The sequence below is a fragment of the Panthera tigris genome, chromosome B1 (genome assembly GCF_018350195.1).
Source record: "Panthera tigris isolate Pti1 chromosome B1, P.tigris_Pti1_mat1.1, whole genome shotgun sequence".
In the NCBI taxonomy this organism is placed as follows: Eukaryota; Metazoa; Chordata; class Mammalia; order Carnivora; family Felidae; genus Panthera; species Panthera tigris.
In genome coordinates this window covers 67,201,192-67,345,370 of record NC_056663.1, presented here as the reverse complement: position 1 = coordinate 67,345,370, position 144,179 = coordinate 67,201,192, and the positions used below count along the sequence as shown (strand labels likewise).

The 144,179-nt window shown below is 34.5% G+C and overlaps 2 pseudogenes; one reads left to right on the top strand and one right to left on the bottom strand.

The window, feature by feature from the left end:
- Nucleotides 1–47,585: 47,585 nt before the first annotated feature.
- LOC102967129 lies at nt 47,586–125,321 on the top strand (annotated as a pseudogene).
- Nucleotides 125,322–127,466: 2,145 nt separating this feature from the next.
- LOC122237644 lies at nt 127,467–127,834 on the bottom strand (annotated as a pseudogene).
- Nucleotides 127,835–144,179: the final 16,345 nt, after the last annotated feature.

Below are 144,179 nucleotides of genomic sequence, written 5' to 3'. Positions count from 1 at the left end.
GCCAATGTTTCTCAAACTGTAATATTTATATGAATTATCTGGCTATCCTGTTAAAGTCCAAATTATGAATCTAAACAGTTTGATTTGGGGCACAGGGTATTGAGTCAAACAAGTTCCCAGGTGATGGTGGTTCAGTATCACACTTTAAGTAGCAAGTGCTTAAAGATTGAAAATGAAAACAATTCTGAAGATTTTGAGCTGAGAAGCTAGTCAGATGATGGAATAATGCTGATAAAAAATCATTGCAGTGCTGCTGCTGATAGGATAGTGGGTTGAGCAATTTTTTTGGCCAAAATAAGTGTAAGATTGTCATTAAATATCCATGCTGAGATGACAAACAAGCAATTGAATGTCTAATTCTGGAATACAGAAGAGAGAATAGGGCCAGATTTGGTATTTCAGGATCATCAATTTACAAATCGCATTCCAAGGAATGTAATTGAATGAAATAATTTACAGATAATGGGTAGATGTAAACTCAAATCAGTTCAAGTCCTGGGCTCTGAGTCATACTTACAATGTATATTATAAACCAAACTCACATATTTTTAGGTTCAGAAACTATCAGCTTGTTTATTGCTCTGGTTTTAAGCTTTTTGACAAAGGAAAAAAGCAGAGTATTGCAACCACCTTAAAAAACAAAGATATGTTACAGAGTTATTTTATCTTCTTTTAGAACAAAGATGGGAAAGGAAATGAACCCAACAAAAGAACAACTGGTTTCATTTATAATTTAAGTGAACAATAGCAGGTACCATATTTTATATGATAACATCATTCCCAGACTCCCATCCCCCAAAACATGACTCTTAAAAACTTGCAAAAAAACAAAAAACAAAAAACCCCTTTCAAACAAAACAATAGAAGTCTTTGGAGTTAATATAAACCTCAATGTCAAAGTTTTTTATCTCAAGACTAAAGACAGCCTCAGTAATAAAATAATTTTGAAGAAACATTATTCTTATCTTTTACACTGAATGAGAGAAAAATACAGTACAGGTACTCTGCCACTTATAGTTGGCCACAGTCAATTTTAGAGTTAATTGTTTGTCTCAACCTTTAGACAGTAGGCAGACTCTATTTTTTTTTTTCCTCCATGGTGTGTAAGTACTCTGATCCTTAGGTATTCTGAATAGCTAAAGGAAATGATTTCTAAAACAGAGTATGAGCAATACATTTTTATACCTACATGAAATATATCACCATTTTTGTTAATGGTGGTTTTGTCCAATTAGATGGATACTTATATTTCTGATTTCATATTTTTATTGCTTAAATAAGGGGATAATATTGTTTTGTTTTTATAAAATCTGAAAGCATTTAGCAAACTTTTAAATTCCATTCTGATTACAAATGGATAGAAGCCTTCTTAACATGAAAGCTAGCTACTTAAATATAGATAGATAGTGGGAGAGAAAGAGAGTGAGAAAGAGATGTATGGAAGAGGAAGGTGTCAAGAGTAAACAATCTTTAGCAGTAAAACACTGCTAGAAGGACTCTTATTAAAAGTCAAACAAAGCAAGGATAGCCACTATCATCACATTCATGTAATATTATCCTGGACATACTAGCAAATACAGTTAGTTAAAATTAATGCACATTTGTGTGTGCATTGGATAAATATGTAGTTAAATTTATATAATATTTTATATTATTAAATGAAGCAACACATGTCATTTTTAGATAAGATGATCAGATCACATAATGTATAGCCGAAAAGCCCAAGAAAAATAACTGAAAAGTCTGTAGGAGCAATGAGATAATACAGAGTCATGAGGACTCTCCTATATATATGAAGTAATACCCATTAAAATTACTGGAAAAATGTCAAATACAAAATACAAAATCAAACTCAAAAAAAACTGAAAGTTGAACTCCATAAATGTTTAAGATATGTAAAAATGTTTTAAAACTCTGAGTGACATAAAAATTACCAATGTTCATGGAAAAACATCAGTCTTTTTGGAAACTCATTCGTCTATACTACTTATCTTGTCTTATGATCTCCATACTTTGGAACATATTCTATGATCCATTTAATTATTTAATTTTTTTTTTTTAACGTTTATTTTTGAGACAGAGAGAGACAGAGCATGAACGGGGGAGGGTCAGAGAGAGGGAGACACAGAATCTGAAACAGGCTCCAGGCTCTGAGCTGTCAGCACAGAGCCCGAGGCGGGGCTTGAACTCAGGACCGCGAGATCATGACCTGAGCCGAAGTCAGCCGCTTAACCGACTGAGCCACCCAGGCGCCCCTGATCCATTTAATTATAAATAATAAAACTGTACTCTGCAACTTTGTTGATTGTCCTTCATGGGATAAAGAAAAGTTTTAAATCGAAATCGTAATGCTTTCTTAAATTATGCCTAGAGCAAATAAGTAATATATCAGAATACTGTAAATAAAGATGAAACATTATATAGTTTATTTTCAGCAAAAAGCATGAAGTGTCTTCTAGTTCCCTTCCTGACCTGTAAAGAGTGTGGAAATGAAAAGTCAACTTTTCTTAGACACACCAGAGAACTGAGATTACAAGGCAAACGGCTGCCACTAAAACTAGAGATACAGGTAAATACAGAGAATAGTAGCTTGCCAGGAAAAGATTTCTCTGGAGCCAGGAACTGTAGGAACATTTAAACTTCGGTTGATGAGTTGCTGGAGGCTCAGTGTGAACTCGCTTGAGAGTTAAAATGCAGAGCCCAGTTTCATTGGAGCCCCATGCTTTCTTGAGTTTTACTTTCAGGAGTCCTACCAAGTTTACACTGTGTGGCTTCAATAAAATCCCATCAGTTTACCACTCAAAGGAAACTACTTTACCAGTCTTATTTGACCTGGGAGAAGGGAAATTAGGCAAATGTAACTCACTGTAGCCTTGCTGCCTCATGTTAAGTGGAAAAAACAAAAGGCTAAGAAATTATTTTGAAAGTCACAGCCCAGAGATTCTAGTTAGGAAAATAGCCACAAAAACAACAAAGAGATTTTATCAAAATATTATAGAATGCTTCCCTACCCCAATATTATACTATCCACCACCCCCTCCCCCCGCCCACCGATTTAGGGCTTCAGAATTACGGTGGATTGTAGCCAAGAGAATGGAGAGACACAGACTCTAATTTAGAGGAGTTTATAGAAAAATCTAGTAACAACAGCAGAGAGAGAGAGAAAAAAAAGAATACTGAAGGAAATTGAAGTTTCTGACAGTTTCAACTATAGCAAACGTTAAACACAGCCTAGCTCCTCACCAGACGAACACAAAACCTAATAGTAAAAGACTCGGTACTTCAATTTCTTTTATCCTATACATTGTGCTTGGCTGTCAACAAAAATTACACAACATGATAAAAAAACAACGAAAAAAGCCAGAAGACACAAAACAAGCTCTGGAACACATTCTGACATGGAGAAATTTTGGAATAGTCATACCAGGAATTTAAAATATGATATAATTAATATGCTAAGGTCTCCAATGGTAAAAGTGGACAGCGAAAGAACAAATTGTTAATTTAAGGAGAGGGGTGACAAATGTATGAAAGAATCAAAAGAAAAAGCTAGAAACAAAAACTTTGAAGAATGACTTTGATGGGCTGATCAGTAGACTAGAAAACAGAGGAAAGATTCAGAAATCTTGATGATATGTCAGCAGACATTTTCAAAACTGAAATTAAGAAAATGAAAATAAATGTAACAGTGTATCCAGGACTTTTATGAGACAATTATAAAAGGTGCAAAGTAAAAGGAGTAGCAGAAAAATAAAGAAAGGTAGAAAGAAAGGTAGATAGGTAGGAAATAAGTAGTAGAAAGAATAATTGAAGCAATAATGATAATGCCTGAAGAATTTCCCCAAATTAATGGCAGACACGAAACTAAAGATCCAGGAAGTTCCAGAAAACACCAAATGGATAAATATGAAGAAAAAAAAAACACCTAACACACACAAAGAACAAACCAAACCAAAACACCTCACCTGGTGATGTCATATTTAAATGGCAGATGAACAGAAACAAAGAAAAATTTTGAAAAAAGTTAGGGGTGGGTGGGTGACAGTTTGTATTATTACCTATAGAGGAACAAAAATAAGAAACAACAGAACTTCTCTTCACAGACTGCAAGCAAGAGAGAGTTGAATAAAATATTTAAAATAGTGAAAGAAAAAAACACCAACCTAAAATTCTGATGCAAACAAAATTATCCTTCAAATGTGAAGGAGAAATACTTTCTCAAACAAACACTGAGGGAATTCATCACCAGCAGAATGGCCTTGCAAAATGTTAAAGAGGTTTTCCAGAGGCAAAATAATAATAATAATAATAATAATAATAATGGTGAGAAATTCAGTTCTATAAAAGAAAAGAAATGCATCGGAAAAGGAATAAATAAAGTTAAATAAAATATTTTATTTGTCTTAATTGTAAATTATCTAGCAGATAAATGTTCAAAGTAATAATAACAACAATGCATTGGTTATTGTAGCAAATAGATAAGTAAAATGGCAGCACTGGGTGGAATACTCAGTTATAAGATACCTACTTATGAAACATTATATTGCAATGTAAAAGAGGACTTGAATTGGTTTAAATGTACATTTCAAACACCAAGACAACCAGTAAAAAAAAAAAGTGAAAAAGGAAGTATAATTGATGTAGTAAGAGATGAGAGAAAACTGAATTAAAAAGATATGTTGATTAAAACAGAAAAGGCAGAGAAAGAATGAGACAAAAAAAATAGTGTATAAAAAATAACACACTACTACATGTCATCCATAAGAAACCAAATTTAAATATAAAGACACAGATTAAAAGTATAGGGTTGGACAAAGAAATTCCATGTCAATAATAATCAAAAGAATACTGGCGTAGTTATGGATTTCAGATAAAGCAGACTTCCGAAAGAGAAAAATTATCAAATATAAAGAGGAGAATACATTATGATAAAGAAATCAGTTCTGTAAGAAAACTTAACAGTCCTTAAAGCCTATGCATCTAACAACAGAGCATGAAAATACACAAGGCAAAAACTATAGAGTATCAAGGAGAACTAGATCACCAGTTATAGTTGGTTAACATGCATAAGTCAATTGATTTCCACTATAGCAACAGTAAACAAGTTAAACACCTCTCTTAGAGTAATTGACGGATCCAGCAGGCAGAAAATTGGAAAGGATATAGCTGAACTGAACAACACCATCAGTCAATTGGATCTAACTAACAGTCATTAAATATCCAATCACAGGAGAATTGAATTTTCTTCAAAATAATATGGAGCATTCACTATGATTGACCCCATTCTAAGTCATAAAAAACACCTTAGCAAATGTAATAGAATAGAAATCATACAGCATATACTCTCAAACTATAGTGGAATCAAGCTAGAAATCAAAAACAGAAAGATGACTGGAAAACTGCCAAATATTTGGACATTAAACAACATACTTTTAAATAATATTTGAATCACAGAAGTCTCAAAATAAGTTAAAAATATATTTTTTGCACTCTATGAAAATTAGAATGCAATAGCCAAAATGTGTGGAATACAGTGACAAAATGCTTACAGGGAAATTTATAGCATTGAATGCATAGAAGAGAAGAGAAGACAGATCTAAAATCAAAAGTTTAAGTGTCTACCTTAGGAGACTAGAGAAAGAAGAGCAATTAAATTCAAAGGAAGCAGAAAAAAATAAATATTAAAAACTACAATAGAAACTAATAAAATTGAAACCAGTAAATAGAGGATATCAATGAAACAAAGAGCTGCTTTTTGAAAAATATATATTGGGGGAGCCTGGGTGACTCAGTCAGTTAAGCTTAGGTCACGATATCATGGCTTGTGTGTTCTGGCTGGCCCCATGAATGGTTCTGTGCTGACAGCTCAGAGCCTGAAGCCTGATTAGGATTCTGTGTCACTCTCTTACTCTCTGCTCCTCCCCTGTTCACATTGTCTCTCTCTCAAAAATAAATAAACATTAAATATTTTTTAATAAAAATTAATTGAATAAACTTCTAATCAAGCTAAGAAAATAAAGAATGAAATTACTAATATCAGAAATGAAAAAAAAAGGACATCTGCACTTTTCCTATGGACATTAAAAAACTAATAAAGGAAGGGGCACCTGGGTGGCTCAGTCCGTTATGCATCAGACTCTTGATTTTGGCTCAAGTCATGATCTCATGGTTCATGAGTTCAAGTCCCATGATAGGCTCTGTGCTTACAGGGCAGAGCTTGCTTTGGATTCTTTCTCTCTCCCTCTCTTTTACCCTGACCTACTGGCTCTCTGTCTCTCAAAATAAATAAATAAATAAACATTATAAAAAATAAATAAAGGAATACGAACAAATCCATGAATTTGATAACTTAAGTGAAAAGAATCAGTTCCTTGAGAGATCCATCTTACAAACTCACACGAAGATGAATAAATAATCTGATTAAGCTTATATCTGTTAAAGAAATTGAATCAGTGGGGCACCTGGGTGGCTCAGTCGGTTGAGTGCCCCACTTCGGCTCAGGTCACAATCTCTCAGTCTGTGAGTTTGAGCCCCACGTCGGGCTCTGTGCTGACAGCTCTAGAGCCTGGAGCCTGCTTCAGAGTCTGTGTCTCCCTCTCTCTCTGCCCCTCCCCAGCTCATGCTCTGTCTCTCTCTGTCTCTATCAAAAATAAATAAACCTTAAAAAAAAAAAAGAAATTGAATCAGTAATTAATAACCTTCCTAAGTGAAGTCACCAGACCCAGATAGATTCGCTGTGATTTCTACCAAAAATTTTTAAAAATAATTTGGATGAATTCTTTACAATCTCACGGAAAAATAGAAACAGATGTAACACTTTCTAACTCATCTATGAAACCAGAATTATCCTAATATCAAGAGTAGAAAAAGCCATGACAAGAATATAAAACTACTGATCAATATTTCTCATGAATATAGATGCAAATATTGTCAGCAAAATACCAGCAAATAGAATCTAATTATGTATAAAAATATACATCATAATAAAGCAGAATATATTCCAGGTGTACAAGACTGATTCATCATTTGCAATCAATTAATACAATCCATTACATCAAAAGTATAAAATAGAAAAACCGTATGATTTTATCAAAAACGCTTAGTAAACTAGGAATTCAGAGAACTTCATCTTGATAAAGAACATCTACAAGGGCCCCTGGGTGACTCAGTTGCTTAACTGTCCAACTTCGGCTCAGGTCATGATATCTTGGTTAATGAGTTCGAGCCCTGTGTTGGGCTCTGTGCTGACAGCTCAGAGCCTAGAGCCTGCTTCGGATTTTGTGTCTCTCTTTCTCTGCTCCTCCCCACTCATGCTTTCTTTCTCTCTCTCTCTCTTTCTCTCTCTCTCAAATATAAATAAACATTAGGAAAAATTTTTTAAAAAGAACTTCTACAAAAACTTGCAGCTTGTATCATGCTTGATAAAAACTAGACACTTTTACCCTAAAATTGAGAGGAAGGCAGCTTCATACTAAAATTCCTAGCTAGTGAAATATGACAAGAAGAGGAAATTAAATGTATATTGATTGGGAGAAAATAACTAAAACTGTCTTTTTTGGCAGATGACACAATTCTGAAGAAAATCCAAAGAATTGATGAGAGTGTACACACACACACACACACACACACACACACACACAACTCCTGGAACTGTTAAACAAGGATTTTAAAACATAAGTTAACATACAAAAGTGCATTCATTTCCATTATAGCATCAATGAATAATTTGGATTTGAAATTTAAAACATAATACCACTTTCGTTATCACCAAAAAATAAGAAAAACTTAGGTATATATCTAACAAATATATACAAGATATATATGAGGAAAATTATCAAGCTCTGATAAAAATTAAAGAGATTATAAATAGATATTCCATGTTAATGAATAAAACAACTTACTGTTATTTTTTCCCAAGTTTATGTCTAAATTCAATACAATCCCAATCAAAATCCCAGCAAATTATTTTGTGGGTATTCAAAAAATGTATCTAAAATTTACATGGAAAGGCCCAGAACAGCCAACACAAGACTGAACTGACACTTCACGTTTTACTCTAAAGTTACAATAATCGAGGCAACTTGGTAATGATGAAATAATTGATGACTGCAACACAATAGAGAGCCAAGAAATGGACTCACACAAATATAGTCAACTGGTCTTTGATAAAAAAAAAAACACAGAGAATTCAGTAGGGAAATGATAGTCTGTCTATTCAACAATGATGCTGGAAAAATTTGACATTGACATGAAAAAACAACAAATATAGACACTTTTCACAACAATTACCTCAAAGTGAATTGTAGACCAGAAGTAAAATGCCAATCTATAAACAGTTTTTTTTTAACGTTTATTTATTTTTGAGACAGACAGAGACAGAGCATGAATGGGGGAGGGGCAGAGAGAGAGGGAGACACAGAATCGGAAGCAGGCTCCAGGCTCTGAGCCATCAGCCCAGAGCCGGACGCAGGGCTCGAACTCACGGACCATGAGATCGTGACCTGAGCCGAAGTCGGCTGCTTAACCGACTGAGCCACCCAGGCGCTCCTAAAATGCCAATCTATAAAAACATTCTAGAAGATATCATGGGAGGAAACCTAGGCGAGCCAAAGTTTGGCAATAAATTTTTATTTTATTTTTATTTTTTAAAGTTTATTTATTTATTTTGAGAGAGAGCAAGCAAGTGGGGGAAAGGAAGGGAGAGAAGGAGAAAGAGAATCCCAAGCAGTCTTCACGTGATCAGCACAGAGCCTGAGCCAAAATCAAGGGTCAGCGCTTAACTGACTGAGCCAACCAGGTGCCCCTTGGTAATGAAGTTTTAGATACAGCACCAAAAGCATCATCTATGAAAGAATAAAATGAGTTGGAATTCTGAGCAAGATACTTTTAAGATAATAAAAAGACATGCTATTACCTGGGAGAAAATACTTATAAAACACATATCTGATAAAGGATTTGTATTCTAAATACACAAAGAACTCTTTAAACTCAATAATGAAAAACAAAAAAAAACATTAAAAAATAGAAAATACATCTGAATATACAACCCACTAAAAAGAAATACAGATGGCTAATAAGCACAGGAAAAAGTGCTCTACATCATATACTATTAAAGAATTACAGATTAAAACAACATTGAAAGACTACTACAGATTCATTAGAATGGCCTTAATCCAAATTACTGACAATTATCAAATATAGAAAGGGTGTGGAGCAGTAAGAACTCTCATTAATTCTTGGTGTGAATGTAAAATGATGTAGCAACTTTGGAAGACAGGTTGGCAATTTTGACAAAGCTGAACTCTTAGCATGTAATCCAGCAATATATAAATGAGTTCAAGAATTGAATACAAACAGAATTCTGCACGTGAATGTTTATAGCAGCTTTATCCATAATTGCCAAACACTGGAAGCAATTAAGATACCCCTCAATAGGTGAATGCATAAACAAATTTTGGTACATCTATATAGTGGAGTGTTATTCAGCAGTAAAAAGAAATGAGTTTCCAAGCCTCCAAATGATATTGCTTAACTGCATGCACATGGCTAAGTAAAGGAAACCACTGTGAAAAGGCTACACTACACACTGTATATTTTCAGTTATAGGGCACTCTAGAAAAGGCTTGCAATGCTTTTCTTTACTTTAATTTGGTGCTTGTATTCAAGGCCAGTGTTAATTTTCTCTGCCCCGGTATCCTACTACTTTGAATGTGTTTCTTTTAATCATGATTATCCAGGCTCTCAATGTGTCATAGTTTTAGATGTCTAGACTGCCCCTTCCTTAGAGATGCCCTGAGGAATCCCAATTTCAAAAAAAGCCCTTCAAATATGTTAAAAACTCTTTGGCATTTCACATTAAATATGCAACAGGAAAAAAAAAATGGAGCACCAGAAAGAAACCTGATCTGTTTAAATAGATAACGGGCTTTGAATTTACCCACTAGACTCAAAATCATTACAATTACGTTTGTTTAAAAATTCACATACTTTAACAGAGGTACTACATCCTCCAAGAAAAAGAAAGAGGGGATGTTTCTAACAACACCTATAAGAGGTCTTTTTGCTGGTTCTTTTTACTCCTTATTATTCATAGATGTCACGTGTACATGATTTCTGGTGAGTTGGGGAGCAGCACAGCTGGTAGCTACCATCACAACTCAAATTCACATCTGTTGTATATTGCCAAAAAGACTCTTCACTAATTTATATGATGAAACATCTTTTACCCACCACTCCTTCTCACAGAAGTACAAGATATTTCCAAAAAAAAAAAAAAAGAAAAAAAAAGAAAAAAATCTGGACTATGCTAAAAGGAGATATTTCTTATCTTATAAAAACATAGTTTTCATTGGATTCATTAGATTATCTCATTAGATTTTATTTTTTCAACGATTTGGTATCATCATGTATTGAATCACTGACAATAATATATTAGCGACAGATACATGTTAATTCAAAAATACCTTTTTGAAAATTTTTTGAGAATCCTTCTTAATTATTCCAAATGGCTAACACTTTTCAAGGTACCAGGAAAGAACAAATTACTTCTTTTCTGAGTTTAGCAAATTCATTTTTTTGTCTTTTATTTTTTTCTCAAAGACTTAGCATCCCATAAATCTTCAAGTCTCCAAAAGTTGCTTTAAAATAATTTCTAAATAATTATTGCTCTAAAATAATTTAAAATATAAAAGAGTATAAAATCAACTCTTTATAAGCATATACTATAAAAATTAAGGTTTCACAAATTCATTTTTATTTGCTATATTGCACAGTAATTGTAATGTTTATTTGTTCTTAAATATATCGGATTATTACATGATAAATGATTGAGTTAGCATTGCTCTAAGAGCTCTAACTTAGGCATTTTCTAAATTCTTAGACATTATTATTCAAAATTTTCTGGTCACATGGCACAGTATATATTTTAATTAGGAGCAACAACATTAAGTGACATTAAATCATGGGCACTAAACTGAGTTATAAAAAGTATTTCAGAAATCAAAATAATTCCCTAGATATGTGTGTTAAAACTCTGAGGTTTCAAGTATGAAACACAGTTATGCTCAGAAATGTCCAAAATGAGCACATGAGTAAATTTATATAGCAGTTTACTTGTGTGCAAACTATAAATTCTTTACATTTCCAGACGTATTATTTTGATTATCATACTATATTTTCAAAACTGGTATAGTGCAATTAGTCATAATAAAATAGCTAATAAAATTTATAGGAATAGTCTAGTCAAGTCAACTTTAATGCAAAGTTTTAATCCAATGAGGAAATAAACACACATCCACCCCACCAAATATTACAAGCAAATAAACTTATAGGTTTTTACAGTAGTTATTGAGAGGAAGGGAGGTAAAAAATGTAGCAGAGTCAGGAGCCAGATGAGGGAGCATACTGTAGCCCTCTTACAGAGATTGGATTTAGTTTCCATGTTATGGAAATAATTTGGAGAGATTTAGGCAGCTAGTGACTTGCTATATTTTATCTTTGTTTTCTCTTAAGTTACTCTTTCTATTGTCTTGAAAAAAAGTTATACGGAGAAAGGGAAGAAATTGGAGGCTAGAAACAAGACTATAATAATGTCCTTGACATGTTAAGTCAATACACACACACACACACACACACACACACACACACACACACACACTTATTTATTTATTTATTTTATTTATTTAAGTTTACTTTTATTTGAAAGAGAGAGATAGAGAGCAACCAGGGGAGGGGCAGAGAGAGAGGAAGACAGAATCCCAAGCAGCCTCCGTGCTGTCAGCATAGAGCCTGACACAGGGCTCCATCTCCTAAACCATGAGATCATGGCCTGAGCTGAAATCAAGAGTCAGACGCTTAACCAACTGAGCCACACAGGTGCCTCGAAATGTATATTTTTGAAAGCTGGATTATTAGTATGTTCATATAGTGTAAGTAAAGTATATGATCAAATATCCCAGATTTCATGTCAATAGCTCCAATTACATCAATACCTCTCATTCAGCTCACACCTATGGCATCATTGGTTTTTCTTTAGGACCAGGACAAAAGATCAGGCCAGGCTCAAGACTGGGTTATTTCTATATATTATAAAGGGATTAAAATTGGGTGCTATCAATGACAATCCTACACTGAAAGATAGAGACTAAGAAAAATAATACACATTAATTTCAAGTAGTACACCTAGTCATCATCTTTGTGTGGAGGAAGAAGTGGTTGAAAGTAAGCTCATACAACAGAATCAGGGGCAGATATGAATCCTTTGACTTATTTTGTCAGTTCCTTGATGAAGCAAAGTTGTAATAAATGACAAGAGTATCTTGGAAAAAGGCTTGTGAATGAGTCTATGGGAATCAGCATCAGTGTGTGAATTTTTGTGTCCCATGTCCTGAAAGCAGCATCTTTTGCAGAAGAGATACTGAACCACAATATTTATAATATATGGATATTAACCACTGTCTATTCTTGGTCAGTACTGTGCTTGCCTAATAGACCTGTGAACAGAGTTCTCTCGGTATCTGGTATGAAGGTTATGCATGGGCCCAACAGTGTGAACTCCCTCTCACCAAAATGATTCCAGCTACCACCAGAGCTAAAGTCACCAGCAGAGATAATACCTAAGTCCCCAGCTTGTTACTATCTTTCTAGGAGACTAATGATCCCCTTGGTGGCAAGTGAACTCAAGAGACTGACCAACCCCTTTCACCATGGAAGGGACAGGAAATTGTCTTACGTGAAATTATATATATTTCCAGCATAAGGAAAAGATAATAAACAGCAATAATGTCACTGTGGCTCTTTACCACTATTGTAATTATTATTCTAGAAGTTGTGATCAGCCATTATGGTGAAGAATTACTAACAGCAAATGAGTGGATCCAACTGTAGAAGGAGTGGAGCAGGGTGCAGAAGAACTTTTTAATGACTCCATCTATATATGCCTTGTCATGTAGTCGCTTGTACTAGCCAACTTGATTGTTTCCTACTGTAAGCACCTACTCATTATTGCTGGAAACATTCTGATGCTCAGCCCATGCATGTGGCAGGCTAGAAATACCAAGGAATCAATGACCCCAGAAGCCCCTCACAACCAATAGGAAATTATGGCTCAATATCCACAGGTAAAAACTACTCATAAAACACACACTTTATTGGCCATCTTTCTTATAAATGTTTCCTTTTATCACCTCCAAAAATGTTTTTGGGACTCAAATCTTGGGTTCTCATCTAACTTTTGGGGAAACTTCTTGAAGACAGTCAAGTAAACATCTCCCACCCTCTGTTTTTTATAAATATGTAGAGCAATACAAGGGAGAGTTCTCTGTTTCCTGTAATCTTGTTTACATGCAGCTTAGCACAACTTTCTGAAGAAAAATGAAAGTTAAGACGATTGTGTATATTTTGATATTTCCTTGCCTATAATCTTTCCCTTAAGCAACTCTCTTTGATATTAGAACTTTAGGGTACTAGCTCTATTTGTGGCCATATTACCTCTTCCACGGTAGTCTTTATATCCAGAAATGTTGATGCTCATTTCTCAAAATTCTTTCCCACACAAATATCCTAAACTAAAAGACTGAACCATAAAGCGTGTGGAAATATACACTTTATTTAAATTAACAGGGAAATAGGAAAGGGGAATCTGATTTGTTGTGTCATTTGGCTCAAGTTGCAGGGCTTGCATAGCATTTTGAATAAAGTGAAATTCCTTCTCTTATCCTAAACTCCCTTATTCAAAATTTGTAGCTTTAAAGGGTTCTTCATTATTTTTTATTTTTTAAAACATTTATTTATTTTTGAGAGACAGAGAGAGACAGAACATGAGCATGGGAGGGGCAGAGACAGGGGGATACATAGAATCCAAAGCAGGCTATTATTATCAGCACAGAGCCTGACACGGGGCTTGAACTCACAAACCGTGAGATCATGACCTGAAGTGGTCAGATCCTTAACTGACTGAGACACCCAGGTGTCCCTTTAAAGATTTCTTTAAAATGTATTGGAGACAGATGCCAACCTGGGATATTCATTTCCTCTGAAATTCAAACAGGTTCACCAAATATTGTACCTCTTTCTTAAGGGTAGATAGTACAAAAATTCAGCAATTGTTATTTGATTTTAGATAGTATTTTGACATACTCCAGAGCACTGCTTTCCATAGGTTTTGTTTTATTTATGTCATCACCTGGTCTATCAATGAATTATCAGGTTGTCTATGATACTTGCTACTTGGGTTTTCCAGGTTGAGTCACGTTGCCGTACAATCAGTATGGTGGTTCTTGATGATAGTCCTTAGATGAGAGGCATACAATGATTCTACAGACTAGATTATGACAGAAAACTGAAGTAAGCCAAAAAGAAATGCTGCTGTTACTGTCAGTTGAAAACAAGTTGTTAATAGTATTTGTGGGTGCTTGGGATATAATATAAATCATTAGCCTGAAAGCTTATAAAAGATGACAGGATCTGTGTCGATTCGTTCAACTGAAGAGATTATATTAGGAAACTATCTGCCATTAGTGTGGATGCCAGTTACACTTATAATTAATTTTCTTATCTTCTTTAAAATTCCTGTTTTCTACATAAGTGAAATAGGATAAAATGAGGGAATGGGTAGGAATCACCAGTCCTCAACATTTTAAGTCCCTCATAGTGGTATTAACTTTTGAAATCCATGATAGATGTGGTATCATATAATTATTTCTGTTTGCTAAGGAGGGAAAGGGGCTTCACCAAAGCTGTCTTGTCACAAGAAGCCAGTGTGGATTGTGCCAAGTTCCAGTGGTACTAATTCACATTTGCATGTAGATAGTGAAAAAAAAAGCACAAGGTAGGCTCACAAATGGACTAGATATTTTGAGATATTACCAAGCCATTCTCTGCCTCCTTCTGTTTTCCAGCTGAGTGATAAATCACAGTGACTTTCTGTGACACCAGAAATTCATATCAGTTTGAAGTCCCTAAGCCAAAATACTCTAAATTGAGTATTCCTTTCTTACAAAACTAGAGGGTTTTATATCTATCATCTATGTATCATCTATCTATCATGTGTCTATCATCTATCTATCTATCTATCTATCTATCTATCTATCTAATCATCTACCTATTATCTATCATCTATATATCTATCATCTAGCATCATCATATATCTATATATTTATGTCTCTATTATTATTTTTTATCACGGGTCCAGTAGGACTTTTTTTAGATTGTTCATCCATTTTGGTTCTAGGGCACCATGATCAATTGACCCCCACCAAAGAAACTATAGTTCAAACCATTTTGATTACAGGGTTCACCCTGCTATTCATTACAGTGTTTATGGTCATCCTGTTTCTGGTGGTTACATACTGCAGTTATTGATGGTCCCAAGCACGGTATCATTCTGATACAAATATCAGAAACTACCCTAGGTATTTCTAGCCAAAAGAGATTTAAGATGAGCAATTAGATATTTGGACAATCTCATGGGACTGTGCCTGGACTGTTGGCCTTAAATTCACACCTGTGATGCCATAATAGAAAGGTCACGTAGTAGTGCAGTCACTGCTGCTGTTCTGCTCTGTCACTGTTACAACAGCCTCTGACATCCCTAAAGCTAGCAATCAGATAATAGTATGTGGGGTCTACCTATTTCACACTCTCACATGCAGTGATCTCTGCCTCCATTCTGTTTTTCAAGTCTTATGCTTTTGGATCCAATTGATGCAATCGACTTCTCTCCTGGAATGTTAGTTGCAAAACATCCTGAAAGTGTAGTTTTTGCTTAGAAAAGTTTCAACATAGGAAGGAAGACTACCTCCTCAATAATTGTTTTGCCTCTAGGTATTATGACTTTACTTGCATGTATTTGTCATTATAATATCATTAGGATAACTTCTTGTCAAGAAAATTGGCAAAAAAATGATGAAAAAATAAAAATAGTTAATTCTTTTGAGGACTTTTCATGTGTTAAGAACAGTTTTTTAAAAACAATTTTTAAGTTTATTTATTTATTTTTGAGAGTAAGAGAGAACACACAAGAGCATGAGTGAGGGAGGGGCAGAGAGAAGGGAAGAGAGAGAATCCCAAGCAGGCTCTGCACTGTCAGCACAGAGCTCAATGCAGGGCTCAAACTCACAAACCATGAGATCTTGACCTGAGCCAAAATCAAAAGTCAACCACTTAACAGACAGAGCCACCCAGGCTTCCTGAGCACAGGTTTGTTGTTGTTGTCGTCATTGTCATTATTGTTGTTGTTGTTTTTACTGTTTTTTTTTTTTTTTTTTTTTTGAGAGAGAGAGAGGGAGAAAGAGAGAACAAGCTGGGAAGGGGCAGAGAGAGAGAGAGGGAGAGAGAGAATCCCAAGTGGATCCAGGCTGTCAGGTGTTAAGGACAATTTTTAGCATATTACATGTATTGGTTATTTATTTTTCACAAGAACCCTAGAAGATACTGTATTTATTTCATTTTATAGGAGAGGAAATTGAGACATGATATGTTAAATAAATAGCACATCAGCAAGCAGCAGAACTGGGTGTCAAACTCAGGTACTTTATGTTCCCAGAGTATGTGCGGTGAACCCTAGAAATGTGATATACCATTTCTAGTTTAATATTTTCTGAACATGAGGTTCTACCTTGCCGGATTCTGATTATTCTCAGGGCTACCTCTCTCCAGCTATAGGAAGAATACAAAAACTTTAAAATATTTAGAGTTTTGGGGTGTCTGGGTGTCTCAATTGGTTAAGCATCTGACTTTGGTTCAGGTCATGATCTCACGGTTCGTGAGTTCGAGCCCCACATCGGGCTCTGTGCTGACAGCTCAGAGCCTGGAACTTGCTTCTGTTCCTGTGTCTCCCTCCCTCTCTCTCTGCCCCTCCCACACTCATACTCTCTGTCTCTCAAAAAATAAATAAATGTTAAAAAATTTTTTTAAGTATTTAGAGTCTCTTCACATTATTTTTCCGTTTCTTCTCAACATTTTTTTTTTTAACTTGGGCATGCTTCCTTGTACTCACTAAATTAATTTATGTTTTCTAAATAAAGTTGATAACTCATTTTCCTTCATATTTTTTTCATCAAAAAATAAAGATGTTTATCATGTATTCAAATACATCAAATATCCATCTATCTGGCTCTCTACTGTGAATTTTGGTGATGGAAAAAAAAAACATGTTACATTTCTACAGGAAGAGAAGGTATAGAACTTATGGATTTGCACTAACTTTAAAGGTATTGCAATTAAATTTGGGTATCAAAATATATTTCCAAATACATTGTTTTCCTTCCCATCTTCAAAATTACTATTCTGCACTATCAGAGTTATTGCGTTATATATAAATGGAATGAAACACGGACTAAAATAATAGAGAAAGAAAAGATGATTAAGAATATTAAAAGAGGGCAGATGTTATGTAACCTAATGTAAAAAAGATACTTCCCAAGCTAGAAATTAATTAGCTTCCCCATGAAAATATATACGAATATCATTATGATCATGCCATATGTGTGATTCTCTCAATAGGGAGGAAATGGTCAATTAGCTGGAACTCCGATGTGGACACTAGCTCATATCCCTTGCTTGGACAGCAAGGCTGCCCAAGTAAGTAACTAGCCGCAAATAGAAAATAGAGAAGCAATATCTATAGCAATTTGTATAAACACAAATTTGCAAGCATTTGTAATCTGCCCTAAAGAGATTACCAGAGGGACACAAGTCTGACTTCTCTAAGCGTCAAATGCTTCATTTGTGAAATTAGATCAGTAGATGATAGGATCCTTTAAGAAACTTTTTTTTTTCTGAAATTCTGCTCGTCTTATGTACTTGAAAGTTTAAATTATTTTCATTCATTTTTTGATGGATGGATATACAATTAATGTATAATAGTATAATAAAAATTATTATTTCTTTAAAAAGAATGATTAAGGAATTCTATTATAATCAGCAATGGCATTCATGACTGGCAATACTGTTATCATAGTCTTCCAATCTGAGTGACCTAGAGATCTTACCATATTTTTGTATAAACGGTGGCATTTAGCAAACTCCCATTTCTAAAACTTACTCTTTTTAATTCCATTAGTAACTTTTTAAATTTTTTAAAAATTTATTTGAGAGAGAGAGAGTCAAAAGGAGAGAGGACCTTAGGTAGGGTCCACCCCACGACCCTGGAATCATGACCTGGGCTGAAATTAAGAGTAGACACTCAACCGACTGAGCTACTCAGGTGCCCCTCTACTGGTTGTAACTTTTAAACTCAACACAGATATTTTCAAATCAGATCAGAACTTTATGATATGTAAAGGTATTTTTATGCTAGGTAAAAATAAATGTATTTTTATAATGAGAATTAGAGTTTTAAAAGTGCCTTCACTATTTTTTCAAACTTCATAGGACATGCAGAAACAGACTGGAAAATTCTTTTCATGTAATTCTGAGTTTCTACAATTCAAAGAAGTTGGTCCATCTCTGGAAATATTACTTCTAAACATTATTTCTGTCTGGAAATTCCTCCAAAGGAAGAAGACATTAGTGTTTGGTACCTTTCTGTTCAGAAGCAACTATGCCACTTGCAATCTTATTTCACTTTAAATGTGGACTCTAGAAAATAAGGGTATCTTATGAGATTATCCTATACTATCCTTCTACCAACCAGATTGTTCTTAATCCCACTGACAGAGAGGAATTAATTTATTGCCAATTATATCTAAAGTAAATATTTAGTAATCATTATAATAAATAATAAAAGTTATGAATAATTCCCAAACTGTCTAGATATGACTGAATACATAAAATAATCAAAATTTTGTTACATGTGCTCTAGAATACATAATATCAAATAAAAATGTTTTAAAACATGAGTCATTGTGTTAATATTCTAATTGGTATATTAGTCTGCAGGAAGAAAAAAGAAAGTTCAGTCATTCTGACTTACTGTAAAATGTACACTAAAAATGTCCTTCCTGAACACTTTTGGCTATTACAGTATAATGATAGTCTTTCTGTGTTACAAATGTACCCTTTTCTCTACTCTGTGACAATTGACTTGAGTCTAAGTTAAACCCAGTTAAGCTGCCATTCTTGTTGAGCTCCATTTACTCTGAACACTGTTAATTCATTTTTTAATATCTTACTTCTTTTTTTAAGTTAAAAAAATATGTTTATTTACTTTTGAGGGACAAGTGAAGGAGGGATAAAGAGAGAGGAGAGAGAGAATCCCAAGCAGGCTCTGCGCTGTCATTGCAAGAGTCCAACACGGGACTCAAACTCACAAACCTTGTGATTATGACCTGTGCCGAAATCGAGATCAGTTAACCAACTGAGCCCCTCAGGCACCCCATTAATAATTCTACTTTTATTGACTGATTGAAGCTTGCAGGTTCTGGAGAAGTATTGATCTGAAATGAATATTCATTTCTCCTCCTTTATAATTTCAAACTGCAATGATTATGATATGGTTATGTCCTGTTTCCTATTTCAGATCATCAGGGAAAACTCATTTAGAAACAGAAATAGTTAGATCCCTTATGAACTATGTCTATCACAATATAAATGACTCCCTTTGGATTTTCAGGTCAAGGATAATTTGTAATTATCAACTCATTAGCTATTACTTGAAAAATTTTCTTGTCTGGGGTGCTTGGGTGGCTGTTAGTTGTGAACCTGACTCTTGATTTCAGCTCAGGTCATGATCCAAGGGGCATGGGATCAAGCCCTGCCTGCTTAAGATTCTCTCTTTCTCTCCCTCTGCCCCTGTCCCCTGCTCATGTACTCTAAAATTTAAAAAACAAATTGTTTTCTCATTTAAATGTCTTGTTTTCTTTTTATAAGTAATTATTAAAAAAATAATAGACATTGACCTATAACTAATATATCTAGTAGTATCTAGTATATATTTTTCATTTATAAATTATTCTGAATTTGTTTTTACTACTGCTACATAAATAGAAACTCTTAACTAAATTTCCTATTTCGGAAAAATTAACTTTGATTTTAACAGTTTCCTTCAGTCTTTGGATTTGCAAAGAATTCAGTTGGCTACCTATCTAGGAAATATAGTAACATATCCACATATATGGGCTAACCTTCCATTTAGTAAAAATCTTACTGTATTCATTTTGTATGACTTATTTTTAGTGTTTTCTTTCTTATTTTATAAATAAGTAGAGAGGTAAGAATCTAGCTTTCAAATCTGATACACATTAATGTACAAAAATTATCATAATACTTGAAAAATATTAGAAAAACTATCTTTTTTAGAAGTCTATTCTCAATTTTTCTTTTCCAGTATGATGAAGAAACTTTAAATACCTGAAACGGTATAGTTGTCATTCTTCACATTTGTTTTCAATGATAGCTTCAACCTCTTGCTGCCATGGACTTTTCCTCAGAACTCTTCTGAACCAATATATGCAATGGATATAGTTTTCATCTTCCCTTTCTTACATATTGGTCTTTAAATTGGTTTATTAATGAGCAACTATCTAGCCAAAATGAATGTATTAAGTGAAGATAAAGCAAGTATTGTTAGATAATACAAAAAATGACTTCAATTACCTTAAAATAAGCAAGTATTGAATATTTAAAGTGGATAAAAAATAAAACATTTCAAATAGTTTATTGTGACTTTCATGCAAAGATTGAAACACTGTGCTATTGATTTTGGTGCTACTGACTTTGTTTCTGTATCTTCAGATGAATAAATACACTACATGCTTCATTTCTTAGTTAGATTTTACAGTTCCTTAACCAAGGTCTTGGAAAACTGTTTGCCATTCTAGCAATGACCCTGTTTTATATAAGCTGCTAACATATGAGCTTGAACTTTTTTCAGTAAAGAATGGGAGAGCCTTATTTAAAGACTTTACAGCTAAAGAGTTTTAATATAATGATAAACAAACTGACTTTTCAAAAATAACCTTTTTATTTTATAATAGTTTAGAATAACTGTTTCTATTATTATCATCATCATCATCATCATCATCATCATCATCATCTTGCATCTGTATAATATGTGTTCCAACTAATGATATGAAACTGATACATTAATATTAACTAAAGTCCACATTTTTGCAGATATCCTTAATTTTTACCTAATGTCCTTTTTCTGTTTCAAAATCTCATCAGGAATACAATTAGTTGTCATGACTCCATTGGCTTTTTGAGGCTGTCACAGTTTCTCAGACTTCCCTTGTTTCTGATGATCTTAACAATTTGAGAAGTATTGGACAGATGTTTTGTAGAATGGCCTTCAATTTCAGTTTGTGTTATGTTCCTCTCACTGTCAGACTGGTGATTTTGCAGGGACAGAATGACCACGGAAGCAAAATGCCATTTCTTCACCTCTTATTGCATATTATACACATTGCTTACTGCTAACAATGCTAACCTTGATGACCTGGAAGAAGTAGTGTTTCTTATTTCTCTTCATTGTCAAGTTACTTTTTCCCTCTTTCCACAATGTATCATTTGAAAGGAAGTCACTATGAGCAGCCCACACTTGAGGAGAACCCCACCTCCTTGAGGGGGGAGTAACTCCATAAATTATTTGGAAATCTTTTGTGTGAAATATTTATCTGTCCTCCCTTATTAAGTATTCAGTCAATTATTTTCATGTGTATGAACTCATGAATATTTGTTTTAAGCTTTTGGTTATAATCCAGTTCTATGTTATTTATTTATTTTTGTTCAAACTGGGCCGGCTTTGGTTCTAGGGAGCCCTTTCAGGTGACTATTGTGTTCCTTTAGTGCACTATCATCCCTTGGTTTCTTCTGCTTTATGGCACTACTACAGGCTCATTTTGTGTATCCCTTGTCTTAGCCCTACAATGAGCTATTTCTGCAAGAATCCTTGGTTCCTTTTACTAGAGAATGGTGTCGGAAACCGACATCGAGATACTGGCTGTGCTCACTGCTACTGGTATGAGCTAATTTCGAGGTGGTGGTGGGAGGTAGTCAATGACTTAGAATCTTATTGATAAGTTAACTCAATTATCCTAGATGAAACAACTGACCCATGTTCACAAAAGGTATTCAGTGGTTAGCTTCCCTGCCTCTACCTATGTAGGTGACCATAAATTTGTCAATGTAACTTCTGGACTTCAATTTATTCACCTGTGAAACTAATGTGAAAATTTGTGGACAGGCACTCTCCAGGAGGGCAAAAACCTGATTTGTAAAGCTTTATGTTCTATAGTCTATATTTTAACATTAGGTAAATACCTCTAAGATGGCTGATTTCAAACTACCAATCAAAAGGTTTGCAAAAATTTCTGAAAATGTAATTACTGGTTGTCCTGAGCTGGTATGAGCTTGCTGCAGCCACATCACAAGGAAGTCATACACATGCAAACACTCACAAACGCATACGCATGTACACAAACCATACACATATACACATATACATGTACACAGCTTTTTTTTTAGCAATTAGAAAGGTAGTTTTAGCCTTTAAAAACAAATTTAAATTAAACATATCAACAAAATCTAAGGGAAGGGGAACCTGACACCCTGCCCTTCAATCCTAAGCCTGAGTCTAATTTAAGGCCAGGGTTTCCTAAAGCAGGTCCCCTCTGAGAGTCACAGCCAAACAGATGCTGGGAGAAGCTAATGGGGTTCCCTGTGGCATGAGGACAGGAAAGTTTTGCTTTCTTAGTACCAGAAATTTCTGCAATCTAGGTTGGAGGGGACAGTGGTGTGGCCCCTGCTCTGTCTCAACCTGAACAGTCTGAGGAGTGGCAGGAAGCAGAAGACTCCCTGAGAAGAATGAGGTGGCACCACAGTCCTGCCCAAGTCTCCTGAAGGTGATTCTCAAGTTCACAAACATTCTCCCAACTCCCTCCATTCCTCCATGTAAACCTGAGAATGGGCATGTGACTATCCATCCCCCTCGGGACAAGATGAGCATCCTTCACATGTGGCCGGGCTTCTAGTGGTCTAGTACCTGCTGGGTTTTCTCTTTGATGAGTATCTGGTCCCTTGTTTTCCTGGAGATCACTATTTTTCAGGTATTGGTCAAGGGGCAGCTGGCGGAAAATGGCTTCAGGCTATGGGTTATCACCTCTGTCTCAAGAATTGCCTGCACAAAATCTTGGTTGAGCCCACTGTTGTCCTCTTTAATACCTGAAAGTTTAGGCTGCTAGAGTTTCATGAGACATTGTGAGCTGATTCCTTTTGAAAAATACAATCACGGGCAATGTGAACATCACCAGCTTCATGTTCTCACCCACCAGGTCAAGGCTTAATGACTTCCAGACTTTCTTAATGAGGCTCCACCACAGCCTTGACTTCCATTATCTGAGTACTGAACCTCTTTCAAGTCTTTCCTCAGGTGCAGTGGATATATAGACGTGTGTGTATAATTTCATATATACGTGCACACATACACACACACACACACCACACTATATATTCAAATCAGTTTAATAATTGGAGAAATAAAAACTTATCCAATAATAAACCATTCTGTAGGTACTCTTTGACAAAATTCTTTTTTTCTCCTTAATTTTAATTTCCCTACTATTAGCAAGGAAACTGAACCCTCGTGCACTGTCATAAACTTAGAGAATAAATTGGCATAACATCTTTGGAGAGATATTTGGCAAAATCAGTCATGAGTCTTACAATTCTTTTTACAATGTTGAGTTAGTAATTCCATTCTTTGGAAGTTATCCTCAATTAACCACCCATAAGTGCAAAAATTACACATTTTAGGTTTACATCTAAATTTTTTTTTAATTTTTTTTAAACATTTATTTATTTTTGAGACAGAGAGAGACAGAGCATGAACAGGGGAGGGGCAGAGAGAGAGGGAGACACAGAATCTGAAACAGGCTCCAGGCTCTGAGCTGTCAGCACAGAGCCCGACGCGAGGCTCGAACTCACGGCATGTGAGATCATGACCTGAGCCGAAGTAGGATGCTTAACCGACCAAGCCACCCAGGCGCCCCAGTTTACATCTAAATTTTTAATCAGTTTCTTTCTTTAAAAAATATATAGATATGTATTTTTTATTTTTAAAATTTAACTATGTATTTAGGTTTAAATCTAAACTTTTAATCTGAGTTTCTTCTTTTATAAAATACATAGGCATATATATGTGTGTGTATATATATATATATATATTATCTATTAAGTACAGATATGCTGATAATAGCACTAATTCACAGAGTTGTTAGTATCACATAGTCAGCACTCAGAAATATTAATGTTTAATTGAAGTACAATGATTATAGTATAATTTATAATAAAGGTTCTAAAAACCAGGGAATTGATTAAATGTGATAAAATTGTGTGCAACCAACAGAAACTGTTTTGAATGTGACTATTCTCTCCTCATACTTCCTTTTATTTTCACATTTTTTTCTACTCTAGTGTTAGAAATATATATTTACAGATAAACTGTGCCATTACTTGTAAATATAATGAAATTATCAAATTAGTCCACATACTATGCCTTCTAGCTCTTGAGTCAATGTTTTAATGGCCCTTATGTAAAGAAAGTGATTCACATGTAAAGCAAGCACACTTTCCAATGTTATTTTGTATAGTATTGATTGGTTATTTTTTCCCTCTTAAATTCCTTTAATTTTGTTCTGTGTGGTATTTTTTGATTCAAAGTTTCATTTTCCCTAATGGGAAACATCCCCCCCCCCCATCCTCCTACCTCCAGTAATGTTGGGTTCTTAACTTTCATTTCCAATATTAGCTTGACCTTTAAGACACCCAGTAATACCCAGATGTGTTGAGTAGTTATCAAAAAGACTTCCTCGCAGGGAAAGCTCTCTTACCATCCCAAGTATAAAAGGCCTGCAGCCTTATTTCCCAAGTGTAGAACAAAGGGTAGATGTCACATCTGCTTTTCACTTATTGTAAATGCTAAAGGCACACTTTATTTTCTTCTGTGGTCCCAAGTCCACTGCAACTTTTGTGCTTTCACCACAGGAATTTTGACATGTAAGATGGCCTGCAAAACAAGTAGTGTCAGATCTATTTGTCATGTCGCCTCCCTTTCTTGCAGCCACAGGTTTAAAATGAAGTAATTGTTGGTTTTATAATTCACATAATCAGAATTGCTTGCACTCTGTCAATTCTCCTTGTCCCTTGTTTGTTCGTTTGTTTTCGTGACTATTTTGGCCATATTCTTTCAATTGATTCTACTCAAAACCTAAAAGACAACAGCAATTCAGAAATATAATTAGGGACAAGAATACTTCATGGCTCTGAATGTCAGCAAGTTTTTCAAGTGCATTATTTCTGTGACTCTAACTTCGCATCGCACAGGTATTGTGTGATCAAAAATGTTTTGAAAGGAAAGATTTTTGCCCAGTGGGAGGATACGGTACCTCTTTTTTTCTACTTATAAAATGAGTGCCAACCATTAACTTTGGGTTTGGAATGTTATAGTGAGCACAATGGAAGTGCGAGACATAGGTAAGTTTACGGGATTTAATGCTTCATCTTATGTCCTATCCTGTGATGAATTCGTCAGGATGTCTTAAATGTGTCACTTGCAAATATTTTTTGTCATTATATTTCAAAAAATTAGCCATTAGAACTATTTTTCAAATGTAACTGGGTGTCTTCTGTTTTATTTTGCCTATCTGTCAATCCTAGACAAAGGCTTTTCTATTATGAAAATGCATTAAAAACATTCTAAATTATCATTTAAATTTATGAAGGATTTAAAAAGGACATGTAATTTATAAAGGATCTCTCTTTTTTAGTGTTTATTTTTTAGAGAGAGAGAGAGAGAGAGAGAGAGTGTGTGTGTGTGTGTGTGTGTGTGCGTGCGCGCGCGCGCATGAGTGGGGGAGGGGCAGAGAGAGAGGGAGACACAGACTCTGAAACAGGCTCCAGGCTCTGAGCTGTCAGCACAGAGCCTGACAGGGGCTCAGACTCACAGACCACAAGATCATGACCTGAGCCAATGTTTAACTGGGATGTTTAACTGACTAAACCACCCAGCAGCCACTCTTTTGTAATTTCCAATTACCTTTAGTGAGCAGTATAGGCAACCATAGGAATACTTTTCTTAGGAAACATAACAGGGAAAAACAGGCAAGGAAAGAGCATTTCTGCTTTTGCATTTATTTGATTGGATGATTAATCTACTAATTAGCCTCCCAACTGACCCTGAAAACTGATATTGAGGCCCCTGATATTGTCAGGTTTTTAAAATGTAAAACGATAGGGGCTCCTGGGTGACTCAGTCAATTAAGCCTCTGACTCTTAGTTTTGGTTCAGGTCATGATCTCAAGGTTCTGTGCATTTGAGCCCCACATTGGGCTTCCAAACTGATGGTGCAGAGCCTGCTTTGATCTCTTTCTCTCTGTCTCTCTGTCTCTCTCTCTCTCTCCCTCTCTCTCTCAATATAAATAAATAAATAAATAAATAAATAAATAAATAAAATGTAAAATGAGAGAAAGAGGAGTGTGCACGAGTAGTTAAAATTGATGAGGATTTAAGTCGTAGACTCTGGTCTACCCCCCTTTATATCTTAGAAAATAATTATCCGCAGTCTTTTCAGTGTCTGTGTTATATATAGCCCTTGCCAATAGTAAACCTACCTGTGTGTCTTTTGTTTGTTTGTTTTTTTTTTTTCAAACTGCTCTCACTTACTTTTTCTTGCTGTAACATTTCAGAAAGTGCTATGGACTGAATTATGTCGCCCCAGAATTTTATGTTGAAGACCTAACCCCTAATGTTTGGAAACATGACCTTTGGGAGGTAATTAGATTTAGATGAGCTCATGGAGATGGGGCTTTCATGATGAGATTAATGCCCTTTTAAGAGCAGACACTAGAGAGATTGCTTCCTTTCTCCACCTGCACACCCCCCAGAAAAGCTGTGTGGCTGCCTGAAACTTTAGGAGAGAGTCCTCAGCAGACACTCAACATACTGGCACCTTGATCTTGGATTTCTAGTCTCCAGAACTGTGAAAAATAAACTCCCGTTGAAGACACCCAGTCTACGGTATTTTATTTTGGCAGCCTGAGCTGACTAATTCAGGGAAGTAGCTTAGTTAAAGTGGCTTCATCTAATTAACTTTGGTACTCCAGTCATGCTTCATACTGCTGACAGGATCCAAACCACTACCACAGAAACACAACATGGCTTTCTCACTGTTTCTAAAATTTGATATCAGAATTCAGACGAAAATGCCAGTTTTCATGAAAAAAATATCAAAACTCTGTGATATATGTTATTACTTAAATCAAATTTGATTAATATTTTTAAAAATTATATTTAATTTAGTGGCCATTCTGTACATCCACTAGTAATTCTGGAATAGGAAGTTTTTCTTTTTCACCCTTTTTTTTTTTTATTCAGAAAATAGAATCACAGCAACATTTCCTTGATTCTTGCAAGGGCTCATCTGTTGTAGAACCAAAATTCACAAATTGAGATGCTGTTAAGTAAATATCGTTCTAAAGCAAACAGTAGACCACTAATACCATTGCAACATATAATTACATTAGTGAAGCTGCAATAATTTTGACATATGAAATTTTTCACATTCAAGCTACATGAGCTCCTGAATTGTGGAAATCCCTAGGATAGAGATCTTGAAATTAATTAGAATCTGGTTTTAAGAAGAGTATCTCTGCTTCAGTCAGAACACATTGTTAAGCTAACCCAATTTTCCATTTATTGCTCATAATTTGTGCATTAGGGAAGCGGCTTAACATTTCTGAGCCTCTGTGTGAAGTACTTTATAATTGCACAAGCACAGTCTGTTGCACAATCATATTAGCACACATTCAGATATATTTTCCACAAATTAATGATCAAGAATTCCAATGACTAATTAGCGAAAGACCAATATGTCCTTTATCAGATTCTTCAACCCTCTACACTTAAATTATCGCAGATGTCCAAGGAATAGATCCAAGATTGTTCAGTTTAACTAATTGTTATTGATTAAGCTTTGGTGGTTTGTGCCTTTCAAGGAATTTGTCCCTTTCATGTACATTGTAAAATGTATGTTTTTAAAATAGTTTGTAACAGTCTCTTATTATTTTTTAATGCCTATAGGATATTGGTATATTTGTCTTCTCTCACATTTTTGGGTACTCTGGCTACAGCTTTATCTATATTGATCTTTTAAGAAATAACTTTTCATTCATAAATTGTCTGTGTGGTTTTATAATTTGTTTTCAATTTCATTGATCTATAGTTTTACATTTACTACTTCCTTCCTTCTGCTTGCTTTAGATTTATTTTACTGTTCTCTCACCCCCAGCACCTTCCTTCCCAGTGTCTTCGGGTATAAGTTTGGATTATTGATTTGAGAATTTATTCTTTTCTAATAAAAATTTAATTTCTAAAATTTTATGATAGTTACTTCCTTAACTGTATTTTACAAATTTTGATATGTTGTATTTTCATTCAGTTAAAATTATTTCTTAACTTTCCTTTTGATTTCTTCTTTAATCTGTGAATATTTAGAAGTATGTTGTTTGCTTTCCAAAACGATTTGTTTTGAGATATAATTTTGTTAATACTTTCAAGTTTAATTTTGTTGTGTCATACTTTATGAGAGTTCAGTCTCTTCAAATTTATTGAGAATTTTTTTATGGTATAGAAGAATATTAACCATCTTGGTGAATATTTAATGTGTTCTTCAAAATGATGTGTATTATGTGGGTGCCTGAGTGGCTCAGTCCATTAGGCATCTGACTTCAGCTCAGGTCATGATCTCACAGTTCATGGGTTCAAGCCCCACATCGGGCTCTGTGCTCACAGGTCAGAGCCTGGAGCCTGCTTCAGATTCTGTGTCTCCCTCTTCTCTCTGCCTTTCCCTGCTCTTGCCCTGTGTATGTCTTTCTTTGAAAAAAAAATTAACATTAAAAACATTTTTTTAAAGAAAATGATGTGTATTATGCTGCGGTGGGTTTTTTTTTTTTTTCTTGTTTTTTGTTTTTTGGCTTTTTTTTTTTTTGGTGTCGTGCTGTCTATATATTAATTGCTTTAAGCTGATCAATAGTGATGTTCAGGTATTTTATATTTAGTGTTCTTGTTTATTTTATACTGGAATAAGAAGGTCAAAATATTCTCATATAATTGATGATTTTTAAAATTCGTCTTTTCAGTTTTATTAGTTTTTCTTCATTATTTTGAAGCTTTGTTATTATTAAGTCCTTTTGATGAATTGGCTCTTGTTTTACTATGGAATGTCTCTTACCTATTTATCCCTGGCTTTATTCCCTATTCTGCAACCCACTTTGTCTAATATTGACATACTCATCTCATCTTTCTTTTGTTTAGTGTTTGTGTGCTATATATTTTTCCATAATTTTTACCTTTATTATATTTTTAACCTTGTTTTGTATTTAAAATAATTTATTTATAGATTTGGGGGAGGTATTCTGTACTTTTTTTTTATTTGTTTTTTGAATCTGAAAGTTTTTCTTTTTTAATGGGACTATTTGTAGCATTTGTATTTAATGTGTTTATCAGTATGATTATATTTAAATCAATCATCTGTGTTTTTCTATTTCTCTTACAAGTCTTATTAGATATATAGAAGTATTTAAATTTATTTCTAAGCACCACCTTCACAGAATCCAACACATGTTGATATGTTCATATGTTACCCTACAATGTCAGTTTCCTGAGGGCTTCAAGGATATTATGGGTCTTTAGTTTACATGGTTTCCTCTCTTTCAAAATTTCTATATTTTAGATGGAAGTGGAACACTTTGTGTTATTTCTATCCTTTTAAATTAATTGAAGCTTGAATAATGATTGGATATATTCTTTTTTTATGGTGAATATCCCATCTAGTCTAGAAAGAATAGGCTTTCTGTAGTTGGTGAATGTAGCAATTCTTAAATATCAGTTTAGTCAATACAGTTGATAGTGTTCTGCATTTTTAAATTTTTTCTAGTTGCATCAGTACCAGGAAAAAGTGCCTATAAAATCTCCAACCCTGTTTTTTTGGAATGTCTCTTTAACTCTTTAACAATGAATTTTTATGGCAAACTTTTTATTTTTCAACTCAGTTTTAAATTTACAATTATAATTTTCCATTTGGTTTCTCTAGGGTTTCTTATCTTTTATTTTCTATGAATATATTTTCCTTGATGTACTTCAGCATAGTTTAATAGCTGACTTAATAGTTATTGTTTATAACTTAATATTTATAAACAATAGTTATTGTTTGTGAATTCCAAAATCTTAGTCATCATGAGGTTACCATTTTTTTTGTTCAAATTTTGACACCCTTATGACTTTCTGTCTTTGTTCAGTACCTAGAACCTTTAGATATAGATAGATAGATAGATAGATAGATAGATATAGATAGATATATTTTATATATTCTTTAAATGTTTTAGCTCATATGTTTAGTCAAGGTCCATTGAGAGAAACAGAATCAGTAGGAGATATTCAGAGATTTAGTACAAAATATTGGTTTATGTGATTGTGGTGCTGACTAAGCAAGTCAAAAATCAATAGGGTAGGCTTTCAGAACGGAAGTTTACGAGCAGAATGGAACTCAGAGGCATTGACCAAAGTTCCAGTTCATAGTTACAATTTCTTTTTTTTTTTGAGAAAATGTCAATTTACTTTTAAATCCTTTTCAACTGATTGAATCAGTTCACCCAGAGTACCAGATTATAATCCCCTTTGTTAAAATTACCTATATAGGGGTTTTAGTTACATCTGCAAAATACATTCAAAGCAACATGTAAATTCAGGGAACATTTAGATTTCTTTTTGAATTTTTATTAAATAACTTAGACTAGCCAAATTGACAATCCAAAAATCCATGACTTTTTTCTTGTTTTCCTCCAGGATTTTGGTTTTTACATTTGGGTCAGGGTTATAATTTTTGGAATAATAATAACAATAATAATAATTCTCAGAATCATAATGCTTTTTTAGTTGCAGTTTTCTGTCTTTGATATTTTAGCTTTTTATTCTTACTTTGTTTTCAGTAGTCTTGCCCTTATTGAGCACTTTCCAATTTCATCTTCATTTTGTGAATATTTTATTTTTTGCTTCCTGTTTGTCCTGAGCTCTGCTAGCTTGTGCTTTATCTACTTTGTTTTAAATCTTTCTTTCTTCTTTTCTCTTTTGTTTTATCTTTCTGAGCTTTTATTTCTGTTTTTAGTTTTTTAATTTTTTACCGTTTATTTATTTTTTGAGAGAGACAGAGAGAGAGAGACAGAGCACGAGTAGGGAGAGAAAGGGAGACACAGAATCTAAAGCAGGATCCAGGCTCTGAGCTCTCAGCGCAGAGCCAGATGTGGGGCTTGAACTCACAATCCGTGAGATCATGACCTGAGCCAGAGTTGGAGGCTTAACAGACTGAGCCACCCAGTAGCTCCCAACAACCTACTCTTTTAATTACTTTTTGCATGGCTCACTTTTGTTTGATTAATTGAATAATTACTTAAGTTTTAATAATGAAATAGGCACTCAAAAACCATATCCAAAATGAGAAGTAGAATATTGATAATGAATATTGCTTATTACCACCAACCCATCCTTTGCTTCCCCTTAGCTTTTAGAGCAGGAGTTGGCATGTTACAGCCTAGAGGCTAGCAATTTACTTTTGTAAATAAAGTTTTATTTCTGTATTGCCTGTGGCTGCATTCAAGTTGAGTAATTGTGATAGAGACTATTTGGCCTACAAGCTAAATTAGTTAAATCTGTTTTTTTTTAGGCAAAGTTTGCTGACTACTGCATGGAATATGTATTTTATATAGTTTTATTGATATTTTTTTGTTTATTCCTAATTACACATATGTATTTTAGTTGTTTTTAACTTCACAAAATGAAGTATATATAATTACTCTGTGTAGTTCTTGTTTTCAACCCACAATTATATTACAAAGATCCATTCATTTTAATGTGAATCATTTCAATTCACTCATCATTACATTTAACTACTCAAATTACTGCATAATATCTTACTGTATGAATAGTATACAGGTCATTCATTCAACTCTCTCTTTAGAAGTAATCAGAGTTATTTCTGGCTTTTGGTGTTATGAAAAGTTCTATACTTTAAGAGCCATGTCCACTGTAACATGACTATTAGCTGACTCAAATGGGACTAGGACTCATATTGAGAGTTTTTCCCTTATCCATTAATAACATACTATATTGTTTTCATTATTATGAAGATCTATAAAATCTTCAAAGAAATCTTTTAACAATATTCAATTCAATTCAATACAGTTTCAATGTTAATGCATAATGATCTGTAAACTCAAAAATATTTAAACAATTGATTTCTATCAATACCTTTATAAATGCATACACTTTCTTGAAGAACTTTATGAAAAATGTTTTTTTTCCTTTTCTAAATCTGATTTTAGTAATTTTAAGTTCATATATTTTCCATACTTTATTTATGAAAAATAAATGAGTTTATCATGAATATAATTCAAATATCCTAAAGTTCTCTAAATTTTTTTTCTAAACACTTATTTATTTTTGAGAGAGAGAGACAGACAGAGCACAAGGGGTAGGGGCTCAGAGAGAGAGGAAGACACAGAATCCAAACCAGGCTCCAGGCTCTGAGCTGTGAGCACAGAGCCCAATGTGGGTCTCAAACTCATGAACCATGAGATCATGACCTGAGCCAAAGTCGGACACCTAATTGACTGAGCCACCCAGGTGGCTCTCAAATATCCTAAAATTCTTAATGAGTTTCTTTATCAATAGTTTACTGTAATCACAATTTATTTACATTTACTTTGTAAAATGTGTACACTTTGATCGAGATTTACATATTTATTGAAGAAATTCATGTTTTATGAATGCTTTGAGGACTGTAGAAATCAAAATATTGGGAAATAAAATATAGCATTTTAGAACTCAAGTGAAGTTGCTATAAGATATAGATGTAGAAGTCTGTTTTGTTCACTAGAAAATACCAATTCTTTGGAATAATAAAACACAATTCAGAAATCTGGTGCTGTAGGCCAACATTTTCTGATGATTAGTAATTTACATAAAGTATTGCAAAACACATAAAAATCATGTTGCCGTACAAACAAGATATGATGTTATAATATATTTAAATAAGTTATAGGTACGTGCAATTTCCATTGTATGTTTTATATTAACATAAAAATTAACTACTCATAAAATATAATAAAATGTGATGTTTGTCTTACTAAGCTTCAGTGATCATAATTTGTATATTAACTTAACAACCAGAAATAATTAAGTAAAGCTAGTCAAGTCCTAAGCATGTTATGGATTGTGTTAATTTGGTTGGATGTTCAAGATAAAAATTCTAAGATCCATGAAAAATATTTTCAGTTTTGTAAAACAACTAATATTTTGAAACAATAGATTTCACTTTTTTTCATATTAAGAAGAAACTTCAAGAAAACTGAACCTCAAATTTTAATAGCTGTCATTATATTTGCATCTGCTTACAATTGGTTATACCAAATTATTTCTATCTATTATGGTTTGAATATGTGCTTGACTTGGCTGAGCTAAACAATTCAGGTCTTAAATTTATCAGTTGCATGGGCATATATATGCTCGGGGAGCACATAAATTATCTACATGATACTTATAGTATAGTACCTTATAATTAAAATGATGCAAGTTTAATAGTTAATCAATAGTTATTAAGTATTTTCTGATGATTATCTGACCTCCTCTTCTCAGGTATATCCATTCCAATTTCTGAAAAATTTAAATGAGGATTTCTATTAGCTTTTGCCATGAATTCTTCATCTATTGCTTTATGAGGTACTTTCAATATATGTGTTTAAATTTATGTTCTTTCTCTGGAAATTCCCGGGCTATTCTCCCTTTCCCTCCCTCTGTTAGATATCTGGGTCCCAGTAAGTCTCTCAGATTTGTTTATGCTAAAATATTTTCTGCATTTATTCCTGCATGCTTCATGTGGTTTCTTAAAATGGCTGTCAAGATTGAGTTTTGTAGAAAACATTATGGATATTTCTTTAAAAATTAAAAATAGAACAACCATATGATCCAGACATCCCACTTCTAGGTATATATCTAAAGGAAATTAAAATAGGATATCAAAGAGAGAAATACACTCTTATGTTCATTTCAGCACTATAGCCAAGATATGGGAACAACCAAAGTGTCCATCACTGATGAATGGATAATGAAATCACGATTTCTTTATATTATACCTACTGTACACACACACACACACGTGTGTATACATGCACATAGCTATGGGAAAGAAGAAAATCCTGCCATTTGTGACACAGTTGAAACTTGAGGACATTATGCCAAATGAAGTAAGTCATTCAGAGAAAGACAAAATAGTGTATCACTTATCTGTCAAATCTAAATAAACAGCTGAACTCATAGAGAGATGAGTTGAATGGTGGTTAACAGGTACTTGGGTTGGGGAGGAGGAATAGAGAGGTGTTGAGCAAAGGATACAAACTTCCAGTTGTAAGATAAATAAGTTATGTGGATCCAATGCACAGCACCATGATTATAGTTAACAATGCTGGGTTACAGGCTTAAAAGTTGATGAAACAGTAATCTTAAATGTTCCCACCTTCAGCACAAAAAACAAAATGGCAATCGTGTGACATGATGGAGGTGTTAGCTAAAAGTATGGTGGTAATCATCTTGCAATATACAACTATATCAAATCAACATATTTTACACTTCAATTTACACAATGTTGTATGTCAATTATAGCTCACTAAAGCTGGAAAAAAGTAAAAGAAAAACCTAATTTTATGTTTCATACTTTTCCAGCATGTCACTAAAGATTTCTGCAGCTAAATCAGCTTAACTACATACCTAATTATACATAATTTTTGTTTTCTTTTAGTTTGTTTTATTTTTGTATTAGCTTAATTTTGAAAATGAATCTAGTTATTTCTTGATTTCCTAAACAAATCCAATTATTAGAGAAAATATTTGGGAATAAGATTTCAAATCTATTTCTTGTATTTTGACCTTGGAATGCTTTACTGAGTTATTTTTCTCCTTCAGCCCCCCCAAATGACATATTGCTTATTTAATAAAAACCATTCATACATGCATTCAATGCTTTAATCATTCTCTAAACACTGATTTCATCGTATCCCACAACATTTGATAAGTTGTATTTTCATTTGTAGCGCAAATATTTTAAAATATCTCCTGAGGCTTCTTCGATTTGTAAGGTTTTTTACATGTTGTTTAATTTCCAAATATTTGGGAATTTTTCAGCTGTTAGTTTATTACTGATTTCTAGTTTAATTCCATTTTTGTCTGATGACACATTTGTACGATTTCTATTCCTTTAACTTTTTTATGGTGTGTTTTCTGGCCCAGAATGTGGTCTTTCTTGGTGAATGTTCCATGTGATCTTGAGAAAAATGTGTACTCTGCTCTTGTTGGATGAAGTATTCTATAAATATCAATTAGACCAAGTAGATTGAAAGGACAATTCAGGTTAACTATATACTTACTGATTTTCTGCCTGCTTCATCTATCAATTACTGAAAATGAATTGCTGAAGACTCAAAGTATAATAATGGATTTGTCTATGTCTATTGTAATTCTATTAGTTTTTGCTCACATATTTAACGCTTTGTTGGTTAATAATTGTCATGTCTTTTGGAGAATTGACCACCTTTTAATTATTGTAGTACTCCTCTTCTTGATAGTTTTCCTGTTCTGAAGTCTGTTTTCTCTGAAATTAATATAGCTACTCCAGTTTCCTTTTAATCAGTGTCAGCATGGCATGTCTTTCGTTATTCCTTTACGCTTGACCAATCTCTGCCTTTATATTTAAAGCCTATTTCTGATAGAAACATGTATTTAGATTTATTTAATCTAGTCTTTCAGGCTCTTTTACATAACTTGACTGTTGCTATAGTTGACCTAATATTTACAGTGTAATTTTTTATTCATTACACTTGTTCTTTTTATTCTTCCTTTTTCTGGCTTTTCTGGTTTAACTGTGCATTTTATATGATTCCATTTTATTTTCTCTTTTTGTATGTAAAAATAATATTTAAAAATTTTAGTACTTGACCTAGAGTTAACAATACACATATATAATTAATCTCATTCTACTATTGTGGGCAGTGGAGGTAACTTCTAAGACACTATTCCCAATTCTTCAGATATATTATGTATCTGGTAATATGAACTGAGTTAAATAGGTCTTCAGTGTGAAATTTTATATTAATCTGGTTAGGAGCTAGGCTGTGTTTAATATTTGCTCTAGCTGTAGGTGTCAGAGGCTTCAACTTTCTCTTTTTTGTCTCCTCTACTATGAGTTTCCTTAGAGACTCCTTTAAAAATAAAGATTGCATTCTGTAGTTCTTCAGCTATATTTCTCTGCTATCATCTTGAAGGTATGTAGTGGCAGTGATAAGGTTTGGGGTTAGCAGATGCATTCTATAATCCTATGATAAATCTTTTTTTTAAAGTTTATTTACTCATTTTTGAGAGAGAGAGTAGGGGAGGGACAGAGAGAGAGGGAAAGAGATAGAATCCCAAGCAGACTCTGCACCATCAATTCAGAGCCTGATGTGGGGCTCGAACTCATGAACTGTGAGATCATGACCTGAGACAAAATCAAGAGTCGAACGCTTAACCAGCTGAGCCACCCAGGTGCCCCAATCCTACGACAAATCAGACTTATGTCAGCCTGTGACTTTAGGCAGTGATCTTCACAACTATTTTTCAGCTTTTTCCTCCCGTATAGCTGAGAAAGAAAGGCTACAGTGGTTGTTATTGGGTAAAGCTCCTATAACATCTTTGTTCTTGTTGAGTAGGCTTTTATTCTGGAGACTCTCTGAGTGTATTTCAAAATAGGTAATTTTCCTGAGGGTTTTCTTGTACCTTGAGGAACTGGTAGGGTTCTGGAGGTAAAAGTCCATAAAGTGTATGCGTTGGGGGGGTCCTAAGACACAGGATCCCAGGAGATTATCATTTTCATGGTAGTCTATATCCTGCCTCCAGCAACTAGTCCCATTTACCCTTTATGTACTTCTTCTGGTTTATGGTTCTACCAGTCTTCTATTCCAGGTAAGCGCATCTCAGATATGACTCTCTATATTCATCTTCCTCTCCAGATTTTGGAGATGCCGGTTTGCCTTATGACTTAAATTCCATGATAATTCAAAGAGACGCAATGGATTTCACTTGGTTCAGATTTTTTTCCTATTGTAAGTACAAAATGACAGTGTTTAAGCTCTTTATATGTCCAAGCTTCAACTGGAAATTATAAAATCCATTTTTTTACTTTTATCAAGTCACGATCTGGCTATGATTGAAACTCTACTCTCAGTCTCCAGCTTTCACAATTATGATCATATATTGTATCACTAACATAGCAGATAGAACTTGAGAGCTTATGTCTACACCTGACAAATGCACATAGGCAGCTATATGAAGGACCACATTTAACTAATATAGAATCTTTCTTTTCTTAAATCAGTAGCTCAAAGCAGGATGAAAAAAGAAGTGAATTTTGTGATTGGTACAGTTTACCTAAAGCCTCTTCTACTTATCAATTTAGAAACTTTCACAATCCATTCAAAGTGTTCATGCTACAAAGAAGGCTTGAGAATTTGTCATATAAATCCCTCTACTTTGACCAAAAAAGTGAGTCTCTATATTTACTGCTTAGATTTGAAGCTTTTTGTTTATTCTTTGATGATTGCATCACCATCTGTTGTAATTATATTTTGTCTTTCATTTATTTGCAATGTCTCCTGTCTATGGACTGTTTATAATTACCAGAAATTGAATAATTTGATCATTGTTCTCATTTCAATGCACCATATATATAAGAAATATAAATATATCAAGTATTCATATCCCTAAAAATAATGCAGTTACATTATGCTTTTCATGGCTTAAAGTTATTTTGATTTAGAGGGTTTTAAGTATATCCTATATGAAGCAACATATTAAGAAGACTCTACATACTGAAAAGCTTCTGAGTTAATTCAGCATTAAATGTTGGTGATAGTCTAAATTTTTTTAAGTTTATTTATTTATTTATTTATTTAGTGAGTGAGTGAGTGGAGGAGGGGCAGAGAAAGAGGGAGAGAGAGAATGCTAAGCAGGCTCCATGCTGTCAGCACAGAGCCCAATTTGGGGCTCAATCCCACCATCCATGAGATTATGACCTGAACCGACATCAAGAGTCGGATGATTGACAGACTGTGCCACCCAGGTACCCAAAATGTTAAGGGTATTTGAGCTAAAGAAAATAATTTTCTCTCCACTAAACATAAATAAATATATATTTTGGTGAGGGTTTGGAAAATTAAAATCACTCAATAAAGTAATATGCATTTATAGTATCTCATATATAATTTTTTAAATACAGATTAATTCCACATATAAACTTCCATTGTCTAAAGAAATAAGTTCCTTTGGTTCCTCAATATTGTATAATACATCTTTGGCATGAGAGGATACTACAGAATATTTTCTGCAAATAAAACCCTATACTTTCAGAAATACAATAAAATATTAATAAAAATAAAAGTCCAAAGAGTTTCTTGAGATAAAATTCCAAATGTTTGGAAAGTTTTTAAGTTAATATATTCTTTTGAACATATATATTTGGGGTTTTTTAATATAGTTTTAAAATTAGTTTTAAATTACTAATACTGAGTAAATTCTAGAGGAAATCTATCAAATTTTAATTATTTATATATTATTTACATTGAAATGGTTACATTTATAATATTAACTGCATGCATTTGTAACTTTAAAGATTTTTTAATTCTTTTTTTTTATTCATCTGCTAATAACAATAGCAATGATAAGGAAAATTGGCATGCTAGGTGCTTTGTATGTATTAAATCATGGACTCTGTAGCTTTGAGAAATTGCTTTTATTAACCCCATTTTATAGATGAGAAAATTATGACTTAGTGGAGTAAACTGACTTGGCCAAAGTCTCACATCCACTAAACGCTAGAATTTTCATCAAGATCTCCATGACTCCAATATACTGGAGGTCAGGCATTGTTACACATTCTCTGTTTCTTAATATAATGAAATTGCCTCATTTTTATCTTTAGTGTCAATACTTTATGTTAAAATACATCATTTAGAGTTTGTCTGCTTTTAAATACAGAATACATTAAATATGGAGCATATTTCCAGCAGTAGAAAATCAAATAATCAGATACTAAATAGCATTTTTTTTCTTAAAATAGATTAAAAGAATTTTTCACACTAGAGATGTTTTTCTTTCTTTCCTTCTTTCTTTTTGTTTTTCTTTCTGTCTCTTTTCATTTTTGTGGTTGTGCTACATTATAATAAAAAACCTGGGACTTTTGAGTCAGATAATATTCTGGTTTTATATCTATGTCTGTTTCTCTACAGCTAAATAATTTGGATATGTTGCTTATTTTTCCAATGGTTTAACCACCACCCCATTCCTAGTACTAAGGCTGCCATTAGTATCACACTATAGTCCTGAGAATTAAATGAGGCAATGAAATTAGGTAGGTACTTAGCAAATGCTTGTTCTCTCTGTTTTATTTTTAATAAAGGAGGACAACACAAAGCACTGAGAGTGTATATTTCTTCTTCTTTTCTTTCTTTTCTTGTCTCTAGTGAAAATAATTTGGTATGGGATACCGAGTACTATGTAGTTGATTTTGCTCTTTTTTCTATTTAAAGAAAAATTGTAGTAAAAATAGATAACGTAGATGAATTTTACTATAACAATTTAATAATTTTATTTTTGTGAAAAAATCATAATGATTAGGTTTAGTATGGGGTATAACACACATACAGTGAAAAAAGGTCATTCTATAGATAATATTATAGATAATATTGCAATTTGCTTCTATTTAAATAATACACACAATTTTGGGATGTGTGTGTATATAATGCGCATGTGTATAAGTGAGCTATCAACATAATGTATCAAATTAAATTTTGAGCTATTTTCTTGTGCCACATGTACAATAATGAGGTATATAAGGGCAACTAGGGTTTATATAATACAGCATAATTGAATACAATAGAGTTCCAAAGACATGACCCAGGGGAATATGTATGCTCTTGCAATCACCATTCAAGCAAGATATAATAAGCTCTATTTCTATAGGCCAAGTGACTTTAAGAATAGAAAAGAAATGAATTGACCATGGGTTATATTGCCAAAGATGTTTCATTATCCTCATATACTGGAATTTATAATGAATGCAAAACCCAGAGCCCTGCATGTTCTTCTCTATCATTAATATGAAAAAGACATGATGAATAGCAAATTTATTGTAGAAATACCAGATCACTAAAATTATGTCCTAAACATGGTGCAGGTAGATGTTTGATAGCTTTGAGTGAACAAGTTGTGAAATTTAGTAGCTATTAACTATGACGATTTATTTTCTACTTATTTTTTTCCATTATTGATTGCTGTATTTACTATATAATATATATAATTTTAGAAACTACTTACCTAATATGATCTTTAAGTATATTTGAGAGACAATTTATTACTTACATTGTATTTCTATTCCTTAGAATAATTACCCTTATCTGATTTTTTACATTACCCTTATTTTAGAGTAAATATTTTTAACTGAGCAAATGTTGACAACTACAGCCCCCTTATAGTTGAATTCCTCTAATTTTTCTTTGTCATTTTTACTTTCTGTCTTTTTGTCTATCTCTCCTAATTTCAATCTCTTTCTTCAAAGTTAGCATCTATTTATAAAATAATATTCTTAAATACTAACAACAACTTTTAAGATTTCCAAATGCTTCTAGTGGAAACTGACTTCAAGACAATAATCAACATGGTTTTACATTTTTATTCAAGACACTTGTGTAAGGTTATGTTAAGTTTTTTGAATTTCAGCCCAAGTAAATCACCAACACTGTGCTTTATTTTCCATATTTTTAGTTTAGTATTTATTGTTTCTCTTAAATCCTAATATTCTGCTACTACGTTCAGATGTAAATTGAGATTTACAATTAAATTCTCTGGTCTACGTAAGATTAATGTAACGTATTACTTTATAAATCATTTCCCTGAGTATGTATATCATCAGCTTTTCAGACATTATCCTTGAGTTTCTTATTTAATGTCTATTTTGATTCCAGTCACCTTTGGATACTAGTACTATGTCTATGAAAAAACACAGTATATGAAAGCAGAGATTTTTATATTACAGAAAGGTACTGTGTTCCAACACAGTATCAGATTATTACCTCTGAAATGGTTTTGTATATCTTGGCCAGTCTTTAAAAAGAATAGAGCAGAGATACTATCAAATATCATGGATACATTCAATAAAGAACCAGACACTTACACCATTTAAGGACCATTGGGTCCTTAAAAACAGCTTCCAAAATGATCATTAACTAGAGCTCTGGCAATGCTAAAGAATGCTTAGATTATGAGTTAGTCTTCACCATGAAAACACAAAGCTTAAATAGTAATATAAACTTAACTTTTTATCAATGAGTCTTTTCTAGTTGTTAAGCACACTAGCTTATGGAACATTGATCACCAAGTTAAAGAGGCAAACAAAATTCCTACATTGTTTCTGGATATTGGAAAACATGAGTATAACCTCATTCAACAAATAAATAGTGAATGATTAGTTAAATCAAGAGTACATGTGTATTTTTTTTATCATGTAACCCAGTTTTGTTAAAGTCTTCTTTTCTCACAGCCTAGGAAAACTAGCTGATGAATGGCTTTTGATAATACCTTGCTAGTGTTCAATTCCTCATTTTATAAACTTAAAGGAAGTAAATTACTTTCGAGCACATAAAGCTAGTTTACAGCCACTAAGGATTTAAAATCCCATTTTAAACTCTTAGGGGAGAGATCTCTTACTATTCCATATTCTGTGGAAGAAATGGTCAACAAGAGGTTCAATATTATTAGAGTAATGATTGTTATAAAGCAACCCTGATGGGCTAGATAATTTACACATGCAGACGACAATAGTATACTCAAAGATATTGTCAGAAGATAGTAATAGCCTTAAAGAGGAGGGCAATGAATACATTGAACTCATCTGCACACAGTGACGATCGCTGATCATATTGTAGCACAGCAATATGAATATTTGCCCTTTGAAATGGGCTGTTTCTCTCCAAAAATAGGCTTTGTCTAAAATTTAGCCTACAGTTCAGAGCCACTAGCAATGCCAGACCTTGAAAACATACTTTAGACAATGAATTATATCCTTCATGCTCATCTGATTGCGTCTTTATGGGTAACTTGAGAAACATTAAACAATGAATGTGATTAGGTGATAAACGAATCTTTGATTAACTTAATTGGAATTTTTTAAAAAACTTTTTTAAATGTTTTTATTTCTTTTTGAGACAGGGAGAGACAGAGCACGAGTAGGTGAGGGGCAGAGAGAGAGGGAAACACAGAATCCAAAGCAGGCTCCAGGCTCTGAGCTGTTAGCACAGAGCCTGAGGCGGGGGTCAAACTCACGGACCACGAGATCATGACCTGAGCTGAGGTCAGACGCTTAACCGACTGAGCCACCCAGGCGCCCCTAACTTAATTGGAAATTTAAAATGTATCTATTTGGACTCATTATAACAAAAGATGCTGATATTTTACTGGAATGCTACTTTTATTATAAGCACATACATATTTATATGGTGGCAATTGTGGAGTAAGGAGATGACAAAAAAATCTAAGTTTAAAGTAACAATATATGGAAAGAGCATTTGGTAAAGTATCAGGAAACTGAATTTTGTCTTTAATTAGTTTCTTATTTGTTTTAGCTTCTTTAACTATGAACGGTGATTTTTGTCATGATCTCTCAGTGCTCTTTCCACGCTAAACTGTATGGTCCCTGAAGTTTTATTATACTAATAAAATAGTCACATCATAAAAAAATCACAAATATAAGATGGCTTGATATGGATAAAAAAATTAGAATATCATTGATAACCTGTATTAATATCCAATAGTTATAATTAACCAGATACTTAGGAATTAATTTGATGACTTTTTCACAAAATAGTTAACCAACAGAATCAAAGTCAACTCAGTAAAACAAATATCTATTGAGTAGATTCAAGATATTTTTAAGATACAGATAGGCTCTATTTTGAACATACTTAAATGGTTAAAACAATATGTCCACCAATTATAAAAACAAAACGTCACATGTTAAAGAAAATGACATGTGTAAATAAGTGTAGTAATTTTAGATCCTGTGCCTTACCACATTCAAGCAATCCCCTCAGAAAACTTTCTCAAAAATAATAGAAGCTAAAGAGCTATAATAGAAATGTATCTAGTTTATAATGTTGAAAGAAGTAGAACTGTAAGATTTTGGGATATGTTTACAAAAGGTGTTGAATTCACCATCAAGAGGGCAATAGACATTTCCTCCTGTCTCTCTCCCATAAGTGCAAAAATATAGAGAGGGAATAAGGAATTGTTTATGGAAGAAAGAAAACAGAAAAATACCCAGGATTTGCATGTGTTTTTGGACAAGAAGGAAATATTGCAAGAGGCGCCTTTTGGTTAAGTTTTAGTTTTTACCTCTATAACTGACATTAGAGATAAAGTCATTCATTCAGATATCCTTCTAGTTGCTTTCTTTTACTATAGAAACATGAGCAATTATAAATAGAATAATATAAGTTACTGGTTTTTCTTTCCTAAGAAGGTTGCTGACCAATTTTATTATCTGGAAGTTGCTGCTCATTCTTTGTAAGCTTGTTTTACAGATGGGTACACTTGGTACCACAGGGATATTATGGATATTGATCCTGGTAGTTTTAAAATCTAGGTTATGACAGAGATTCACAGTATATGAACCAACTGGTAAGATCAGAGAAGACTTTCATGTATTTAGGCCGAATTTCTTATTATTGCCTTGTTCTTCAGTAAATAGACATCATAAAGCAGAAAGTGTGTGTGTGTGTGTGTTCGATGGATCAGTCAGTTAAACATCTGACTTCGGCTCAGGTCCTGATCTCACAGTTCATGAGTTTGAACCCCACGTCAGGCTCTGTGCTGACAGCTCAGATCCTGGAGCCTGCTTTGGATTCTGTGTCTCCCTTTCTCTCTATCCCTCCCTCACTCATGCTCTCTCTATCTCTCAAAAATAAATAAACATGAAAAAAAATTCAAAAAAAGAAAGGAAGAAGAGGAAAATAATACAGAAACAAACTAAAACTATGTAGCCAAAAGAGCAATGTCTGTGTAAGTACCATTTGTAAGATTACAAAATGGGATTAAAGTACAAGATTATGGGGTGCCTGGGTGGCTCAGTATGTTAGGTGTCTGACTCTTGATTTTGGCTCGGGTTATGATCTCACATTTCCTGAAATTGAGCCCCACATGGGGCTCTAGGCTGGTAGCATGGAGCCTGCTTGGGATTCTTTCTTTTCCTTTCTCTCTGCCCCTCCCCTGCTCGCTTGCTCTTTCTATTTCAAAATAAATCAATAAATTAAAAAATAAATAAAGTACAAGATTAGTATAAGTGAACCTCATACCTGTTTAATTCAACTGGTAAGAATGTTTTTGAGTGTTTATAGTTCCAATTTTGATATTGTTTGTGTAATTTGGTATTTATTAATTTATTAATATGCAAGTGATGATATAAACCTACATCAATTACCTTCTCTAATTTCTTAGCAATTTTTATGATATTTAAAGAAATTGGCCCTAAGGGAAAATCCATGCCATTTGAAAACTTTTCACAAAAAATGCAAATATATGAAATTATTCCCAGGTATTTTATTTTCTGCAGTGTTTTATTTGTATAATTTCTTATAAAATCTCCTTCTGCTATGATTTTTGGCAAATCCAAATATGATACCAGGTTTGATGAACAAAAGTTGGCCAGCAATAACTTCTCTAAAACTATGGCTTTGCTCGTGTTTCTAAATTTTGTTAATGTGAGACTAGTTATTTGATACTCTAATGGATTTTGTTTACTTTTTGGATTTCTTTTTCTAAAAAAAAAAAAAAAAAAGACATGACAGACTTACCAATGAACTCCTTCAACTTTCACAGTCTGTTATTGTTATTGTTGTTTTTGTTATGTTTTTTTGTTTTGTTTTGTTTTATCTTTCTAGAGAGAGGGAAAGAAAACATGAGAACATGATATGGAGAGAGGGGCAGAAGGAAAGAGAGAATCTTAAGCAGACTCCACACTTCATGCCGAGTGGCATTCCATGGTGACTCAGGGTTCCATCTCATGGCACTGGGATCATGACCTGAGCTGAAATCAAGAGTCAGTCGCTCAACCAACCGAGTCACCCAGGCTCCCCAACTTTCAGAGTCTTGAAGGCACGATATCCATTCCTGAAAAGGACAACCCAGACTTAAGATGTGGTAACAATTTCATTTCCCTGGGGGATCTGTGTAAGGTGCTTGGGGCAGAGACAAAGCTGAAATAGAACTGCAGTGAATGAGGATTGATGCTGGGCTTTCAGTTTCCTTGGGCTTTAGTTAAAAGGGACACACTTTGATTTTGGCTTTGATTCCTTTGGGATCCAAATGAAACATTAAAAAGTTCTTCATTTTTTAAAAAAATGAATTTTTATTTCATTAAATTCTAACTTCTAAAAAAAATTCTTGGAGTGCCTGGGTGGCTCAGTTGGTTAAGCGTCTGACTGCAGCTCAGGTCATGATCTCACGGTTTGTGAGTTTGAACCCCACGTCGTGCTCTGTGCTGACAGTTCAGCGCCTGGAGCCTGCTTCAGATTCAGTGTCTCCTTCTCTCTCTGCCCCTCCCCAGCTTGTGCTCTGTCTCTCTATGTCTCTCAAAAAATAAATAAATGTAAAAAAAAAAAACATATACAAAAAGTTCTTTACTCTCTGGGAGATTTAGAAAGTTCATTTTCTAATTTAACTATATTACAAAAAAGTAAACATAAAAATACACATGTGGTATATTTTATCCACTGCAAGTTTTTTTTTAAACACTTACGAATCTAAGTTGACCCTGTATTGGATATGGTGATTTTTGCTCATGTGCTTTTTAACATTACAGCACAAGCAATTTTACCTGAGGAGTTTTGTATGGATTATGTTCAACCCTAGTGGAAAACTTGCCTCAGAAGAGTGCTTTGCATTTGCTTTTCTGAGTATAGTGGGAATATCAGTATTCAAGGATTGATTTTTATGATAGTTTCTCAACGTGGGCTTTCTGTACCAGTAAGTAGGGCATAAATTCCAACCTCAAAACTGTGTGTGGTATATAGCTTAGGGGTTACCAATTATCTAGGGAGATTTTTTTCTTCAATGTAAAAACCGGGTGGTGATAGAAAGCCTTTGCCATCTTCCTTTCCTAATAGATAGATTCTTTGTTTTGCCTAGTTCACCCTTTTACTAATTACAGAGCCAGTCGAGGATACCTGCTTTGGACGAGGTCCAAATTCACCTTGGGCTCACATGGGCTTAGGTTTCATATCCTTCCCCTGTGAAGGTGTTATAGCACAGACCTTTGGTTACTAGCACAGCCCTCTGACCCGTGCCAGAGTAGCCAGTACATCCGGTCAACTATGTGCTAACTGAACTGGTTTTTGTTCTTCTGTATTCCTGGCACCAAGGCTTTTAATCTCATTTCACTTACCTGAAGCTATGCTTTTAAAGAAATGTTAAAACTGTATGTGTCATTTCTAGATATTTGCCGAAGGAAGAATTTCCAGCCTATTAATAAGTTGCTAGAACCAGATGTTTGTATTTGGATATTATTAAATATTTAAACTTTTTTTACTGTTTTTTTCTGCATTAATTACAGTTGACCTTTAAACGACATGAGGGATGTTAGGAATGTCGTCCCCTGCAGTGAAAAATCCACATATAACTTAGACTCCCGCAAAACTTAACCACTAATAGCCTATTATTGATGAGAAGCTTTACGGATAACATAGAGTCAGTTAACGCATTTTTTTTACTTGGTATTATATATTCATTATAAATTTATTATATATTTACATTATATGTGTTACATATTCTTATAGTAAAGTAAACTAGAGAAAAGAACATGCTTATTAAGAAAATCACAAGGAAGAGAAGATACTTTTGCAGTACTGTATTATGCAGTATATGGAGCCATGTGTTAAGCAAAGAGCAATGCAGCCCCAAGCCAAGCTGGCAGAAGTGGCCCGGGACCTCCGGGACTGCCACCTTACCCAGCAACAGCCATGCAGGGCCCCACAGGGTCCAGGGCCAGGCCAGGTGGGAGGCCAGGTGGGAGGCCAGGTGGGATCCTGGTGCCCAGCTAAGCGAAGGCTGAGGGAGTCCTCGCTGCCTGGAGCTGGGCCCCAGACAATGGCTGGTGGAGCTGGTGCAGCTTCTGCTGCCACCACTCCTGCTGATTCTGGCCGAGCTGGACCTGGGCGGCCTGCAGGAGCACTGGAGACATTCCAGAAATGGCAGAGGCTCACCTTTGAGAGTACCACCATGCTACCGCTGGACAGCTTGCCAGCTCAAAACCTGAAGACTTCCACTTTGGCCCTTAGCACCCAGATGAAGAGACCCCCTGGAGTGTGGTCATTGCAGAATTCAGTGGCAGAGACTGAGACAAGGCCGTGAAAGAGCACAAAACCATCATGGACATGCCTTAAGGGCGAGCAACTACTTGTGCCTTCCCAAAAAGGAGGAATGATTGAGGCCAGCAACTTTGTGGTCCTTGATGCAGCTCAGTGGTACTCATGAATACAGCTGACCCAAGCTGCTGGTTCCATTGGCCAGTGGCCATTTCAATGTCTGCAGCTTACTCCGGCTACCAGGATTTTTTAGGCAGCTCGTCATCCTTCCTCAGCCCGGATTTGGATGTGGGTCACTTGACATCCTTCTTTCTCCTTCCAACTTTTATGCAGATCTTTTAGAAAAATAAATATTTTTAACATTAAAGCGAAAAAAAAAAAACCCAAAAAACTGTATATACATGGATCCACACAATGAAAAATGTTAAGACTTACTGAGTGCCACGACCTTCTAGGCACTGTTCCATGCAACAAGTATATAACAATATACTAAATAGTCATTTGTCTTCATTCAGTTTAGTTGTGTATCTCACAATTTATTTATTCATTTTTAATTTTTATTTTTATTTTCATTCCATTATAGTTAACATACAGTGTTATATTGGTTTCAAGTGTACAATACAGTGATTGACTAATGTTGTATATTGCTCAGTGCTCATCGGGAGGAGTGCACACTTAATCTCCTTCACTGATTTCACCTATCATCTCCCACCTCCTCTTTGGGAGCCATCTGTTCTCTATACTTAAGAGTCTGTTTTTTGGTTTGTCTCTTTTTTCCCCACTTTTTCTTTTTTTTTTTCTTAAATTCCACACATGAGTGAAATCATAGGTATTTGTCTTTCTCTGGCTGGCTTATTTTGCAACATTATACTCTTTAGTTCCATCCTAGTTCTTGAAAATGGCAATATTTCATTCTTTTTTATGGCTAAATAATATTCTTCTGTGTGTGTGTGTGTGTGTGTGTGTGTGTGTGTGTATACAACATGATCTTTGTCCGTTCATCTATCGGTGGACACTTGGGCTGCTTCCGTAATTTGGCTATTATCAATAATGCTGCAATAAACATGGGGGTGCACATATCCTTTTGAATTAGTGTTGGTATTCTTTAGGTAAATACCCACTAGTGCAACTACTGGATCATAAGGTAGTTCTGTTTTTAATATTTTGAGGAGGAACCTCCATGCTGTTCTTCACAGTGGCTGCACCAGTTTGCATTCCCACCAACAAAACGAGAGGGTTCCTTTTCCTCCACATTGTAGCCAATGCTTCTTGTTTCTTGTGTTTTTAATTTTAGCCATTCGGACAGGTGTGAGGTGATGTCTCATTGTATTTTTGATTTGCATTTCTCTGATGATCAGTGATGTTGAGCATCTTTTCATATGTCTGTTGGCCATTTGTATGTCTTCTTTGGAGAAACGTCTGTTTATGTCTTCGGCTTATTTTTTAATTGGATTATTTGGTGGGTGTGTATTGAGTTGTTTATGTTCTTTATACATTTTGAATGCTAACCCTTTATTGGTTATGTCATTTGCAAATATCTTTTCCCATTCAGTAGATTGTCTTTTAGTTTTGTTGAGTTCTTCCTTTGCTCTGCAGAAACTTTTTATTTTGATGTAGTCCCAACAGTGTTTTGTTTTTGTTTTTGTTTTTGCCTTTGTTTCCCTTGCCTCAGATGACTGAAGTATGTAGAAAAAACGTTATGACCAATGTTAGCGGAATTACTGCTTGTGCTCTCTTCTAGGATTTTTATTGTTACAGGTCTCACATTTAGGTCCTTAATCCATTTTGAGTTTATTTTTGGGTGTGGTGTAAAAAGGTAGTCCAGTTGCATTCTTTTGCATATAGCTATCCAGGTTTTCCAAAACCATTTGTTGAAGAGACTTTTTTCATTGAATATTCTTGCCTTCTTTGTTGGAGGTTAATTGGCTGTAATAATCATGAATTTGTTTCTGGGTTTTCTATCCTGTTCTATTGATCTTCTGTCTATTTTTGTGCCAATACCATACTGTTTTGATTACTACAACTTTGTAGAACTCAAAATCTGGAATTGTGAGATCTCTAGCTTTTTCTTTTTCAAGATTGCTATTTGGGGTCTTTTGTGATTCCACACAAATTTTAGGATTGTTTGTCCTAGTTCTTTAAATTTTGATATTTTTATAGAGAATGCATTAAATCTGTAGATTCTTTTGGGTATGGATATTTTCACAATATTTGTTCTTCCGATCTTCAATTATAGAATTTTTTTTTTCATATCTTTGTGCTGTCTTTAATTTCTTTCATAAATGTTTTATAGCTTTCGGTGTATAGGTCTTTCATCTCTTGGTTAAGTTATTCCTAGGTATTTTATTATTTTGGTGCAATTGTCAATGGGATTGTTTTGATAATTTTTTCTTTCATCTTCTTCATTATTATTGTATAGAAATGTAACAGATTCCTGTTCATTGATTTTGTATTCTGCAACTTACTAAATTCATTTACCAATCTTAGTAGTTTTTGGTGGAGTCTTTATGGTTTTAATTGGAATGTTTTATGAGCAGATAATGTACCTTATAAACATTAGTTTTGGAAATCTTTTAAAGATTTCATTGTAAAAAAGTACATAAAATATTTAAATTATTGTAAATGCTTCACAAACATCATAAAAAATAAAACGTATATATTTTACTTGTGTGTCTATGAGTGTGTAGGTATATACAAAGCTTGTATCTATATGTAAATATATGCTACTAAATTCTAAAATTTTCTAATAAAGTAAAATATGTGCAAAATGAACTTGAGCTATATGATACTGATGAAAAATACCTTAGAATTAAGTGATGAAAAAGGCTTTATATAAGGAGCATAGTGTGTATTAGATACTGTTTGTTTTCTTTGTGCTTAATCCCATTCATTCTGTCCTTCCAAGCTGTGGCAGTGACTGGAAAGGTAAAACCACATTTCTTCATCTCCTTTGTGGCTAGAAACAGCTACTGTAATTTGGGACAAAGGGACAGAATTTGGAAGTGAGGCAGAAATCATGTTCTTGCATTCTTGCATTATATAATTTATATAATGATCTGAAAATTCCATTATATAACATGGCTCTTTATCCTGTTTAGTTCTATATCTATCGTTTTCTTTTCACTTGCATTTTCCTCGTCTCTCTTTTCTCATCAGTATCTATTATGGTTCCAAGAAGAAAATCACCATAGTTATTTCAAGAGATTTTAGTGATTAAGCATGATTGGAAAGGCTAGGTGAGGAGATGTCAAGGAATTGACCACTAGACCGTGGTTTCCAAGGTTACATGACCCTGGTGGCAATCTGCAATCTAGGAAACCGCTGCTTCTTCCATTTCCACCGCTGCTAGTTCGTGCTCATGATCCTGGTGGACAGACCCTGGAATTGGAGCCCAGAACCCACAAATACTCACAGCTATGCAATTGTGTTTGCCAGACTCCACAGCTGCAGGGAGATGGCACCTACCTCACTTCTAATTCTGTGCCATTGCACTTTACTCACAGAAGCTGTTTTCCATCAGAACTCGAAATGCAAGTGAGGATGGGAAGTTTGTTTTTACCCTTCCAGTCCCTGCTATACAAGGAGAGAGAGAACAGATTGACAGGAAGGGGTGAGTGAAACTGGAGATACCTAATGCCCATGTTTTTCACACGCGAACTCTCTTTATTACAGCATTCAAGAGGTTTAGTGCAAATGTCATAGCTGAAGTTATTTTTTAAGCTCATTCGGAAATGTTTTCTCTTTTAGTAGGAAAATTCAGTCTTTTTATTTTGGGAACAGTATGGAAAATTGACATTTTTTTTTCTCTCATCCAGTTATAAACAAAATGGTTTGAGTGAAATCTTTCTTCTGTTTGACTTATTATTGACAATAATTCAAAGTACTATTATTCTTCTCAGTCTGTGATTCCTATTCCTTTAATGTGAAAACAAGATATCAAGTAATTCCTACATTAATAACCTGCCTTACTGCTCTCCCAACAAAAATGTATCCTTGTGAAAATAATTGTTTTCTCTCATTCCTGTGGTCCAGTGAGACCTCTAGACAGTTTGAATTCTTCTCCTTGTTCTTTCATCTTCTCCTTTTTCTTTCTTTTCTTTTCCTCTTACCCTCCCTCTCTCTTTCCCTGTCACCTACTTTCCTCCAACCCTGTGTCTTTTTGAGGTAATGAAGTACTTTTGGCTCCAGGATCAGTATGTAGTACTTATAGTAGGCATTCCTACTGTGTCCATCACTAACCATTTAGAAATAATCCCACTTGACACTTCTGTGGCCCTTTCTTAGGAAGTGTACTGTTACCATTCAGATTTCCTAGCAGTTGGCTGGATTGATACCAACATTCGTTGGTCATCCACGCTTCCAGAGCTGTTCATCCATATAGAGGCAAAGGAAGCAAAAGTTGTTTATTATTCTGATTCCAGATAGGTATCACTAAGTAGATATAAGAATTTTGTAGGAAAACACATGACTTAGAAGAAAAAAAAATGAGAGTTTGCAGGAAAAGAATTGTCAGTCTGACAGGAGGAAGTCAGGTCTTGAGGACTTTTAACAACTGTTACTTCCAGTGAAATGGAGAATAATGCATGACACTGGCAGAGAGTTGTTGAGATGGATTGAATATTGAATAATTTTATTTTGAGGGGATCACCAAGAAAATTTTTAAAGGTTCTATAAATTATAAAATGATATAAAATATAAAATAATATTTAATCTCCTTTCCCTTCTCTCCTGTTTGCTGTTTTTATCTTTTGTTTTCCAATATGATTATCATTATCATTAATTATTGTATTGTCAGAACACAATAGCAATGCCAATATTTGTCAATATTAATATCAGTGTGCTATGTGTTAGTTTAACATTTACTAAATATTAAAGATGTTTTTATTCATTTTTGTAGTGTCTATTTATTTTTGAGAGAGAGAGGGAGAGAGGGAGCAGGGGAGGGGAAGAAAGAAAGGGAGACAGAAAATCTGAAACAGGCTCTGCACTGTCAGCCCAAAGCCTGACATGGAACTTGATCCCACAAACTGTGAGATCATGACCTGAGCCAAAGTCAGACACTCAAGCGACTGAGCCACCCAGGCACTGTTAAATATTAAAGATGTTTTGAAAATAACATGTAAATATATCATAGAACACAAAGTAGAATTGTAACTATGAAATATAAACTTTAAAAATCATTATCATTCTCATATATAAATTATTAACAGCAGCATATACAAAATGTAAATACAATATAAGTGAAGAATAATTAATCATAAAATGTTCAATGAAACAATGTTATATAACTTTATTTTGATCCTTCAATATAAATTTGTCATTTATGTCATAATCAGACCTGGAGCATATTCTGTACTAATTTTCCAGCTACCGAAAGAATTCTTTTTAACTTTATATGAGACTTGATGAAAAATTGTTATAATCCAATTCCAAATACCGTCCCCTTGACTTTTTCATCTTAAAATAATCTCATCTTTTTCTTGGTGCTTTGAGATACCCAGATTCATTGTGTATAGATGGGTATTTCAAGTAGAATTAATTATATCATTTTTAATACCACCACATTAATTTTTAACTTAAGGAAGTCTTTACACTAGAGGAAGAATTCTTGTATTTCACACTTTGTTTATCTCTTATTCTTCCTCTTGAAAATTCTAAAAGTTTAAGACAATGCACAAATACTTGATATACAATTTTAATGTGTATATCTCAATTGGTATATTTTTATGTTTTATGTATTTTGAATATATATAAATGAAATTTTATACTAAAAACTATGGGTACTGTATAAACTGTAGTGCATACTGGAATTTGGAAATTAAAAAATATATTACAATTTTTACCTTCACTATTGTGATCATCATTATTATTTGATATTTTTAAGAAAGTTAATAAAAAACAGTGTAAAGGAGATCATGAGTGAGGTATACAGCCTTTTTGAAACAGAAAAAAAGAATTCAATTAGAGAAAGGATTGTAAAGGTGGACATAATTTATATTTACTAAAATAGACATTGATCATTTCTCTCTCTCTCTGTCTATATCTGTCTCCTCTCTATCACTCCATTGTCTATCTATCATCTATCTATCTATCTATCTATCTATCTAAATCATCTGTCTATATAGCTATCATCTACCATTTTTGCACCCCTTTTTCTCAGTCTTTGAAGATAAAACTTGAGTATACTAAAATTTTCTTTCTAAAATTTGGTACTGTTTCAACATATATAAAACACATTAAAATAATATTACCACTTAACTGTGTGAAGTCATCAACCAGACTTTTCCTCATGTTATAGTACTGTCCCCCTACCCCTTTTGTATAAGCTATACACAAACAAAAATACACACCCCTACACACACATGCAAACTGACAGAAACTTTGCTGACTGATCTACTCACATTAACTGCCCTCTTTTCCTTAATCATCCTTTAGCTAGGGATGGCTGTGCAACATATTTCTGGAAAGTAAAATGTAGGAAGGCACTCATTCTTAATAGAAGCCAAACTTTCCTATAACATAGACTCCTTCCATGTGTTGTCCACGTCCTGAGTATTTTAAAGTAATTAATCTGATTCTATCCACATAAACCAGGAAACTGACATTGCAAATAAAACGAACTAAATAATAATGTTAGATATTTTGGAGGCAGAAAGAAAAGCACACACTTACTTCTTAACTAGGAATGAGGGGTGAGGAGCATGGACTGAAATGGAGAGTGAAAAGTCAAAGGAAAGCAATGTCTTTCTGATTTTGAATAACTGACTAAATTGTGATTCTACAAATCAAGAATCCAGGAGCCCCAGTAATTTGAGGAAAATAAAATTTAGTTGACTACAGGAAATCCAAAGAGAGATCTCCTAGGTCATTTTATATAGAATCTAGATTTTCAGAATTAGAATTACATTAGGAATATCCATTTAGGAATTATGGTAATTGAATACATACAATTGTATATATTCTTGATAAAGACTGAAGTGACATGAAGAGGGAAAATAATCTGAGCAAAAATCTGAACTGTAGGAATGTATTTGGGATGTAAGGAAGAAAGTAAGCCAGCCGAAAAAGCTGAGGCGTAATGGCCAAAATTATAGGTGCAATGGAAAGGCCTCTGTAAAAGTTTCAGGAAAGAAAGAAATGATGAAAATAATGAATGGTCCTCACTGAGTATAGGGAACCAGAAGTAATTCATGACCTCAGCAAGAAGAACATATATGGTGTCGTAGTGTACAAGAGAGTCTGTCAATAAATGAGGGGTAACTGGGGAATGGAAATTGAAGATGATGAAGATACAACTGCTTTGTAAAACATTGAATGTTCAAGAGTGTTGGATGCAAGAAAGGGTATAGGACCAAAGCAAAGATTTTGTATTTATTTGTTTTTAAGATGTGAGAAATGTGAACAAGTTTAAATGTACATGGAGGCAAGAAAGAAAAGGAAAAAAAAGTAACATAAGAGATTTACACAGAAAAACATACAATTGATAGAACAAGATCCTAGAAAAGTGGGAGATTAAACAATCCAGAATAGAAAAATTGGAGTGCTAAGGTTTGTACAAGAAATGGGACATATTTTCAACAGGAGAAGGGGGAGAAACAAAATAGATGTGTGTATGTGTTGCCAGGAATATTTGCAGATTTCTGTGAAATAACCTCCTGTTTTGTGTCTTCTATTTTGTCTCAGAAGGAAGTAGTGTTCTTTGTGAGTTGTGAATGCATGAGTCTGAGGTTTCAGGGACTTGAAAGATTAAGAGAGTGTGGAGAACTGGGAGTTTATTGCAGAAACATAAATGGATTTCTTGATATCGCTGAGAATCTATTTGAAGTTGCAGATTAAATTGGTCCCATATTCAGTGTAACATAACTTTTCCCAGGTATAATCAGTGCAGGGTTCTCAGAGTTCAGTGAGAATGCAGAGTTAGACTAAGGCTACTGAACTTTTTTAACCTTTTGAGGACCATTTCAAATAAGATATTCTGTATAAGAAATGATCTGATCTATGTTTTCACCCCTACTGAAATTGTGTTTCGTCTGCATTTGTGTTTACTTTACATTTTGTATTTAACATCATAGCACTTTTCTTGGTGCATTAGACATCCCCTTATGACTTATCTCAACTGAAAAACAAAAAAAAAAAACCCTTTATTCATACTTGTAGTTCTAGTGTCCAGTGAATTTCCTGGTATTATCTGCTTACTGCTGGCTAAAAGTTGATAACCCGAAAGAAAACATTCCTGAGATTCTATCAAGATAGGCTGTGTAAAGGAATATTTTCCCAGACTTTGTAGGATTACAAAGAGAAAATCTAGAGTAAATTAATATGATAGATCACAATGGGAACATTTATATTGTGAACACTAGATACTTTATTTACTGAGATATCTAAAATTATGGGGCTCCTGGGTGGCTCAGCTGGTTAAGCACCTGACTTCAGCTCGGGTCATGATCTCCCATTTCGTGAGTTTGAGTCTCACACGGGATTCTCTGCTGACAGCTCAGAGCCTTCAGATTCTGTGTCTCCCTCTCTCTCTGCCCCTCCCACACTCACACTCTGTCTCTCTCTCAAAAATAAAAATAAAACATTAAAAAAATATTAAAATAAAATTAAAACTCTGCTGTCCGATGCCTTAATCACATGATGCTATTGAGAACTTGAAATGCATCTAGTTCAAACTGAGATGTATTTTAAAATTAAAATATACCCAGTTTTTAAAGAATTAATATTGAAATAGAATGTCATCTATCTCCTTAATATTTATATGGATTACACACTAAATTTAAAATATTTAGATATATTTAAATAAATAAAATATTGTATTAAAATTAACTTCACTTATTTCTTTTTACTCTTTTTAATGTGGTTACTAGAAAATTTAAAATTAAATATGTGGTTATTATTTAAGGCTTGCATTATATTTCTATTGGATGCTAAGCATCTATTCAGAAAATAATACCAAACTAAAATTTATAGTTGTGTTGTCTTTTATTAATATTTTCATTTTTTCATTATTTTTCAATACTTTTCATTATAATGGTATTAACCATCTAATATCTTTGATAATCCAATTTGCAAGGGTGACTAAAGAGTCTTCATATTCTTCATATGGCATATCACATAATACATTCAATTTTTATATGAAATTAGTTTGAATAATTGCTAGATTTGCAATCATATAACCCAATATCAGCATTTTGTTCTTCTTTCAAGTCATTGAATTTCTAGTTGCAATATAAAGACACATTGAGGTTATTTAGTAATATATTTACTCCCGTAACAAAATACCTTTTGAAATAAGATAATTTTAAAATATTAAAATCCTGCAATGGTCATCAGACTATATAATAAAATATACATTTATAATCTTATAAAATGGTAACAAACATACCATATGAAAAGAAACAAAATTGACATGACTAAACACCGGCATAAATGATAGAAAATGCTGTTTTCAATAGTGTGTAATAACTCTCGCTGACATTTAAATGTAAAAAAATAGCGTTTTATAACTTGATGTTATATAAATGAAAACTTTGTAGCCATTTACAAAAGAACATACCATCTTTGATCCTACTTGTGCTTACAAAATATAAGCCATGTATTTATCATTTAGAATTGTTATGTTATGAAAACTTCATGTATACACTAGACACAATAATCTGAAATTCATTTAGATTTTTATATTTATTAAGCCTGACTTCTATTTTCCTCATAGTTACCATCAGTCCATGATGCTATTAAAGCTGTTCAAAATACCGTGATACCAGAACACACGATAGAAAGAAATTTGTAAAAATGCTTTTAAATGTTTATTTATTTTTGAGAGAGAGAGAGAGAGAGACCACATGCAAGCAGGGAAGGGGCAGAGAGAGAAGGAGGAGACAGACTGCCAGCACAGAGCACCATGCGGGGCTCGAACTCACCAAGCCACCAAGCCTTGAGATCATCACCTGAGCAGAAACCAAGAGTCTGACCCAACCGAGACAACCAGTTCCCTAAAACTGCTTTTAGATAAGTAATTCATATATACTTGCATTCAAAAGACTCCTCATTTTCTTGTATTTTTATAGTTTTCTTATTACCTTTATAAGAAAGTGTGTATACTACTAAATCTATTACTCAGTTTATTTATCCTAAAATATGCTGGGTTAAGCAGATGACATGCAAAGTAAACGTTTATTCTACTGATACTTGTAATATTTTCACCATATGGAGTATAGTTTGTATGGACTTGCCTTCAATTTCAGTTAATAATGAATTATGTAACAGAATCAACACTTTATTAGTATTGGATATTAAGTATCGAACCGGTAAGTTTTCTCTTTGACTTAAGTTTTCTCTTACAAACCAGAATGATAGAACTCTTTGAAGCCCCATTCTGAGGAGGAACAATAGATATAAAAATTATGGAACCATAGGTATTTGCAAATACCTATCATAGTGTTCATTTGCCTTATTTGTGGTCACCCTTGTGCATTGGATTATTAGAAAATCAACACTATCATTGAAAATAAATGTGACTATTAAAGAAAGTGCAAACATAAATCTTAATTCAGTAGTATTCTCTGTATCAAGACACTCGAATGGAAACATGATTTTTAAACTTTCTGGTAGTCACAAAAAGAAGATAAAATAAAATCAGATGTTAGTATTAGTAATTATTAATATAGTTTTAGTAATTAGTAATATAGTTTAATATACCAAAAATGTGTTTTAGAGTGTAATCAATATAAATATTTGAGATTTCTAAGATACCTGGGTTTTTTTACTACTAGGACTTCTAAATATATAGTTTATTTTACACTTACAGCACAACTCAATTAAGACGACATATTTCAATAGCATAACGTGGCTAGTGTCTAGTGTTTTAGTCAGGATAGCTTCTGTTAAGAAAGATACATTTTCACAATTGTACACTCTATACATATGCGTGAATTATTTATTTATCAAATTCCTGGAGCAAGGATAAATGTGAGAAAAAAATGTGGAAGTGTTTGAGGAGGGTAGAAATAAAGAAATGACCTTTGTTCCACATAGAATTACCTGGTTTTGATTTGAGTTCATTCTAATAGAGGTTAGCAACAGCTGCAGATGGAGAATACTGGTGAAAATCAGGGCTCAATAATCAGCCCTATCACAGAATTATGAAGGAATTCTTTCTTTTCAGTTCTGCGTACAACTTATTACTCTCTTGGACTCTGAGGAAATAAAACTATGGGAGTATGAAGGCATTACATCATAACCATAGATGAAGCTTTCTCTTCAAGAGAGCCAGAGAAACTTTGCAAGAGGTTTTACAAACAAAGCAAATAGAAAAAAAAAATGGGAGCTGGAATAGAATAAAAAGAAAAGTCAGACATCTAGTGTAGACTAACTGACACTGAGGAAACATTGAGGAGATTTTGCTAAGGAATACAGGAAGAAAGAGAAAGAAAGAAAGAAAGAAAGAAAGAAAGAAAGAAAGAAAGAAAGAGGAAAAAGGGAAGGAAGAAAAAAAGAAAAGGGAAGGGAAGGGAAAGAAACGAAAAGAGAAAAGAAAAAAAGAAAAAAAGAAAAGAAAAGAAGGAAAGGAAAGAAAAGAAAAAAGAAAAGAAAAGAAAAGACAAGACAAGACATTGTGGCTTAGGAGTGTAGAAGGTAGAAATATTGCTACTAAGACTATGAAGAAAATTACTCACAGGTATTTATGCTACATGTATTTGAAATTGAATAGTAACTTTTTTATCACTTGCTTAGCAACAATAAATGCAGTTGTTGGAGATGGTTCTATTTCAAATACCTAAACTCTTGTACCTACCTTTCTGTCGTTCATGTTATTAAAATATGGTAACTATGGGTCCTAGGACATAGATTGCTGTTTCTGAAGCAGGAATAATTTTTTTAATGTTTTTTAAAATTTTTTTAAATATTTATTTATTTTTGAGATAGAGAGACAGAGACAGAGTTCGAGGAGGGGAAAGGCAGAGAGAGAGGGAGACACAGAATCCGAAGTAGGCTCCAGGCTTTGAGTTGTCAGCAGAGTCTGACGCGGAGCTCAAACTCATGAACCATGAGATCATGACCTAAGCTCAAGTCGGACTCTTAACCTACTGAGCCACCCAGGTGCCCCTAAAACAGTAGTCAGTTTTAAAAGTATATGTAAGTAAATAAATAACTCAAAACTGAAAAGCATATTGCTAGCAAAGGCTTCAGAAGTGTAAACAATATCATATTCAAGAGTCATCTTTTGAGATGATAAAGTAGAGTGACCATAGCTAGAAGTAGAAGAAAGTGAAGCATATGAAATCCTTATGTCAATAAGAAAGTCTTACTAGTATGTTGGCGAAAATAGGTGGTAGAAATCACAACTTTGCAGTGTATTCAATAATGGGAATTTTTATTTTCAATCAAGGCTTTGACAAACCATGAGTATTAGGAAAATATGAGAGACAGCATTAATTAATAAAATATAAGGTCCCAATCATTCTCAAAATTATTGTAAATCAGTGGACAATACTCTATAGACATAGTAGTCAGTACAAAGTGTGTTAGAAGAAGATTGAACATAAATTCTGTCCAGAAATATTCAAAACATGGCTTATAGTAAAATTGTCTCAAAATGCTGAGGAACTGCTTAATAGAAGCAAATATAGGAATTCTTTGAATGTAGTATATTGTGTTCTGAGTAATCAATTGCAAATTAAAACGAGATAGCTTTAATGTTTTTTTCTTATGAAAAAAATATGAGAATATTGTCCCTGTCTTTTTTTTTTTAATGTGAAATTTATGGTCAAATTGGTTTCCATACAACATCCAGTGCTCATCCCAATAGGTGCCTTCTTCAACACCCATCACCCACCCTCCCCTCCCTCCCACCCCCCGTCAACCCTCAGTTTGTTCTCAGTTTTTAAGAGTCTCTTATGGCTTGGCTCCCTCCCTCTCTAACCTTTTTTTTTTTTCCTTCTCCTCCCCCATGGTCTTCTGTTAAGTTTCTCAGGATCCACATAAGAGTGAAAACATATGGTATCTTGTCTTTCTCTGTATGACTTATTTCACTTAGCATAACACTCTCCAGTTCCACCCACGTTGCTACAAAAGGCCATATTTCATTCTTTCTCACTGTCCCTGTCTCGATCTAAAGCTTCAAGAATCTCTAAACACATAATATTTAATAATATAAAAAAGTATGTGAAATGTATGTATACTTATAAGTTAATAAGTAGCAAAGTCAAGTAACTAATTATGTGGTTTTTTTTTATTTTAATGCTTATTTATTTTTGACAGAGAGAGAGAGAGAGAGAGAGAGAGAGAGAAACAGAGCACGAGCAGGGGAGGGGCAGAGAGAGAGGGGGATGCAGAATCTGAAGCAGGCTCCAGATTCTGAGCTATCAGTACAGAGCGCCATGCAGGGCTCAAACTCATGAACTGTGAGATCATAACCTGAGCTGAAGTTAGACACTTAACTGACTGAACTACCCAGGAGTCCCTAATTACATATGTTTTCTTTAAAACAACGATAATTCAATGAGCACTTTTGCCTATATGATGCTGAGCTAAATTTTATAATGTAAAGAAAGATGAGTAAATGCACAATTCTAGTTTCAAGGATCATACGGTATAAAACAAGATATATCTGATCAGTATTTTCATAAAATAAGCTACAAAAAGAAAAAGTAAAGAAAATGAAGTGTTTATAGTAATCATAACAGAACATTCTTAGCCAATGCTCCCTTGTTACCAGTCTGGCTAGGTCCAATAAGGGTAAACAGTGAAAGGGGACGGTCCTACGGATACCGTAGGGTAGCGGTGTCTTCTGTCAGTGGTTTGGATCTGCAAAGCTGGGAAGAAGACAGCCATAGCTGAGATCCAAATACTGGTGTTCTCACACCAATCTATTAACCCTGACTTTCTGCATCACTATTGCAGAGAAAATAATAGGCATAGCCAAGATGAATCATCAGTTGTCTCTGACTCGAGAGCTGGGCTCTCAAATAATGTGTTATTCTGCCTCTGCTGTGCTCAAATGTTACAAACCTGTACATGCTATGAAATGAGAGGAAGACAAGTAGAAAGTAACTGGAGAATTTCAGAAATGTAGTGAAAGAAACAGGACAGGACTCTGATATGAGAGTGAAAGGGACGCTATTTTAGTCGTATAATACAATACTATAATGCAACATAAAGTTTATATTTTGTGCAATTTGTCCTTCTTTTAATCTAAATATCAGAAAGTAAAAGAATAACTTCAACAAATTTATGGAATTTAGAACAGCTTCCTTGGGGACATTTTGCTAAGTATCACTGGCAGTACTCTGGGGAAAACACCTAATTTTTTTTTTTTTGGCTTTCTTTGTTTGCTCGTTTACTTGTTTACTTTGTTTTGTTTTGTTTTTGTTTTTGTTTTTGTTTTTGAGAACGTGAAGGAGAGAACCTATTTTATTCTCCTTTCAATCTCACTTTAAATATTTTTCCAGCATCCCAAAGTATTAGTGATTTAATAGTTAGTATTTTTTTTTCTAAATTCAATGTTGTGGTATCTTTCTGTATATATTTTTGAACTACCCATGTTAATTTATATTCCTGCTTACATAAGTGGTTTTAGCAAGTCCATAGGTATAATTGGATGAGCACTGTGTGGATCCCTCTAATTAGAATTTTCAGCAAGTTGAGCAGGAACAGCTTCTACTCTGTTATGCATGTGTAATTTCCACTAAAGTGAGCAAGCATAACTAAGGACAATGTTTTCCCCTTTGAGCACTTTGAATTCTATGTGCTCCAGATGCTATGGAGACTCCTATGACTATTCCCTTATTCAAACTGTTGATTTGTTATGGCAATATAATTCCTTATGAAATCACTTTTGTTTGTTTAAATGAAGTTTTAGACCCCTCCAAAGTAATATAAGTTCTGGTTATAGAGGCGTTAACTTTTCAGTGATGGAAGAAATATTTGCTAAGTGAAATGGAAATATTTGTCAAGGCCATCATGCTTCTAGTTTGATGATTCTGGACAGGATGCTGATACTAGCTGGCAGAAAGAGATGAACATCCCTGCAGATTAAAATGCAAATTTTATTGCTGAAAACAGCAATACACAGAAAAGCCATAGAGCCTTTCAGCTTTCTGACAGCAGCTTGCAGAATCAGTGCACTGAATCACTCAATATCTTTAAGTGTCTATCCTATTCTGGAATTCTCATAAACATCTGCTCACACTGTACCCATGCCAAGTTCCAGTTTTAAGAATATACAGTCTTCAAGATTAAATAACTGTTGGGCTAAGCACTTTCTCTAGAGTACATTGTGATTGAATATACTCTTAATTAAAAAAAAATAGAGTGTGAAAAAGTACAAGATGATAATGTAACATCATATAGAAATCTAGACCCTAGATATACAATTCCTATTCTTAAAAAAATCACTAACTGAACTTGATTTTTACTGAAGGAGAATATTCTTTTGCATACAAAAAGTAAAATACTTTAATTCTGCAATGGAAAGGAGATGATAAGGGGATTTCAACAAACACTTAGTAAGTGATTTGTAGATACCAGGGCCTTTACCAGGTTGAGTGGATACAGAGAAGATGATGAACTAGGCTGTCCTTCAAACATTTAACCCCGAAAGCAACTAAGTCCAGTAAAATGTGGTAATACTTTGTTCAAATGGCACACTGTAGGCTCAAGATTGGTTTTGCTGTAATCTCTCAGTATAGAGAAGTCACTGTTCCCTAAGTGGAAGAAACTTTTATCTTAAGCTGGTCCCTGGTGGTACATATTCAGAAAAAAAGTTTAGTAGATAATCACAGAATGTAATGCTGTTAACATCTTATAATGACCAGTTGTTCTTTTGAACAGAGCTACTAAGAATACTAAAGTGGACCTTGGCTAATGTTGGAAACATAGTGATAAATCTACAGCTCCTTTTTCTTGGGTCCTTCTTGACTTGATTTATTAAAGTATATGCTATAGTCACTTATTAAGTTTAAGTTTATTAAGGTTTACTCAGATATCCATTGATATATTAGTGTGTGGGGGGGATATCACCTTCCACACCACCCCCACATGGGGGGAATGATCACATTCTTTTCATTTCCCCAAATTAAATTTGTAGAAGAGGACTTTAATTTCAAATATGTAAGCTACCTTATTGTTGCCCCCTGTACTTCAAGTAAAGTCACAGTTTTTGCTTTTGCCTGAATTGTGTGCAGCACAGTCAAGACTGAATCATATATAGACATTTAATATGAAGCATACTTTACATTCAAGTTTCTCCGATCAACCAATATAATTCTAGATTACTATAAACCATCCACATATTAATTTAATATGGCTAGGCAAAGTATCATTATGAATGCATACTTGTAAAAATCTCTATATGTATTTTTAATTCAACTTAAAATATGTTTTTTAATGCAACTTTAATTCAACTTACTTTTTTAATTTATTCATGCCTATGTTTATCTCCATCACTTTGAATAAACTAGAGTTAATTGCATTTGACTTTTCTTTAATTCCATTTATATGTACTTTAATTTTGTTCCTTTCTCTTCTACTATCTCTAACTTCCATTAGGATTTTAAAAGTGTTACCCAGCATAAATGAGTTTGTAAAGTACATTTCTGACATTTTCTTATAGTGTTCTTGTAGCTAATATTGTCCTATTTTATCACTACTGTTCCTAAAAAGTATGAAACATGCATTGTATTTCACAAATCTGTTCCTCGTTTACACACAGCATAAATCATCCCATGTACATGGCAGAAAGCCCAAAGAGAGGCTCGGAAAACAGATACACATTAATGTGGTTATTGTTTAATACCCAGGAATATATATCTTCCCCTTACAGGTGGAAGGAGGTCTTACAAAAGAAAAGAGGGCTTAATATTGACCTGTAATCTGAGGGCAGAAAATAACATGGAAGAGTCATCACAAACTAATGTTGACTTAATTTTTTCACTGTGTGAGGGAGTCCAAGAATTAAAAATTAACGAGTGTCAGCCTTAGGCATTAAAGACAATAGTAAAACAAACTATGCATGGATGTATTAGATGGTTTCAGTATAGTCCTATTCCTTTAATAGTTTTTTTACAATTAACACTGTTGAAAGAAGGGAAGGGCTTTGTCCTCAAGTGTCCATGCGTGTCAATGAGAGCTATCACTGCCATCATCTAGAATTAATGGGAGAGAAAAGGTCTCAGAAATGTCGTCTCTTTCTATAGATCATTCTATGAAGAAAAACTTTCAAATACCAAGGACTAAAATAAATACATTTTTTAACCAATTTTGGGGTTTACATATATTTGATTTAGTGTGGAAGAAGTGCCTTCTCTCAGCAAATGACCCTTCCTTATAAGCTAAACATTTTTATGCCTATAAATCTGTGAGTTAGAGAAGACACACACACACACACACACACACACACACACACACACACACATTCTACAACACACATACTTAGATTCAGGTAGTTATGGCTTCATTTAGTATTTTTCCTCCCCAAAGTTTTATTGATGGTTTTAAATTTAGCTTTAATGTTCTCTTTTATCCAATTGATCTGCTTGAAAAGAGACCAAGGCCAAACATACCATAACTAAAGAATTCATGTTTCCTTGGCCATAGGACTAAGCCTGGTCACATCCCAGCAACTGTAACTCGACCCACACAGTTGTTACAAGTCACTGACAGGTAATAATCAACACATGATTGATATATTTTGAATGATAGCTCGTCCATGTTTGTTTTAAGGATACAAAGGCTTTTCATTTCCTCTGGACAAGTTTATCTCACAAAATTCTATGGTTTTTATATTCTATTTGAAAGTCCATGTTATTATATTTAAGACATTAAGTTTGTTCTGTACTTTAAAGTTAATTTGGTGGGTCCCTTTATGACATTTTGTCATAATTTGTCACATTTTTGATAAATTTTGAAGACAATAATATTTAACTAATTAGAATAACCTGCAGTTGACTTGAGAAAACAAAGTAAACATGGGTATGAAAGATACATATCCCCGTATATTTTTAAAGGGCAACACAGAAAAGCAGACTGCCATAAGACAATGAATGGGAATCAAGTAATAGTGTACGTAATTATAAGAAAAGATACTATATGTCATATTTGTAAACAACATATCTATGTATAGTATTTGAAAGTTATTGAATAATGTTTACCAGATACTGGACTAAGCTCCTCATATCATTCTATCCTCACAAAACTTATAAGTTATGTAGTAAGTTTGTGATTCCAGAAGATACTAACAAGATCAGTTTGGCAGTTGGAAAATAGAGAATGCAACAGCTGGGAATTAGTAGGATTTTGGAATGAGGTCTTCAGAGAATTTTGTGCACTTGGCTAAGATTGCTATTCTTATGTGTTGCTTAATATATGTCAAGCATTGCGTGAAAGGCTGTACACATAAGAAATAATGCCTTTTACACTTATAAGAGTCATATGAGATGGGTACTTCTATAACCTCCATTTTACCATTGACAAAACTGAAGCACAGAGTTTTGACTTGCCCAAGGTCACACAAAAAGTGGCAAAGTCAATTTTCTCAGGTAGGAAATAGGGAGTCGTGGTATCTGATTAAATTGTGCAAGAGCGGGAGGAAATAAAGATTAAAGATGACTGAGTTTTTGAGGCTAGTAAAATGTGAAAATTATTTCACCACTGTCAAAATAAGAAGTCAAAAGGAAATCCAATAGGGAGGACTTAACTGTAATAACATGCTTTCTTCTACATTTTCAAGACATGAAGGAACTAGGTTAAAATTCTCAAGGGCACTATTATGAAAATTGAATCAAGACCTACTCTTTTTTTTTTTTTTTTTAAACTTTACTTGACTCTCTACAAAGATGGAATCACCATAAGAATGTTAAAAATCCTCATAGGGATAGTTCCAGACGATATATTATTAGAAAATAGCCTCTAATTTACATGTAAGTGTCAGAGTTTGGTACACAGACAATTTATTTATATATTTTAGAGTTATAAAGTGAAAGCATAGTCTCAGGAGAGGAAAAAGAGGAAAATCTTGGTAGTATATTACACTAAGAACAATAGCGTCAACCACAGGTCATGTATGTATTATTTTTCAATTGTTGAAGATATTGCATGCTAGGATGTTAGCAATGGATCTGTGTGTCTCCTGGGGAGCAGGGTCAAAGTGATCACCTGTGGAGAGAGAAACTCCAAATCAGGTTGGGTTCTAATACTTACTAATTTGACAATAGGCACATCTGTTTTATAGTCTCAGTGTGCTTGTTTTAAACATGGGAATAATTTTAGAGATTGCCAGATTATTGATTAAATGAGATAGGACATGAAATGTACTTGGTAAGTTACTATATAAATGTGGAAGGTCTGCATAATAAGCCTAACTTCCATTGGTATCCAGTGTAAGTGGCAGACATACACTTTTATCAGCAGAGGGAGAATGTGTAACACTGAAATTCTCTTGATGGTTGAAAGAGACTGGTCTCATTATGAAACAGTTCGATTTCCTGGGTTTTGAGTTATGTGTTATAGAACGTAAGTCAGCATTAGTTAAATCAACAGCAAAATTTAATTTTTGTTTTGAGAAGATTTCCTGGATCATCCCATGACTTATTTTAAATTAAAAATAATTATAAACAATGTATTTCTACATTGCCCTAGCTCTCTGGTGTTGGGGTGGGGAGAATTAAACCAAAACATTTCTGTGTGAGGTTCTGTGTGTGCCTAACCAATTTTCAGGTTAATCAAAATAAATAATAACTTATTTCTGTAATTTCATTCTTTTAATACAGTCACTAATTTACTTAATATATAATTTCCTGCTTTATTTTATTGCAGCACACTTCCACTGAATTAGACTTTGAAGTAGGCATTTGTCTATTTTTGTAATTTTTGTCTGATTTAAAATGTTTCAATATTTATCTAATCTTACGAGCCATTCAGAGCTGTCCAATTTGAAATCTTTACAGGTCAAAATTAATTATAAAAAGTGTAGTATAATTAGAACTTAAGCCTTGAAAACACAATGCCTAACCAGCTTAGAATGCCATTGAAGAAATGTCCTTGACACCTACATTATCAAACAACATCAATTGGGTTGGCAAAGGTTAAGACTGACAATTACCTCTGGTTGCTGCTAAAATGGTCACTGTGCATCCTGGAATTTTGTTCATCTTATTTCTATGGAATGAAAGTTTAAGTATACAAAGTAATTACCTGAAGCCTGAACAGATTGGTTGGACGTTGCTTCCTCATCAGAATTCAGTAGCAGTGTAAAAGAATGATAATGAGCATAAAGTGGAAAGGAAATAAAAGATTGGTATAGAGAAAGAAAAATCTATGTTAGTCCTTAATTGATCTGAGGAAGAAAGGGTGTTTGTATGACTTTAAATTTTGTTTTCCACCACTTCTTAGATTGACATATGACTATAAACTTAATTGCCTTGAAGATTTCTAGTTATCATTCATGCAACCTTAAAGAACCAAGTCTGGTCAGAAAGGAAACAGATGGAGAGGGCACTGCCATATACCCCTCTGTGAGCTTTGTCACTACATTGTCATTCAAAGCATAAGCCCACAGAGTTAAAACAGCATCACACACAAAAAAATGCACCACCCATCATAATTGAGCTATATGCAATTGTTCAGTAAAACATAGCTGTATTTTTAATAAAGATCCTGAACATATCCTGTCAGGTGATTTTCCTTAAATTAAAAGGATCTCTGGAATAAATCCAGCTTATATTAAAAGAAAGCAGATGTTTTATTTTATATTTACTCAGACTTGGATTGACACCTAATTATTTTACATGTGAGTCTGGAAATAAATATGTACTGCAGTTTGTTTCTCAGAATAATAATAATAAAGAAATGTTGACAAGTGAAACAAGTAATAAATACAGCAACTACTTCTCATAGGAAATTCTTTGTAGTTGTCATGAATTTCAGTTATGAGATACTGTCACTAATTTAGAAGCCCAGAAATAGTTTGGATAGATAACATTAAATGTAGCTGACTATTGAGGGAGAACTTCATGATTGAACTATGTTGAATGTATTTTTAGTCTGAAATTGTTCTATGAGCATACACATAGCAGTGGGAAAACAATCGCCTTGAGATGTGGTGAGTGTGCCATAAACACAAGATGAGCAGTGTGAAAGAGAACATGGAAGTTATACCTCCTAAGGGTACATGGTACAGTTGCATAACAAATAGTAGAAACATACACATATACTAATTCTTTGTAGGATCCTTGCTAATAGAATGAAAATAGAGTTGAGAATGAAATAAATATTCATCAATACATGGTAAATTAAGGGACGCCCATAAGATGAAGTAACATACAATCCTAAAAAAAGAATGAAGGCAATTCATATGCAGTTAACATAAAAAGCTTTTTATGATATATGCAAATTTTAGAACAGGGTTTCTAGTAAAATCCTACTTGTATGTAAATAATATAAAAAATAAATTACTAAAGTTAATGATTGAAAATTTAAATAAACATTTTGAAAGAAAAAGCCAGAAACTGCAATTACCTCTAGAAACTACAAATGAAAATAGATATGGGGAGGGACCTTCTAATATTTTCCTTATAAAGTTTAAAATTTTTAGCATGATAAAATATTGGAGGTATTATGATAAAATATTTTTTTCAGAGATGACTGCTTCATTTCACTTCACCTCTAATTGTGTTCATCTTTCATAAACTCTAGCTTCATATATCTTTGGCCTTTCAAAAAACACAAAAATGCTCTTTCAGGATATATTCTGAGGTCTTCTATGTGGTTCATTATATTATTTTGGTAATTAACATTATTTTGTTAGAAAATTTGTATATCTAATTTACCTGATAGAGAAATTGATTGCTGAGGAACATATTTTTTGTTCCTATTTAAAATGAATTAGAACATGGTAGTAATGGGCATTCAATTTAAATACCTCTTAGAAAATATGTATAATGATATTTAATGACTACCTTAAAAGCATTTCAATAAATTATTTACTTTAGTATTGTTTAAAATGTAACAACCATTTTTGTGATCTATATTATAGAATGCTGCATATATAATGGTATAAAGGAAATTATTTACATCTTAAATATTTAACCAAGCAGATATATAATTAAATAACCATTGTGCTACCTGAAGGGATTTCCCCTTGTAGATTGATCTTTAGTTTTATTTGTGCCTGTGGTTCTAAGCTTCACATATTTAATAAAGCAATACTATTTGTTGAATACCTTCTAAATTTAAATTTCTATTACCTAGGTTTCAAAATGTGTAGTTTTCAAACACTAAAAATAGCTTTGAAAAAAACACACCAAGCTAATGTTGCCCAGTAAAGATCGGCAGAACTAAGCAAATAGTCACATAGTATACACTTTGGCAAATTTGAGTCAAAGTTTCAGAGACATTAAAGATGTAAAATCAAAACACCTATGAAGTAATTTGATAGACTCCTACTTGGCTCTTGAAATGAGATTGGTAGTAACACATTCACAAATGGGGAAGTTTGAGCGAGATCAGTTTTGAGGTTAATATTCTTTAGTTTGTAATTTTTAGGTTTTGAGGACTATGGACAAGGGGAGACAAACTAGGTTTGAGATGCATCGGGGCCCTCAGTGTATTGGATCACCGAAGGTCAAGTATGTAAAGGGAAAAGAGTAGAGGAATAAGATACCAGTATTCGAAAGGGAGCCCTAAAGGAGACTAAGAAAGAAGGTGAGGTTGACTAAAAGAAACCCTAGTAGGAGTTTTATCAAGGAAAATAAGAGAATTTTTTCAGAAGGTGGCATGTACAGCAATGCAAAATTCATCAGTACCTTATGGATACAGACTAAAAATGTCTGTTAGTGATATTTTTCTATAAACCTGATTTCCTGTCAACACTGACCTACTAAGCAACATTTGCAAAACTACAAGCACAGTGACTTTGCAGTGACTTGATGTAAACACCATGGAAGTGTTTGATAAAGTTACAGTGGATATAGAATTCAATCACAAATCTCATGATAAGCAGATTCAGTAAGGGTCAGATTTCAGTGGATTGAGAGCCAAAAGCAGAGACAGCAAATGTGCACTCTTCTTTCAAAAAGATTTTATATAAAAGAAAAAGAAGAAGAGGTATATTTAGGGTATAAGACTTGTAGACACAGGAGAGTTAATAGTAAATAAAGGTTGGTGACAGAAGTTTGAGAGTTCATACATGTGATCTTAATTTTACCAGTTAAAGTGGAAAAAAAAAAAGGTTACCTGTAGTGGGGTCATAGGATTTAAACTGAGTGGCAAAGTTACAGAAACATCATTAGGTGGGGATGGATTTTTACAAAAGAAAATTTTAAAAAACAACTGTTTTTGTTTTTGTTTTTGTTTTTCCTGTTGTCAATAGGGGCTTAAGATCACTGCTTCCATCTCCTGATTCTGCCCTGGAATTTCTGCTCCTTCCACATGAGGAGAATGAAGGAGGAAATTGTCCAGTCCCAGCTGTGATCATGCACAGTGATATTAGCCTATTCTCTGTGAAAGTGGTAGCATCTGTGTCCTCGGTTAGCATTAAAATTCAAAGGGGGCCAAAATATTTCACAACTTTTATTCTGCCTCAAATAATCCCAACTTTTAATTTCATGGTAGAAAAATAGGTAAAAGAGATTGAGTGTCTGAGATAAGATAAAAGCAGGTTGAGGGCATAGGCCTCGGAGGTCTCCTAATAGATTATGGTGGCTGCTATTGCTTGTAGGGACAAGTCGGGTGGTCTGAGAACAAGTAACTTATACCTTTGCAGCGGTTTGGTATTCGTAACTTAATTGTTATATTGATAAGGGGATACAAGGTAAGTTTTCTTTTTTTTTTTTTTTAACGTTTATTTATTTTTGAGACAGAGAGAGACAGAGCATGAATGGGGGAGGGTCAGAGAGAGGGAGACACAGAATTGAAACAGGCTCCGGGCTCTGAGCTGTCAGCACAGGGGCCCGATGCAGGGCTCGAACTCACGGACCGCGAGATCGTGACCTGAGCCGATGTCGGCGCTCAACCGACTGAGCCACCCAGGCGCCCCAAGGTAAGTTTTCAAAGCATCTGTAAAGTGATGATTAAAGACATTGGGTTATCTTCCTTCACAAAATCTGTTTGCTTTAATTTTTTGATGACTTCAGAACTCATTATCTGCAATTCTTTATGATGAACATAGAAAATAAGGGGAGAACTCTTCCAAATCATGATTTTATTTATTTATTTATTTATTTATTTATTATATAATTTATTGTCAACTTGGCTAACATACAGTCTATATACTGTGCTCTTGGTTTTGGGGGTAGATTTCTGTGATTCATTGCTTACATATAACACCCAGTGCTCATCCCAGCAAGTGTTCTCCTCAATGCCCATTACCATTTTACCCTCTCCTCCACCCTCCCCATCAACCCTCAGTATCATGGTTTATTTTAAAAAGGACATATAGGGGCACCTGGGCAACTCAGTAGATTAAGTGTCTGGCTTGGTTTCAGCTCAACTCAAGATCTCGCGTTCCACGTGTTCGAAGCCCACATCTGGTTCCATGCTGACACTGCAGAGCCAGCTTAGGATTCTGTCTCTCCCTCTCTCTCTCTGCCCCTTCCACACTCTCTCTCTCCCTCTCTCTCTCTGCCCCTTCCACACTTGCTCCCTCTCTCTCTCTCTCAAAATGAATACATAAGTTAAACAAAATAAAAAATAAATTTAAAAGGACCTATAGTATCACGTATAATTGACAGGAAAGTCCTCTAATAGGAGTGTCTTCTTCGTCTGTGCAGATAGTTTCCATTAGGAATGACACAGCATAACAAAAATAAGTAGGATTAATTCAGAAACAGTCAGTGAAAGTTACATATCACTTCATGAAAGGCTAGAAACAAATCCCCTGAGCGACTCCATGGCGGAAAACATAGTGTGCCTCATTGTCGCATTGAATACTGGGGAAGCTTCTCAGAAATCTGGCTCTCCTTCAGTAGACTATCTCATAGAATAAAAAGGCATCAACTCTCCATATCCCTGCACATGAAACGAGAAATCTTAACGAGAAAAAGCTGCAGCTGCTTTTTCATGAGAAGAGGAGGTGATGATGTGGTAACAGATGTTTAGCTTCTCCCTTAGTGACAGAGCATATTGGTGATTTCAAGTAGGGCTGGCATCTCAAAGAAAGCAATTAGGTTCTTCATGAGTGATGGTGGTAAAGAAACCAAAGTAATTAGGACAGATTAAAGCAAAGAAAGATAAATATCTTGCCCCAACAGAGGTCGAAGCTACATGACCACAATTATTTTGGCAGGAAACAAAGCAGTACATATGGTCATGGGCAGCAGTACCTTAATATCCCAAAAGTATATTTCATAAATAATGGTTATTAAAAGCCTTTAATTTAAGATGTCTTATGTAGTCACATCAGGAAAGCATATTTGCTGAAAATGTTTGTTGATGGCCTTTTAAAAGAAGATATGGGTATGTTTCAACACTACCATTTTTGAGAGGAACTTTTAAATTTTATATCTTAAATACACTTACAGCAGATTCTAGGAAAATAATAATTATGAATTTGAAATCTATCTTATGTAGGTATCATCTGATTGAATTGTAAAAGGCTCTTTTTTTTTTCAGACACACTTGCCTATTTGTACCTTGTTACTAGTCCGCTATCATGATGTAGTGGGCGAGCATCTTGATTACTTGCTGGCGAAACACAGAAGCACAGGCAATGATGCATAAAGTTATTTAGTTTAGGCATTGCAATAAATAAATACACCTGAAAGAGTGGCTTAATTGTAGGCTTTTTTTTAGTTGTTTTAAAAAATAAAATTAAAGGTAAGAGTAATTCTATGGTTCTAAGTTCAGCCAATTGAAGAGTTAAATAACTATATGAACTAGTGTCAAAGGCACAGATTAATAAACCAGCCTCCTTCAACAGGGATTAAATTTTCAGCTATACTGTATCATGGTCAGCTTTAGGATGATATGAATAATTCCTATTTGTCAGACCCTTCTCTGATAGCATGCCCCTCTCTCCACCAGCATTCACATGGCTGACACTTTTTTTTTCCTGGTGACTTTTTCTTTTAAATTTTTATTTTAATTCAAGTTAGTTAAAATACAGTGTTATATTCGTTTCAGGTGTACAATATAGTGATTCAACACTTCCATACAACGAGTGTTTTTTGTTTTTTTTTTATTTGATGGAGCTGAAGATCTTATAAGATACTTAGGTGAACCATGGAATTAAGAGTTAATGCTGAAACTATGCTGGTAAAGTGGACTAACAAAGTGACAATTTTCACTACTATTAACTCTACTTATTTCTCTCTTCTACACACAGTTTAGATGGTTGGGTCCTTTGGGAGACTAAGAAAATATTACAAGATTGAGAGGCACACCTACTTTACTCTGAAATTCAGGGAATGACCATGTCCAAAGTTGATTCTATAAAACTGCACTGAGTTTCTATGAAACTCTATGAAACTGAATGTATATAAATTTTAAAATATCACTAAATCCTCCAATCTCTTCCAAGTTCTTTCTCCCACTAACATCAGGACCACGGCAATCTTCACAATAATAGAGGTGAAAGGCAAGATTTCTGATGCTTCTTCTGGAAAGCCTCCTTAATTTTTCCTTTGATGATTCGCTATTCATAGCACTTAAAAATAATTTAGACATTGTACACTAAGTATTCCAAAACACACCTTCCCTTTTCCTCCTTCAGTGTATTGAATTGAAGCCAAGAAACTGAAATGAGAAACATCAGAAGAGACCAACAGTAATTGACATGGCATGGGCATAAAAGGCATCTTGGGAATGACTGAAACAAAGAATAAAGGTACGTATGAAAGATTTTCTTCCCCTGTTATATGATTTTGTTTGACTTTTAAATATTCCTCAACCAATATAATCACTGACATACTAATTGTCATAGTTTATACCCTCATCATAATGCAGAGATGAAAAAGCTTATGCTTAAAGCTTTTAGTTTGGCAATGATACATTATTCATGACATAAGAAAATTAATATAAAAACACATCTAAAGCATATTTTAAGACCTAATTTTTTAATCTAGAAATCAACTACAGATATAAAATTTAACATGTGACTAAGACAAAAATGTTTTGAGTTTAGAAAAATAAGCCCATTGAGTACAAATATGTCTGAAATTTTAAGAGATATATACATTACTTTATGAGAAAGAGTAAATTGGAGGCTACCAGAAAGGAAAACAATGATAACTGAGATTCAATAAAGAAACTAAAACCGACTGTGATACCTTTAAGGTTTTTAACATCAGCAATTTCACTTATGAATTTTTCTACTATGACTAAAATCCTTCTTTAATCCTCAAATTTGGATTCCAGATGTGATGACATATAAATATGGCTGCAGTTCCATTATGAGACTAATGAAATAATCTACAAATAGATGGCATTATTTTATAACTTAACTGACATCATTTAAAGAACATTATAGTTATTTAAATAAATGATACTACATTTAGATCCTAAGCAAGCAAAGAGCTAGGAATTACTTGATAACGATTAACATCAGCCGTCCTAAGACATTTGAGTCTTCATTAAACTTTAGAAGAGTGAACACTAGGTATTAAATGCAGAAAAGACAATAATCAAATTGACTCATTGTTTCAAACTTTGAAATGAGTGGAAGGCATATATGATGGGGAACACCAGATAATTTGGAAGATATTAAAAAAGGATGAAAGCATTAGTTTTTGATATACATTTTGCTCCATATTTATTGGGAAAGAGAGTTTGAAATTAAGCTAGTGTTCAGAAATATGTGTCCTACTGTGAAATACAGACTGTATAAAACAAAGTGACTGTACCTATAAGCAGTCCTCAGAGGATTAGAGCCAGAGTAGCATGGGTTGGAGTTTAAAAAAAGATGAAGTGACAGAGATGAGAGAATCACTATAAGAAGAGACTATTTATAAAGAAACAAAACACATCCACAACTCTACAGGGTTTTGAAAAGAAACAATAATTTTGTTCCTCTTAATAGCAGAAGTATTTACAAGTCAAACCAAATACTGGCAAGCAATATGTAGCCCTTCGTCAGTCTTCTAATCTTTTTATTTTTTTAACATTTATTCATTTTTAAGAGACAGAGCACCAGTGGGACGGGCAGAGAGAAAGGGAGCCATAGAATCTGAAGCAGGCTCCAGGCTCTGAGCTGTCAGCACAGAGCCTGATGCGGGGTTTGAACCCACAATGACCCCAGCCGAAATTGGACGCTTAACCAACTGAGCCACCCAGGCACCCCAGTCTTCTAATCTTAATTAATAAAAATTCATGACCCATAATCTGTATGGATTCTATATGAATCATGCAACTCACGTAGGTGGGTTACAAAACGTAATTTTGGACTAAAATACCGTTTAGGTTGAAATCTAAGTCGATTGATAACCCCTGAAGAGTAGGAATTTTTTCAAACTAACCCTATTATATACCTTTCATTCAAGGACACAGGTACTGCAATGAACAGAAAATAATCTAAACAAACTGGGGGCCATTTGCTGAATGTACTGACTGAAATTAATAATTTATTCATCATTCCACTGCCATCAGCTTTCTGATTTTTACATCATAGGATGCCGTAACTACAAATGCATAATCCAGGAGAATGTAGGTCAAAGGAAAGTGTGGAAAGCATCCTAAAATCCTTAGACACAGAGGAGAATATATTGACACTCTGAACAGAGTTAGGTATAATGATGATACCGATACATAAGGGATGTAACTTTTCATGCAATACATTCCAAAGTACCCAAGCTACATTTAAAGCGTATCTGATGATCAGAAGAAGAGGAATGCTGGTGTTTCTAAGGTCAGCAGAGAGATTAGTGCATGCTATACATCACCAATTAAGCCAGGTTGCTTTACATCAAATTTTGTGATTTTAAACTCTATCACACAGAAAGCAAATATTTTATGATGTCCTTTTATTAGCTTGAAATGATATCTACAGGGAATATAACTTACCTAGATACATAATTTTTACAGTATAACCTACTATATACAAAATGGGTAAAATAAAAATAATTATGCATAATAAAATATATTTGCTATGCAAGCTTAAGTATTTTCTACCAAAGCAATAATCTGTAAACTAGGGACAATATACCTCTGTAGATACACAGAGACTTATTAAAGATCTTAGTGGGGAGCCTAGTGGCTTTGTTGTTAAGCATTTGACTCTTGATTTCTGCTCAGGTCATCTTACGGTTCCTGGGATCGAGCCCTGAGTCAGGCTCTGCAATGATAGATCCTGCTTGGGATTCTTTCTCCCTCTCTATCTCTGCCCTGCCTGCACTCTCTGTTTCTCTCTCTCAAAATAAGTAGACATTGAAAAAAATGTAGTATTTAGTTTGGGAAGAGTTAGTTATTCACAATTAAATAAATGGAATTATAACTGTTTAATTATGACCTCTAAAAGATGGTTTTAAAATCTAAGCACCTGATCGATATATACAATTACTGAAAAATAATATGCATTTTATCATGATCATTATAATGTTTTAGTTATACTTCATTATTACAAAATAATTCATAAAATATGACATAATTTGGTTATTCTTATATGATAATAAATAACTTATACTAGATCTATGTCATTTTACCTTGAACCTAGATGTCTTTGTTAGTCCATTTTATATAGTGGATTCAACAAAGTTGTTTTTTTCCCCTTTATATAACATAGTGGCTCTTATAATATGCTTGAAAACACATTAATATGTTCATTTCTGCAGAAAACTGTAGTAAGGTTTATATTTCAACAGAAAGTAAGTCTTACTGGTTGAATGAAAATGCAGACTGCTTTTTCTTTTATGTTATGTGATGAATATTTTCTGCATGTCAAATCTGTAGATCTAAGCACAGGTATGGTGAAAGTATTTATATATGGAATCTAAAAAAATTAAGAAGAAAAACAAACTTATAAGAAAAGAGATCAGATCAGATTTGTGATTACCAGAGGCAGAGGGTGAAGGGAGAGGACAATGGAGGAAGATGGTCAAAAGGTAAAAACTTCCATTTATAAATAAGTACTCGGGACGAAACGTACACCATGATGACTGTAGCTAATGCTGCTGTTGCTATAGTTGTTAAAAATAAATCCTATGAGCTCTCTTCAGAAGGAGACTTTTTTCTTTTTCTTTTTTCCTTTCTTTTCTTTTTATTGTATCTATATGAGAAGATGGATAAGCTGAACCTATCACAGTAACCATGTGTGTAAGTCATACCATCAGGCTGTATGTCTTCAACTTACACAGGGATGTATGTCAATTAATTTTCAAATGGGAAAATTGGGAAAAATCTCCTCCAATTTTTTTATTCGCAGAAATATATTAAAATGAAATAATTAATTTCCTAATCTTTTCTGAGTTTCTCTAAGTAAAAGAGTAACAGATAAAATCAACTGTTGTTTTACAAATCTTGATAAAAGCCTTGGTTACATTTCTCAGAAATTACAAAAACAGCTCTAATATTGGATAAGAAAAACTTTAGAATCCCTATGGCTTACAATCTTTGCTTTCAAAAATTAATGGTAAACATATTCAAAATGTCAGCTTAAAGATCACTAAAAATCATCAATGTTGCTAATTCACTTTGCGATTTTTGGTGCATACCAGGGAGTTGAAAAAATTGAGTGATGTTGCTTTAAGAAAGCAAAGTTTCTCAAAATAATCATTTATAAGAATGCAAAGTAGAAAAAAAAATTGATGGTAAATCTTGCTTTTATCAGAACAGTAATAAGCATCCAAGAAAACAGCCAAAATCATCTAATAAAAAAGTATTCATTTAGTTTAATATTTAATTACCAAAATATGCAATATATTTAATTTGTAATGTATTAAATTGTATACCAGTAATACTTGGGATTACAACTCATTCAGAAAAAAATAAGGTCAAAGTGCTGTGGACTAATGGAAAATATTGTTTAAATTTATACACATATTTTTCTTTGGGAGTTGCATGCTTATATATTTGAGATGTCAATTTACTAACAAGGAAATTTAGTTATTTAAAAATAATTTTAGCAGGCACAAAAACAAAAGTGTCCACAGACCATTTTACTGAACAACGTAAAAACTGCTATATTCTCTTTCCTACACATCCCCTTACATACATACGCAGACACACACACACACACACACACACACACACACACACACACTTTTCCATAATATCCCTGGGACAGTGCTATTGCTTGTAGAAATTCACAATTCCAATGGCAAACCTGAGGAACAAGGTACTTGCATTCTAATGCAAAATAGAGATGGAAATACTGAATATACACCTTTATATTCAAAGACAAACTTAAGAAAGAATAAGTAAAAAAGTATACCACAGAACTAATAAAATTATATCATAAAGAAACAGCAACATTGCCTAAAAATCCAGAGTAAGACCATCTATCTAAATTGAGATTTTTTTGAGATAAACAGCAGATATAAAAGCCACATTCTTGCTATATTCAAAGATGCATGAATGAATGTGAATGACTTCAATAAAAAAGAAATAAAATTGCATAATAAGAAAAAAAAAACTTAAGACAGGTACATTTCTACTTTTATGCCAATACAGAACATTAAAACAAACAAAATCTTTGCAGCCAAAAGAGAACAGACTATAAATTACAAATATCAACAAACATAGGAAGGATATAGTAGGAAATAAGAATATTCATACTATTATTTATTTACATTTATGTACTTACTCATACATTTAATAAATATGTGAAAATACATTACTTAAACAATAAAGATATTATAATGATTAAAATAGATAGGATTCCTGATTCTAAAATCTAAAAAAAAAGAAGTATACTATAATCAACTAATGATAAAGTAAGTGTAATATTACAACTGCCCTTAGTTTGGACAAGAGCAGCACATGGTGACTTGATAGAATAAAACATGGGAATTTAGCCTGATTTAGAAAGTTTTTCCAGGACTGATGATAGAGCTGAGAGCTGAAAATTTAGTGAAACAAAAACAAAAAGGGAAGGGGCACAAAGCTGGGAAAAATAAGATTTGCAAAACCCCATCATGTTACCTAGACGGCATGTGTGCAGGGATCAAATAATTCAACATTAAAAGTATTATACAATTACTAAAAATAAACCACAGAAAAACCAGAATTATTACAAAGAAATAGATAAAATACACATATCAATATACATATATTAAATGTATTCAAGTATGTGCATATTATATGTATATATGTATTTATTACATGCATATGCTTTATATATTTTTGTAAATTCGAATCTTTGTGTTTTATAGACACATGTTACATTGTGACTACATGTTTAATCATGAAAGATGTGACTTGTCCCCCTCACACATGCATGTTTTGGTAAGCTGTAGTAACAGTAAACTGTGAAGCACTCACAGTTTATGCCATACAAATAGTCATATGTGCAAAATGGGTAGATCTCCTGGTTCTGAAATTTGTAATTACTTTAACTTCTGTTGAGGATTTTACTTTTCTTATTATATTTATTTGTGTTGGTTTTGATTCATCTTCTTGCCCATTCAAGCTTTTAGTATTTCCATGTCTGTATTATCTACAAATTCAATTAGAGTTTAGTGTGTTAGAAAAACATATTGACCAGCATATTAATGTATGTGGCAACCTTCCACATATATCACTAGAGAGTTACTTCATTATACCCCTAAAGGTCAGTACTATTAAAGCTTATCATATTTTTAAAAAGATAGTACTACATAAAAGCTAGATAATCAAAGTTTTCAGAAGAAAGTAGTTGTGTTTGTATATCTCGCTAAAAAAAAGGGGGAATGTTGTATTTAGTAAATGGTGCTAAAGGTGGCCATCTCTCTCTCTTCCCCTCTTTTTTTTAGCCATGAAAATATCAATTCAAAACAAATAAAACTGAGAATAACTCAGTTGAAAATGGTAAAGACATAGTTTCTGTGTCCATCTGATTTTGGAGATAAAATTTGAGTTTTTCATTAAATAAAGTCTAATATGTAAAGATGAATTTATAGCTTGGTCAACATTACTTTTACTTAAAAAAAAACTTTTACTTTAACAGCAAAGTAATGAAAAATAAACATAGAAGATCAAATATACATGATGGTGGAAGCAAGGCAGCTCCTTAGTACTTCCTTATTTCTTCAGTGGGTGCTTTTGAAATTCAGTGGTCTCAGCAGCTAACATGGAGAGAGATGCCTCCTGGGACAGATGAGCCCAGAAATCCGTGCTACCTGCTGCCTTGTTTCCCATTTATGTCCAGTTTGGGGTAGGATACATGTCAGTCTATCTAACTCAGGATTAACATCTGAGGTTTATAATTTCTTACTCCCCCAGTCTCATAATCCAGTTTGATAATACTTATAAAGTATCATATATTATCCAGCCATTTCTGAGCTATATATTTTATTTCCTGCCGCACCACACACCCATTTTCACACCTATTTTCTGATTCAGTGTAACAGGACTAGCTGCTGCCTATGAAAAACTGGCACTGGGAGATTTCTCCTTTAATTTTTTTTAATGTTTTTATTTATTTTTGAAGGAAAAAGAGAGACAGAGCATGAGCAGGGGAGGGCAGAGAGAGAGGGAGACACAGAATCCGAAGCAGGCTCCAGGCTCTAAGCTGTCAGCACAGAGCCCGATGTGGGGTTCGAACCCACGAATTGTGAGATCATGACCTGATCTGAAGCTGGAAACTCAACCGACTGAGCCACCCAGGTGCCCCAGGAGATTTCTCCTCTAAATGAGAACTTGGATGATGAGAAAGACTACAGAATTGATCTAGGACTGTAACAGCTAGTGAAGTCTATTCTAGACCAAAAATCCAAACCAGTGATCTTTTTATAATTCCTTTTTAGTTCGTGTTATTCTAATACTTTATGTAATGCTAATTATTTCACTAGAAGTAAGTTTTAAAGTTCTTTCAGAAGGCTTTTTTAAAGAGAGGTATTTGTGTTCTAATAGTACTAATGATTACTTCGCTAACTTTTATCTACTTTGAGATCTTTTTAAGCCTGTATCTGATTTAACAAGGGTGAATAACTATAAAATCTCAGAAAATCCTTTTGCATTTAAGACAGCTAGTAGATTTGTATTACTATTATTATTATTTAATTAAAATCAAGTAAAACGGCACGTATTGACACAACTGGAGAAAACGTTAAGCTGAAATAATTTGATATATTTTAATAATCTAGATTTACTCTGCTTAGGTTGGATTTAGTAAACATATCATCTGCTGTAAATTATAGAAAATCATTTGGGAGATAAAATATATATTTGAATACAGCCAGTTTAAGGTATGCCATACAAATAGTCATATGTGCAAAATCAATGTAGGATATGGGATGACAGTGTATATTTTTACCTGCATTCATTTTCTTATATTGTGTCTCTTCAGTGAAAAAGTATCTACTGGGGGCTCTTTTAACTTATAGAATAAAAAAGAGGGGAGAAAAATTGCATTCCAATTAACAATAAATTATTTTCCCTTGCGTCTGATGTAATATTTATTCTATTTTGTAGTATAGCACAAGTTGGGAAAGTAGAAAAATTGCAAATATTACTGTGTTGTTATTAACATTTTTCTATTCTTCTGAACATTGTTGAAGGTAGCCTCATCCACCTCTGTCGAGATGTTAAATAATATCTCGAGTGCCCTGTTCATGATGAGGTGACAAAGTGCTTTTTAGAATTTGCAAGGTGTTAGCTGTGAGTTTCCAAAGCAAGATTTATACTCAAGTTCCTAAGGTGTTGTTTTTTTTTTTTTATCATAGATGGGAACCAAATAGATCTTCATAACTCTGAAGGTTACTGATTCCTTTTTGACAACATTAAAATCAATTAATGTTTTAAAATTTTTTTCAATAAATGTTTCCTAAGACTTTCCCTTCAATGGATCAAGTCCTATTCTAGGAATTAGGAATGCAGCATTAAACTGAGAAGTTACATACCATTGAAGGAGACAACTTATAATTCAATAACTACATAAATACTTACACGAGAAATTGACCAGCTGTTCAAGTGCTATACAAAATGTAAATATGCTATATTTGTGTGTGATATGCTATAATGACAGTGTGGCTCCATTAGGTTGAGTGGTTAAAGAATGCCTGTCTGAGTGGGTAACACACATAGCCAAATTTAGAACTATTCATGGGAGAATCAAGTGGAATGGTATTCCAAACAATTTTTCTAAAATAAGAATGGGCTCCATGCATTCAAAAAAACCACAGGAAGGCAATGTGACTGGACCATAGAAGCAAGAGAAAGAGTATTATAGGGTGAGATCATCTTTCAGGCCTTGCGAAGAAGGCAGATGATGTAAAGCTGTTTTAGCTAGAAACAAGTTTAGAATTTGTCTCAAATGTCAACGTGATTCTTGGAAGAGTTTTATGCAACTGTGTGGAGAATAGTTGGTAAGGGTAAAATGTGAGAACATAGAAGGCCAATTAGTTAATCCAAAAAGAAGTTGTGGTTAATACACTGATAGTAAAGATAGTGCAAAGTGGAGACATTAGACATTAAGATAGATTTTTTTATATAGGGAAGATTATGAGTTACTGATGTACTGGGGTGAGGGAAGGTAGTACTCAAAGACAATTCTTCAACTTTTGACTGAGCAACTGATTGGAACCAATGATCTTTAATGAGTTGGGCAAGACTGAAAGAAACATAGGAGTGTCAAGAACAGGAATCAAGACATTTGACATGTTAAATTTGAGATCACTCTAAGAAGTCTACATAATCCTATTGAGTAAGAAGTCTGAGGGAGGTTCAGAGAATTTAGATATAAAATTAAGAATCACCAACCTATAGTCCCATGTTGAAGTGACAGTTGAAATGGAGAAACTGATAGTGGCGGAGAGAGTAGAAATAACTTCTTCAAATAAAGAGAGGAGAGAGCCCAGGGTATTAGTGAAGAGACTTTACTTGATTGATAACTACAGGGACATTTTATCCATGGTAGCAAGATAGAAGGCAGAGAATGCATGCGCATGTGCATTTGCTCTTGATAAGGTGAAATCAGTCCATTCAGATTGGTTCTGTTTTCCCAGTGAAGCATGGATCAAGGCTATTAGCTGCGAATGAAGAAAGAATAGCAAAAAGAAAATTAAAAGGGATATAGAAAATGGGCAAGAGATTAGGGGTAGTATAATTTTTTAATGTAAAACATAGATTTCTGAGTTAGGTGTAAAGTGATTATTTGAAATTTGTAGTCTTGAATTTAAGGTGAGACAAATCAGTTCTGATGTGTGCAGTCATGGAGAAGGCAGACAATTGAGTTTAATTAGGAATCAGGTAAAACAGATGGAGAAGGGGGAAAGGAGTTAAAAGTGTTTGCTAGGGTGTTGTTATAATTCTGGAGCATTGACTCTAAGTTGAACAGGAAATAAAATGAAGACATAGTTTGGAGAAAGAGTAGTTCATAGAAAAAAATCAATTGGAGTTTTCAATAAGGTGAAAATGTCAATAAAAAAGAAACTGAATTAGAAAGATAGGAAACATGTTCAGAGAGTGCTTTTTGTTTTCTTTCATTTTTTTCACCTATCTTTGATTCCTAATTTTTGTAGTGATTAAAGAAAAACAAAAAAAAACCCCAACACATTCATTTGAGAAGGCTTTACAGGTGGTGTTGTCAGGATATGATTGAGTTTCTGTTAGAAAGAGGTAGATGGACATGCAGAGTAGTTTGAAAATTTGAGGAAATTTGTTGATCATAGATCTTATCAGTCAAAATATATCATAGGATGGTCCTGGAGATGGTTAAACATAAGGATTTATGCCAGATTAATACATATGTATGATTGGACGTGGGCCTGGAGTCATGGGTTTCTAATGGTGTATAAGGTATAGGAGGTGTCTATGGCGTATAGATTTTTAATTGTATACAGGAATGTATGACACTTATAAAGTTCATCATGGTAGTCTGTTGAGGAAAGACAGCAATCATTTTAATATGGATGGTGTGGAGCCTCAAAGCAGCTTTCATTTTAGTCCTGGGGGGTGGGGTGGTATCCATGATGATGAGTGTGACTGAGTGCCTGCTCCAGATATGGCTTCTTTAGGTGACTAGTTCTACTGAGGCCTTTTTATCCAATAACCTTGCTCCATGGCACCCAGCATTCCTCCAGTAGGAGCTAAGAAACTTTCTCTTTTTTCAAGTGGTAGAGTATGGTTGTGGCTGGACTCAGAGGGGCTCAGATGGCACTTTTTCTCTGTACAACAGTGCTGTGAAAAGAATGATATATAGATGATTTAACATGGTTTAATATTTGTCTGTGGGTACTTCAGTCACATTTAGTTCATAACTTCTAACAGTAGATCTCAGATATTTTTCATTGTGCAAAAGAATGAAGAGGTAACACACACACACACACACATATATACTCATGCACAGATAAATAAATATATATGCATATATATTTATTATATACAAATATATGTATTTAAAAATCAAAAAATGCACATTGGCCCAACTATATGTGTTTTGCACATATACAAAAATAGATACTCTAGCAGCAAATTTAAATTGTGTATAGGTAGGAGTCCTAATAGTTTCCACAAAGAGTGTGCCTGTGTAAGCTTTTTGGAACATGGCCACCCCGTTTTGGAAACCACTCAAAATATGCCAGTTTAAGAAACCCACTATCAGAATTATATTAAATTAATTCATAATTATAGTCAGGTATCCTAGTATATACAAAATATATAAGAATATATTTAATTTTTGTGAGAAAATCATAGGATGTCTTCAATTCACAAAACAGGTAAGAATGAATCTGTCCAGTAGATTCTCTGTTTTTCAAGAGATTAAGCTTATTTTAAGCTTGTGAAATCTGATTTCAGGATTTACTGTTTATTACAAAACGTTTTCGTCTGCCCCTGACTGCTTTCAGAGTTAACATGTGTGGAATTTAAATGTTTTCTAATGCTCTAAATTTTATGCGTAAACGTGGATTTAGCACGGCATGCCATTTGATTCCTCTCAGTCTTCACCTGCACTCTCCTTCTTTTTCCCCATTGTCCCTCCTTGATTTGAAACCCAGTCATCTCATATTTGGTTTGCTTCAATACTTTCTTTTCTGTCTACTCACACTGTCTTTCACCTTTGACCCAGTCTGTGACCCATCACCACATTTCTATTCTAAATTTAGTTCTTGTACTTTGTAACTGTCACCATTGCTGAGGTGCTGCTGATACTTATTAAGTTGGATTCTAATCTCTCAGCAAAACATTCTAGAGTACTAAAAATTTTTTTTGAATGACCTGGCTTTCTATTATGATTTTAAATTTATCTTCCTCTATATGAAACTTTACTCCAAAAGTTTCAACTTTTTATTTTGCCGTCCACTATTCATTTTTATTTCTTATTCTGGGCTTTGTTTGATCTTGTCAATTCAGGCTTCTCCTTTTAAGTCAATCTGTATATTATAGGAAAAAAGAACATACATCTCCTTAAATTCATTTGTAAAAGATTGTATTTGTTAGTGATAAATTAGCTTAAGTGAGAATACAACCACAAGTATGTTCAAAGACACAAAAGTGTACTCTAAAACTGTACCCACTGGAGGATGGATCCTGGAAAATGGAAGCACTTTTGTTTGAACTGGAATATGCAAACTTAAAGGTTAGACATGGGCTTGGGCTGAGATGTTTTGCATAATAAACAGGAGATTTTGAATGTCTCTGGAAAATCCAGAAGAGACAAAATTTTCTACCAAGGTTGTCACTGCATAAGAAATATGTGAGAAGAAATCAGAGTAAGGATATTGGATATTGGAAATACACAGATATGACTAAGGGGATTTGGGTTTGGTTTAAATTATTTTATAGAAATGAATAATATAATTTTCCTTTACATACACACTTTAGTAAAATTTATATTAACCAATTAACTTTTTTAGTTACTCTTTTGGGAAGAATCAAAGAGGGACTGATATTTATTCTTGGAGTGATAGGGAAAAAATGGAATGCATGGCTTCAGAAAACAGAAAATGAGAACTTAGCTGGAATCTTAGACCCAAAAGTCCTATAAAGTACATCTAAGTACCATCTCTTTAATATATTCTTCTTTAATGTTTATATCTCACAATGTCCCCCTCTAGGTCTAGCTTTCTTGTATGAATGTTTTAGCAAATATAGCACTTGTTCCTGTACCACCACATATAATACTCATTATTCTATTTTATAGACCCCATTTTCTCCATTACACTACACAAATATTTGAAGAGAGGAAAATATAATCTAAGTGTTCTTTAGTCCTTTAAAAGACTGGAATTTGGGGGGTGCCTGGGTGGCTCAGTCGGTTAAGTGGCCGACTTCGGCTCAGGTCATGATCTCGCGGTCCGTGAGTTCGAGCCCCGCGTCGGGCCCTGTGCTGACAGCTCGGAGCCTGAAGCCTGTTTCGGATTCTGTGTCTCCCTCTCTCTGACCCTCCCCCATTCATGCTTTGTCTCTCTCTGTCTCAAAAATAAATAAACATTAAAAAAAAAATTGAAAAAAAAAAAAGACTGGAATTTGGGCATAATCAACTCTTTATAATTGTGTATCATTAGTATTAGGACATTTACAATACATAGCTTCTTTATGCATTAAATAGTAAAAATTATTAAATACTAAGATTACTTGTTATTTTATTCGTATTCTAAGTAAATATGATAGGAGAATGTTTACTGCACATGCAAGAAATTTTGCCAGAAAATTAGAATCTTTCATTATATGTCTTCATTTTGTATTTTAATTTTTTGAAAAGCTATTTTATAAGCTATCAGTAGCACTAAAAATCTCCAAATATGGGTCCTGACGATAATTTGGTGTGGACAGATGGATAAATGCTAACATAACTGTTTGAAAGAGCCAATAGGGCTCAGAGTTTTGGTAGTCTCCCCCCCACCCCTGAAAGTCTCCTATATCAGAAAATGTCATCAAAATTAAGCAAAGAAAAATCATGGTCCAAATCCTGGCCACAAATAGCAATACTGTGAGTATAACATGCTAATTAACTTTTTGTGTATTGTTTGAATTGTTTGGCTTTATTTAGTTTGTCTTTCCCTCCATCTTTTCTAAAACTGAAAGTGGGACTGAGCCAAATAGTTAACAAGTTGAATTGTTATCACAAGTCAGAAGATGCATAAGCATAAATGACATAAATAATACTTGATTTAAAAAAACAACCCTAGGGGCGCCTGGGTGGCTCAGTCGGTTGGGCGTCCGACTTCAGCTCAGGTAATGATCTCGCGGTATGTGAGTTCCAGCCCAGCATCGGGCTCTGTGCTGACTGCTCAGAGCCTGGAGCCTGTTTCAGATTCTGTGTCTCCCTCTCTCTCTGACCCTCCCCCGTTCATGCTCTGTCTCTCTCTGTCTCAAAAATAAATAAATGTTAAAAAAAAAATTAAAAAAAAAAAAACTAAAATCCATTCTTTACCATATGAAAGATTTGTGAATATGTAATGACAAATCAAATTACCAAAGTCCAGTAATAGTAGAATTATAAAGATCTATCATTGAGGAGTGAAATAATTATGAAATTTTTGACGTTTTGCTAGCTTTTCAATGTATTTTCAATTTTATATTTTTATTTCACAATATGTGTGAGATAGGTAGGGACAATGCTTAAAAATTAGTGATTTTTTTATTGATATTAAAAATGTGCTGCATTGGTATGGGGGGAGCTAAATGGGTGATAGGTATTAAGGAGGCCACTTGTGATGGGCGCTGGGTGTTATATGTAAATAATGTATTACTAAATTCTCCTCCTAAAACTAATGTTACACTATATGTTAACTAACTAGAATTTAAATAAACACTTAAAACATTAAAAAAAATTTAATGTGCTGCATTGGAAAACCTGATTATTTCCATGTTATTATAAGTGCATTAAGAACAGGAATTCTGGACTTCTCTTTGCTACTACTACTACTGATTTTTATTTTTCAGTACCTAATTGTATGAAAAAAATAGAGTGAAGTTATATAATATATACAACAATTTATTAAATCTTGTTGAGTAGCATCAATTGCCATAGTACCATAAATGAACCATTGACTAGAATGTACAGTACCACATGATAGCTTACTCTTCACTAGTGGGTGTGTGAAAATCTGAGATGGTCGTAAGACATAATATATTGTAGTGAAATCCTTGAAAGAATTACAAGGCAAGAAAAATATTTATTGATAATGATGAGCTAAATTAATTCTAATTAACTGATTCCAACATGTGTTGAACTCTCTCATGCAGTTAATTGGTTTTGATTATTTTACAGATAAACTTCTAATCTATTGTGGTGCCCAGTTTACCACAAAATTGGTTTTGTCGGACACTCGGATCATAGTTGTTGTTGCAAATGTATGACTTTGATAATCAAAATCTTAAGATTCTTGTTGATGTAGTAGTTGATGTAGTAGTAGTATTTCAAACATATTTTCCCAAATCATCAAAAAAGTAAGAGACAGTGTAAATAAAACACTAGGCACTGCCATGGTTTTCCTGTTTCTGAATTCACTGAATTATGATAAAGAGGATTATAGACGTAGCAGCAAGTTTCTAAGGATGCCAGCAGGAACCTAAATGTCTACTACTGAATCTACATCTACTAAATGGATTGCTACATTCCATCATGTGATAGTACTTTCTTCCTTTTCCCCATGTGGCTATATGATTATAGTTTCCAGTAATGAGCTTAGAAAATAAACATTCTTCTTAAATATATTGCTGATGCAAACAATTTTTTTTGTATTTACACATCTTTTAAAATAAAATATTAATGATTTTATAATTAAACTACATTATACAGCAATTATTTGACAGTCACAATTTGGTTTAGGAGATAAATTGATCACACTCTTAGAGGCTGGTGGCAGATCATGCGTCTAATAACTGTCCAGTAAATGAAGAGCGAATTATGCAGATAACAGCAGTCCATGAGCACATTCATCACTATATATTTACTAACTATAAAAATACCTATATTATTTTCAAGTCTTCTTCCATAGCTAAGGAGATGAAATAATCAATACAAATCTCTTGAATTACTAAACCAATTACTTGATAATAAAATTTTTAGGATTTTGATGAGAAGCCTTATTTCTCTCTTCTGTCAAAGTTCTTTATAAATTGTATACGTACATGAAAAACACAATATGAATACGTACATGAAAAACACACATATGTGTGTGAATGTGTGTTTGTGTCTATCTTTCTATCTATCCATTTATCACATCAGCAACGACTCTTAAAAAACTGAGAGAAAATGAGTTGAATAAGACATTTTCCTCACTGGCAGAACTGTCCCACCAATTATAGAAAACAATGAGAAATTTTGTGAGTTTTTAAGGAAGACAAACTTAAATATTTTGAAATGTTTACAATTCACTCATCCTGAAATAAGTTGAAAAAATATGAAATCGCTCTACACCTCAACATAAAATAAGTCTTCTATGCAACTGATAGGAAACACTGCTGATTTGGTTGTACTATTTTTACAAACAGGCTGGAAACAACCTCTGGATGCCCAAGATTTAGCTGGATGGATTAACCTTGAGAGCAAATAGTAGCAGTGCCACACATCATACACACCATCCAATATTTTGCAGTGGAAAGGCTGCCTGAGGCAGCATATTGAAAAGACTGCAGTATAGCTTAATACTTTGAACTGTTAACGGTTCCAAGGACTTTCCCACAATTGCTTACTTCTTCCTAATCAATGCTTTTAATATTAGATGATTATGCTGTTTTTGGCGCTGCATACTTTATGGCCACGTATTGCTACCTTATACATTAAAAGCAGTAACACTCGAAAGTATTTATGTTGGCTGTATTTTAAGTTTATGCTGAGAAATTAACTCAAATTAGTTATTCTCATTGCTTTGTGAACCGGTTAAATATACACTGTCTCACCTTGCCCCCCAAAATCAGCCAGTCTGTTTAGCTCTCATTAAATTCTATGCATCTAAACTCCTTAAAAAAAGCAGCTGCCCATGATCCTTTAATTTTTTGATAATATACAAAGTATGTTCTATAAGAACTCTATCCTACAAGTGGTCTTGCAGTGCATTCCCATTGGTACTTTTGAGTATGACTTCAGTCTTCTATGTATGCCTTTCCAAGGACCTAGGGCTTCCTCTCTTCTATTTTTCACCATGCAAAAGTTTGCAGTCTTTTCCAAACATCTGTACACAAGTCATACTAATCAACTAATTAAACTTCCTTTTTTAAAAACTTACTAAGTATGACGTACAGTTTTAGGCATTGAGGGAGACACTAAGTAAAATTAAAATAACTTCCTCATCTAAATTTACAAAACTGGCCTCACAAGGTTTAGATCTACAATTTATTTTCTTGATATTTCTAGATTCTTGTCCTGTATACACACACACACACACATATACGTATATACGTATATATGTATATATATGTATATACATATACATACACATACATGTATATATGTATGTGTATGCATATATGTATATGTATACATATATACATGTACATACATGTATATAGATGTACATATGTATATATATATATATATATATATGTATATATGTCTTCTTTCTCTACAAAGTTTTTTTTTTTTTTTTTTTGGTTTCCTTGGTGGCTCAAAATTTAAAATTTAATCTGAATTATTCCTAATTTTTTTTTCAGTCCGTGGCTAAATTCTAGCCTACCTCAATAAGGCTTTTCAAATCCACACTCTTGTTTAGCATGTCACTGCACAAATTCAGGCCCTCATAGTCTCCCACTACTAGGCAAGAGTAGATGTCTCCTAGAGAGTTTCCTTGCCTTCATCCTCTTCTTGGTATAATCCATTCTAAAGATAACCTACAATGCATTTCTTAGAGTTCAAGTTACCACTCAGCCCCTAGGCAAGCTTTTGACAAAAAGTATTTGATAAATAGCTTCCATATGATTCAATAGACGTTAATTTCCAATTTGATCATGATGAATTCGCACCAAATTCGTCAAAAACAGGCACATTATTTCGTATGTTAACACAACTACCTGCCCACCCCCATTGCCTACACTGTTTCTGTCCTAGACTACTTGCTTTGGCTCTTATTAGCTAGTTCATATTTTTCTGCCCTTATTCCCTCTTACCTTCTGGGACTCTAATACATATGGTAGACCATTTTATATTATTCCACAGGTCAGTGAGGCTGTGTTTATTTTTTTCCACTTTGTTCTATCTCTACTTCTGTTTGGATAACTTCTATTGTTCTATTGTCATTTTCTCTGATCTTTTATTCTACATTTAATCTGTTGTCAATTTAATGACATATATATATATATATATATATATATGGCTTCCAAGTTCTAAAAGTTCCATTTGTTTCTTTTTAAAAATGTCTTTCATTTCTTTCCTCATTATCTTCACTGTTCACTTCAAATTTTATGTTATTTTAAAGTCTTCATTTATTAATTCTTCCATCTGTGACTACCCCCTCCCCCAATATTTACTATGTGGCTCTGACTTTTCCACACTCTCTAACTCCAAAGGCTGCTGCAGGACATGCTGGGAGATGTAGTTCCCAACCCTGTAAGAATTAAGATTCTGGAATGTTTACTTTACAACCAGAGTTTGCTTTCTAGAATACAGATATTATTTTTTTTTTTTTACTTAAATTCTTTACTGAGTCCCTGTTGTCTCCAAGGAAGGATCCAAAACGCCAGCACATTTCATGATCTGTCTATGGTTGCCTCTCCAACCTCCTCTATACTATAACAAATGCTTGTGGAAAGGGGAAAAATTATATTTTCTTACCCTTTCTGTGTTAAAACACAAATCAAACAATTGAAGACTCAAAAAGTGAGTATTTGAGAAAAATATATTGGGCTAGATATAATCATCAATGATCATTTTGTATCCATGGCATATTTTTATGGTATTCTTAGAATTATCTATTTTTTTAGTTTACTTATTTATTTTGAAAGGGAGAGAGAGAGAGAGAGAGAGCGAGCACAAGCAGGGGAGAAGCAGAGAGAGAAGGAGAGAGAATCCCAAACAGGCCCCATGCTCAGCATGGCTCAATCCTGAGACCAGAAGATCATGACTTGAGCAGATATCAAGAATCAGAGGCTCAACCAGAGCCCCCAGGCGCCACGGTTCTTAGAGTTAGCTTAATTATGTCTTCACACAGTGAGTCATACAGAGAAAGTGGGATTTTCAAAAATGTTTCTTCAGTTGAATCACAGAATTTTAATAGAATTCACTAGAACCTACCCCAGAGGTCTGAATCACAGTCTCTGCAAGAAGGGTTAGATGTCTTAATTTTAATAGCTCTGTAAGTAATAATGAAACAGCCATGGTTACAAATCACTGTACTAAAAAGCAAAAGATTGCATTCCTATATTTCTACTGTTTAATATGATAGCTAAACTTCAGTAGGCAGTCAGGAAATCGTTGTTGAATTTATAAAAAATATAGCTTTTTGCATTTTACATATGTAGTTTACACAGTTAAAATTTTCTTAAATCATATTTGTGTGTAACTGTATTTGTTCTGACTATCATTTTAAATGGGGATCTGATCTGAGGTGGAACAATCAATGCCTATGCATTCATGATCCTTAAGTTGGTGTCAATGGATTTATTCTTAACCATAATACACTGACACACAAAATAGTCAATTGCATATTCTGTTCTGTCAAATTCTTTCATTCTGTTTAAAGGGCATGTTATACTATGTTTGTCTTTGTTAAATGCACATTAGTTAAAAGGTAAATGTGAACCTCACTCTAGTTTTGCAATCTCTCTTTATTTCAGTCTAGTGATTAGCAATGTAGACGTATAATCCTATCCGATGTTCATTTTTATTTTTATTGTATTTTGGCAGACTTGCCAACCCTTCAACCAAAGATTTAACCAGAAAGAAAACAGAACGACATCAAAGTATTAGGCAAGCTGTGCTGTGTCTGCTTTGATAATAACGCGCTTTCAGAAATTCAAAAGCTTCACGAATAATATATTTTAGAGATAAGTATGTGGTCTACACTGGATTTGGATGACCTTATTTTAGAAACCTGCCCTTGCTTTACTTTCAAATAGGAAAATCCAGCTGTATTATTTGCATTCCTTGCCTTATCACAAATAAATTTAATAATTTGAATGAGGCTTGTCTTTCAGTGTTGGTTATGTTAAGTCTTTATTTTATAGACTAGACTATTTCCTTCTCATTCATTCACCTTTTCAATGATCACCCGCTGACAACCTATAATGTGAAACATTGTTAGAGGTTACTTGAAATGTCCATAATGTGGATCATGGTCCTTGCCCTCCAGGAGATTTAGGGTAGTAATAGAGAGCAACACTGCAAAAATGACCACAGAAAGTTAATAGATGATAAAATCAGCACACATTTATTCTAGTCTCTTCAAAACTTCCAATTATATATTAAGCGGAGGTGAGTAATTTGATCCTTCTGGCTCTCAGCTTTCCCACCTATTATATGAAAATAAGTTAGATTAAATTCTCAGCAACCATTCGGGCACAGCTACAAGGTATACTCTTAGTTGGCTTCATAATTGTGCTACCAGATACAAATCACTTGATCAGTATTTCCTCAGCCATAAAATGAGAAGACCTTTCTTACCTTAGGTAGATACAATCCTAAAATATGCTGTGACCACAGTGAAATGATTTTTTAAAAATTTTTTAACGTTTATTTATTTTTGAGACAGAAAGAGACAGCATGAATGGGGGAGGGTCAGAGAGAGAGGGAGGCACAGAATCCAAAGCAGGCTCCAGCTCTGAGCTGTCAGCACAGAGCCCAACGTGGGGCTCGAACTCACTGACCGTGAGATCGTGACCTAAGCTGAAGTTGGTCACTTAACCGACTGAGCCACCCCGGCAGGCACCTCAACAGTGAAATGATTTGTTGTGCAAAGGAAGACACAGTGTAAGCCTTTTCTCCAAGGACTGCAATTAGGATATTTAGACATGTTTATTATTATTTATTTCAGATAAAATATGAAGAGAGACCCTAAATTTAATTCTGTAGCCAGGACATAAAGTCCTTAGTTGGAAAATTATTCTGAAAATTAATTTTTGTTCTATAATCTTGTCTATTCTATTTATGAATAAAGAAGAAAAAAGATAGCTAATGAGAATTACCGTGTTTGAATTCTTTGCTACAATAATCTGGGAATCTATTTTTCGGTATACTAGTTGATACTATACTCAGCTATACCAACCTTCGTTTAAAACATCACACACCCAAGAATTTCTCAACTTTTGTGTTACACTTATGCCAATATTTAATCTAGATTTTCTAAACCTGTATCTTTTTCGGTAGATACCTTCCTGGGAGTCTCCAGCCCAAATAATTATAAAAACTAGACTAGGCGTATGTATCCCCAGATTGTGACTGGTGGGTATTTCTTGCTGATGGAGTGAAAAATACAATATCACCCTTGAGGATGGTTTCTGCAATTACCAGCAAAAGGTCTGCTCTCTGGAGCCATCCAAAATGACTGGCCGCAGCATCAAGCTCCTTAAATTTGTTCAGGTTACAATTGTTCTGTTAAGTGAGAAAAGTAGAATTTTATCTGTCCATCTTACACTAATTTAAGGATGACTTAAAAAAAGAAGCCTTGGGGCACCTGGGTGGCTCAGTCAGTTGAGCATCTGACTTGGGCTCAAGTCATGATCTCTCAGTCTGTGAGCTCGAGCCCCAAGTCAGGCTCTGTGCTGACAGCTCAGAGCCTGGACCCTGCTTCGAATTCTGTGTCTCCCTCTCTCTCTGCCTCTCCCCCACTTGTGCTCTGTCTCTCTCTGCTTCTCAAAAATAAATAAATGTAAAAAAATTAAAAATAAATTTAAAAAAGATAAACAAAGAAGAGTGGTCTCCAAAATTGTAAAAATGTGCAGAGGAATTTATATTTCAATACATACATATCAATGCAGATACATGCATGCACACATCACACACACACACACACACACACACACACACATTTTATTGCCCCAAGTCAATTATAATGCCTGGGGTTTTTCCATCTGAATATATTCTATTTTATCTCATCAAAGCTACTCCCAGAAATTTGTCTTTTCCCCCAATTCCACACACCTGGTTTTCACGAAATTCCCAAAAGGCAGTATACCAGACACATCCCAAATTTTTCTCCAATGAGCTATACTTTTGTACAATTCCCTCTCCTTGCATTCAGGTGGAATCTTGATTTGGTTTTAGCCTTTAAAATATAAAAAAGGTAAAAATATTTTAAAAATGTACTTACAATACTTAACCAGTTGATTTTAAGTTATTCAAAAGAGATAATATTCTGTATGGGCCTCACTACATCAGATTAAAACCCTTAAAAGAGGAGCTGGTCTCCCCTAGGTCAGACTGATTCCTCTGCTGGAGTTGAAGAAGCAAATGGCCATGATTTAAATAGCCATGTAACCACCTATAAGGTAGGACAATGCAAGCAGACTAGGACATAAGGGCATATGCTGGCTGAGAGCCAGAAAGATAATGGGTACCTCAGTAAATTCTGTCAACAACGTGCAGGAGGAGGTTGGAAGTGGCTCCTTTTACAGTCAAGCCAATGGTGAGCCCTCAACCTCAACTGACATCTGGATTGCAGCCTAGAGAGACTCTGAAACAGAAAAACCATCCAAAGCATACCTAACCCCTGGTCCATAGAAACTATGAGGCCATAAATGTGTCCTGTGCTAAGGTCCTAAGTTTGTGTAATTTGTTTTATAGCAATAAAAAACAAATAGAGGTGGCATCTTCCATCTATAGGAGGAGCAGGTTTTCCACATTCTGCGATGCTAAGCCATTCACAGAAGAGCAACACCAATAGACTACTTAAGGGAAGTTCCTGACCATTGTGTGGAAATGGAGAGCTTGCTTGTGTGAGCTCAGAGCTTTTCTTGGGAGCTTTCTGAGCATCTGTGCGCACATAGGTTTTTGTGATAAATGACCCTGTTCCCAAATCTTGTTCATATTTTATCGCTGGCATTGCTTCTGTTCAGCTTCATATTGAGCATAACTTCTCCAACCTCAGTTTTTGTCATTTCTCCATAAAGACTGAATCCAGACTTGTAGATGGGGGCACAGACGGGTGACATCCACTTGTTTCCATTCCCTTAGTACTCCGTGTATTTTTTTGGTGCGTCATCAAACAGAAAACAACCACAAGCCAAAACAAAAACTGTTAGAACAAATCAATGAATTCAGTAAAGTTGCAGGAAGGAAATCAACATACAGAAATTGTGTCTCTAAACACTGACAATGATATATCTGAAAAAGAAATAAAACAATTCCATTCACAATAGTATTAAAAACAATAAAACACTTAGAGATGAATTTAAGCAAGGAACTGAGGGATCTGTAAAATTGATACTAACAAGACAGTGATGAAAAAAGTTGAAGAAAACACACACTGGAAAGATAACCTGTGGTCATGGATCAAAATAATTAATGTTAAATGTCCATATTACACAAAACCATTTATAGATTGAGTTCAATCCCATTAAATTCCCATGGCAGGGTGCCTGAGTGGCTCAGTCGGTTGAGCATCTGACTCTTGATTTCAGCTCAGAACATGATGTCACAGTTTGTGGGACTGAGCACCAGGTTGGGCTCTGTGCTGATAGTGAGATTCTGCTTGGGATTCTCTCCCTTTTTCTCTGCCCCACCCCCACTTGTGCACTCACCCTCTCTCTCTCTCAAAATAAATAAATAAATTTTAAAAAATGTTTTAAAAATTTCAATGGTGTTTTTCATAGAAATAGGGAAAAAAATAATCCTAAAATTTGTGCGGAACCACAAAAGGCCACAAATAGCCAAAGGAATCCTGAGAAAGAACAAAGCTGGAGGCATCATACTTCCTGATTTCAAACTATACTACCTATGGAAAATAACTCATGTCCATCAATGGATAGAATGGACAAAGAAGATGTGATATATATATTATAATGGAATAAGATTTAGGCACCCAAAAGAAAGAAATCTTGCTATTTGTGACAACATGGATGGGCTTTGAGTGCATTATTCTAAATGAGATAAGTCAGACAGAGAAAGACATGTACTGTTTAATAGCACTTATATTTGAAATCTAAAAAGGCTGAACTTGTAAAAATGGAGGGTTGAATGGGGGTGCGGGAAATGGGGAGAATGTGATCGAAGTGTACAAACATACAGTTAGACTAAGTTCTGGGAATCTGATGCACAGTATTGTGATTACGGTTAACAATTCTGTATTATGCACTTACAAGTTGCTAAGAAAGTAGATCTTAAATATTCTCACCACAAAGAAGAAAAGATAATTCACTGATGTGATGGAGGTATTAGCTAATGCTACAGGGAAATCATGTTGTAATATCTAAGTGTATCAAATTAACATGTTGTACACCTTAAACTTACAAAATATTATGTCCGTTATGTCTCAATAAAGCTGAAAAAGAAAAAGATTCTGCCCTTGGTCACACATAAGTAACTCATACTTATACAGACAAAGGGTAGAGGGAATGATGATGTTTAATTCTTCTCACTGAAAGCATCTGAATCAAGACTTGTTCAGACAACAGGCTCAAGAATCCTTGTTTTCTCTATAGCTGTTAGAAGATGAATCATTATAAAAATAAGAAAATCTAATTTTTGATTTTTCATGCTCAGTAGAATATTATTTGCCTAAGTAATGTTTACAGGCACCTGAAAATTCCTTTACATTATACATATTATATCATTATCATAAATTAATAATTATCTACAAATTATATAATTGCAGTTATAATAACTATTTTATTATATTTTTGTATTATGATATTGAATTCAGGAGTAGATAACTCTCATTTTAGATATATTGGTTGCTCTTAGAAAGGAATGAAAGGGTCAATGATTGAATTAAATTTTGGTGAGAAAAAATCATGATAGGTTGATTAATTTGACATTTTGGTGTTGCTATCTTTGAATTAAATGTAGATATGCATATTTTATACATGTGTGATATTGATATCCTTGTAATACTTATGTAGAAAATATCTAAGAAATGCAGATATTACCCAGATTTGTTCTCATATTATTTTCATATTATGTCTATACTTAGTTTTATACAACCATTGTTTAAATATTAATAGATCCATTCAATTTTATCCATGGAGGTGAACATACATAAATGCACCTTTTACCTGGGAAGGGAACAAAGGCATTAGAAAGTTCAATGACTTCAGTGTATTTACATAGCAACTAAGTCGTGGAGTCAAGGTTCATTTTCTTGGTATAAAGAAATATACCTCACACTGCACTGGTGTTTATAGGGTTTATTACTATTCTTAATATATGTTATATAATCTATATTACAGTTTTATTCAAAATAGCAATATATTTGCTGAATGTTACATAAAACTGTCAGTCATCTATCCATTTATTTTTCTCTCCATAAGACTGTTTATCTATCATCTACCTATGAAAAGTCTATATCTTGTGTACATTAATATTGCTTAACATATGGGTCTACTCTCATCGTTACTGATTTTAATAATTTGTTTTACATTTCTCATGCTAAATGTAGAAAAATCAAATTCTCCTAATCAATCTAAACATTCTTCTTTTGGTTTTACTTTATGAAAAGCAAGCACACTTAATTTGTGATGTATCTCATTATTATTTCAAATATTTTTTTATTATTTCAATTTTAAATGTAATGTTTTCTCCCCAATACCTTAAACAATAAAAAAAATAATGAAATATCCCTGAAAATGTGGGCATCTGGGTAGTTCAATGGGTTAAATTTCAGATTTCAGCTCAGGTTATATCACAGTTTGTGAGTTCAAGTCCCGCATGGGGCTCTGTGGTGGTGACAGCTCAGAGCCTGGAGTCTGCTTCAGATTCTGTGTCTACCTCTCTCTCTCTATCCCTCCCCTGCTTACTCTGTTTCTCTCTCTCAAAAACAAACATTAAAAAAAATTAAAAAAACAAGAAATATCCCTGAATATGTTCACACCTTGAAACTGTGTTTCCTTTCATTGTGATACTTTTTTTTTTCAATATATGAAGTTTATTGTGAAATTGGTTTCCATACAACACCCAGTGCTCATCCCAAAAGGTGGCCTCCGCAATACCCATCACCCATCCTCCTGTCCCTCCCACCCCCCATCAACCCTCAGTTTGTTCTCAGTTTTTAACAGTCTCTTATGCTTTGGCTCTCTCCCACTCTAACCTCTTTTTTTTTTTTCCTTCCCCTCCTCCGTGGGTTTCTGTTAAGTTTCTCAGGATCCACATAAGAGTGAAACCATATGGTTTCTCTCACATAAGAGAGAAACCATCTGTCTTTCTCTGTATGGCTTATTTCACTTAGCATCACACTCTCCAGTTCCATCCATGTTGCTACAAAGGGCCATATTTCATTCTTTCTCATTGCCACGTAGTACTCCATTGTGTATATAAACCATAATTTCTTTATCCATTCATCAGTTGATGGACATTTAGGTTCTTTCCATAATTTGGCTATTGTTGAAAGTGCTGCTATAAACATTTGGGTAAAAGTGCCCCTATGCATCAGTACTCCTGTATCCCTTGGGTAAATAACTAGCAGTGCTATTGCTGGGTCATAGGGTAGGTCTATTTTTAATTTTCTGAGGAACCTCCACACTGTTTTCCAGAGTGGCTGCACCAATTTGCATTCCCACCAACAGTGCAAGAGGGTTCCCGTGTCTCCACATCCTCTCCAGCATCTATAGTCTCCTGATTTGTTCATTTTGGCCACTCTGACTGGCATGAGGTGATATCTGAGTGTGGTTTTGATTTGCATTTCCCTGATGAGGAGCGACGTTGAGCATATTTTCATGTGCCTGTTGGCCATCTGGATGTCTTCTTTAGAGAAATGTCTATTCATGTTTTCTGCCCATTTCTTCACTGGGTTATTTGTTTTTCAGGTGTGGAGTATGGTGAGCTCTTTATAGATTTTGGATACTAGCCCTTTGTCCCATATGTCATTTGCAAATATCTTTTCCCATTCCGTTGGTTGCCTTTTAGTTTTGTTGGTTGTTTCCCTTGCTGTGCAGAAGCTTTTTATCTTCATAAGGTCCCAGTAGTTCATTTTTGCTTTTAATTCCCTTGTCTTTGGGGATGTGTCAATTAAGAAATTGTTATGGCTGAGGTCAGAGAGGTCTTTTCCTGCTTTCTCCTCTAGGGTTTTGATGGTTTCCTGTCTCACATTCAGGTCCTTTATCCATTTTGAGTTTATTTTTGTGAATGGTGTGAGAAAGTGGTCTAGTTTCAACCTTCTGCATGTTGCTGTCCAGTTCTCCCAGCACCATTTGCTAAAGAGACTGTCTTTTTTCCATTGGATATTCTTTTCTGCTTTGTCAAAGATTAGTTGGCCATACGTTTGTGGGTCTAGTTCTGGGGTTTCTATTCCATTTCTTTGGTCTATGTGTCTGTTTTTGTGCCAATACCATGCTGTCTTGATGATTACAGCTTTGTAGTAGAGGCTAAAGTCTGGGATTGTGATGCCTCCTGCTTTGGTCTTCTTCTTCAAAATTACTTTGGCTATTCGGGGCCTTTTTGGTTCCATATGAATTTTAGGATTGCTTGTTCTAGCTTCGAGATGAATGCTGGTGCAATTTTGATTGGGATTGCATTGAAAGTGTAGATAGCTTTGGGTAGTATTGACATTTTGACAATATTTATTCTTCCAATCCATGAGCAGGGAATGTCTTTCCATTTCTTTATATCTTCTTCAATTACCTTCATAAGCTTTCTATAGTTTTCAGCACACAGATCTTTTACATTTTTGGTTAGATTTATTCCTAGGTATTTTATGGTTCTTGGTGCAATTGTGAATGGGATCAGTTTCTTTATTTGTCTTTCTGTTGCTTCATTATTAATGTATAAGAATGCAACTGATTTCTTTACATTGATTTTGTATCCTGCAACTTTGCTAAATTCATGTATCAGTTCTGGGAGACTTCTGGTGGAGTCTATCGGATTTCCCATGTATAATATCATGTCATCTGCAAAAAGTGAAAGCTTCACTTCATCTTTGCCAATTTTGATGCCTTTGATTTCCTTTTGTTGTCTGATTGCTGATGCTAGAACTTCCAACACTATGTTAAACAACAGCGGTGAGAGTGGGCATCCCAGTCGTGTTCCTGATCTCAGGGAAAAAGCTCTCAGTTTTTCCCCATTGAGGAAGATGTTAGCTGTGGGCTTTTCATAAATGGCTTTGATGATCATTATGTTCCTTCTATCCCGACATTCTCGAGGGTTTTTAAGAAAGGGTGCTGGATTTTGTCAAAGGCCTTTTCTGCATCGATTGACAGGATCATATGGTTCTTCTCTTTTTTTGTGTTAATGTGATGTATCACGTTGATTGATTTGCGAATGTTGAACCAGCCCTGCATCCCAGGAATGAATCCCACGGATCATGGTGAATAACTCTTTTTATATGCTGTTGAATTTGATTTGCTAGTATCTTATTGAAAATTTTTGCATCCATATTCATCAGGGATATTGGCCTGTAGTTCTCTTTTTTTACTGGGTCTCTGTCTGGTTTAGGAATCAAAGTAATACTGACTTCATAAAATGAGTCTGGAAGTTTTCCTTCCCTTTCTATTTCTTGGAATAGCTTGAGAAGGATAGGTATTATCTCTGCTTTAAACTTCTGGTAGAACTCCCCAGGGAAGCCATCTGGTCCTGGACTCTTATTTGTTGGGAGATTTTTGATGACTGATTCAATTCTTCGCTGGTTATGGGTCTGTTCAAGCTTTCTATTTCCTCCTGATTGAGTTTTGGAAGCGTGTGGATGGAATTTGTCCATTTCTTCCAGGTTGTCCAGTTTGTTGGCATATAATTTTTCATAGTATTCCCTGATAATTGCTTGTATCTCTGAGGTATTGGTTGTAGTAATTCCATTTTCATTCATGATTTTATCTATTTGGGTCATCTCACTTTTCTTTTGGAGAAGCCTGGCTAGAGGTTTATCAATTTTGTTTATTTTTTCAAAAAAACCAACTCTTGGTTTCGTTGATCTGCTCTACAGTTTTTTTAGATTCTATACTGTTTATTTCTGCTCTGATCTTTATTATTTCTCTTCCTCTGCTGGGTTTGGGGTGTCTTTGCTGCTCTGCTTCTATTTCCTTTAGGTGTGCTATTAGATTTTGTATTTGGGATTTTTCATGTTTCTTGAGATACGCCTGGATTGCAATGTATTTTCCTCTCCGGACTGCTTTCGCTGCATCCCAAAGCGTTTGGATTGTTGTATTTTCATTTTCATTTCTTTCCATATATTTTTTAATTTCTTCTCTAATTGCCTGGTTGACACATTCATTCTTTAGTAGGGTGTTCTTTAACCTCCATGCTTTTGGAGGTTTTCCAGACTTTTTCCTGTGGTTGATGTCACGCTTCATAGCATTGTGGTCTGAAACTATGCATGGTATGATTTCAATTCTTGTATACTTATGAAGGGCTGTTTTGTGACCCAGTACGTGATCTATCTTGGAGAATGTTCCATGTGCACTCGAGAAGAAAGTATATTCTGTTGCTTTGGGATGCAGAGTTCTAAATATATCTGTCAAGTCCATCTGATCCAATGTATCCTTCAGGGTCCTTGTTTCTTTATTGACCGTGTGTCTAGATGATCTATCCATTTCTGTAAGTGGAGTGTTAAAGTCCCCTGCAATTACTACATTCTTATCAATAAGGTTGCTTATGTTTGTGAGTAATTGTTTTATATATTTGGGGGCTCCTGTATTCGGCACATAGACTTTTATGACTGTTAGCTCTTCCTGATGGATAGAACCTGTGATTATTATATAATGCCCTTCTTCATCTCTTGTTACAGCCTTTAATTTAAAGTCTAGTGTGTCTGATATAAGTATGGCTACTCCAGCTTTCTTTTGACTTCCAGTAGCATGATAAATAGTTCTCCATCCCCTCAATCTCAATCTGAAGGTGTCCTCAGGTCTAAAATGAGTCTTTTGTAGACAGCAAATAGATGGGTCTTGTTTTTTTTATCCATTCTGATACCCTATGTCTTTTGGTTGGAGCATTTAGTCCATTTACATTCAGTGTTATTATAGAAAGATATGGGTTTAGAGTCATTGTGATGTCTGTAGGTTTCATGCTTGTAGCGATGTCTCTGGTACTTTGTCTCACAGGATCCCCCTTAGGATCTCTTGTAGGGCTGGTTTAGTGGAGACGAATTCCTTCAGTTTTTGTTTGTTTGGGAAGACCTTTATCTCTCCTTCTATTCTAAATGGCAGATTTGCTGGATAAAGGATTCTCAGCTGCATATTTTTTCTGTTCATCACATTGAAGATCTCCTGCCATTCCTTTCTGGCCTGCCAAGTTTCAGTAGAGATCGGTCACAAGTCTTACAGGTCTCCCTTTATATGTTAGAGCATGTTTATCTCTAGCTGCTTTCAGAATTTTTTCTTTATCCTTGTATTTTACCAGTTTCATTATGATATGTCATGCAGAAGATCGATTCAAGTTACAGCTGAAGGGAGTTCTCTGTGCCTCTTGGATTTCAATGCCTTTTTCCTTCCCCAGATCCGGGAAGTTCTCAGTTATTATTTCTTCAAGTACACCTTCAGCACCTTTCCCTCTGTCTTCCTCCTCTGAAATACCAATTATGCGTAGATTATTTCTCTTTAGTGCTACATTTAGTTCTCTAATTTTTCCCTCATACTCCTGGATGTTTTTATCTCTCTTTTTCTCAGCTTCTTTTTCCATAATTTTATCTTCTAGTTCACCTATTCTCTCCTCTGAGTCTTCAATCTGAGCCGTAGTTGTCTCCATTTTATTTTGCAACTTGTTGATAGCATTTTTTAGCTCTTCCTGGCTGTTCCTTAGTCCCTTGATCTCTGTAGCAAGAGATTCTCTGCTGTCCTTTATACTGTTTTCAAGCCCAGCGATTAATTTTATGACTATTATTCTAAATTCACTTTCTGTTATATTGTTTAAATCATTTTTGATCAGTTCGTTAGCTGTTGTTATTTCCTGGACGTTTTTCTGAGGGGAATTCTTCCCTTTCATCATGTTGGATAGTCCCTGGAGTGGTGCGGAACTGCAGGGCACTTCCCCTGTGCTGTCTTGAATAACTCGTGTTTGTGGGTGGGACCGCAGTCAGACCTGATGTCTGCTCCCAGCCCGCTGCTGGGGCCACAGTCAAACTGGTGTGTACCTTCTTTTCCCCTGTCCTAGGGGCGGGATTCACTGTGGGGTGGTGTGGCCCGTCTGGGCTAGTTGCACACTGCCAGGCTTGTGGTGCTGGCTATCTGGGGTATTAGTTGGGGTGGATAGGCAAGGTGCACAGGGGCGGGAGGGACAGGCTCAGCTTGCTTTTCCTTGGGAGATCCACTTCGGGAGGGGCCCTGCGGCACCAGGAGGGAGTCAGACACCCCGGAGGGATGGATCTGCAGAAGCACAGCGTTGGGTGTTTGCGAGTTACAAGCAAGTTCCCTGGCAGGAACTGGTTCCCTTTGGGATTTTGGCTGGGGGATGGGCGAGGGAGATGGCGCTGGCAAGCGCCTTTGTTCCCCGCCTAGCTGAGCTCCCATCCGGGGCTCAACAACTCTCCTTCCCATTGTCCTCCAGCCCTCCCGTTCTCCAAGCAGAGCTGTTAGCTTATAACCTTCCAGATGTCAAGTCCCCCTTGCTGTCGGAACACACTCCGTCTGGCCCCTCTGCTTTTGCAAGCCAGACTCAGGGGCTCTGCTTGGCCGGCGGGCCGCCCCTCTGCCCCGGCTCCCTCCTGCCAGTCCATGGAGCGTGCACCGCCTCACTGCCCTTCCTACCCTCTTCTGTGGGCCTCTCGTCTGCGCTTGGCTCCGGAGACTCCGTTCTGCTAGTCTTCTGGCGGTTTTCTGGGTTATTTAGGCAGGTGTGGGTGGAATCTAACTTATCAGCAGGACAGCGGTGAGCCCAGCATCCTCCTACGCCGCCATCTTCCCAGGATCCTCCTCATTGTGATTCTTAAAGAATGACATTATATGTGGTAAATATTTATATGATAAATTTAACAAATTTAACACTATTAAGTTTATTAGGTTCCTACTGCTACTGTAACTGATTATGACAAATTTAGTGGTTTAAAAGGCACACATTTATTCTCTTACAGTTCTGGAGTTTGTAAATTTTAAATGGGATCACCTGGGCAGAATTCCTTCTGGACACATTGGGGGAGAGTCTATTTCCTATGCTTTCCACGTATCAGAGGCTTCCTGTAATTTTGGTTTGCAGCCCCTTCCTCCATCTTGAGTGAGCAATGAGGAATTTCAAAGTTCCTTCCTGACTTACTTCCCTCTCTTCTGTCACTACATCACGTTCTCTCTAACACCCATTGCTCTGCTTTCCTTCTAATAACAACCTTTGTGGTCACATTGGGCCCACCACATAGTTCCTTGAAATAATCTTCCCATTGCAAGGTACTTAATTTAATCACATTTACAAAGTCCTTCTGAACTTGAGCATAACATATTCACTAGTTCAGAATATGAAGATTGAATATCTCTTGGGCCTGCTGTCTACCCCACCACACTTGCTACATCTCCCAGCATTTTGGTGGAAGTAATTCATTCTAAAAACCTTCAGCTGCAAAATTTTATCATATCTCCCAATGTATTGTCATCTCTGGTAATTGTTGACAGGTTAATATATTTGGTCACTCATATATTGATTAATTAATGCATTCAGAATGATTTATGAAGCACTTACTATATAACAAGTTCTGTGCTATGTGCTAGGAGCATAATGATAAACCAAACAGACATCATGTTTCATTCAAAAAATATTTCTCAAGACCTTCTTTGTGCCAATCTCTGCTCTGTTGATGGGAAAACAGAAGTGATCAAGAGAATTAAGGGGTTTTTTTTGCCCTCTCATTCCATTACAATGTGGTGTAAAAGATAGATAAAGGTGAAATAAATTAGAAATTTGTCAGAGAGTGATGATATGCAAATAGTTACAATATGATAAGATGTGATAGATATTTACCATATAGCCATTTGTGAGTCAAAGGTAGGGAAGGCTTCTCTCAGCTCGTGACATTTAAGCTACAAAATGGATGATATTAACGACCCATCCATGCAAATATCATGTTTTAAACAGAGGAAATAACTATTGTAAAACCCTTTAGGGAAAAGAAGTTGGTCTTTTTCCTCCTAAGTGCCAAAGAACATAAAATGTAATATCATTTTAAGTAAATGTGGTAAGGGCAATGAGTGAGGAGGTGTCCAGTGCAGAGGGAGGGACTAACCCCACCTCATTGCCAGGAGCACTCACACCTGTATCCCATTTCAGGGCTGCTCCCTCTGACCTTGTTCCACTCAGCCTCCTCATTGTGCCACCTTCACAACCATTTGATTCTTCTCGTATCCTGCACATAAGGTCTCCAAGCCTGCACAGAAGGTCAACATGATCATCCCTCACAAAAAGCATAACTCTCCCATCCACATATCGACTTCTCAGTGGCAATCTGCTGTGTCCCCCAGGCAATGTTCAGACTGCTACTTTCCCCTCCAGTTCATGTTGTTTAACCTTATTATCCCTACTTCATCAGTCTCAATATCCATCACTAAATTCTGGTTTCCTTTACTATTCCAGTTTCCTAAGCCTGTGTTTCATGTCAAATCATGCCTACCCCCATTTATATGTTAAAATCCTAACTTCTCAAACTTCTGAATGTGATCTTATTTGGAAACAGAGTCACAGCAGTGTTAACTAGACAAGATGAAATTGTTAGTTTGTGCCCTAATCCAATGTGACTGTGTCCTTATAAAAATGAGAAACTTGGACACAGAAACATGTACTTTGAGAGAATGTCAAGTGAAGAGAGAGACAGGCACAGAAGGAAGACAATGTGAAGACGCAGAGACAATACCATCCCCAAGCTAAAGATACCCGAGCCTACCAGAGGCTAGAAGGCCTGATAGAAATCCATCCCTAGTGCCTTCAGGGGAGCATGGCCCTGCTGATACCTTGATTTTGAACTTCTATCCTCCAAAACCTAGCGATAATAAATTTCTACTCTTGTTAGCCACTCAGTTTGGGATATTTGTTTTTCAGCAGCCCGAGGAAACTAATATACCATGGTATGTCAGTCCAGTGCAGGGACCTACTCAAGATCCTGGACCTTATCAAACTTATACACTTGAACCATATGAAATCTTAAGTTTGAACTTTAACTCTGACTACAACTTCCTATAATTCCAGCATTTTGCTCGCCTACTCCCTCTAAATCTTTGCTTTTACCAGACTTGACCCTTCTATATTTGCCTATTGATTTCCTTCCAATGTTTAGTTCCTTCCCTCTACAGTCAACCCCTATAGTCTTTTGTTTTAATCATGCCCTTCCTAATAATTTCAACTTCCTTCTCTTGTTCTCTTTGACAAACTCTAACTGAATTAACTTCAGTTTTTGCTTTTAATGCTCCTTTACTTAAACTACTGAGTAGAGTGAGGAGAAAACCTGCATTAGCCTGGATAATTTTTGTTTACAGTTCTTTATTTTAAGAAAAATGCATATATAGTGGGAAGCATAAATTCTACTCATAGAATTTGTTAGGTTTGAAAAGCAAATTCACCCACATAGCCTACATCCCTATTGAAACATACTATATTACAAGACTCCAAAGTTCTCCCTTGTGATACTTTTCTTGTTCTTTTTAAGTTTTATTTATTTGAGAGAGGCAGAGATAGCATGAGTGGGGGAGAGTTAGAGGCAGACAGGGAGAGAGAGAGAGAGAGAGAGAGAGAGAGAGAGAGAACCCTGAGCAGGCTCCACACTACCAGAGCAGAGACCCATGTAGGGCTCAAACTTATGAAACTATGAGATCATGACCTGAGCCAAAACCAGGACTCTGATCCTTAACCGAATGAACCACCTATGCACCCCTCCCTTGTGATACTTCTCATTCAACAACCACAACCTGGTCATGCTGAGGCCAGCAGGATATTGTTATTTTGTGTACAGATTTTTTTCCACAAAGAAAGAAATAAAAATCATCCATATTGTATATACCAGTAGCTCAATCCTTTTTATGTTGAGTAGCAGTCCTGTTCATAAATATGATTAGTCCACTTTACAATTTATTGTGTCATGTCCAGGTTTGGCTATGATGAACAGATTTTCCATGAACATTCTGTATATACAAGCTCTTACATGGACATATGTTTTCATTATAGTTGAATACATAAGCAGGAGTATAATCGTCTGTGGTGTGGTAAGTGTATTTTTAACTTTATAAAAAATGTCCTTATCTTTTCTGAAAAGGTTGTAGCATTTTACATAACCACTAGTGATAGATACGAGTTAGTTACTCCACATTCTTGCATATGCTTGGTGTTTCCAATACTTATAATTTAGATATGTTGGTGGATACACAGTGATTCTTAATCATAAAACTGAATATTGCCTTCCAGAACAACTGGACTTGATTGGAAAACACTATGTTTTTATTAATGTGACACTTTATTAATGTCAAAGTAGCACATGCTGCTGTCTACCTCCCACAAAATCCACCCTGCGGAAACTGACTATGAAGAATCAGATGGGACTGGACAGCAAGAATCATGAACTGACAAAAACCTGTGAGAAACGCCATGAAATATCCTTTTTCCAACTAATAATTTAACCCATCTGCATAGAATTTTTCTCCATTTGTACTGTTACAAAAATTGAAGAAATATCTTTCCTGTCTAAGGAAGAGTTTGTCTAAGGCAAATTCTTGGACCATCTGTTATGTTTAGTGGCTTCCCCAGAGATATTCTATTCTATATATATATATCTATATATAGATATATATATATAGATATGGCATATAATATATGTCATAAAATACTATGCATACATGTATTTATTATTGTTAGCAAAACTTTTCCTTTTGTAGGAAAGAAATATACCTAGCTATTATAGTAAAATGGCAAATAAAGGTGGCATTTGTGTTGTGTGTATGTGTGTTTAAATAAGTAACCAGTGAACTTATCCCTGTCCAGGAAACTGGAGAAAAACATCTTATACCATTTTTATAAGAGAAAAAGGTGTGCTAATTGTTACACACTTGAGATATATTTCCTGTCAATGTTTCTTTGTCATAGTTTTAGGAACTGCTATGCAGTGAAGATCAAGATTTGCTCTCCTCAAGTGATAGATTTATTGGGAAAACGTTTCCTAGTAGCTAACATTCTTTTCTTAAGATCTTTAAAGAATTTTTTTAAGTTTATTCATTATTGAGAGACAGAGGGAGACAGAGCATGAGCATGGGAGGGGCAGAGAGAGAGGGAGTCACAGAATCAAAAGCAGGCTCCAGGCTCTGAGGTGTCAGCACAGAGCTGGACACGGGGCTCAAACTGAACTCACAAACTGCAAGATCACAACTCGATCTGAAGTCGGACACTTAACTGACTGAGCCACCCAGGCGCCCCAAAACCTTTAAACATTAAAGCCACATTTCAGTTTTCCTCACAGGTATTTATTTATGTCAGCAACTTAACTGAAGGTTATAGAATTTTTTATATTAAAGACTTTTTATATTATACTTTTTAAGAAAAATTGAAACATAAAATTAGATTTATTCACAAAGTAAAATATTATACATTGATGAAAATGAATGAGGCAGAAACATGGTTAAAAATGGGTAAATCTTACACTTTTATATTAAACACTTTGTTTTAAACTTCTTATCTAGCAACAATAAAAAAATAATTATTTGGCTGTGGTATGTGGTAAGAATGGCCTTTGATCATTACCTACTTCAGGGCGACTGGTAAACTCTAAGCTCCTTTTACTTCCTGTTCCAATACACTGTTTAATAGAGCGGACTTAGGATCTATGCTAACTGCTTGAATATTTCATGAGAGTTTTATGATAGTTTAATGATGGTTTTTGTACTTGCTTATTTGTCTTTTAAGGTGGCTGGTGACACAAGTGGCAAAAAACTGCACAAAGAAGAGAACAACAGTATAAAGGACCTGAAATTGAGACAGGGAACCATCAAAACCCTAGAGGAGAAAGCAGGAAAAAACCTCTCTGACCTCAGACGCAGCAATTTCTTACTTGACACATCTCCAAAGGCAAGGGAATTAAAAGCAAAAATGAACTATTGGGACCTCATGAAGATAAAAAGCTTCTGCACTGCAAAGGAAACAATCAACAAAACTAAAAGGCAACCAACGGAATGGGAAAAGATATTTGCAAATGACATATCAGACAAAGGGCTAATATCCAAAATCTATAAAGAACTCATCAAATTCCACACCCAAAAAACAAATAATCCAGTGAAGAAATGGGCAGAAAACATGAATAGACACTTCTCTAAAGAAGACATCCAGATGGCCAACAGGCACACGAAATGATGCTCAATGTCACTCCTCATCAGGGAAATACAAATCAAAACCACACTCACGCCAGTCAGAGTGGCTAAAATGAACAAATCAGGAAACTATAGGTGCTGGCGAGGATGTGGAGAAATGGGAACCCTCTTGCACTGCTGGTGGGAGTGCAAACTGGTGCAACCACTCTGGAAAACAGTGTGGAGGTTCCTCAAAAAATTAAACATAGACCTACCCTATGACCCAGCAATAGCACTACTAGGAATTTACCCAAGGGATACAGGAGTGCTGATGCATTGGGGCACTTGTACCCCAATGTTTATAGCAGCACTTACAACAATAGTCAAATTATGGAAAGAGCCTAAATGTCCATCAACTGATGAATGGATAAAGACATTGTGGTTTATATACACAATGGAATACTACATGGCAATGAGAAAGAATGAAATATGGCCCTTTGTAGCAACATGGATGGAACTGGAGAGTGTGATGCTAAGTGAAATAAGCCATACAGAAAAAGACAGATACCATATATTTTCACTCTTATGTGGATCCTGAGAAACTTAACAGAAGACCATGTGGGAGGGGAAGGAAAAAAAAAAGTTATAGAGGGAGAGAGCCAAAGCATAAGAGACTCTTGAAAACTGAGAATAAACTGAGGGTTGATGGGGGGTGGAAGGGAGGGGTGGGTAGGTGATGGGCATTGAGGAGGGCACCTGTTGGGGTGTGCACTGGCTGTTGTATGGAAACCAATTTGGCAATAAATTTCATATTTAAAAGAAGAAGAAGAAGAAGAAGAAGAAGAAGAAGAAGGGGAGAAAGACAAGTAGGACAGAGTTTATTCACTCTCCAAGGGAGGAGAGAGGCCAGACTTCAAGAGAGATGATAGCCAGCCAAGTTTTTGTTTGTTTCTTTGTTTGTTTTTCTTTTAGCTTTTTTAAGGATGTGAGAGCATTGCTGTGCCCATAGAAGGTGTGGGGAGCAGGTGGATTCTTGGCCGGGTAGGGGAGGAGGTGGCAGGTGTCTCAAAGGGCTCTGTCCACGGCCCATCTGGGATAGGGGCTGTGGTCAGGCTAGAAAATATGTTTAGTAGTTGGGGTCTATTTTTTGAGAATGTAGGGCCCTGTGACCTAGAAAAGCAATGACTTAGGGCCAAGTGCAGATATTTGTGAATTGTGTCTGTAAACTTGATTGGTGAGGGTGGAGGGGGTGCTTTGAATAGATTCCTTTCACTATCTATGTGTCCATGTTTAATTGTGTCCATCTATGTATCTATGTATATATGTGTCTATGTATCTATCTATCTGCCTATCTATCATCTATCATCTATCTATCTTTCTTAATTTTAACATAATCTAATTTGTCATTTCACCCATTACAGTTAGTTATTTTGTCTATCTATCATCTATCTATAATCTCTATTATATCTATCATCTATTTATCTATCATCTATTGATTTATCTGCATTATTCTATAGCAGACCTAATTGTTTCTAGGGAACTTAATACCAACAGTTAATAGTGAATTCTCTAAGACTCCAAAGGAAACAAATAATGTGATTACAATTCTCTTGGTGCACATTTTTTTTGATGGATAGCTGGAAATATGTAAAAGTAAGTTATTTAAACCTAGTACAGCAGAATTCTAAGCCATTGGATAAATTCAGGGGGTTTTCATACATTTGGAGTCTTGTAATTTGGGGAAAAAACTCTAAGGAAAATTTACATTTCATCTGCTTTGCTTTTCTTCACCCTCCCTCCCTCCCTCCCTCCCTCCCTCCCTCCAGAATAAACTGTCAATTTAGACAGTTAATTGAAGAACATTAATTGGGTCACCTTACTAAATGATAGATTTAGCAAGGAATGTAAAAACAAGTTGGCATGCAGCAAACACTTGTTTATCTTTTTCCTAGAACTGACTGAAGTGTAAACTTTTGTGTATTTTTATCTCTATAATAGATATTAGCTGCAATATAGATGCTAAGGAAGGGTCTTCGGTACGAGAGTGCCTGCTGACATGCAGATGGATGATCAAATACTATTTTTGTTCCATTTCCTCATTATAGTTCCATTTTCTCTCAGCAAACAGTATAACTAGATTTATTCAATAATACATTAATTGCCAGACTAAAAAGAACATCAGAAATACAATCTTTTGCTGTCAACTTCAAAGGGATTCCATGCCTATAGTAATTAAAATTAAAAAGTATCATTATTCAAGGATGTTCTGTTTTTTTTTGAAAAATATTTTACTTCATTAAATTGGAAGTGAGTAGGAGAGGAAAAAACGAGTTGATGTCATTTTCTCAACAGAGTATAACGAAATGGAAAAATCAGGTGTTAAATCCAGTCAAATCAAACATCAGGTTGAGGATATTAAGTTTTCCATTTGTGTATATGCTAAATGCAGGTAATTACTATTCAGCAGCTAATTCTACGTTCTTTAAGCCCTAAATGAAATACGAACATATATTAAATACAAAATTTATCCATGAGAGATGAAGACTGTTAACAAGCAGATACCAGAATATTATCCAAATCCAAATGATTTTAAAATAATTTTCATTTTTTGTAAATGTCCAGATGTTTATATCACTTCATGAACATTATTATAGCATACCCTTGGAGAAATTAAGTAAATATTTCTCTAAAGTTCTGGATATATATCTTCTAATATTATTATTTGTTATTATACCAAACAGAATAAAATTATAACACACTTATTGAGTTTGGGAGTCGCTCACATTTTAATATTTACAAAACAAAAACACTTTTTATAATTGGAGATATGTCACAATTTCATTGGGTGCTTTTTATAATATTTTTTTCTACATGCTACAGAAAATAATGATGTCTCTTGGAATCTATATTTTTTAGTTTCATTAAAAATTACATGGATGGGGGCACTTGGGTGGTTCAATCACTTGGGCGTCGACTCTTGATTTCAGCTCAGACATGATTTCATAGTTGCTAGGTTCAAGCCCAGTGTTGGGCTCTGCACTGACAGTGTGGAGCCTGCTTGGTATTTTCTCTCACTTTCTCTGCCCTCCCCTGCTTGAGCTCTCTTTCTCTCAAAATAGAAACATAAAACATTTCTTTAATTAAGAAAAAATGGCATGGATGATAAAAGTAATTATAAGAGAAGGAAAAGTATCTCTTTCAGATTTTTAAAAGTTCTATATTTGGTAGCTTGATTCTTTTATCTTGACATATTTTAAAAATATAATTTAAATTTAGTTGATTTATATGAAATTTGTGTTATTTATTTTCTTTAGAGCAGTTTACTTATAATGCAGAGAGAAATCAGCTCTCATGTATTTGTAAACAGGAAAATAATTAATTAGACTATGTAAATTGGCATAGTGTGGATCACACTATGTAATACACAAAAACTTCATAAAATACTTACCTGAAAATAGTATCTGATATAGTAATAAGAAATATAACAAATGGTTTTCTAGTACTATATCAAACTAGTCTTTATGATTTTCAAAATAGTTGGCATAATAATATTCATTATAATAAAATAGATATTATTTAAAGAGTTTACAAACCCGATATGAGCATCTTAAACACATACATGAAATTATAATAATTAGTTAAGATAATAATTTTCTTATCAATTTCTTTTGGTAATATTCTAAATCGATCTGCATTTCCAGCTATTGCATGGAAAAAATATTTTGCATATATCTTGAGAGAAGCTTAAGTAAGGGAGATTAACAGATGTAGAGGACATTTTGTTATGTAATCTAATTATAACTTTGAAAAGGTGATTTGGGATGAGTTTGTTCATAAAACAAATACATATTTTATAATGCAAATGTCAATGGAGATTTATCTAGAAAAATAAAAACTATATAAACAACTATTTTACTTTATGTATAATGCATTGTAAGTTATAATAAAGTATGCTAATTATTAAAATGAACAAATGGTAAATCAACTGTTAATTTATTTGGAAGTTTCCTAACACCAGTAAGATATATCTTCCTTCATTTCAAATTGAATTTTCAGAGTCTGACCATAAAACATTTAATTTTACCCCAAATCTTTGAAAGTATAATAAACTTCTCAAGGGCCTCTTTCATTTACCCTATTGATACTGAATCTCCTTTGAAGAACTTATGATACCATCATTCCTATTGATTTTCTCCTTTTCACAATTTTGATGACCAGGTCCTTAATTGTCAAGGACTTTGCACATGACTTAGGAATTTTTAACGTTACTTTCTTTGCTCTCTGTAAAACTCAGTCATATGACCCTGTACACTTCTGTAACTTCTAAGCTCTTTATTATACTGTGCCCCAGAGAGGTTAATGGTTTAACTTGCCACAACTACTTAGCGACAGAAATAATATAATTAATAAATAATTATAGAGATATTTACATTAAAGTCAATAAATCTAGGTGTGTCAGTTTACTAGAGCTGCCACGGCAAAATGCAATAGACTCTCAAGCTTAAATCACAGAAATCTATGTTTTCACATTTCTGGAGCCTGGAAATCTAAGATCAACATGCAAGAAAATTTGGTTTCTTCTGAATCCTCTCTCCTAGGCTTGTAGGTGGCTGCCCCCTTGCTGCCTTTTCACATGGTCAATCCTCTGTGGACATACAGTCCTGGTGTCTCACCTTCTTACAAGAACACCAGTTGTATTGGATTCTAGAAATGCTCTAATGGCTTTATTTTAACTTAATGACCTCTTTAAAGACCTCGTCTGCAAATATGGTTGCATTCTGAGGTACTGGGGTTTAGAACTTCTATACATATGAATTTTTGATGGGATACAATTCAGTCCAAAACAATATGCAATGCCAATATGTTATTATTATTATTATTATTATCATTATTATTATTATTGTTTATTATGTATTTTTTTATTCATCCAACATATTCAGTGCTCCTGTTTTATTGTTATTACTTGGGTAGCAGTGAGGATAATACAAGGAAAAATACAAACATAATATGCCACTTTTTTCATAATATAATAAAACTTAATGTATGAAACTCAAATTTCTAATAAACTTAACATAAATAACTAAACTCAATTCCTTGAAGAATTTTTATTTTCCTCATGACTTCTCTCCAATCATAATTTTCTTGCTTCTTCCAATCTCCTTTTCTTGCTCTCACTCTTCTATTTACTGTCCAGATGAGATAAGATCTAAGAATCAATGCTAGATGCTATTACCATTTCTACCTTCACTCACTCTTTCTGTGTCTCATGGCTATAAATGGCAATATATGCCATAAACAGATCTATTAATTACACTCTTTTCTCCAAAATTGCTCCTTGTCAAATCTCCATTTCACATGATGGCATTGATTGCTTAGACAAAAACCTTTACTTTTTTCAGACAAAAATATTTATAAAAATCCTTCTTATTTTCCCTTTTCCCTTAAAATCCATATAAAATTAATCAGTAATCCCTGACAATACTAACTCCAAAATAGGTCCCAAAACATTCTATATCACCTTTTCTTCATAATAATCACTGCAGCTTAGGGACAAAGCTATAATTGCCCCTAAGTTAGATCCCTTAAATTTCTTAATCCCTCTAATTTCTTAGTGCTCATTATTCAATCAGTCTGTAAAGGAATGTAGAATAACATTTTATACATTATATATAATATGAACAAGTTATGGACACCTATGTTACAACATAGTGTCTGTAGCTACAATTCTGGATTGTACACTTCAAATTTTGTTAAGAGCATAGAGCTCATCTTAAGGGCTCTTACCATATGAAAAAATGTGAACAAAATCACATCAACAGACTAGAGACAAATTTTTGTATGATTATATCAAAAGAGTCAGAAAAACTTTGACAGCATCCAACACACTTTTATGATAAAAACACTTAGCAAACTAAGAAAGAAGAGAACTTCTTCAACTTGAATATAATTTAAAATTGCACCAAAATCAATAAGACACCTAGAATAAACCTAACCAAAGAGGTGAAAGACCTGTACTCTGAGAACTATAAAAACTTCGATGACAGAAATTGAAGAAGACACAAAAAAATGGATATTCCACGCTCATGGGTTAGATGAGCAAACACTGTTAAAATGCCTATGCTGCCCAAAGCAATCTACACATTTAATGCAAGTCCTATCAAAATGCCAACAGCATTTTCCACAGAGCTAGGATAAACAGTCCTAAAATTTACATGGAATAATAAAAGTCCCAAAAAAGCCAAAGCAGGCTGGAAAAAGCAAAGCAAAGCTGGAGGCATCACAATTCCAGATTTCAGGTATATTACAAAGCTGTGCTGATCAGAACAATATGGTACTGGCACAAAAGTAGACACATAGGTCAACGGTACAGAATAGAAAAACCAGAAATGTACCCATAACTACATGGTCAATTAATCTTTGACAGTATAGGAAGAACATCCAATGGGAAGAAGACAGCCTCTTCAACAAATGGTGTTGGAAAAACTGAATGGCAGCATGCAAAGGGATGAAACTGGACCACTTTCTTACACCATACACACACAAAAAAATTGAATATGCGTGAAAGACATAAATGTGAGTCAGGAAACCATCAAAATCCTACAGGGGAACACAGACAGTAACCTCTTTGACCTTGGTTATAGCAACTTCTTACGAGATACAGCTCCTGAGGCAAGGAAAAGCAAAGCAAAAATAATCTATTGGGACATTATCAAGAATAGTATACAAAATGTATAAATAATTTATCAAATGCAACAGCCAAAAACTGAATAACTTGATTAAAAATGAGCAGAAGACATAAATAGACATTTTTCCAAAGAAGATATATGGATAGTCAACAAACACATGAAAAGATGCTCAACATCACTGATCATCAGGAAAATACAAATCAACACTACAATGACATATCATCTCAAACCTTTCAGAATGGCTAAAATCAACACAATAAACAACAGGTGCTGGGAACCCTCTTTGCACAGTTGGTGAGAATGCAAACTGGTGCAGACACTCTGGAAAACAGTAGGAGGATACTCAAAAAGATAAAAATAGAACTACCCTATGATCCAGAAACTGTATTATTAGGTATTTAGTCTATGAATACAGAAATACTAACTCAAAGGGCGACATGCGCCTTGAAGTTTATAGCAACATTATCTACAATAGCCAGATTATTGAAAGAGCCCATGTGTTTACCAACTAATGAGTGGAAAAAGGTACACACACACACACACACACACACAATGGAATATTACTCAACCATAAAAAGAATGAAATCTAGGGGTGCCTGGGTGGCTCAGTTGGTTAAGCGGCCGACTTCGGCTCAGGTCATGATCGCGGTCCGTGAGTTCAAGCCCCGCATCGGGCTCTGTGCTGACAGCTCAGAGCCTGGAGCCTGTTTCAGATTCTGTGTCTCCCTCTCTCTCTGCTCCTCCCCTGCTCATGCTCTCTCTCTCACTCTCTCAAAAATAAACATTAAAAAAGTTAAGAAAAAAATATATAAATAAAAGTGAGAATCTAGATTCTTTCCCCTAAGATCAGCTGCAAGACAAGGATGCCCCCCACTCTCTCCTCTTTGAGCACTCCTATTCAACATCATAGAAGTCTTAGTACAATAGAGCAAGAAAAATATACAAATGTATACAGATTGGTTAAAAAATCATTTTTTCTTTTGGAAATGACCTAATTATTAAGGAATACACCTTATTAAGTAAATCATTAAGAATCAATATCAACAACAACAACCAAAAACTTCTGGAACAAATAAAGCCATTATAGAAAGGCTGAAGGATACAAGGTCAATACAAAATAGTCAACTGCTTTCCTATATACCAGTAATGGACAATTAGAATTAAAAAATTAAAAACACAATACCATTTACATACACATAAAAAACCTGAAATACAAATATAAATCTAATAAAAACCATGTACAAGATCTGTATGAAGAAAACTATAAAACTCTGATGAAAGAATCAAAGATGTAAATAAATGCAAATGATAATAATTAAAAATATTCACATTTATGAATAGAAAAAATAGATATCTTCAAGATGTTAGTTCTTCCCAGTTTGATATACAGATTCAATACCATCCCAATCAAACTTCTAGAAAGTTATTTTCTGAATACCAACAGAGTCTAATGTTTATATAAAATGGCATAAGATCCAGAATAGCCAGCACAATATTAAAGAAGAACAAAGTGAGAGCACTGAAGTACTGAAACTACCTGACTTCAAGACCTCCTGTCAAGTTACAGCAATCAAGAGTGTGGTATTAGTGCAATACAGAAAAAATGATCAGTGGAACAGAATAGAGAGCCCAGAAATACACCTACACAAATACAGCCGACTGATATTTGACAATGGAGGGAAATAATTCAGTGGGGGAAAAAGAAAGTAGTCTTTTTAAGAAATGGCTTTGGAACAACGGAACATCCACATGCAACACAATGAATGGAAACACAGGCTTTACACCTTTCACAAGAATTAACTCAAAATGGATCATAGACTGAAATATAAAACACAAAGATATAAAACTCTTAGAATATAACATAGAAGAAAAACGAGGTAGACATTCTTGGTTTGGCAGTGACAATTAAGATAAAACACTAAAAGCATAACCCATGAAACACAAAATTAATAAATTGGATTTCATTATAGTTAAAATTTTCTGTCTTGTAAAAGGTTCTGTTAGGAGAATGAAGAGATAAAACACATAAGAGGAGAAACATTTAGAAAACACAACTGGCAAAGGATTTATATTCAAAATTTCCAAAACTGTTAAAACTCAGCAATAAGAAATCAAACAGCTTAGGTAATAAATAGGCGAAAGATCCGAAAAGATGTCTTACAAAAAGGAGATATACACATGGCAAATAAGCATTTGAAAAGATGTAAACAACATGTTTAATGCCATTAAGGAATTGCATGTTAACAATCCGATGCTATAGCACAGCTATTAGAATACTACTGACAACACCAAATGCTTATGAGTGCGGAGCAACAAGAACTCTCGTTTATTGCTGGAGGAAATGAAAAATGGTACAAGCCACTGTGAAAGACAGCCTGGCAGTTTCTTTCAAACTAAACACACCACCTTTATGATCCAGCCATGATATTTACCCAAATGAACAGAAAACGTCTGTCCAAACAAAAACCTTCACATGAGCGTTTGTAGCAGCTTTATTCATAATTCCCAATATTTGGAAGCAACCAAATAGGTGTTTCAGTAGGTGAGTAGATAAATAAGCTGTGATGCATTCAGACAATGCCATATTATTCAGCACTAAAAAGAAATGAGCTATCAAGTCACAAAGACATATGGAGGATCCTTAAACGCATATTGCTAAGTAAAAGCGGCCAATTTGAAAAGGTTATGTACTCTATAATTCCAACTATATGATTTTCTGGGAAAGGCGAAACTAACGAGACAATGAAAGGATCAGTAGCTGACCAGGAGTTCAGAAGGAGAGACAGAAGGATGACTAAGTGGAGCACAGTGGATTTGTAGGGCCGTGGAAACGTTCTCGAAGATACTGTAATGGTGGATTTATGTTACACATCTGTCAAAAATATATAAATATGCAACACAAGGAGTTAACCTTAATGTAAAATGTGGACTTCAGGCATAATAAGGTATCAATACTGGCTCATCAGTTGTGAGAAGTATATCACACTAATGCAAGACATTAATAATAAAGGCAACTGTGTACAGAAGGAGAGAGGGTATATTAGAAATCTCTATTTTCACTCATTTTTTTTTCTGTAAACCTAAAAATTCTCTGAAATATAAAATCTATTCAATTAGGCATTTTAAAGTCATGGATAAAGGGGATATAATAAGAAGGTTATGAATCAGAAATAAAACTGATATTTCATGAGACAACTGCCAAGAATTTAATGAAGTAGTTTATCACAATACTAAAATAGAAAAAAAAAAAGGAAAGAAAGAAAGAAGGAGACAATATGAAGCATGGCATTGCACAAGAATGAGTTCCAGTACATAGAGTGTGTTCACATGTCATGTCTATTTTTCTTCAAAATTTTTACTTTTCTCACCACTAACATATAGATAATGGAAACAAAATAAACATTAAAGTAAGAATTTTCGGGGCGCCTGGGTAGCTCAGTTGGTTGAGCGTCCGACTTCAGCTCAGGTCATGATCTCACGGCTGGTGAGTTCGAGCCCCGCGTCGGGCTCTGTGCTGACAGCTCAGAGCCTGGAGCCTGCTTCCGATTCTGTGCCTCCCTCTCTGTCTCTCTGCTCCTCCCCCACTCATGCTCTCTCTCTCTCTCAAAAATAAATAAACATTAAAAAAAATTTTTTTAAAAAAAGTAAGAATTTTCAAAATTACCTAGAGTATTTTTATTTGCATTTTTTTAAAAAAGCTCTCTTCTTGTCTTCCCACTACGCATCTGACCTTTTCTATTTTCAATCAACCTCCTTCATTGTTTTAACCTTCTACATGACGTAAAAAGTTCCTTTTCTTGTTTTCTTTTTAAAGATTACTGAACTTGCACTTTTCTATGAACATTTATCCAATATTTTCCCATATTGTTCCCTGCCCTCTTTGCAATAGTTTCAACCACCAAGAAATGGAGTCCCTTTATGTCTTTCTGAATGTTGGCTGGCCTTGTTTGACAAAATGCAGTAGAAGTGGTAGTATGCTTCTTCTTAGGCTTAGGTTTTGTACATTCCTACTCCTGTTAAAAATCTAAAACCATGTAAATGAACTTAGGCTAGCATGCTGAAGGGTGAGACCATTGGGCTGTAGCCCAAGTTTTCCAAGGTATCATTTGTGAATGACATTTTTAATTTTTTTTTAATGTTTATTTATTTTTGAGACAGAGAGAGACAGAGCATGAATGGGGGAGGGTCAGAGAGAGAGGGAGACACAGAATCGGAAGCAGGCTCCAGGCTCCAAGCCATCAGCCCAGAGCCCAATGCGGGGCTCGAACTCACGGACGCGAGATCGTGACCTGAGCTGAAGTCGGACGCTCAACTGACTGAGCCACCCAGGCGCCCCTGAATGACATTTTTTAAAGAGCCAGCCATGGCCAATCTACCAGCTGACTGAAATACATGAAGCAAGACCAGCTGAGACTAGTAAGAATGATCCAGTAAGAACCACCTAGATGTTTTGCTAACCTATAAATACACATGAGCTAAATAACTACTTAAATTTCTTTAAGCCACAAAGTTTTAGAATAGTTTGTTACACAACAAAAGTTAACTAAAACAAAAAACTTCAAAAGACACAAATATAATAATGACCATCACAACTTTTTTTCTCATGAATTTTCTGGGAAAGGCGAAACTAACGAGACAATGAAATTTTATTTATTTATTATCTCCACTGGATATTCCACTGGCAACTTAAGCCTTATCAATACTGAAATCATTGCTCCTTTTCCAAATTTTTATCTTTTATTTTTTTTCTTCGGCCATATTACCTAAAAATCATACACATTTGAAAAATTATTTTAATTACAATTCTTTATCCTTAATATATCACCAAGTGGATAGTGAGTCACCCCAAATGTCTCATAAATGCATTCTTATTTCCTGTTTATAGTATAATAGTGTTCACTTAGCATATCTTGAACTATAACATGGATGATATAATCTCTTTTTAACTGCTCTTTTAATTTGCAGGGTTTCTTCAATCCAAATCTTCTAGAAGTATATTTCTATATTGAAATCATTATTATTTAAATACCTCATAAAATTTATTTTTTCTTGATACTATTTAAGGAAAATTGTATTATATCTGATATATGAAAACAAAATCCACTATCATGAGTTCCTAGACTACTTAGGTTATATTTCAACCTTAGTTTGATCCCTGATTCTCTCATTCTATATTGTAACTACTCCAAGTATACTCATTTATTCCATATCTCCTTGTCTTTGTAAAAGCTGTTTCCTCTGCCTAGAATTCCCTAAATTCAATGTTATCATATATTGACTGTCCCACTTTTTCTTCAAGTGACAGTTCATGTATTATCACCTGTAACTATAGATGGAACATATTAGATAGAAATAAAAAAAATATGATACCTTAGAGAGTAAACACCATCACTGAGGCAATATTGATTATATCGTTTTTTTTTTTAATGCTTATTTTTGAGAGAGAAAGTGTAAGCAGGGTAGAGGCAGAGAGAGAGAGAAAGAGAGAGGAAGAGAAGCTCTGAAGTGGGCTCCACGTCGACAGCAGCAAGCCTGATATGGGGCTTGAACTCACGAACTGTGGGATCATGACCTGAGTCAAAGTCAGACAATCGACTGAGCCACCCAAGCGCCCCTCATTTTTTAAAAATATATTAATTTATTTTGAGAGAGACAGATAGAGACTGAGTGGGGGAGGGATAGAGAGAGAGGAAGAGAGAGAATCCCAAGCAGGTTCTGCAGCTGTTAGTGCAGAACCCTACGTGAGCTTGAGCTCATGACCTGAGAGATCATGACCTGAGCAGAAACTAAGAGTCAGATTTTTAACTGACTGAGCCATCCATGAGCCCCTCTTTCATTATTTTTTTTAAGTCCGTTTCAATCACTCATCCAAAAACATGTCCTGTACTTATCTGAGACTACTATTGTTTTCTCTGATATTATAGTCAAAATATTACCAGCACTTTGTTTTTCCCTAAAGCCTCTACTGGCTTCAAATAGGCCAATATAATATTCATTCTCTCTCTCCCTCTCTTTTTTTTTTTTTTTTGAGACATCACCATATTCAGCTCAATTTTAAGCTTTTATAATGCTTTAAAAAAACTATGAGTAAAATTTTCTTTGGGCAAATAGATCTGATATCATTGGATGTACCAAATTCTATCTTCTCTGCCCAATCATGTAGTTAATACATGTCCTACACAGCCCGATGCTTTAAAGAATTACCAGTGTATTTTTTTCCAAAGGTACTGACAAAAATTAAAGCCTGTTTTTTTTTCAGTGTAGTCTTCTTTGAAAAGAGACACTTTCTTTGATAATATTTAACAGTTGTCATTCCATCACACTTTGATATCAATCACTCACTCCACCTTATTGTTAAGTCCCCCCTATAATCAGCAGATGTATCATTTCATAGTGTCCTTGAGCTTCTAATTGACTGTCAGTTCTCAGTTCCATCTTCCTAAATTCTACATTTGGTGACAATGCTTAGAAAACACTCAATTTTACTGATGCTCTTTAGGGATTTTCTGAGATGTGGGAAATTAGGTGATGTCTTTTTTATCCTCAGTTTGTCATTTCTGTGAGTCTAGATTCATCACTGAACTTGTCCAAAAAATAATGCAGTGATAAATGACTAAAGGGACTAAAGTGCTAAAGACTTTAGGGTCTATAGTTCTTCCTATAGTTGATAATAGTTAGTTACAATTCATAAATAATTGTAAACAATTTCAGTATTATCAATGGCAGTAGCCAGTGTGATAAAATCAATTTAGCTAATTATATACATCCACCATTTTCAAAAAACTTGAATAAAAAGCTTTACTGGAAGATATTTATCTTTTATGACTATCATTTTGAGACATTTCTTCTTACAAGAAAATCTCAAGATTGTACTTAGAATTGGCATAATTTTTATTGGAAATTTACATTTTGTTTATAAATTACATTATAATTTTACTTATAATTTACTGGTTTCCATGTCTTAAAATATATTTTTTCCTAACGTATAATTTTTTTATCAAAAGACTTGCAGTTGTGGAACTTAACAAAAAATTCAATAATTTTCATAGTAAGTATTTTTGTATTTTTAGCATTTGATTTATTAAATAAAATATTTATTGTATAGATTTCCTGATCCTCAAACCACAGTCAAAACTCACTCATTTAGCGATAGCCCCTTACTATCTCTCATGCAATTTAAACTAGTATTTTCTTACTTTAATATTATGCAGTGATATTTACTCAAACATCACTCAGTTTGACTTCTGCTCCTCTCCCACCAACAGAAGGACAGGCCGAACCCAGCCCAAGGAGCAGGAGCATCCCACCAGGGCAGTGGCACAAAGGAGTCAGACACAAAGAGATGGGCTTTTTCTTGGGTGGGGTGTGGGGTTCACTTCGCTGGATGACGTTCGGAAGGACAGCGCTAGCTCCTCCTCATCTTTGTCCTCCAACCAGAAACCAAGAAAGAAACAAACGCCCCCAAGATGAAGGAGAGTAAAATTAGTGTGAGCAAGAATTCTAAACTCCTCAATACTAACGCAAAGAGGATTCAGAAGGAACTGGCAAACATCACTTTAGATTCTCCACCTAACTGTAGTGTTGGTCCCAAAGTTGGTGACATCTATGAATGGAGATCCACCATGCTGGGGCCTCCAGGATCTGTATTTGAGGGCGGTATACTCCTCCTTTATACCACTTTTATACCAGAATACCCCTTTCAACCTCCAAAGGTTACATTTTGGACGATAATCTCTCACTGTAATATTAACAGTCAAGGAGTTATTTGCTTGGACATATTAAGAAGATAATTGGAGTGCAGCACTAACCTTTTCTAAAGTTCCCCTTTCTATCTTCTCCCTTCTTAACAGACTGTAATCCTGCTGACCCTTTGGTGCATAGTGTTGCCATTGAGTATATGACCAACAGAGCAGAACATGATAGAATGGCCAGACAGTGGACCAAGAGATATGCTACATAAATTGGGTTTTCACAATTCTTAGGTTGTTTGTCAGAGAGAGCTACTTGTGATTTTGAAGGGGTGGGGAGGGCGGGAGTTGGTAAAAAGTAGGGTATTTCTATAACAGATTTTATTCAGTTTATTTCCTAAGATTTTGTTGTAACTTAAGGTATCCTGCTACACTATACAGAATTGATAATAGCAACTCTGAAAACTGTCATTACTTCTGCAATATTAGCTGAAGTGTAGAAAAGAGAATAGGCATTTGGGTTCAGTTGCTTGTAGTCTGTAAATTTAAAATAGCTTCATTTTGTGCAGGTTATGCACATGGCCATTTATGTAAAGTCTTTCCAAGACTACATATTTTTTGGCTCCAAAAATGGAATTTATTTTTCCTTCTTGGGAGGACACATTGACATTTAACAGTTTTTAGAGACTGTCACCATACACACACACACACACACACACACATACGTATACATATATATATATATATATATATATACACACACGTATACGTGTATATATACACGTGTATATATATACATGTGTATATATACACGTACATACACGTATATATATATACATGTACACGTATACGTATATGTATATATATGTGTGTGTATATATATATATATATATATATAATGGACACAGGGCCATAAGACACCATAGAAGAAATGAGTAGTTATGTATTTTATTTTACATGCCAGTCTACTTTACTGTGCCAAGGTGAGAGGTTTGAATCACTTGTGAAAACCTGTAGTAAACTACATTAAGCTGTTAATTGTAAGGTATAAAATAGGAGTTGCTCAGTGGATTGGTTATATGTTGTGCACTACTTACATCTGCATTTGTTAGTGTGCTAGTATACAATAGTAGAACAAGCAAAATGAATCTCTTAATTTACTAAATTCTTTAATATATATTCTCATTTAATCCTCTGACGATGTTTCCCAACAAACTGTCCTACAGACACACTCTTTTCCTGCCTCTATCATTTGTTTTTCATCAGCATCTACAAACATCCAAACACCCTCAGCTTAACAACTGCTTAAAAATACTTAGGCATAATTAAGTGATTTAAAGCTATAGTTTCTCTTTATAAAATTGTTACTATTGTAGTTACTCTTTGTACGCTTTATAGGTTCTTTCAATAATAATTATTAAGGTGTATTTGGCTTGATACCAATTTGTATAGATGTCAGGACTTCCTCCATGGACTGTAAGTTTCTGGAAGGCAGTTTTGTATCCTCACTGAGTCTAGTACAATGATTTGCATAGAGTAAACACTTTAAATGCTTCGGCATAAATGAAAGATACATACTATGTTATGAGTTACAAACAATGAAGACATCATTGTTGCATCAACAACTTTTATTGTAAAATTTCATGTCTATAAATGTAATTTAAATCATTTTATATCATTTAATGTCATTATTTTTCAATGAAATATTAGAAGAAGCATACTTTCTAAAACTCTATGTTTCAAAAGAGTGGAAACCAAAAAAAGAAAAAAAAGAAAAGAAAACAAGAGTGGAAACCAGAGATAAAAATACATAAGTCTATCTCATATTTGAGTAAGTGATCTAAGGAGGATGTTGTAATTCTCAAGAGAGAACGGCTCTATTTTCATGTAGGTGGCTGTCAAACCTTAATGTGGTTTTGTGCATCACCTTGCCAACTCACTGAAAGACAGGTTACAGTGCCAATAGCTCAATAATTCCAAATAAACAAGTCTGAGAAATGTCCAGGGCCCTCCATTTTAAACCTTATAAGTGTTTCTTATAAGTATCATACACAATGGCTTTTACTTCCTTGCTTGTTCGTTTGTATTTGTTGTTATTTATTTGGATGGGGAAGAAGGTATACTGAAATTAAAACAGAAAAGCAATTTAAGAATTATGTCACTTCATATAACACAGTAAAAAATGCAGAAATTGGGTTCTCAAAACTCTGCAGAAAAGATATTTTTAGGAATTTGGAAATGGCTATTGAGGGGGAAAATATCCACATAATGTTGGAAAGGTTGGGTTTGGGGATAATCAGGAATGATAAGAATTATCGATTGGCAAGGGTGAAAGATGAAAAAGGAACTTGGAAGAATACTAGTATTTAATTTGTTTTTTGTTCTGATTTGGGCTTTAATCTTTTTTTTTTTTTTCAAATCTACACCTTTATTTATTTACTTTTCAGTTAGTTTAAATCCTTGAGGGGTACAGCATCACACGGATTCTGTGACCAATGGCTTTAGCAGGAATGTTGCTTCAGAATTTGGCATGAACCATGCCACTGTTTCCATAAGCATGAGTTACTTTTCCCCAGATTACTCTGGTTTTACTCGGTTTGCCACCAGGAGTCACTGTGTTGTTCTCTCCTTTGTACACATAAGCACATCTTTTGCCTAGATAGAATTCAGTTTCATCTCGAGCATAAACGTCTTCAATTTTAAGAAGAGCTGTGTGCTCCCTCTGGTTCCAGAGACCCCACTTACAGCCAGCAAAAATAACTTTGGACTATAGCGTTCCAGACATATTTGTCATTTCAGGAGTCTTGTTCCCACCAGGCAGGTTCCAAGATGGCGGAAAGAGATGGGTTTTAATCTTTACTTTCCCACCACATTCTTGTTATCCTCAAACTTTCAAAGTATTACTGATATAGACTTGCATTTTTTTGTTTTTGTCTTTATTTTTTGAGAAATTGAAGCTGAAATAAAGCATACACATGGACAAAAGAGGACAGCTCTAGCAGGTGACAGCTGAAACTGGGTCTGAAAACAAATATCAGGGGTGTGAAGGGGCGCCTGGGTGGCTCAGTCGGTTAAGCATCTGACTTCAGCTCAGGTCATGATCTCACAGTCCGTGAGTTCGAGCCCTGCGTCAGGCTCTGTGCTGACAGCTCAGAGCCTGGAGGCTGCTTCGGATTCTGTGTCTCTCTCTCTGCCCCTCCCCTGCTTATGCTCTGTCTCGCTCTGTCTCAAAAATAAATTAAAAAAAAATTAAAAAAATATCAGAGGTGTGAAGTCATAGAACATAACCAACTTTTGAGGCATCATCAGAAGTGATGTAATGGTAGAAGGAGATTTTTGATAGGACCAGGGATGGAAGCTGAGGGCATTCTATTTGGATTAAAAAGTAATTTTGTACCAACAAATTTGTATCAACAAAATACAGAAAAATGGGGTGGTAATTGGATAAGACCAAATAGAAATTCATGAATGAAACATATAAAAGAATGCAAATTCCTACCAGTCTGTTTCCCCATCCTATTTTCTTGGTACACTGTGTCTGACTTGAAAGGAAAGTAGCTTAACTAACTTCCAGAATAATTAGAAGATCTACTTTGTCATTGAATCTGGCACTGAAATTGAGGAAATGGTTTGTTCTGTACTTCTGGAAGACTTCACATTGGGGACATGTACATGAGATGTGTAGGTCTGATAAAACTTTTACAGTACAAATACAAAAAGTTGCAGCATAGTTTATGTTTAACAGGCTATTTATCCATAGTCTAAGTTCTTTAAAAAAGAAGAAAAGATATTTTCTGAAACTCTGATACCAAGTCAGAGACATCACAAAATCAGCTTTGAGCTGTTACCAGGGATGACATGTGAACATGCACTGAGAAGTGATGAGGAGCTCTAAATTGTTTATTTAGTGAGGAAACCAATTCATTTGATCCAATGCCTGGCAGTTTCTTTTCATTCTTTCTTTTGTCTTGTTTCTTTGTTTGATGCAGGTCAGGGAGCCAATGCTATTATATCCTATGCAATTGGTAAGCACATTTCCCCCTCATTATCACATCATTCTTTGTTCAAAGGATATTTGATGTATGTGGCAGCTTTTGAACCTTAAAGATGAATATAAAGAAATATTCAAATAATGCTTTGAATTAACATCAAATACACATCAACATTTCAGAAGACAAACTGATCAGAATTTACTAGATGCCACAGAAAATTCATTCTGGATAAGGGAAAATAATTAGCTTTGGAAAAGTCACCATGTGTGATTAAAAGAATAAACAATTATAAGAGGTTTATTTAGTATGGTTTATTCCAATTAAAAACAGCTACCTCTACTCAAATACCTGCACAGAGCCCTCGAGATAACTAGAAATTTGCCTTAGTCTGAATTAGTTTGTATTTTTTTCCACAGAAACTATATATTTTATTTTATTTTTAATTTACTAATGAAAATACTCATATTAAAAGCATCTTCATATTTCTGCCATTGCTACTTCAATTTTCTTCCCCAATTAGGAACAAAGATTAGTGTTGTGAATTTAATGCTAATGAGGGAATAGAAAAGAAACACGAGGCATACTTCTCCATAATTAAACATAATTTTCTCCTAAAACTAAAAATCAAGGGAAAGAATGTGATTAAGATATATTAAATTTATTTTAGGAATTACTAATTCAAAAAAGTATTTGAAGTTTCGGGACAATAAAATATAAATACATTCTCATTGCTATTATTAAAAGAAAAATAATTTCCTATTTTGAACATAAATAACAAAATCATAAACAAATAAATAAATGGCAAGCAAGTCCTAAGAGAAAAATGTTACTAAAAGTTGAAAGGTTAAAAAAATGCAAAGAAAATTGTATATCAATATTTTGGAATTTACTTAAGAAAGGAAAATCCATGTTGATCACTCTAGAGAAGTCTTATTAAACTCTGCATTAAATTATTGTGTTGGTTGTTCAACATTAAGAGACATTCTTGATCAATGATTGTTAGAGGTAGAATGTCCTATGAACAGAATTCATGAAGAGTAATGTAGGTGAAAAATGATTACAAGTGCTAATATGTCTGTGTATTACTTTTTAATGATGATAAATTTATGGAAGTCACTTTTCAAACATATAACAAGGGTTATAATGGTTTATGAACTTATTAAAAGTATATCCTTAAGGAACAATCAATGAAGTGAGAATAAGGAAAATTAAACTATTAACCAGTTAATACAAAGAGAATGTGACCTCCAATTCTTCAGATTTTATCTAATATTTTTCATTATTTTTTAATAGAGATTTAATGATGAATCTGGTATTTTTATGGATTGGTTTAGTTTCACTTCAACACCACTTTATGGCATTCTTTCCACTCTATTTCATAGTTTCTCTGTCTGATATAAAATCCAAAGACAGTTCAAAGAATTCACAGGTTTTATTTCATAAAATCTATCTTTATGTAACAAATATTGGTGCTTAAAAAATAGCATTTTGTTAGTAGTTTTTACATAGTTAGAATGGTCACATCAATACTCATTTTACATCTGCAATTAGTCTTGAGGGTTTCCTAAAATATATTTTTTGGGGATTCAATTGAATAATGAGTTAATTCACATTTGTTTAAATAATAAAGTAATTCATGTGTGTGTGTGTGTGTGTGTGTGCGTGTGTGTGTTTTATTCACACATTCTTATGCTGTTACTGATAGGTTACTTAGTGAATTAAAGAAAAAAATACTAACAATTAACTTAAAGTAAATTTATATTATAAGTTCTTGAATGTATATAGTTATTTTGGTACAAAAATGTATTTTTTTTTCATTTTTAGGGGAATAAACTATTTGTTGAACAAGTTTCATCAGGCAGCACTCGGTGCTAGACATTTAATTGTATTAGTAAACTCAGTCCTCATAGTGCTTATATTGCAGTGCAGCCAAACATTAATACAATAATGTTATAATATATTATGTATAGTATATTATATATTAAATAATATTAAATATATTAAATATATAATAATTAATAACTTTTATATTATATGTAAATATATATTTGTTTCTATATTTATATATAAGTATTATAAATAATATTATATAATATATATAAATATAAGTTATATATAATATATAACAAATATATATATATATTATATAATATACATTTTAAGTAATATATAATAAATAATATACACTAAATGTATATATTTAATATATAATATTGTATAAGTATTAAATAATATAGCATTAATATATATTATAATAAATATAAAAATAATATATAATATACTAATAAATATGATATAATAAATATAATATAATGGATAATATAATAAATATATAATATAATATAATTAATATATCATATAAAAATAAACACAGTATATAATATAATAAATATTAAAATATACAGGATATTAAAAGTAATAGATGCAAGAATAAAAATAAAGCTAAGAAGGAGGACATTGAATGCTGGGGACTACTTGCAATTTAAAGTAGTCAGAGAAAAAAGTAGTCTGAGAACGACTCACTGACCAATTGACAATTAAAGATGTAATGGGATGGAGGACAAGAGATAGGCAGATGGACCTAGGAGGATCCTTTTTTCCAGGTAAATGAATCATCTTTATGCTTATAGCGAAGGAAGAACAGAAAGAGAGCAAGAGGTACTGGATTAAATGAATAAGAGGGAGAAAGAAAATGATGCCCGAGAGGTAATTATGCATATTGCAGAATCCTGATTGTGAGAACCTTGCAGGAAAATGTAGGGTGTTGGATTTTAAGTCTGAGTGATGTAGGAAGATAATGGAAGTTTGTTTTTGGTTTTGGTTTGGTTTTGTAAGAAGTAACATAACTATGGATTCTGATGGATTTGAACTTGTTATTCTAGCACCAAGGAAACATACGGGCATGAACATTGTTCCCTAATCATTTATAGTGAGTACCTATAAGTATGATGAACCAAGTAACTCTACAACCAACCTTGTTTAAAACTACAGAATGTACAAAAGTGGTATAAAAGTTGACCAATTTTACATCCACCCTGATCAGAGATTCTTCAAAAATTCTAAGCATTACTGAAAAATATTTCTGAATTCATAAGAAGAAAAAATCTTCAGAAATATGGCACAAAAATAATCTTTTTTTCTTTGCCCAAACTATAATGAAATGGATCTAAAGACACACGTGCATAAGGATATATTACATTTTCTATTGAAGACACCTGCTATTTTTTCACCCTAAAAATGCCATATCAGTGTGGACTGTCTCATTGGTTAGGTTCAGCATACCTCCCCTACTCTTTTATTTTTTAGTCGTTACAAGTTTTTAGTAAAAAGCAGCTATGAATTGGACTTTGGGCTATTATTTAGGTCATCTTTCCTCTATATCAAGGAGAAAGTATTTGATATTTCTGAACTAGTTCTGTTCTAAGTTCCCAGAAGTAATGGATACTTTGTTTTCATATTTTTATGTCCCACCTGTTATTTCAAAGGGTATGTAAGAGTGAAAGCTATTTTAATAGTAAAAGAGTTAGAGGCTTCTGGGAAGATGGCAGCATAGGAGGACTCTGAGCGCACCGCGTCCTGCGGGTCACTTAGATTCCACTTACACCTGCCTAAATAACCCAGAAAACTGCCAGAAGACTAGCAGAATGGATTCTCCAGAGCCAAGTGTAGAAGACAGGTCCACGGAAGAGGGTAGGAAGGGCGACGAGGTGGTGTGCACTCCACGGACTGGCGGGAGGGAGCCGGGGCAGAGGGGCAACCCTCCGGCAAAGCAGAGGCCCCGAGTCTGGCTTGCAAAAGCGGAGGGGCCGGATGGAGTGTGTTCTGACAGCAAGCGGGACTTGACATCTGGAAGGTTATAAGCTAACAGCTCTACTCGAAGAGCGGGAGGGCTGGAGGACAACAGGAGGGAGAGTTGTTGAGCCCCCAATGACAGAGCACAGTTTGGCCGGGAATAAAGGTGCTCGCCAGCGCCATCTCCCTCACCCATCCCCCAGCCAAAATCCCAAAGGGAACCGGTTCCTGCCAGGGAACTGGCTTGCACCACGCAAACACCGAACACTGTGCTTCTGTGGATCCATCCCTCTGGCGGGTATGACTCCCTCCCGGTGCCACAAGACCCTCCCGAAGCATATCATCGAAGGAAAAGCGAGCTGAGCCTGCACCTCCCGCCCCTGTGCACCTTGCCAATCCACCCCAGCTAATACGCCAGATCCGCAGCACCACAAGCCTGGCAGTGTGCAAGTACCCCAGATGAGCTATGCCACCCCACATGGATCCCACCCCTAAGAGAGGGGAAAAGAAGGTACACACCAGTCTGACTGTGGCCCCAGCAGTGGGCTGGGGGCAGACATCAGGTCTGACTGCGGCCCTGCCCACCAACACAAGTTATTCAAGGCAGCACAGGGGAAGTGCCCCGCAGTTCCCCACCACTCCAGGGACTATCCAAAGTGAACAAACGGTAGAATTCCCCTCAAAAAAACCTCCAGGAAATAACGATAGGTAATGAACTGATCAAAAACAATTTAAACAATATAACAGAAAGTGAATTTAGAATAATAGTCATAAAATTAATCGCTGGGCTTGAAAACAGTATACAGGACAGCAGAGAATCTCTTGCCACAGAGATCAAGGGACTAAGGAACAGCCAGGAGGAGCTAAAAATGCTATTAATGAACTGCAAAATAAAATGGACAATACCACAGCTCAGACTGAGGAAGCAGAGGAGAGAAAAGGTGAACTAGAAGATAAAGTTATGGAAAAAGAAGAAGCTGATAAAAAGACAGATAAAAAAATCCAGGAGTATGAGGGGAGAATTAGAGAACTAAATGATTCACTAAAGAGAAATAATATACGCACGATTGGTATTCCAGAGGAGGAAGACAGAGGGAAAGGTGCTGAAGGTGTACTTGAGGAAATAATAGCTGAGAACTTCCTGGATCTGAGGAAGGAAAAAGACATTGAAATCCAAGACGCACAGAGAACTCCCTTCAGACTTAACTTGAATTGATCTTCTGCACGACATATCATAGTGAAACTGGCAAAATAAAAGATAAAGAGAAAATTCTGAAAGCAGCTAGGGATAAACATGCTCTAACATGTAAAAGGAGACCTATAAGATTCGTGACTGATCTCTCTACTGAAACTTGGCAGGCCAGAAAGGAATGGCAGGAGATCTTCAATGTGATGAACAGAAAAAAATATGCAGCCAAGAATCCTTTATCCAGCAAGTCTGTCATTTAGAATAGAAGGAGAGATAAAGGTCTTCCCAAACAAACAAAAACTGAAGGAATTCGTCACCACTAAACCAGCCCTACAAGAGATCCTAAGGGGGATCCTGTGAGACAAAGTACCAGAGACATCGCTACAAGCATGAAACCTACAGACATCACAATGACTCTAAACCCATACCTTTCTATAATAATACTGAACATAAATGGACTAAATGCGCCAACCAAAAGACATAGGGTATTAGAATGGATAAAATACAAGACCCATCTATTTGCTGTCTACAAGAGACTCATTTTAGACCTGAGGACACCTTCAGATTGAGAGTGAAGGGAGGGAGAACTATTTATCATGCTACGTCAAAAGAAAGCTGAGGTAGCCATACTTATATCAGACAAACTAGACTTTAAATTAAAGACTGTAACAAGAGATGAAGAAGGGCATTATATAATAACCATAGGGTCTATCCATCAAGAAGAACTAACAATTATAAATGTCTCTGTGCCGAACACGGGAGCCCCCAAATATATAAAACAATTACTCACAAACATAAGCAACCTTATTGATAAGAATGTACTAATTGCAGGGGACTTTAACACCCCACTCACAGCAATGGATAGATCATCTAGATACATGGGCAATAAAGAAACAAGGGCCCTGAAGGATACATTGGATCAGATGGACTTGACAGATATATTTAGAACTCTGCATCCGAAAGCAACAGAATATACTTTCTTCTCGAGTGCACATGGAACATTCTCCAAGATAGATCACATACTGGGTCACAAAACAGCCCTTCATAAGTATACAAGAATTGAGATCATACCATGCATACTTTCAGACCACAATTCTATGAAGCTTGAAATCAACCACAGGAAAAAGTCTGGAAAACCTCCAAAAGCATGGAGGTTAAAGAACACCCTACTAAAGAACGAGTGGGTCAACCAGGCAATTAGAGAAGAAATTAAAAAATATATGGAAACAAATGAAAATGAAAATACAACAATCCAAACGCTTTGGGATGCAGCAAAGGCAGGCCTGAGAGGAAAATACATTGCAATCCAGGCCTATATCAAGAAACAAGAAAAATCCCAAACACAAAATCTAATAGCAAATCTAAAGGAAATAGAAGCAGAGCAGCAAAGACACCCCAAACCCAGCAGAAGAAGAGAAATAATAAAGATCAGAGCAGAAATAAACAATATCGAAACTAAAAAAAAAACTGTAGAGCAGATCAACGAAACCAAGAGTTGGTTTTTTTGAACAAATAAACAAATGTGATAAACCTCTAGCCAGTCTTCTCCAAAAGAAAAGGGAGATGACCCAAATAGATAAAATCATGAATGAAAATGGAATTATTACAACCAATCCCTCAGAAATACAAGCAAACATAAGGGAATACTATGAAAAATTATATGCCAACAAACTGGACAACCTGGAAGAATGGAAAAATTCCTACACATCCACACGCTTCCAAAACTCAATCAGGAGGAAATAGAAAGCTTGAACAGACCCATAACCAGCGAAGAAATTGAATCAGTTATCAAAAATCTCCCAACAAATAAGAGTCCAGGACCAGATGGCTTCCCTGGGGAGTTCTACCAGACGTTTAAAGCAGAGATAATACCTATCCTTCTCAAGCTATTCCAAAAAATAGAAAGAGAAGGAAAACTTCCAGACTCATTTTATGAAGCCAGTATTACTTTGATTCCTAAACCAGACAGAGACCCAATAAAAAAAGAGAACTACAGGCCAATATCCCTGATGAATATGGATGCACAAATTCTCAATAAGATCCTAGCAAATCGAATTCAACAGCATATAAAAACAATTATTCCCCATGATCAAGTGGGATTCATTCCTGGGATGCAGGGCTGGTTCAACATTAGCAAATAGATCAACGTGATACATCACATTAACAAAAAAAAAGAGAAGAACCATATGATCCTGTCAATCGATGCAGAAAAGGCCTTTGACAAAATCCAGCACCCTTTCTTAATAAAAACCCTTGAGAAAGTCAGGATAGAAGGAACATACTTAAAGATCATAAAAGCCATTTATGAAAAGCCCACAGCTAACATCATCCTCAATGGGGAAAAACTGAGAGCTTTTTCCCTGAGATCAGGAACATGACAGGGATGCCCACTCTCCACGCTGTTGTTTAACATAGTGCTGGAAGTTCTAGCATCAGCAATCAGACAACAAAAGGAAATCAAAGGCATCAAAATTGGCAAAGATGAGGTCAAGCTTTCACTTTTTGCAGATGGCATGACATTATACATGGAAAATCCGATAGACTCCACCAGAAGTCTGCTAGAACTGATACATGAATTCAGCAAAGTTGCAGGATACAAAATCAATGTACAGAAATCAGTTGCATTCTCATACATTAATAATGAAGCAACAGAAAGACAAATAAAGAAACTTATCCCATTCACAATTCTACCAAGAATCATAAAATACCTAGGGATAAATCTAACCAAAGATGTAAAAGATCTGTATGCTGAAAACTATAGAAAGCTTATGAAGGAAATTGAAGAAGATAAAAGAAATGGAAAAACATTCCGTGGTCATGGGTTGGAAGAATAAATATTGTTAATATGTCAATACCACCCTAAGCTATCTACACATTCAATGCAATCCCAATCAAAAGCACCAGCATGCTTCTCAAAGCTAGAACAAGCAATCCTAAAATTCATATGGAACCACAAACGGCCCCGAATAGCCAAAGTAATTTTGAAGAAGAAGACCAAAGCAGGAGGCACCACAATCCCAGATTTTAGCCTCTACTACAAAGCTGTCATCATCAAGACAGCATGGTATTGGCACAAAAACGGACACATAGACCAATGGAATAGAATAGAAACCCCAGAACTAGACCCACAAAAGTATGGCCAACTAATCTTTGACAAAGCAGAAAAGAATATCCAATGGAAATAAGACAGTCTCTTTAACAAATGGGGCTGGGAGAACTTCAACATGCAGAAGAATGAAACTAGACCACTTGCTTACACCATTCACAAAAATAAACTCAAAATGGATAAAGGACTTGAATGTGAGACAGGAAACCATAAAAACCCTAGAGGAGAAAGCAGGAAAAGACCTCTCTGACCTCAGCCGTAGCAATTTCTTACTTGACACATCCCCAAAGGCAAGGGAATTTAAAGCAAAAATGAACTATTGGGACCTCATGAAGCTAAAAAGCTTCTGCACAGCAAAGGAAACAACCAACAAAACTAAAAGGCAACCAACGGAATGGGAAAAGATATTTGCAAATGACATATCAGACAAAGGGCTAGTATCCAAAATCTATAAAGAGCTCACCAAACTCCACACCCAAAAAACAAATAATCCAGTGAAGAAATGGGCAGAAAACATGAATAGACCCTTCTCCAAAGAAGACATCCAGATGGCCAACAGGCACATGAAAAGATGCTCAACATCGCTCCTCATCAGGGAAATACAAATGAAAACCACACTCAGATATCACCTCACGCCAGTCAGAGTGGCCAAAATGAACAAAGCAGGAGACTATAGATGCTGGCGAGGATGTGGAGAAACAGCAACCCTCTTGTACTGTTGGTGGGAATGCAAATTGGTGCAGCCACTCTGGAAAACAGTGTGGAGGTTCCTCAAAAAATTAAAAATAAACCTACCCTATGACCCAGCAGTAGCACTGCTAGGAATTTACCCAAGGGATACAGGTGTACTGATGCATAGGGGCACTTGTACCCCAATGTTTATAGAAACACTCTCAACAATAGCCAAATTGTGGAAAAAGCCTGAATGTCCATCAACTGATGAATGGATAAAAAAATTGTGCTTTATATACACAATGTAGTACTATGTGGCAATGAGAAAGAATGAAATATGGCCCTTTGTAGCAACGTGGATGGAACTGGAGAGTGTGATGCTAAGTGAAATAAGCGATACAGAGAAAGACAGGTACCATACGTTTTCACTCTTATGTGGATCCTGAGAAACTAACAGAAAGCCATGGAGGAGGGGAAGGAAAAAAAAAGAAAAAAAAGAGGTTAGAGTGGGAGAGAGAGCCAAAGCATAAGAGACTCTAAAAAACTGAGAACAAACTGAGGGTTGATGGGGAGTGGGAGGGAGGAGAGGGTAGGTGATGGGCATTGAAGAGGGCATCTTTTGGGATGAGCACTGCTTGTTGTATGGAAACTAATTTGACGATAAATTTCATATAATAAAAAAATGAGATAAAAAAGAGTAAAGGAGCTAAATATATTAGCTCACAAAGTATGTTCACATTGTCATCTCTCTCCAAGGCTTTTTATGACATAACAATAAGATATTCTGAACCATCTAACATTGTTGTAGAGGTTGCATTTTTACTTTCTTATTCCTCTGAAAAATGTATTTTTCCCTATGCTTAACAATACATGAGGATTAAACATCCTTCATTATATAATCTAATCATATGACAGGAATGTGTACTCTTTATGAAGCAACAATATTTACAAAAGTATGTAATGAACTGATATTTAGACTATAATAAACTCTTGAATGCTCAAGAAATGCTAGCATATTTCAAGAGAACTGCTAACTGAAAGGCAGTTTATGAAGATGAAAATGTTTGAATACTTTACTACCATGTACTCTATGACACTTTGCTGACCTTCAGACACTGGAAAATATGTATAAATCTCTGAAGAATCTCTATATCTGAGATTAGCCACTCTGTTGTAGATTTTTAAAAACATGAAACACATTATTAATATGATTTTATAAATCTCCAAACACCCCAAATAGGTAATTTCTATATAAACACACTAATGTACATGAACACACGTACATAAACAATTATTTTAATATGTAAACACTGATTATTTTATATGTGCTCCCATATCACCCCTGACTCTTTAACTTCCATAAACTCACCCATGTTCTCCATTTGAAGTTAGCCAAAGTATAAAAAAAATAGTAAACTAAATAGCAATCCGGCTTGTGCCACATCAAGAAAGTTACAGATATTCTATTCCTCAATTTCCTCAATAAAGTGGAGAAAATTATCACATGTAACCGACTAGGGTTTTGCATCTGTTAATTATTAATACATTTAAAGTCTTTGGAATTATACCTGCAACATAGTAAACTTTCACAATGGTTAGCTATTATTATTTTTACCTCTTTGGAATTGATATAATTAATTAAACATTTTTTAATGTTTGTTTACTTTTGAGAGGGAGCGGGGGAGGGGCTGGAGACACAGAATTGGAAGCAGGCTCCAGTCTCTGAGCTGTCAGAACAGCGCCTGATGGGGACTCTAACTCTCTAGCCATGAGATCATTACCTGAGCCAAAGTCAAATGCTTAACCGACTGAGCCACCCTGGCGCCCCTGATGTAATTAATTCTTAAAAAAGAGTTAAGAAGAATGATATTTTGCATTAGTAGAGGACATGGCATTAAGGGAAGTGAGTCAGCAAATTCAGAAGCAACAGCACCATTCTCAAAATCTGTGGGAGACACCAAACAAGCATAACTGCATAATAAGGCAATGACAGTCTTTATATAATTTTGCTGAAAATATCTGCATTTAGACAATTTGTAAAGAACTAAGATTTAGGAATGGAGAAAGGAACACTTGAGTCTTATCCTCTACTTTTTAATCCTTTAGGTCTGTTGACTGACTACACAGTTGATATTTTGGAAAGGGGCGTGTTGTTGTTAACTCTGAATTTGTAATTGTTTGGATTTAGAGTTGATAAGGGTTATCTGTTTTTAATATCTGTACTATAATGGAAGCAGCATAAGACAAGTGAGTTCTAGGAAGAAGATATGATATTGAATTAGACAAAGAATGCCACAGGAAATGTTTAATGATAATATAATGGATGTTTCAGAAAAGAGAGGGCCACATTCTAATATTTGATTGTTATTCCATCTGTATGATGAAACTAGTATAACCCAAACACTTAACAATATTCATACAAATGGAAAAGCTAATGAGATAGATTTTTCTGCCAAAGGCCTTATATTTTCAGACCTGTCAGGACTGTGATGTTGCAGCCACAGGCATATGTTATGAACAGTAAACTGGTGTCTTTCATGGTTGAACAAATTTTGCAGAAAATAACCTTGAAAGTATAGAATCAGGTTTGGGTCCCCAAATGAAAGCCAGTAATATCACAATTGTCACTTTTTGTTAGATATTTAATAAGTAGAAATAATTCTGAAAAGTGTGTATGCAGTTATTATAGGGTCTGTCAATAACATTATGTACTGGGAGCCCCTTTTTTTCATTCATAGTTAGGTATGATTAGTTTGATCACTTGAATTTCTCCAATATTCATTGAGGTTTTTTCTAATTCTTTTTCCTAAATTATTTTCCCCTAAAATCTTCACTTGGTCCTACTTCCAACAACAACACGAAAAAATACAAAGTGTATTTACTGAGATATATTACTTTAAAACAATAAGATTTTTCATTGGTGTGACTTGAGACAAATCTCATTTAAGCACAGATATTATCGATATTCATTTAATTTGATCACTGAAAAACTCCCTTATTTCTTTAGAAAGATAAGTTGGTTTCACCTTAATTTTCAGTCAATCCCAAGTAATTATATTTTATGAACAACTGTGACAGTAATGTTTTTTAATCAAAATTTCATTTTTTCTCACCCCCTCTCCCTCTGGGGAAGAGAATACTTTCCTAGCTCATTGATTTGGGGATTTTTCCATGTGAATAGCACTAGCTGAAAAAATAGAGATGGAAGTGACATTGTGCTTGTTCTAAAACGGTTTAAGACTCTAAAAGTGTATGTTCATCTCCGTGGGAGCTTCTTTTCTGTCAAAAGAACATTCTCTAGAGTTGCTACCCCTTCAGCCTGAACACTGGGGTACGACATGCAGAGGAAAATCCCTCTGACTGATCTGCACACCTGCATTTTTTTTAATGTTGATATATTTATTTTGAGAGAGAGAGAGAGAGAGAACTCAAGCATGGATGGGGGAGGAGCGGAGAGAAGGGGAGAGAGAATCCTAAGCAGGCTACACACTCAGCACAGAGCCCAATGCAGGGCTTGATCTCACGACTATGAGATCATGACCTGAGCCAAAATCAAGAGTCAAACACTCAACTGACTGAGCCACCCAGGTACCCTCAGATTTGTATTTTGAAGCAGATCTATTTTTATTCCACATACTTGTAAAGTATAAACACTTATGCCTTATGCAAATAAGTACTGAGGTCATGAAAACAGCACTATGGTGAAAATGGTTAACCAGCACAGCAACTATCTGCAAACATAGGAAAATAATCTGGTAGAAAACATTCTGGATTAACAATTGAAATAGTACAAATATTCCAGAAAACAATCTTAATTTACAAGGTATTTTGTTAAGTAATACTCTTTATATAACACCTGGTGCTTCATCCATGATGTGAAAGTGTTAGAATTTTGTATCTGAGACTCAGTGCTTGCTACAAGCATGTATGTAGGGTGAATAGTGAAAATATTTTGGAATCATTCAAAAGCATGTGTAACATTTACAAAATCATTTGTTATTAACCTTCTTAACAGTGCATATTTTAACATGTAAAGTATGTTAAAAAATATATTTATTGAGATAATAAATTATTCCTGCTATGTATAGTGAAAAAATTGGCCTAGCCCAAAAGAAGTTTGGCATTTGCTCTTTGTTTTGGGGCTGTAATTGCTGTACCCTTGAAATGACATTCTTTGCAAATTTGTGGTCATTCTGATTATTATAAGCCTATGTTATATTTTATAAAGTATTTATTAAAGATTTTTTAGTCAATTGAGAATTTAAAGAGCTATAAATCGTAATTTCTTGCTCTTATATTGAAATAATAATCTTGTTTTATATCTATCACTTTGTTTTGTTTTTATATTCCCTTATTAAACTTTTTCATAGTTCTTAAAAATAGTGTGTCATTGGATTTTCTTTTCTGAATAAATTGGAGAAGCTTATATATTCAAAATATGGCTTGTTTTTATTTTGTTAAAAAATAGTCAGTTGCTTTTGCTCTTCTTATCCCATTTATGATTTTCTTTGAAAGGTAAACTTTTTAAAGCACTTCTTATATTTCAAAATAACTGTTTTAGGTTTTGATTTGTATTTCATCAAACATATAGATTGAGGTAGATTTAGTTGTTACACTTAAAAGTAGTATATTTTACCATTTATTAAAAACTTTCCCATTATGATTACAAATAACTGTATTCTTTTCTTCTGATGACTCAAATATGTTTCTGATTAAGCTTACTCCTATGTGTTTTATTGCTCTTCAGTAGACTTTCTGGAAATTTATTCAAAATTGAACAATTAATTATCTCTTGCTTAATTTGTGCCAGGTACTCTACCAGATATTTGACATACTTTGTTAACCCTTTCATAAAAACATTTGTTCAGATAAGAGAAAGGAGTACATGTTCTATGATAACAATGTTTGAAATACTTTCATTGAACTGTAAAGTAATACTGGAACGTTATTACTTTTTCTGAACCTGTATTTCCCCGAGGAAATATATTTCTCAGAAACCTTCTATAACATGGCTTCTTAAATGTTGATGGATAGATAAATGCATAAAGAAGACGTGTGTTAGATATATATAATGGACTATTACTCAGCCATAAAAAAGAATAAAATCTTGCCATTTGCAATGACATGGATGGAGCTAGAGACTATAATCCAAGTAAGTCAGTCAGAGAAAGACAGATACCATATGATTTCATTCATATGTGGAATTTAAGAAACAAAATAAATGAGCAAAAGAGGGGGGAAAAGAAAGAGAGAGGCAGACCAAGAAATAGACTCTTAACTACAGAGAACAGACTGAAGGTTACAAAAGGGGATGTGGGTGAGGTGGTGGGAGAAATAGGGGATGGGGATTAAGGAGGGCATTTGTGATGAGCACTAGGTGTTATATGTAAGTGATGAATCACTAAATTCTATACCTCAAACTAATATCACACTACATGTTAACTAATTGGAATTTAAATAAAAACTTGAAAAGGGGGGAAAATTTCAGATATCTGGTGAAAAAGTTCAGAACATCTGGTTAAAAAAACTTGAAAAGAAAAAAAGAAAGAATGAAATTTGCCATTTATAACAACATGGATAAAGTTAGAGGGTATAATGCTGAGTGAAATAAGTCAGTCAGGGAAAGACAAGTACCATATGATCTCACTGATGTGGGATTTAAGAAACAAAATAAATGAGCAAAGAAAAAAAAGACAAACCAAGAGACAGACTCTTAACTATAGAGAATAAATTGGTGGTTACCAGAGGAGTGGTGGGTTGGGGTATGGGTGAAGTAAGGGAGGGGGATTAGAGTACAAAAATAAACCACAAATGGTTGAGAGAAAAACAAACAAAATCAACTTGTGTGTACAAATTAAGACTGCGATATTATTTCTCTTCTATTAAGAAACAGATATCTTTTAATATAATGTCATACAAGTTAACAGAGATCATAGCCTTTATCCATGTGCATCTTTATACTCTACAATCCTTTTTGCTTGGCCCTTTGGTGGCCAATCTGCTTCAGATTCTGTCTCCCTCTCTCTCTGCCCCTCCCCCACTTGTACATGCGCTCTCTCCCTCCCTCTCTCTATCTCTCTCAAAAATAAATAAATATTTTTAAAAATGGTTTCTGTTTGACACAGAAATTTCAATTCTCATTTCTGGGAATTTATACCAAATAAGTAAGTACAATATTGTAATTATGAGAATGTTTACTCTTAGATGAGAAATAATCTTAACTGCTCAAAAATAAAGATTTGGTTAAACAACAACAACAACAACAACAACAACAACAAATAAAGCACAGCTATTTTCTCTCACATTGGTCTATGACAAGGTCAGCTATGTGCTCTCCTTGATTCTTATCGCTGGCTCCTGACATTAACATTTTTGCCTT